Here is a 125,313-nt window from a genome sequence, read left to right on the forward strand (position 1 = left end):
TAGGAAACTCTGATTTCTGTGTATAATTGTATATAGTCAGTCAGTGACTTTTTTACTGGTGGGAAATCGCTGTCGTGACTCTTGATATTCTTTAATTGGTAAATGTAAAGAAGCTAATAGAAAAATGCGGGTAATAAACTGAAATTGTATGATATGTTACGTGCCAGATTGTTTTTCCGACGTGCCACTTTGGGCAAGCGTGCCATAGGTTCGCCATTCCTGTCCTAGAATGTTAGGCTGACAACTATAATCACTCGGCCACACGCCTGTCTGTAAGTCAGTTCACATTTTTGTGTAAATTTTGTCATCATTCTTTAGAATACTGTAAAACTAAAAAAGAAAAAGACTGCATACTTGGGTCGACTGAAGTCCGCCTCTATAAAGACCTACCAGATGATGGAGACGATTAGCCTACCGCTTCGGGATTGTAGGAATTTTCTTAGATCCGAACATATCAGTTTTCGTCGTCATCTCCATTAGAAGCTGTCCGTAAATGACGTCAACACTAGACGGAAGGGAGGAATTACGACAAGCCGGACAAGGGAGGAGAGGATTAATCTTCAATGGATGATCGGTTTAATTCATTAAATTTTATACAGTTCATGCATTTTATTATATTTATTTCAAAATTTCTTTTATGTTGTTTCTAGTTATGGTATCTATCATTCGTAAAGTGATAAAGATTTTAAGGGGAGTCGAATTTTGTTGGACTACCGAAGAGGAGAGCGGGGGTTACGGAGATTTGGCCAGACTGGGACGAGAGAAGAAGAGGGAGTAAAAATTTAAGAAAAATGCGGACGTAATTTATGGACAGCCTTTACTAGAGGGGATGAACTCACAAAAAGCCCAACAAATGATCCTCATAGTGTCCACACGGCGGAGAGAGTTAAAAGAAAACTATAGAGAAAAAAATTAAATATTCTTGCCGATAATATCGCGTTTTGCTTTAAACAGGCTTTACTGTTTTTTACTGTAATGTTCCGAATATATGTTAATTACTTTTCACATTTAATATTTATTCAGAAAGTATATTCGATTTTATAATATTTTAATAAATTAAATTAGTTAAATTTTACTGTTTGATGGCAGTAATAAAAACACCTTCTAAATGCATACAAGAAGAGGAATTCAAAAAATTAAAAAATTTATTTTTAAGTAAATGTATACTTAACTTTTGATATCCTAATGATGTATAAAAACGTGCAGATCTGTAAGACAATTTATATATTTATTTTTATAGAATATTTTTTTTTCATTTTCAATCAATTGATTAATAATTAGAATTTTGATTTTTCCATTTATTTTTTGGCTATTTTTATGAAACGCATTTGGTTAAAAGCACAGTTTAGCTTGGCAACGTGTCTCTATTTTATTTCAAGGAGTTCTTTCTAGTTGTGGATTCTGTAGTTTGTTACATAAAATTTTTTCAAGATGGGTCGTATGCACGCTCCTGGGTAAGTATTTTATTCATAAAATAATTAGAATTTATGATTAAAGTAATTCGTTGGATTAAATTTTTAAACAGAAAGTACATATGTTAAGTTAAACACAATGGAGAAATCTTATTGCTAAGCCTAACGTGACACGTGGGTTATATTATAAAATGATACCAATGAAATGAGACCAATTTTATTGATTGAAACAATAAGAAAAGATTTGTTTTTTATTTAATGCCGTCTATTTTATTCAGAACTTTCATAGGATCGCAAATAACGAAGTATTTACTGTTCAGTTAAACTAGCTATGGTTAATCTAGCAATCTTGAAATTTTGATACTTGTATATGTGCACATATAATAAATGAACTAAAAGTAGCTTTTATCCAAAGAGGAACATAATACAGTATATGATAGTGATATGCTTTTGTAGATGAAACTTTTTCAAGTAATTGCCATTACAGGCACTTAATTTTCCACACAATGATCACTGATTGGTAAACTTAATAATCAAAAGCTTATATCTTTTTGTCGGTTGGCAAACAAAACCTCATAATTCTCTCGGGACAAATTTTTCAGGAGAAACATTAAACTTGCTCCAAACGTACATTATTATATTATTTAAATAAGTAAATAGTCAAGTTTTGCACTAAATTAAATGGTAAATTTAATTTCAAACTGAAGATACGAATTTTTTTTGGTTAGGGTAAAGCAAAAGGTATCCAGCTAAAAAAAGGTCTTAAACTAAATATTAACGAATAGACATAGACATATTTAGATGTTATTTGACACGCTGAATCGATTGGTATTAAAAAAAATTACTTATGATCAATCGTTTAAAAGTTACGAACGATTTTTTATTTCCGGCTACTTGCTTCGTTTAAGAACAACTTTATTAAGAAATACGCAGGAACTCATCGATATTAACAAAACGAATTACTTTAATTCACCATAATACATTCCATCTACGAGAGAAAGCGACATTAAAAATGCTAAAATGGTGTCGTTAACCCGCGAACGCACGTACACACGACAGCCATGTAGGGACAACTGACGCAGGGAAATTTTCCCTGACCGGTGGGGAACATGTCGAGCGTGACGTCACTTCCACAATTCCCTACACACACGTGTGCGGTAACAAAAATACTTGACACGAAAATATAATTTTTATATATTAAAACAAAAGTAAAAATTTACTAACATGTTTAGTTTTCCACGTGTTTGTAACAACATTAACGTCTTTAGCTCTTTATCCCCAGATATCCGGCTGCTCTGTACTCTACCATCAGAAGTTAACGAAAAGGTCTCCAGCTATAATTGCGTTTTATACTCATTCTTTCCTCACTGTTTCTCGTCCAGGGGTTTAAACAGTGTGCATATAGTCACACACTCGTCATTAAAGCCTTCCTACGCCTTTTTTATCTCACTTATACAGCGACGAACGCTTTTACCCTAGATGCTGGCTGCTCTGTACTACGACCATCACAAGTAAAGCAAAAGGTCTCCAGCTATAATTGCGTTTTATACGCATTCTTTCCTCACTGTTTCTCGTCCAGGGGTTTAAACAGTGTGCATATAGTACACACTCGTCATTAAAGCCTTCCTACGCCTTTTTTATCTCACTTATACAGCGATGAACGCTTTTACCCTAGATGCTGGCTGCTCTGTACTACTAACATTAAAAAGAAGTGACAATTGTAAAGTACAAAAACAGTATTACGTTATGTATGGGTGATTTTGTTCTAATGATTTTATAGAATTCGTAAAATTTATTATGTGCAATGTAGTAAACTTAGGTTAATATATTACGAAAATTTTTGCGTTTGAGGCATGCCAACGTTCTGCTGCTTTTTTTTATTAATGTGACTGAGTTGTAGTGAGCGATAGTTGCTATCAGGAAACGTGTAAATACTTTCTTTCACTGAGTAGAGCATAATGTTGACAATAAAAATGAGATACATATTTTATAATTGCATCTCTTCGAAAATTCACATCTTGTGAAAATATGAATGTTATTTTTCGTGCCCGTTATAATTGATCTGTGTTTTGAAAACTATTTGTTATAGAAAATGCTGGACCAGTGTCCTGCATTTTCTATAACAAATAGTCTATAACAAAGCAGAAATAAGCAAGGTTAGTTCAAAACTAAAATTCTACACAATTCGATTACTATAATCTTTTATACTTATTCATACCGTTTGATTTGAGAACAGTTTTTATTCTTCTACATTGTTAATTCTACTGTCATTTTTTATATTTTGATTTAATTCGTATCACAATTAGACAGTATGTTTTCTAATTGTCCAGAAACGGCTGCCGGTGGTCAGTGTTGTTGTCCATTCAGCTACTGATAGAGCCGAGTTAATGATAACTTATTTATTGCATACTTCATAATTTTGAATCACCTAGAGTTAGAAATAACTTGGTTAAATAAGTTAAAATCTACCTTTTATAGTTTATTGTAATGTATTAATAAGTTTAAGTGCAGGCTGCACATAATATACAAAAAAAAAAACCACAAAAACTTTCAAATGAAAACTTATTTGCCATAAACATTTTCAGTCTTTCTGGTTCGTAATCAGATGTCATTAGTTTAACAGATAATTACAACTTCTAGTTCTGACAGAATACTACAAAGTTCTTAAACTCTGATATTTTATTATTAAAAATATAAGTCAGAACCAAAATTTTACACATCAATATTTTCTTTCATTAAATAATCATGTTACATTTTATTTCTGTAAAAGTGTACATATTGATATATCTAATAAATTTCAGTAATTTCATTTTATTTCATTTGTTGTAATTTCAGCAAATGATTATCTATTAAACATTTTTTGAAGATGTAGAGTTTTTCATTGAATATGTTAATATTTACAAGAAAGTTGCGAGATCTCACTAGAGCGCGTCGAAATTCTCAATGTAGAATTTTGTTACAAAAATATCACACAAGTTAATAATTTTAACTTTTATTTAAAGAATATTTATTTCTTCTTAAACAACTTTATTTTATCTACAATACAAAACTTGATAATATTTGAATAAATGCAATATGATCAGGACTCCACTAAATATAGTAAATGTTCTGCAATATAACAAAGTTTATTTAAAATACTTCAACATTTATAATTTGGTTTTATATCATAAATATCTGTCGCTCTGAAAAATGTCCAAACAGCAGAACTTATTTGCTGCTTTAAACATTAGAAGAGACTTTAATCTCACAGTTACTGTTCTGAATTGTAAAAAACCATCATCACCCAGAAGTGAATCCAATTGAATATCCACATAAACACTATCAAAATTTTATTAAATTACTTAATACGTTAATTAATGTTACGCAAACAATCTACATTTAAATAGAAGTTATCTATACATATCATATACATACTGCGAATGTGTTGCACAATTAATCTGACTAAAAATGACCAAAAAAAATCTAGTGTACTATTTTGGGTTAGCTTCTCCTATACAGTATAAGTAAGAATGGAATAACGGTGACTCACTGCTATTAAGCTAATTCACTTGTGTGTTTCCTGACGGTAAAGTTAGTTGTTCGAAAATATTTTAGAGAAACTTGTTAATAAAGTGAACTCCAGTAAAGCAGCTTATTATTTTATTATATTTACTAAACTATATAACCTATCAGAATAAATCCATCTGTTCTAATGCTAAAGAGGGAAAAGTTCTGTTTGTGGGTTTAAAAGCAATATGATGGTTTTTCAGCTGTTTATTTATTTATTGACTCGCTGTTGTATTAATTTACTGTATTTACTAAATAAATTTTATTAAAACAATTTTTATAAATCTTCGAATAACTGTTATTAGTTATTTAAGGAACTATTCAAACTTAATACTATTCCGGTATAAAGATATATTAATTGGCTTCAAAAAATAATTAATACAGAAGATTTGTCATCTAAACTAATGTACTGTACTTATTATACAATAGATCTAGAAATATAAACATTCAACGGAATTGGATAACTTAATTATCGAAGATTTTTAATGCTTACGGATTTTCGATAGAACTAGTATTTGAGTATCTCAAAAATAATGACCAACGAATCAGTCAATTACTATATAAAGCCATGGAATATTCAATAAGCCAGGATAATGAAGATATAAGAAAAAGAAGAAATAACTCACACTATAATATAATCCTTAACTACCCTTATATCAACAACTATATGCTTTCAAATCTCCCATTTAATGTTAAAAAGTTATTCATTCAGTTAAGACTTAATCAAAAAGGTCTAGTTACTATAAATAAATACATAGAATATAATCAATGTACCTGCTCCAAGTGTGGAAAAAAATTATCAAAACTACACTTAATCTATGGATGTAACGAGAAGGAAGAACAAGATTTAAATATTATCAAGGATCAAAGTCATAACCAAAAGACGGAAATTGATATGTATAGAAAACTAGATAAAGTCAATAGTAATGACATTTATGGGCTGTATAATATTGTCAATAGGTTATTAAGGCAATGTGTTAATAGTTAATTAAGCCTTATGGCTAATTAATAAATTGAAAAGGTATACAATGTTAAAGGATACCTAAAATTGTAGATTACGTTATCCTAAAAAATGTATTTTTAACCCCCCTTGTAACAGGCTAATGCCTACTACGCTAATAAACTTGATTGATTGATTGATATTAGTTATTTAATTAATAAGACTATACATTCGATTTATTATAAAAATCGAATGAATCGTTTTATTAAATAATTAATGTATATGTTGTTTTTATGTATAAGCTTTTAATTTAAAACTGATCGTTTACATTTCTTCATAACCACAATTGGATAAATATTTCTTCATTAAAAATATGGAGTTTTATTCAGCAAAAGATAAAAGAATTCTCAGTGGATAATACGACTACTTTCGAATAGCGACTGTAATTAGATAATTAGACTTGTAAAATCATTAGTTTATATATTAGCAATTATTCTGAATTATGCCACTACAAACAATGAGCTCGAATTCGAGTCGTCCTCAGACGGGATACGTCCCGCTATGCTAACCCCCTCCGGAAAAACTGAACAGTTCAAGCGAAAGACAAAATTGCTTTGTCTTCGCCAACTGTTAGGCCTACACATTAGCGATCGTAGTGTAGCATTATTTTCGGGAGTTCCCTAAAATATATCAAAAATTGCTGAATTCCTTTTCTGCTACCTTTCCAATTAAACGAAAAGTTGTCCCAATTACATAATGTATTAGTTTGCTTTTCATAATTTGAGATTTGGCCCAAAAACGCGGCTGTCAAAATTATACTTTTTATTCTAGAAATTAGCTCTCTTTTTAAAGAGTAACTTTTTAGAAAAGTATTGAGGCTGCAATACCAGCAACTAAATAGTTAATAGTTAACTGTTTTTAAGACTTATTTGAACGTGTTTAGCGACAATCCATCTTTCATTCCAAGTTTATATCACGACTGAAACAGTCGGGCAAAATGTAATGGGAAGTTTGAAGATAAAGAATGCATTTCTAAAAAATATAAAACAAAACTTTGTAGATCTCCAGCACAAAATTTTTACTAAGTAAACGTTTTTGTTAAATTTAAACATTAAGAATCTGAGTAGATATCTAAAAAGGTTGTTATTCACTCTTTAAATACATTTCACAGGAAACTGTTGAAGTGTCTTTTAATAAATATTAATCAAATTTAGTTAATAATTACGCTAAAAGTATACAAACACCATATTAAATTTGTAATATTCACTAAAACTATTAATCAGGGTTAATAGCAATCAAATGTCATACTATTTTATATTAATTTAACATAAAAAAGCAAATTTTTAGTAGTGAAAGGGTCGTGAAGGAAGATAACGATATTAAATTTAGAATAAATTCTAGAATTTTTGACAATGTGAGAAGACTTAAATGTAAATATTCAAAATATTATAACAGAATTTAAACGTTTATGTGGTAATGTCTGGTCTACAGAAGAGATTTATATGCCTTTTATTTTGGACATTGATAAACAGGAGCTAAAATGCTTTTAATGCATTTAGTGATATTTTAAGTAATTATGTAAGTAGAGATGACGAAGAATTTTGTCGAATGGAAGACAATAATTTGATTAAAGTTATTTGAGATGAAAAAAATACTTGTCTGATTAAAGAAAAAGAAGTTGCTAACGCAAACACCGCCTGTGAACAGGGCCAGATTTTAGGCGATTGGAGCGATTGGTGCCAATCGGGCCCCACGCTGGAAGGGGCCCCGCATCACGTCAAAATTTATATATTTAAAAATAGTACATATTACAAAAATAAATATCTAGGCATATTATTATTAAAAATAAAACAACATATTTCAATATGTAAATTAACAGTTAATTAATTTTGTTTTTTAAAGTTTGAGGGGCCCCGCAAAAAAAATTCAATCGGGCATCGTACCTATTGGATCCGGCGCTGCCTGTGAATCAGGATATTCAAATGATTATGAAAAAGCCGATAAGAATATAATTAAGTTTACAGCTAGTGATTCCTGGGATGCTAAATTTAAAAAAGAGTACAGATCAGTATCTCGTAAAACTACAAAACTTGTAAATAAAATAAAGTAAACGAAAAGGATATTTTAATAAAAGCAGCGCAAATTTCAAACCACAGTAAACAATTTATTGCCATCTTATTCGCGTAACCTTATATTCAATACAGATCAGTGTGGTTTTTTCGTACGAAATGATTTCACCAAGAATACTTTCGTATAAAGGAGATAAAATACTATTTGATTTGTGCATTCTCCAAGTAATAAAATTACACATTCCTACGCTGTTTAATATTTAATTAATGCTAACGGACAAGTTGTAGGTAATGTATTTATTTGCTTAAAGAGGATCACGGAGCCTTCGGACCTAGAATTCAAAGATCGCTGCTGTTTAATGCCCCAAACGTTACTGTTACAGCTACTATAGTAATTATTACAAACTATGTAAAAGATATATTAGCTTCAAATATAACAAAAACTCATTATTAATAATTGACTCGTGTATTCCGTATTCTACTCTGTAAATGTAATATCGTTAGCTTCCTTCACTACCCTTTCACTACTAAAAATTTGTTTTCTGTGTTAAACTAATATAAAATAGTATGCCATTTGATTGCTATTAACCCTGATTAATACTTTTAGTGAATATTACAAATTTAATATAAAGTTTGTATACTTTTAATGTAATTATTAACTAAATTCTATTAATATTAAAAAAAAGGCGTAGGAAGGCTTTAATGACGAGTGTGTACTATATGCACACTGTTTAAACCCCTGGACGAGAAACAGTAAGGAAAGAATGCGTATAAAATGCAATTATAGCTGGAGACCTTTTGCTTTACTTGTGATGGTCGTAGTACAGAGCAGCCAGCATCTAGGGTAAAAGCGTTCGTCGCTGTATAAGTGAGATAAAAAAGGCGTAGGAAGGCTTTAATGACGAGTGTGTGTACTATATGCACACTGTTTAAACCCCTGGACGAGAAACAGTAAGGAAAGAATGCGTATAAAATGCAATTATAGCTGGAGACCTTTTGCTTTACTTGTGATGGTCGTAGTACAGAGCAGCCAGCATCTAGGGTAAAAGCGTTCGTTGCTGTATAAGTGAGATAAAAAAGGCGTAGGAAGGCTTTAGTGATGAGTGTGGTACTATATGCACACTGTTTAAACCCCTGGACGAGAAACAGTAAGGAAAGAATGCGTATAAAATGCAATTATAGCTGGAGACCTTTTGCTTTACTTGTGATGGTCGTAGTACAGAGCAGCCAGCATCTAGGGTAAAAGCGTTCGTCGCTGTATAAGTGAGATAAAAAAGGCGTAGGAAGGCTTTAATGACGAGTGTGTACTATATGCACACTGTTTAAACCCCTGGACGAGAAACAGTGAGGAAAGAATGAGTATAAAACGCAATTATAGCTGGAGACCTTTTCGTTAACTTCTGATGGTAGAGCACAGAGCAGCCGGATATCTGGGGATAAAGAGCTAAAGACGTTAATGTTGTTACAAACACGTGGAAAACTAAACTTGTTAGTAAATTTTTACTTTTGTTTTAATATATAAAAATTATATTTTCGTGTCAAGTATTTTTGTTACCGCACACGTGTGTGTAGGGAATTGTGGAAGTGACGTCACGCTCGACATGTTCCTTACCAGTCGGGAAAATTTCCCTGCGTCAGTTGTCCCTACATGGTTGTCGTGTGTACGTGCGTTCGCGGGTTAACGACACCATTTTAGCATTTTTAATGTCGCTTTCTCTCGTAGATGGAATGTATTATGGTGAATTAAAGTAATTCGTTTTGTTAATATTGATGAGTTCCTGCGTATTTCTTAATAAAGTTGTTCTTAAACGAAGCAAGTAGCCGGAAATAAAAAATTGTTCGTAACTTTTAAACGGTTGATCGTAAGTAATTTTTTTTAATACCAATCGATTCAGCGTGTCAAATAACATCTAAATATGTCTGTCTATTCGTTAATATTTAGTTTAAGACCTTTTTTTAGCTGGATACCTTTTGCTTTACCCTAACCTTTTTTTTTTTTTTAATTTTGCATGCAATAAATTGGACTTAAGTTTTTGATGAAAACATGTTTATTACATTCTTTAATAATATGCTGAATGAAGAAAAACATGAAATCAATACAACACAATCCCTTCACATGTACGTGGTATGATCCAAAAGTTCGGGGAATGCAGTAATCTATGACAACAAAAGCATGTATTTGAAGTTATAGCGTATGAAATGGATTTTACCAAACCACCTCTACGTGTTCAGGTTAATTTCACCCATGTCATGTGATTAAACCGCGAGCGCTGCTGTTTTTTTCCGGAGATAGTTACCTTTGTTCTGCGACGTAATAAAAGTGGAGTTTCAAGAACAACCTCCAACATTTCGACTTTACCGTGACCTTTCACCATAGAATCACCATACACCTTTCTTAGCAATTTTAAAATCTTCGTAGGTGTTTTACCTAAACGCTGACAAAATTTAATGTTGGGGTTGTTCTTGAAACTCCACTTTTTTTATGTCGCAGAACAAAGGTAACTATCTCCAGAAAAAAACAGCAGTGCTCGCGGTTTAATCACATGACATGGGTGAAATTAACCTGAACACGTAGAGGTGGTTTGGTAAAATCCATTTCATACGCTGTAACTTCAAATACATGCTTTTGTTGTCATAGATTACTGCATTCCCCAAACTTTTGGATCGTACCATGTATATGTAAAGAAGCACTTTCACATATTTTTTTTTTCTGATTTAGTCTGTTCTAATGTGGGGACAGGACTTTGTTACATATATCATAAAAAGCATGGAAATCTCTCAGAATTACCACATTTAAACTTTGGAGATACACAAATTTATTTATTTAAATTTCAACTTGGAATCTATACAACTTGTCTGCAGTTGAGATATTTGCCATAGTTTTTTGTTTTTGATTGGCAGAGGAGTCCAGTCATCAGAGTAGACAAGCTTATAGTGAATTTGTCCTGTTTGATCATACCTCAGCCAATGAATATCTGTTACTGTGGGGTTGCCTGCCTTGAAGTACTGAAGTCAGGGAGGAAGTCTTCATAGTTTTTAAAAAAATCTGTAGTCTAAATATTCAGTAATCTAAATCTAAAAAATCTGTAGTCTAAAAAATCATCATGTTTGAAGTTTAATAAACATTTCTTGTTATTATTTCGAGAATCGTTTAGAGATTTCTCTGTTTTCAATGCCCTTTCCACAGATGCATGGATAGATTCACATTCAATTTGGATGTGTCCCCTTTCAAGGAATTTTGGGAAAATGGTATCTTGGTTTGCTATAGTAGTAGCCAAAAGAGCACTAGGAAGCAATGAATTTCAGTTTTGATGATAACAGCTTTCACTGTAAATAGTAATTTCTTGGTTATTGGGGAATTTTGATTTTAAAAAATTCATGGTGATACTAGTACAGTAGAGCGTCGATAAGTGGAACGTCGGTAAGTGGAATGGCCGGAAAGTGGAACGATTTTCAGTCGGACTGTGTCGTGCTGAATCGAATGTTTTTGATACTAAATTTACTTCTAAAGTATAATTTTCATGTTTTTTATATTCTTTAATATATTTATTTTGTTTGTACAAAATGCAGAAATAATTTTTAACAATACGATAGCCTCGATGATTATTATAAAAATTTTCATTAGGCTTAAAATCGACGAAAATTCAACACAAAGCGACACGCAACGGAGAAAAATTTAACAGGAAGCGATACGCAACGGAGAAAAATTTGAACATCGGACAGGTTAATGTATTTTTTCGTACAAAGTCGGAAACTGGAACAAATCATTAACTGGAAGGACCCCAGTCCCCAATTGGTTCCACTTATCGACGCTCTACAGTAAATTCATTTGTATTCAGATTCATCTCATGTGAAGCACCAAGCATCTTTAGTCTGCAAGTCAAATTTGGAGTTATGACTGTCAAGCTTTGTTTTGCAGTATAGTGATGAAGCCTTGAGATTGGGACTTAACAATACCACTTGCAGATTTATCGTAAAAACTCAACCCATTGTTCTTGTTCATTTCTTTTGATTCATTCTTTCTCTTAATACGCAATGCAGAGGCCTTCCTGTGCATTACTTTCCTTATATAAACAAAAGCAATCACAATGATCCTTCTTTAGTAAGAACAGTGCAGTGTTTGCTTTTCTAATATTGACAGAAGTACTTTTACAGACGTCTTATTCAGTTTTGTATTCCTACAAAATTTTACAAATTCCCTATACAGAGCAGATTTACTCTACCAAAAATTTCTATTTGAACTTGATCTACAGTAATGAGCCTCTATTTTTGGAAGTTGATTGAGAAAATAATTAACATTCTAAGATCATCTAGCTTGCACTACTTGGAGAAACTACAGTATATGGTGGATTCTCGTATCTAGGCCAGATGGACCACTTGCCTATTCTGCTGTTTCCAACTTGTTATTGGTGTCATTGTTACTTACTGAAGGGATTGTTATGGGAAGGTTTAGTTTATCTTCATTAAAGACACTGTGAGAAGCTGTGAGCAAGGGCTAGGCCAGGGGTTGGAAAGTGTGGCTCATGAGCCGCATGCAACTCTTTGCATAGACGTTTGCGGCTCTTCGTAAACTCCAATCTCACCTCATCTCAAGCAGCCTTATAACTTATGAGTTTATGAGATACCATTCTTACCGTACTCTCTACCATTCTTTAGCCCGTCCGCTCATGACCACTCGTGTTGATCAATATGAATCGCATGCGAGTGGTAGCATTTAAAGCATATCTATATATATATATAACCTATTGAACGCGTGTCCGTCCATCCGTGTAATGTTATGCCAAAAACGGCCACTAGAGGCACCCCTGTTGTGCGTCGTATTTCGCACATTTAAATTAACAATATCAATTATTTACATTAACAGTATAAATTGTTATTATTCATTTGGCCAATAACAATATAAATGATTCAGTATATTTGTAATAGGGATTTATTATTGTCACGGAATGCCTGTAACACGCACTAGGGGCCGTCCTTCAACACCGTTGGTTGGCGATCGGCCAAACAGTTAAGCCTCGATGCGACTCTCTGGTACTTTTGGCATCTTGTTTTCATGACAATTTGGTTCTTCTCACTTGACAAACTGCCGACCCCTGGGCTAGGCTCAAAATCATTCCTCTCCATACCATCTTATCTATGCAATATTGAGACAAAGAATCTTGAAATTTTGAAATAAGCAAATTTAAGTGATTTTTTTAATTTTGTTGAAACTTTCTGAAAATAAAAAAATAATTCTGACATGTAAGCAAAAGGACATTGACATTATCTCATATTATTATAGTAGGTACAGTATATCACTTTAGGAAAAAACGTTAGTCTTTGCTTAATGCTCAGACTTCTTAATTTCAGAAACCCCATGGCTGCATGATGTAATAACTAAAGAATTACACAACCAAAAATGATGAAATTTTAAGAATAATTTATTGGTATATATGAGATGAGCTGTATAGGTTTTGGTGGAAATTGGTCAAGTGCTTAAATAAAATATAGTTTTTAATCCAATAGATGGAATTTTTTTTTTTATGCATATGCATGTTATTTAAGGTTAAAATGTCTGCGTAAATAGTTTATTTTTGTTGCCTTTTCAGTGCTTCCATTTGTTTGTCCACATTCTCCAAAAATTCTTGTTAGTGAATTTCTTTTGTGTCATTTTCATTTTTTTTTTCTCTGGACTTTGGTTTTAAAGTGAGAAAGTTCATATCAAGGAATCAACTTGGACTAAACATAAATTGTTTAATACTAATTATGTTTGTTTAATTATTGTGTTTTTGTCTTGTTTTTAAAACAAAGATTCCTAGAATGAAAAAAAATCTAAGACACAAGCTATTGAAGCAAAAGTAATCGGAAAAAGGTAAAGTCAAGTACTAGTGAGGCTGATTTTGCACTAGAATTTGAAAAACTGGCACTGGAGACAGCACACTAAGGCCATAGTAAAATTGGTAAGCAAAACCATAGGGAATGATAGCATCCATGTACTTGTTCCTGCAGCTATCAATGTGAATAGGAAAACAATTCACTTTTCTAAGAATTCTAATTCCTTCTTTTAAAGAACTAGTTGGAGAGTTGCTTCAGAACTTTCAGATTATATTAAGAAATATTCAATACCAAATTTTTTATGAATATTCTATGATCAAGTCAAGACTAATGTTGAAAATTCACAACAGATGATGTGAAGCAAAGGGGAACAACCATGAACAGTTTGGAGGTATGTTTGTTTATTGTGCAAATATCCAGCAATTATCTCCTATGAAATATATACCTCTCTTTGCAAACTCTAAAGACAAATTTTCTTCTCAAAGACAAACTACTTTTAGTACATTATAAAAAAACATTTTAATAAACTATATATATGAGGCAAGATACAAGCCAACAGCTGTTCAGAAACTTAGTAGATAGTGCTAAAATTGGAAAGCCGAAGCAGCAAGAATGGGAGGCATTAAATAATTTCAAGAAGGAAAGAAATTTTATCTCCATCAGATTGAATAGATTAAAAGTTTAAAGATTTCATAAGATGATTTCCTACAAATAAAATATTTACTTTGTTTAACAAATTGTTCATTGCACAAAGTAATAGACTGATTGCAAAACCTTCTGTAAAACATAATAGCATTTTTGCAAAAAAAGCATCAGATGAACAATCTCAGGGTTTAATATCTATTTGTTGTTGCATAATGCTGAGAAAAAGTCTATGGGGTTGATGCTGTCCTAGTAAACAGATCTTTGAATAGTTGTTATTCTATGCAGAAGAGAAAACAGATTGTCTTCATTACCACTGGCAGTAATGATAAAATTCAATAACTATATAGGACCAACCATAAGAAACGAAGCATTTCCTATTCTTCCTATACAATCAAAATTGAAGGATAATGATGTGGTTACACAAGAAGACAATTTTTAATCTCTGTTGCATACTCACTGACCATACAAAAAGCTCAAGAACTAACACTGGAAAAAGCAGTAATTGATATATGAAAAAAAAGAAAAAGTTGCCAGACTATCATACATAGCTCTAAGTAGAGTGTGAAAACTAGAAGATATGATGATAGATTCATCTTTCAATATTAATAGAATAAATAAAATTGAAACTATGAAACTAGCACTATAAAGAGATATTTTTTGAATAATGTAATGTATAACCAGCAAATAATTTTTTAAATTCATATAGCCTGCTTAAATTCAAAAGTTTATTATACTTTAACACATGCTCAGTCTTAAATGCCTTGCATTCATCTAGTACTAGTTTTGATGAAGTATTATTAGAATTTATTTATGCATATAAAGACATTATAGAGAATTTCTTATTCTCAAATAGTTGAAATAATAGTTAATTTTAATAAAATAATTGTAAATATAATTTGAATGTTTTAATTAATATATTTTTTTTCTAAATGATTTTGTCACTTGCATTAAATTTTTTCATTGCAGAAAGGGTATTTCTCAGTCAGCTTTACCTTATAGAAGAAGTGTTCCAACAGTGAGTGTACTACTACATATAAAAAATTAATATTAATCATTTTATTGAATTATTTTGCTGCTCATATCCTATAACCTGAATCTTTTATGAACATTAAAAAATATATTACAGATTAAATATTATAGAAACTATTCTTATATATTTTTAAGTTGATTGATTATATATTGATTTTGTCAAATTTTCAATTTAATGAATTGAAATGTAGAAAAACACATCCTTATGAAAGTAACTGAAATTTATAATAATGAGAAATAATGATAATGAAAAGCTAGGAAATATTTTGAATGCAAAATGTATTAGTTTATAAATTATTTCACGATAGCCTTGCCTTTGACATTTGAATGATTTTTTAATCATGTTTTAGATCTATCTAGTATGAATTGTTCAACTTAATTTTTGCATATTTTGTAATTTTTTGAAAGGACAAACTTGATGTCTATAACAGCAATGTAGTTGTAATGTTTTGAATTAGTCAGTAGAAAGCAAAAATTATAAATATTGATTTGGTATTTGTTACATTTGCAATGAATCTCAACATCCTCAATTTTTGTAATTTTTATTTCTACCTAAAACTATAGTTATTCAATCTTTGAATGTAAATCTAATGTATTATTCTCTTGTTTTAATAAATAATGTTGTCTTATGTTAAATGTAACAAATACTGTCTACAATATTCAGATAAAATATAGTAGAGCATCAATTATCCGAATTAATTGTGGACTGGGGTTGTTTGAAAAAATCAATTTTTCGGAAAAAATAAATTATTAATATAGTACATTAATATATCCCATGTTGAAATTTTTCTCCGTTGCAAGTCGCTTTGCGTTGAATTTTTTTCGATGTTAAGCCTAACAAAAATTTTTATACTAATAATCGTGGCTATTGTATCATTAAAAATTATTTCTTTATTTTGTATAAACAAAATAAATATATTGAAAAATATAAAAAAAATTATACTTCAGAAATTAATCTAGTATCAAAAACGTTTGATTCAGCATGACACAGTCTGACTGGAATGCTTTCGGTTAACCAATTTTTCGGTTGATCGGTGTTTGGATAATCGATGCTCTACTGTATTTGAAATTTAATTCTGTAACTGATTACAAATGAACAGTTATCAGTATGCCTACTCTATCATGTTTTTTATGGAAGTATTTTATTAAGATAAAAATAGTATTTTACAAAGAACCCATTAATAAAAATAGGGAAATACTTTTTAGAGATGAAGGAAATGTTTTAAATATTCAGACACCTTTTATCTTCTTTTTAAAGGTTATAAAATTGAAATAATGTTATTGAGATGTTTGAAAAAATTGTTTTCATCTGGACAAAATGGGTTTAGTTGTTTTTTACAGAATGACACAAATGATCACTGAATTAACAGAGAATAGTTTGTTGGAAAATTTTACCAGTTATTTATCTTGTACACAGATAAAACTGAGAAGAATTTTACAATTGTATAGTTATGAAAGATTTGTTTTAATTAAGATAGGCTCAAGGAATTTACTGATATAAAAGGCTTTTCTTTGCATTGTACAGACATCCTTTTCCAACTTATTAAGGTGACATTTCAAAAAATGGAATGGCTGATAAAACTGTAGTTGCAGAAACAAGTTCTATGAGAAAGAAAAGGTATAATCTAAACATTTTACAACATAAGTAGAAATTTAAATTGATGAATACAATTAAAAATGAAAGATATACGATGGAAACATTATAATTTAGCTAAGCAATAAAGTTGTTTAAAGTGTTGAGAAATTGCTGATTTGAAACATGATCTTCAGAGGTTAATGATAAATCATTAAGAAAATGGTCATTCACTAACTCATGTCTACTGCAATGTTTTATTAATACTGTCTCCCCAATGCAGTAATGAATCAGATTGTAAAATGGGAACTACTGGTATTGTGATAAACACACTAAACAGCACAGAAAACAATAATAAACAAGATTGTGGCAGCTTAATGTAACATACTCTATCCAAAATGTCATTTAATTGATGAAAATGGCCAATGCTTAATAAAATAAATCATCAAACACCATAAAATCTGGGCAACCTGTGGTGAAAAATATTTCAATTTGTACTCATTTTACAAGAAAATAAAAATTAATGCTCAAAACAAAAATATGTTTTATTCATTAGGTTATTAAGTGTTTACTCTTTAATTTCAAATGAATAAACCAAACTATTTTTCCTCAAAAAATTTTTTCATTAAGCAGTATTGGAAAAAGTATTTGAACAATGTTCTAAATTTACAAATTTGAGCATTCTAATTTGAATGGAGGAAACCATTAGCTTTAAGAGGTATGTTTACATCAGTTTCTAAGTAAACGGTGATATTTTCCTGTTTTTGTTTAAACAAGGATCCACAATCAAAGAATTTTCTAATGATGTGAGAAAACAAATTATAAAGCTGCTGCAAGATGGGAAAAACCAAAGAGAAGTTGAAATGTGTGTTGGTCTGTCATTAGGAACTGTAAATTACACTTTGAAAAAGTTCAGGACATGGGAGACATAAAATCAAATATGCTCAAGATAGCCTGTTGAAAAAAATGCTTAAAAAATCAAAAATATCTTAAACAATTAAATATGGAATGGAAGAAAAATAAAACAAATGTTTACGACAGAACAGTAAGAAATAGACAAGGATGTGGGATTTTCGTTTGCAAAACTGTTTTAGACAAAGGAACAAAAAACAGTCATTTGAAATGGCAGACCTCGAGTCACTCACTTTTCAGGTCATTTTCTCACTTTTTTTGGTCATTTCCACGTGCTTAATTAAGATGTGGGACTAAACAAAAATAATTTTAAAGCCAAACGATTTGCCAAATTATCAGACTATTGGACTAGAATTTTCTGGAAAAAAATACTTGGTCTTGAGCGGGACTCAAAACTGCAACTTCCGCTTAGTGTTATTAGGTTATAGGAAAGAAAAATTCCTTTCACATATGTAAAAAGTCTTTCATGCACTTAAAAATATCCCTCTCATTACAAATTCAGAAGCCAATATTGAATAAAGTTATGTACTCATGCCATATTGTCATTATTAGCCAAATATAGTTCTTCAAAGTTACACTTCTATTTACGGGGATTAAAAATAAGTATTTTAAGCATCCCTACATTTTTGGCTGTTTTCTAAGAAAATCCCTAAAATCCGTTTGTAGGGGGAGAACACTATGCTGAGGGATTAATCTCTCAAGCTGATAACACTGTTGCTGCTTCTAAATTTAAAATATATTGTACAGAGTAATTATTAAAATTAACCGGAGATAGTGGCATAACCTCCTACCTCTAAACAAATTATGTTTCTGACCATTTAATTATTCTTGTTATAGCCCAATATTTTGGCAGATCATTTGGTTTTAATTAACAATTGGGTTATGGAGTTATTGTTTACAAGAACATCTTTTATTTTATTCATCTTTAAATAAATTTCACAAACATGAGTTAAATAGATTAAAGTTATTTTAATGATTTCATAGCATATTGTTAACGTTTAATCACACCTATATACAGTAGACCCCCCCTATAACACGGCAAAAAATTACGATCATGTTCGTATAACACGCTAAAAGAGACTCGTGTAACACGGTAAAACGTCATCGCTGACTCGTGTTGAGACAGGATTGGTCGAATCTGGATCAATAGTGGACATTGTACAAACCGTTGAGTTGAAACGAGCACTGGACCTACTAAAAAACATTTATTATTCAACAGCCATAAAAATTATATTTTTATTAATGATGTCTCCAAAGTTAAGTTATTTTTCTGTGAAAAATTTGCTGATCAGGAAACACGTGCTCGCCGTTCGATAAGCTGCTCTGCGACGAAAATAAGCTTAAGCAATGGCATTGTTGAATGGTGCGCACTCAGTAAGTAATCCTACAATTTTTTGTTTATAGCATAGTTTATATGGATTATTCCCAAGAAATTATATGTGATTTGGAAGTGTTGAATCAAATTAGTCTAGAATTGATTAATTTTATGGAAGAAAACCTTTCAAACAGCCGTAGCCTGTAAACTGCACACGTGCCGGGCTATGATTGGTTCATGTATTTAAGTGACTCGTACAACACGGAACGTATCTACCGTGTTATAGGGAGGTCTACTGTATTCCTAAATGTATGTTTAAATTGAGTAAAGTATAATTATTCCATGTAGTAAGTATTATTTTCATTAAATGTGTGATTACTTTATTTGTGAAATATCCATTTTTTTAATCTCGTCTCTTATATGATTATAAGTGTGCATTAATTGAGACTAAAAAAAGTAAACAAAAATGTAAGTTCATATTTACACATCAAATCTTTTATTTTATTGTGTAAATTTTAAGTGTTGTAAAAAGTAAAACACGTGATTGTTTGCAGGCAAAATTGTCACACACTTCCCAAAAGGTTAACAACATTGTAACAATGTTGCTTTTTATTCATCTGCAGGAAAAAGTTTCTTCTTATTTACGTAATCATTAATAAAACATTATTTTACTTATAATATTTGAAATCTGTTTTTTCAGATTTATTAATTTATTTTGAAATCAATATTTACATGTCTCAAAGCATTAAAAAATAAACAGTTTCTGATCATGGTAATGTCCCACTGTAGCCAAATTAGTGAAATCACCATTGACCCTCTCTTGTGGAAATGTTGATGTGGAACAGGAATTCTCAATTTCACGCTGGGCACTTCCTCCTGATAGAGCGTCAATTGCCAGAAAGAGTGCTTAGAAGAAAGTGAAATACATGCGACAAGTCAAATTTTGTTAAAAGCAGCAAACAAAAAAATATGGAGAAGGCCGTTAACAGCAAGAACATGAAAGAAGTATGGGCAGCACAGTGTTCAAAAGCAAGAGGAACCAAAAAAGAAGGAAGCTGAAAACATCCATAATAATCAGAATGAACATCATTTTTCATTACTAATTATTTACAGATGCCAAAGACTTTTTAAGTATTTGTAGTTTACTGAAGGAAATACAGTAGCTCCTTGTTATATCGCGCTTGTCAGGAGACAAAGAAAAGGCTCGATATAACCAAGTACTAAAAAATTCTGGGCTTATACCAAACAGATTATACATGCTCTGCAATTTCTATTCTCTATTCTTTCATCAGCAGTGTTTTTGATATAAAATAAGCTTAGTTTTTCAATACTGAACTTTATTCTTGGTTATATCGTATTAATTGATGTTTATGTAAACATCATATCACCAACTCCCATTTAGCATTGTTTCTTTAACAATGTGTTATCCATTGTTTCTTTAACAATGATATTTAAAGACAAATACTGTTGATATAAAAACAAAATATGAGTTACGATTTTATTATACAGTACTATATTTTACAATAAATTGCTTAAAAGTTCATGTAATTTGTTTTTCAATAAAAATTATAAATGCTGTAATTAAAATTTTAAAAAATAAATATGGAGCATATAATAGAACCATCAAAACTTATAAAATTACAGAGAGTAAAAATTCTCTAAAAAGCAAAATAAAGTTACTACTGTATGAAAACTTTCTATTCAGAATTAAAGAAATCTTTTTCTTACACAGTAAGGCAAATTTGAAATTTCACACCTTTATGTGAATTGATAGTATTGCATCAATTCACATAAAGGTGTGAAATTTTGAATTCACAGAAACTTGTAAATGACAAGAAGATACTTAAAACTAATAAATAAACAATTTTTAATATGAAAAGAAAACAAATGACAATTAATACGTCTGCCTGTTTTGCATATTTAATCTTCACAAATTTATTGTTTTACCTTCAGTGGTAGTTCTGGTTACAACAAAACACTGAAAACTTGTCATGTTGCAAGTCATCACTCACTATGACATAATTTGTGCTAGAACCATTCTGTGTTATAACACAAGTGTATAGTGTAACCTCATCAGATACCCAGTGAACAGCCATTATTTCATCTGCTGTCGAATTGCAAAGTTCTCCAAATAGTATATCTGCATCACTGCTTCTGTGTTCAGATTATTTTTTAGGAACTTCATTGCTCTTAGCTGAGTCTTTGCAATAAAGCAGTGATGCCTCATCATTGTCAGCTATTCAGTAAGAACTTCAACTGCATGTTTTGTAGTAGACTTTATGGCTTCTTTCTTGTTCTCTGATCCCACTGATTGTATATAATTTCATCATGAGATGAAACATTTCCCACCAACTGGTCCAACAAAGGCAGACACCTTATCACATTTTGTGCATTTGTTCAGGCAACAACTTGGTTCCCACATGCAAACAGAGTTTCTCACAATCTCAAGTGTAGGTAAGCTGAAACTAGCATTTTTAAATCTATCTAAAAGTAACTGGAAGTTCTTGTGATACTTGCAACAGCAAACATTATGGTCTTTGTCTGATGATAATTTTCACATGTGCAGGTCTTAACTTTGTAAATAATGATTTTCCTACTTTAACCCCAGGATGCTCTTACTTGAAAAGTCTATGTGCCTCCATCACAGTCATATTCATCGGTTTTTTGTTTTTTTTTTTTTTTTGTATTGTTTTCTTAGCACCACCCTTATGAACTGTTACATAATTGTTCATTCCTGGACATTGTCATGATATAATGTCACTCTCGTAACATGCTACAACCAAATGTTTGGTTTCATTATCACTGTCCTCTTGTGTCTTTGGCTGTTTTTTAGTTTCAGTTCCATACTGAACTGCTAGTTTTTTTCACAATTGATCTCTGCTTTCTTGGTGATACTGGTAAAGCTCCCTTTACTCTCTGGATTGCTTTCCCATATGACTGCGGAGTAATGAAAGACTTTGAAGGGCTCTCATTTAAGGACAAGTCCAGATTACGATTAAGTTCTTTCTTGCTTTTTCTCATAGCTCTCATCCTCTCTCTTGATTTTGCTGCCTCTGAGCATTTCTTACTAGCTGTCCAGGATTGTCTGAGCTTTCTGGTCTTCTGCATTTTTTCTTTTTATTTCAACTATCTTTTCTGCACTCATCTTGTCTGTATACTTTCTCAGCCTCTCTGCAGCTGTCATTGCTACTTTTTTGCCAGGTGGTTCTGGTAAATCTGCCATCTAAATAAAAGAGAAAATTAATGAAACATAATATAACTGATATAACAACCTCTCCTGTTACATCCGTTACAATGCACTTGTTACATCAGTTACATGCATAATTTTTCTTAAGCATTATTTCAATCATCTTTGCATGAGATCATGTTTAAATGTGATGAAAATCATTAGAAGAATGTGTAATTACAAAGGTTTCAGTAATTTAATGACCAAGATATAGAGAATTCTTTAATATAAATGTTGCTGTACAGTAGATAATATTACAAATTTAGTGTCTGTAATCCAAAAAACTTTTGGTAGACTAATCTCACAGCAATATAATTGGCAAATTGATATTATTTAGAACTACATCATATGCATTTCGGGTTGGTCTAATTTGTTCCAACCCCTCTTCAGTGCTAGAACAAATAAACAAAAATTTTTTTAAAACACGACATCAATGTATGACAATAACTAGTTTGAAAAAGGGGGGACTTACAATATACGTTGGTGTAAATTACAACATTATATTTAGATGGGTGGGAGGGCAAACCTTCCTCACCTTGATTGGTATCCTAAAATTACAATTTTTGTATATATCATAATGTATGGCTAATTTTAAATAAACATTGCAAACAACACTCATACTCACAAAGTAAAAAATATTTTCTCCACATGTATAATAAACACTCTAAAAACAACAAATGGTTAAAGCTGACAAACAAATGTATAGGTAAAATGTATTCACGATGCATAAAACATTTTAACAAACTTCACAAAATTGTTAAAAAATAACGACACTATTAGTTCACTTATACCAGGTTGAATTTTATTACAATAATAATCACATGATGATTACCTATTACTTATTAACTTATTTTAGTGCCATCTATTAAATTGTACCAGCGGTAATCAATTTCCATACCTTTCGAGTTATTAATTAAATTATTATTTTTTGATTTCTTATTTCTATATGTTCTTTGAATTTTCTTTTATACATATCAAAAACTATTAAAAAACAAAAACCTTAAATTTCCAGCAATAAAAACATTTAATAATAACGTTTTCGACTATTTTAAACAGCCATCATCAGTTAAAACGAACTTAAAAAACAAAAGAATGCAGAAAAAAGAACCCAAGCAATACAAATATTTAAAATTCAAAATAATTCCAAAGCAAAAATGCCGTCGTATATTAGAAACTAACAAACAGCGCATGCGCTAAATATCATAGTAAAAATAAAAATTGGGACAAAGCATCTATATTAGAGCCACGACCAACAAACAAATGCTGAAACATCTAGAAAAGCTTGAAATCTACAAAGCCCACGTTAACACGGGTTGCATTAACCATAGAGACACAGACGGTTTATCCACGGCATGGAAGTCGTTTTATCGAAATGCATAACGTTCTTTCTTGTAATAGAAATATTTTTGCGGCAGTATTTTTTGTTATTTTATTTTTATTTTTTATTCTTACTACGATATTTAGCACATGTGCTGTTTGTTAGTTTCTAATATACAATGGCATTTTTGCTTTGGAATTATTTTGAATTTTAAATATTTGTATTGCTTGGGTTCTTTTTTCTGCATTCTTTTGTTTTTTAAGTTTATTTTAACTGATGATGGCTGTTTAAAATAGTTGAAAACGTTATTATTAAATGTTTTTATTGCTGGAAATTTAAGGTTTTTGTTTTTTAATAGTTTATTTTCCAGTAGCTAGTTTACTTATTGCACTTTATGGCTACGCCGGCCAAGATATATAGAAGAATTGTTATCAAGCTATACGAAGCAAAGGGAAAATTTGAATTCCTTTCGCAATGCCGCTTAAATGATGTTCTCCCGAATTCCATTTATCAGATACGTCTCCCCGTAGGATGTGAGTCTTTATTACCAAAACTGAAATATCTTTGCCTTAACAAAGCCATCAGGTCTTCTAGAAGACGTTATTATGCCTTATTGCATGAACTTATTCAGTTGGAGGATCACCTTTACGAGCAAGACCCGTTGCTTCTGAAGGATGTCAACAGCAGAGTGGTCAACTTAACATACTCCTTCGAAAGAAACTTAAAACGTAACTATGTCAAAAAGCTTAAATGGTTATTACGTGGGCAGAACATCAAACCTCGCTTGATAAACAACACATTTATAACACCTTGGGATAACATTACTCCTCTGAAGTGTCTTTTTGAAGCTCTAAAATATGGCCCACTCTTTGCTCCTACTACTGTACCAAGGCCTGAGAATATTATTCCAAATATTGAATTAATTATTAAGGATATGAATGCTACCGGGCAAGATTACATCAGATGGAAAACAAGGTTTAGCTTTGCAAATGAAAGAAAATCTAGCTTAGAAGCAAGACGATTCCACAACTGCATTGAAATGTCAAGGCAATGGCTACAAATGAATGATGTAGTACTTATTAAAGTGGATAAGTCTAAAGGTGTTGTCCTTACTAACCGTGACTCATATAACCGTAAATTACACGAATACATCAGAACCACCGAATGTCAACATGCTCCCGACAAATACATGGAATCGCTGCAACAGAGAGTCAAGAAATTCTCTTTAACCCCGTTGACTCGTATTTTATGTATGCATAACTCAGTTTTACAGGCTCCAAAAACGCCTAGAATTTTCGCCTTTGGTAAAGCGCACAAGCCTGGTTGCCAAATACGCCCGGTAATAGAGAAATGCGGATCCCCTACATTTGCCATTGAGAACAGCTTGTCAAGTTTATCCAACCAAAGATTCAAGAATACTCCCTATGCTATACAAAACGCAGTACAACTAGTGGAAAAGCTCAACAACATTACACTCAAGGATAAGGAATATATGACAGTAATGGATTTTAAGTCCTTGTTTCCATCTATAAGGCTGCCGCCCTGTTTTTGTGAACTGAGAGACTTTCTTTTTGCTAATATAGATAATGCAGCGAAATACCATACCAGCATTTTGGAGCTTGCAAATTTAATATGTTACACATCGTTTTTCGAATTTGAAGATGAAACATATTTGCAAGAAAGAGGGGTGCCTATGGGGAGCCCTATGTCCTCTATTTTATGTGAGCTTGTATTACGTCGGTTGGAAAACAAGGTCATACCCATCTTTCAACATCAAATCGTTTTATATACAAGATATGTGGATGATGTTTTCATCCTTTGGAAAAATGATACTAGCGCTCCGCATTTCCTTCAAGAAATCAACAAAAACCCATATGGTTTGACTTTAGGGCTTGACCAAGAAAGTGCTTCTAATGTAAATTTCCTTGATCTTTCAATCACATGCATGGAGGGTCAAATATGGACGGACATTTATAGAAAACCCAGCTATCAGCCCATTATTATACCAAAAAATTCTTTCGATCCAATGAATTTTAAATATGCAGCTTTTCATGCCTGGATCAAGCGTGCTCACACACATTGCACCAGTGTTATTGACACCTATAAGGAATTAAGTTACATTCGCACTGCAGCATTACAACACGGATATCGGAGTAAGGAGATTGATAGGCTTATCGACAAATTTCGGAAGACAAAAAATCGGCAGCTTCCTCCTATGAATCAGGGAAGAAAAGTGATTCTCAATTATTTTCGTTTCTTGCACACGATGATTAAGAAAGTAGCCAGAAATAACAACATAAGCTTGTTGTATCGACGTAATCCTACAATATATCGATTATTGAGAAACGACGAGAAAAAAGAGAACCAAAGTTTTAAGACGGGTATATTCTATACCTTTAAAGGATCGTCGGTTTAATACAGATCTTGTATACGTTGGTGCAACTATGAGACATTTAAAGCAGAGGCTTAAGGAGCATAGATACTTCATCAATAAGAGCTTGGATACTACTGTGCTAGCAGCTTTCGCTAAGCATCAGGAGGTCGACGTTCATTGGGACAAAGCGTCTATTATTAGGGCCACGACCAACAAACAAATGCTGAAACATTTAGAAAAGCTTGAAATCTACAAAGCCCATGTTAACACGGGTTGCATTAACCATAGAGACGCAGACGATTTATCCACGGCATGGAAGTCGTTTTACCGAAATGCATAATGTTCTTTCTTGTAATAGAAATATTTTTGTGGCAGTATTTTTTGTTATTTTATTTTTATTTTTATTTTTTATTCTTACTACGATATTTAGCGCATGCGCTGTTTGTTAGTTTCTAATATACAATGGCATTTTTGCTTTGGAATTATTTTGAATTTTAAATATTTGTATTGCTTGGGTTCTTTTTTCTGCATTCTTTTGTTTTTTAAGTTTGTTTTAACTGATGATGGCTGTTTAAAACAGTCGAAAACGTTATTATTAAATGTTTTTATTGCTGGAAATTTAAGGTTTTTGTTTTTTAATAGTTTATTTTCCAGTAGCTAGTTTACTTATTTATACATATCTTTTTCAACATGCAAAATGTTTATATTATTTTGGTTAATGTTACAATTATTATTATTAGTGTGGTTAAACCACGGGGAATTACTGTACTTGAGTCGGATGGCAGCTTCATGTTCCTTAACTCTTACTTCTAACACACGCCTGGTTTCACCAATATACACACATGGATTTTGACAATTACATTCAAGTTTATATACAACACCAGCTTTTTTTAAACAATCTAACTTATTATTACTACTATTATTAATATGTTTACAAATATTCTGTGAAAATTTATTGGTCAAAGATTGAAAGATCATATTGCTGTGAGATTAGTCTACCAAAAGTTTTTTGGATTAGAGACTAAATTCGTAATATTAAGATATGGAGAAGTTTGTAATAAAATGTAACAGACGTAACAGATCAATAGCTGATTCATTTCATTTCCATTATATCCACAAGGATTCTAAATTATTATATTTTCTACATGGATTTATAAACTAAAGATACTTACTTTTTACTATTATCAACAAGTCATCCAGGCTCTCGAAGTAACAGAAGAAAATAGTTTTCTTTATATGCTCAAATGTTCAGTCACCATGTGCTGCAAAACAACTTCTGGAAAAATCCAAGATGGCACCTGATCATGTGACTAACTGTTGCCAAAAATATGATTTTTTTACATTTAGAGATATGATAATATCATAGGAGCAAAAAAAAGTATTATTTAGTGAAAAAAAAATTTTTATCCTAGAATGTCCACTTTTCCATGGAATTGCCCAAAAATTCTTTTTGGGGGAAATGGTTTTGTTTATTCATTTGAGATTAACATGATAAACACTTAACCTAATGAATAAAACATATATTTTTGTTTTTAGCAATTACATTTTTATTTTCTTATATCGTGTTCAAATACTTTTTGCCAGGGGTTGTATTTGACTTGCTATTTTAAATATGTAGTATTTAAAATAGCAATTTTTAATATTATGTATAAGTTGATTTCATTAATTTTCAGTCTAAGAACAAGATAACAAAAAACTTATATTTTATATGAAACATACTATATAATTAATTATAATTGTGTTTAGAATTGTCTGTATCTATTATCATTGCATTTTTGAACATAAATTTACATTTGAACATACTGTAACAACATTCATAATGTAGTTGTTAACATAGTATTTTAAAAATATATATTTTGAAATGTTAGTGATTTGATTATTATTTTTTTAATTTTAATTAGTGGCTGAAATTAACTTCTGATGATGTTAAAGAACAAATTTACAAACTTGCAAAGAAAGGTTTGACTCCTTCTCAGATCGGTAAGTTTTGAAATGTTATAAAATTTATTTGTAAATTTTAAATTCAATTATTAAATTTGTGTTTTTAATTTTAGTAATTATCTTTTCATATTTTTATCTAGTGGCTAGTTTCATCAACTTTTGTTTAAGTAACATTTATGCACCATTTTCTAATGACTTGATAAAAAATTAAGGTTTAATTAGAAAGTTTTGTTTCACAAACACACTTTAATTCATCTTTTCTTAACAAATTTGCTACTTGATATCTTTCAATTTGAACAGATCGGAAGATATCAATCAACAGTTGGAGAGACACTCACTCACCATTTGTTTTTGAAAATAACTGTTTGCAGTTATCAATTTGAACTGCATTAATGTTTGCAGGTTTTTGAAAATAAAACTTTTTGAGGCAGTTCAAATTGATAACTGTTTGAACAAAAAAAAGTTCAGCACTCATACGTACCAACATAACTCAAAAGAATGCAACAATAAACTTAATACTGTATTCTAAATGCTAATACATTTAGCAGCTTCTATTCTCAGGCCTGTAGCATATGAGAATGCCTCAAAATGACATCATTTTGCTCTGCATGAAATGAGTGTTAGGTGTTACATATAATATCTTAAATTAGATTTAATGCCTCTGACTATGCCTATATTATAAATAAATGGCAGTTAAAGAATGTGGCTCAGAAGATTTTGATCTTAAGATTTCCAGCAAAAATGAAAATCACCCCATATGATGATAACTTCAAAATAATTAAATGTTTGCCTCAAACATTATTTTCAGAGTTTAGTAAAATTAACCTCTATTCAAAAGAAACTAATTTTTAAATTACAGTTAAATTTCAGTTTTAAATTATGATCTAAAACTGAAACATTGAATTTATGTCATTGTTTTTAAAAATTATTATAACTGCACTCACTCATTTATTCTCCACTCCTTTAAGTGAAAATAAACCAATACAAAACTTTGTATAAATGTTAAAAGTTGTTTTGATCAATTAATAACAATAATTTTGACTTTTTTACTTTTAGTAAAACTAAATATCTAAAAAGTTGTTATTACAGTAAAATATTTTAAGGTAAAATGCTTCATTTTCTCCATATTTAGCAGATAAAAGGAGTGACCAGTGTCTCATGGAAAAATGTTTAGAACTAGCTGAAATTCAGTGTTGTATTATTGACATGAGGAATAACAAAAACTTATAGGTGCAGTTATTCTTGTAGACAATGTAAGAATAATTTTTAAATAAATATTGAATAATTTTATGACTTGGAAATAGTTAATTCATTAACTGCTGCTGACTAGCAAGTGATACATTACACACACATTTTGGTGTCTTTGAAACATGAAGCACTTATGCTAGACTGAAGAAGCTTTAGATTTGAGTTGTAACTTATTTTATAAGTGATCATTTTGACTCTGATGTCTATTTAGATTTTCTATTTGGTTTCAGTTCACTTTTTCTATATTTTTTTTATTTGTTTTGTAGCAAGTATGTTTACATTATCACTATTTTCCAATAGATCTTTATGCCGACTTTATATTATTGTGCTTAAAAGAAGCATAGTTAGAAGAGTTACAAGCAGTTGTGGAGTCAAGAATGTAACCAAAACATGTTGACATTAAATGAGGGAAAAATTTAATATAATTCAGATCAAATGAATCTGACATTAATTCATTTAAGAATTAACTAATATTAGATAATTATAGATTGTGTTGAAAATAAAATTGTTTATTTTGAAATACAATTAAATTGCTTTTCAAAAGCAAAATAACAAGAATTTTAGAGTTAAAATATCAAAATCAAGTAAAATTCTTTTGTAGAAAAAAAAATACTGCCGTTTCAGTAGGAAGAACAAAAACAAATTTGTTTAATATTAGAAAAAATGCATGACATGAGCATAAAGTTCCTATATATATTAACTGTTTTGCATGAATAATAATAAAAATACAATGTTACAATCTGTAAAAATTGTAAAAAGAATAATAGAAATGTTCAAGAAATAATAGAAATGAATTTAATTGCAGTAAAATTACAAAAAATAGTTAAAATGATTAATATATAGTCTGTTTTAATACTGAGTACCTCACTTGGGTTATAAATGTATTGAAACCTCTTGATAAGATTGCTACTCTTCTATATATACTGTTATATAGAAAAAAAACATGCTTAAATTTTCATTTGAAACTTAAAATTTAAATTAATATTAAAAATATTAACCAATGTTAAAGTTTTTTTAATGAAGTTAATCTATAAGCAATGCTTTTCAACTTTTTAAGAATGAATTGTAATAAAATATTTTCATCTCAGGATATGTTTGAGATTTAATATCATCTGTCAAATGTTAACATTCCCTTTAATTGCTATTAATTTAAATACATCAAAATTCTGTTTATTTGTTTAAGATATTTTTCATTTCTAAAATTAAATTATCTAAAACAAAAAGAATCATTTCTAATATAAATTTTTTAAAATATCTTTTCATAATCTTTTTTAATTTATAATACTTTAAAAAATATTATTTATAATATAAACATCTTTAATTGAAGGATTTAATTCAATCTAAGAATTAAAATAAAACATATTTGTTGAATTTATTTTTAGGTGTAATTCTAAGAGACTCTCATGGAATAGCTCAAGTAAGATGGGTAACTGGTAATAAGATTTTGAGAATCCTAAAAGCAAAAGGATTAGCACCTAGCCTTCCAGAAGATCTCTACCATTTGATCAAGAAAGCAGTAGCTATTCGCAAACATTTGGAAAGAAACAGAAAGGTTTGTTTAATAATGTTTCTTATATCAAGCATAGATAAACCTTTTTATTGTATATAGCCATAGGATGATGCTGTTTTGATTGAGATAGGGCACAAAACACTAAAAACAGAATTTTATGCAAGTTCTACATTTATGAAGGAAATATGAATACTACAGATAACTAATTCTCATATTTATTAATTATGACTAGAGATGTAATTGATATCAGTTTGATACTGATATATTGGCATATTGGAATGTTCCCAATACATCAGGGTTTTTTAATGCATCTTTCACATTGTTTTGTTATAGCAGATATTCAAACAAGCCAATGGACATATTGTACCATAACCATTCATCCGAATATAAACATCATCAATCATCAACCTGGTTTTTCTTAATGCCTTAATGCCAAACACAGTTGTCAATTTCTGGTTTTAATATGAAAATTTGCACCTTTAATCATCCAGCAACAAATGTTTTAATAAATTAAAAACGTTTTTGATCGTTTTTAACGGTCTTCTTCAGTTACAACTCAAATTAATAAAAGAACGATAAAATGGAATACATGCAATTAAATACGAAAAAATAATAAATGCGCATGCGCAACTGGATAAGAATAAGAATCCAGAGAATCTTATTCCTGATATTGAATTCATCATCAAAGGCATGAATAGTACCGAACAGGACTACATCCGGTGGAAAACACGTTTCCGTGTAGCTCATGAAAGAAGGGTTAATTTTAATACTAGGCAATTCTTGGCAACCATAAGCAAAGTGTGCCAATGGCTGCAAAGTAATAATGTGGTACTCATGAAAGCAGATAAATCGAAGGGAATAGTACTTACCAAACGGGATACGTATAACAAGAAAATACTAGAATACATCGAGAACACTGATTGCCAGCTAGCACCCTGCAACTACTTGGAGTCATCACAACGGAGAGTCAAAAGATTTACAGCAACCCCATTAGCACGCTTGTTGCATATGCAGAAAGCTACAGTCTTTGCTCCAAAGGCACCAAGAATATTTGCTTTTGGGAAAACTCATAAACCGGATTGCCAAATACGACCGGTTATAGAAAAATGTAATTCTCCGACGTTTCGCATCGAAAAGCAATTAGTAAGATTTATTCGTTCTAAAGAACAAAGTTACCCTTTCACTATCACCAACTCGCTACAATTGATAGAGAAGCTCAAAGACATTGCTCTCGAGGATGATGAGTACATGACTGTTATGGATTACGAATCGTTATATCCCTCTATAAAATTATCCCCATGTTTCTGTGCGTTAAGGGATTTCCTTTTTAAAAACATCGAGAATTCATACAAATACCATCAACACATCCTGGAGCTGTCTGATTTAATATGTTATACATCCTTCTTTCAATTTGAAGGGAGAGTTTTCCTACAGGGTAGAGGGGTGCCAATGGGCAGTCCAATGTTGGCTATACTATGCGATTTAGTGTTACGACAACTTGAAAATACTATTCTTTCCGGATTCCAAAGAGATATTATTCTATACACCAGATACATAGACGATATATTCATTCTATGGAATAATAAGCACAACACTCAGCGATTCCTAAATGATATCAATGATAACCCGTATGGTTTAACCTTACAACTGGACCAGGAGAGCTATAATAATGTTCATTTCCTCGATATTAATATCACCTGCAAAGAAGGGGAAATCAAGACGAACATTTACCGGAAACCGGGTCTAAATACTATCATCATCCCGAATCAATCGGTAGATCCCAGGCATATATTAAGTATGCGGTGTTCCGATCTTGGATCAAGCGTGCCTACACTCATTGCACAAACATATGTGATACCTACAAAGAATTGGATTACATACTCGAGACAGCAACACAACAAGGTTACCGGAGAAATATAGTAGAAAAACTTATCACAACGTTCCAGAATCGAGGTAATCACTCTCCCACGAATAACGGTAAACAAAAGATGATAATCAATTATTATCCCTTCTTGAACAAAATAATAAACGAAGTTGCTAAATCCAATAATACACGTATCATTTACCGACGTAATCCGACAGTTTACAAAATGTTAAGGAATGACAAAAAGAGAGAAGATCGGAACACGTTAACGGGGGTTTACTCCATACCAATAAAGGACCAACGATTTGATTCAGATAGTGTTTATGTGGGAGCTACTTTACGGCACTTAGAACAAAGGATCAAAGAACACCAGTACTCGATTAATAAGAATCTAGACACCACGGTTCTAGCGTCATACGCCAGGCAACGAGATATTGAGGTATTGTGGGACCATGCTTCCATCATCAAGCCGACAAACAATAAATATACAATCAAACATCTAGAAAAGCTAGAAATATATAAAGCCAAGAAAAAACGGAATGTATCAATCATCTTTATTGACCGCATGGAAGTCGTTTTATAAAGATAAACAATAACAACGTACAAGGGATGCGGCCACGTATTTTTATTATATAATTTTATTCATTTATTCTGTAATATATGTATATTAGGCATCGTGCGCGATATATTTATAGTTGCGCATGCGCATTTATTATTTTTTCGTATTTAATTGCATGTATTCCATTTTATCGTTCTTTTATTAATTTGAGTTGTAACTGAAGAAGACCGTTAAAAACGATCGAAAACGTTTTTAATTTATTAAAACATTTGTTGCTGGATGATTAAAGGTGCAAATTTTCATATTAATTCTAATTTCCAGTAGTTTAAAGTTGGTTTCTGGTTTTAAAACCCACATCTTGGTTTTTCAAGCATCTCTTAGTTTCCAGATTTTTTGATTTGTCCAAAGCAGTTTGAAGAAAGGCAGAAGATTGATTGTGGCAAAATTTCTTAAGTGCATTGAATATGCAATGACTGAAGAGTTATTTTAAATGTGTGTGTGCAGTAGAGAAAAGAAGTCAGTTGAGTATGACATTAAGTTTTTAATTAGAATTAATAAGAAACTAAATAGATCCTCTTGTTTATGAGGAAAGATCTTATGGTCTGTAGCTTGCAAGCATATAGGAATCTTGTTTCTTAATCTGAAGCAGTTTGGAGCAACAGGCATTTTCACAGAATGATTTCAAAAAAACTCAAGAATTATAAGTATGGTACAAACCACATGAAAGCTGGAATTCAATAAAATAGTGAAATTGAGGAAAAGAAATCTGTTTTTCAAATAATCTTTATAATGAAAAAGAAAAAGATGATTTTTTAAATCTTAGAATTAGTTTGTCTATAGTTAATCATATTATTTTAAAAATCTGAGAAGTTAACAAAACAGCTTATATTCATGACTGTTTATTTTATATAAAAATTTTCTAAGTGTATTTATTAATTCTATCAATACTGTCGATCAGAAAAAAATTATTTATGCTTCTCCAGATGATATCAGAGCTGAAGGCAAATTATTGATAGAAATTAATGACCCTGTCCCATCAGATAACAAACCCATGTTGTGTATCGTTTCTTTGTAAGCATAACAACATATTTTGTTTAAATGTTGGCCACCAATATTTTGCACAAATGCAAGTAACAAAAATAAAGGTTGCTGATTTTATTGTATGGATCAAACAAGGAATTTATATTGAGCAAGTAAATTACAACAAAAAAATGTTTAATGCTGTATTACTATTTATTGATACATAAGTTGTTATACAAAAGTGTTCACTAAAGTATATACTAAACATATACAGTCAAATTTCCATTTTACAAACTTCAATGTAGCCAATTTTTCCATATAACAAAATTTTGCATTGTTCACTGCTTTTTCAGCAAAAAGTGTAAGTAAAATTGCTTCTAAATAATGAAGTTAAATTTCTATTATAATAAATTTTAAAAAATTTGTTATATAGAATTATCAATCATTAAAAAGTGAATTACTCCATCATCTGGGTCGAGTTCAAATTTAATTTCAGGTATCAATCTGTAAATCTTTTATAAAACTCTGTAGTCCAGGTGTGAGAAATACTGGTCGTTAGCTTTTAAAACTATCATGTAATCTGGCCTGTGGGCTACTGGTTATAAAGAAGGGAGAAATAGATTAGGTTCAAATGTCATCATTGACAGATAAATGATTTACCATTAACAAATGCTGAAAACAGAGAGGTGATAATTTTGAGAACTGCTGGGCTAATTTTTGAGGTTGTGATATTTTATTTAATAAGTTGTCCAGCTAAAATTTAAAGAATTGTTAATATAGTGTTTCAGCATTACTAAAACAATTAAAGTGTTACAGGAAGTTGATAAAGGCTCAAAAAAAAAACATTATACCAAAGTTTGGAATTTCTGGTAGTAGTATATCAATCATAATAAATTGTGAATCAATTTTGAAATTAGCCAATGAAAATCTGCTAGAACTTGCATTTACATTAATGTAGATGAAGTAATGCTCTTAAGTGTGAAGCATATTACAAAGAGAGAACATTTCTTAATTGTTCTATGCAACAAAAAAAATTACAATTTTTTTTAATGAAAATGTAGTTAAACTAAGTTGTATTTTAACACACAAATGTTAAAATTAAAATTATGGTTATATTGTGTTATTACTATATGTTATGTTTATGTTAAATTATGTAAAATAACAAAAAAAATTGTGTTTAAATAATATCTTATTTATCAAAAAGTATAGTTTCTGTAATTTTCACATATGGAGACAACCTTATATTTGAGGCTGTATCTCCACAATAAAATGCAAAATAGATAAAAATGTTCTCTGGCAATTATGCCAATAATATAAATTGTTTTTGGGATTGCCACTGGTACTTGTAATGATGGGAAATAAAGACAATTTAGTAGCTTTGATATATTTATCTATATATTTTAATGTAATTAAAAACTAAAGCTACATTTTAACAATTTTAAAAAATATAAAACACCCACATTTGTTGTAATGTAGCTATCTTGTGTGAAGTTCCTACAATACACTTTCATCTGGACTGTTGTTTCCTGTTCTAATCTTGGTAATCCAGATTTTTTTTAGCTTTTCATTGCATGGAAATTTATGAAAGCTTAATCTTTTATTTATTTTTATTATATTTTATTTTTTGTTGTTGTATTACAACCAGTTACAAATCAATTGTAAGGCATCTTCTGTACTAGAAAACAGATAGTGGAATAGTAAACAAGAAATTGTCAATACCAAACCACAATAAAGGCACCATCTAGTGACAGTTATTAGAAAACTCAATTAACACCACCTGCTCTTTGATGATTTAAAATTGCATAAACCAACAAAAATAGATTTTTCTGGAAGCAAAGATCAGAGATCGAAGTAGTGCATCTGTATGATAAGCAGGAGTTGCAAATATTCTAAACTATTTGAGTAATATTAATTTTAATGTTTATAACTTTTATTGCAGAGTATTTGTAGATTAATTCTGAGATGCAACTGTGAAAGGTATTAGTGTTGCTTTTTGTTGAAGTCATTTGAGGTGAGACTGTTAAGATAATTGAAAAATAAATAAATTAGCAGGCTTAAGAAGGATACCAAGTATAGATAAAAAGAGATCATCTATCTTTAAAATATTGGTGGTGAAAATGATCTAAATGAAATCATTGCTGAATAAATTATGATTTTTCTTAATTCAGAATAACCATTAACTAACTTTTTAAACAAATTATACATTTGATTTATAACAACTTTTGATCTGATGCTGAAACAAGTTGTCTTGAAAAAAGTTTTATCACAAGAAAAAAAAACAAACTTTTTAATTTATTAGTGATTGTACTTGTTTAATTACTTTTCCAGTTATATAAGAAACAGAAAGTATAGCAATCAGTCAAAAACTTACACCACATTCCCAAGATTTTTACATTTTTGTACATGGGACCTTGAAGCATCAAGAAATGCAAAACAAACTGGGGGGAGTTTTTTTGTGAGGACAATTTTGTTCACCCATTTTGAAGCTTAATGACTCATGCCATTTGTCAAAAATTTCTGAAATTCTGCAGGGAGATTTGTATATTAGGGGATTGATACTATTAAATTTTGGTAGGTAAAGATTGGGGTAGGTAGATAGAAGGTGTTACTTACACATCATATCTTAAGTGGGGATGGACTTAATGAAGATTTTACTTGTTATTAGCATTTACAGCTTTTTGCAAAAACTTGTCTCTACTCTCAAAATTAAGCTTTTTATCATTTTATAATAATTAATAAAATCTCATAACATGATGCCACACAATTAAAATTGCTTTTGCCGGAACATTATGCAACTTGTTGCTAGAATTTTTTTACTATGGAGTTCATACAAGATGAAACTAGATCTAACATTTTACTTTCACATGTGCAAAATATGAATAAAACAAAATTAAGACCATATTTTATTGGTTTTGATTTAGAAATCTTATTTTTTGAAATTTTCTATTTAATAATATATAAAATGTAATCTGCTTCTGATTAATGAATTATAGTAAACTATTTATCCTTTTTCTTTGCTATTCAGATCGTTCTTAATTGGTTCTGCAGAAATGTTTACATGCTTTTGTTGTTTTTTGTGACCTAATGAAACTGTTTACCAACATGTAAAAGATGAGAGTGAAAGTGGTAAATGTAATAAGCTAAAGTTTTCCTGAAGAGTGTTTAGACAAGGTTTGTCCAACCTTTTTTCCTAATGGGCCAAATTAGAATTTACATATATTCAGCAGGTCACAAAGGTACTTTATATAAATATATGATTTAAAAAGTTCAAAATGTGAATATCAAATTTTAATAACAAATATTTATAATTACAAAAAAATACTGTATTATTGACAGTAAAAAAATTACACTCACACAAAATGAAAATAAATTCAATATGATTTTTGACATAAACCACACTCGTACCCAGCAAAATTCAATAAATAAAAAACTTAAACCAACACCTTAATGTTCGCTGAGAGATTTATTAATATAACAAACGTTTTCGATCTAATCGATAGATCATCTTCAGGTTAAAACTTATAAGAGGCACGTGAGCTCTAGTATATTTTAATGGTGAATTATTTCTGGTTAGGATAGATAATATTATATATGGGTACAAGTAAAACGTTTTTTTATCTTACATTTGTTGTATCTTTTACAAATATTACTTTTTTATTAATGTTACTGGTTATATTTTGAAATTTTGAAATTGGTGTTCCATTTAAGGAATATTCTTTTTAACCTGAAGATGATCTATCGATTAGATTGAAAACATTCGTTATATTAAATCTCTCAGCGAACATTAAGGTGTTGGTTTAAGTTTTTTATGATTTTTGACATTGCCTTCCTTTTATAATATTGTCAATTTCTGCTTTTATGGTACTAGACTTAACTCTAAGAATGTTAGTTAAATGGGAATCACTCAACTTATTTCTTTCAGCAATTTTAATGTTTTTCATGCACAACAAGAATTGTTCACAACAGTATGTTATTCATGTGGGGTAGTACAGGTTTCTAGTACTAATTACAACATTACGACACCAAAGTGTATCCAGTTTGTGACATACTTTACCAAAATAAATGAAAATCTACCTAAAAAATTTAGGGTGCAGTGGGGCTGCATAAAAATATTAAGTGGGCTGTGGATTGGACATCCCTGGTTTAGACCATGTTTAAAGATTGACAATTCGCGCCTTCACAACAAAGTTTAAACTATCGTATAGTGAACCAGTGGCTAGATATTATTTTTGCTCTAAACCTGGTCTAGTTGACCTTTTCTCTGCATTTCTTTATTGGGTTTGCAGCTATTTATTAAAATATGGGAATTCTTGATATGCTTAGAAGTTTTGTAGTTAGTTATTTTTTAATGTTTACAATATTCATAATTTCAAATAAGTTTTCCAAATACAGTAGAGCATTGATTATCCGACCCCCGATTAACCAACTTATCGGTTAACCAATTGTGTTCTAGTTGGCAAATTCAAATGTCCGCTAGTGATGTGGCGCTACAATATTTGGTTATGTCTTGGCTACTTTAATATTATTTTTGTTAAATTTTTGCATGTTTTAGCTGGCAACACTGGCTCGACCATGAAAGGGAGGCTAGTATTTAAACTAGGCCTAATACACTATACTAATAATGTATTTTTTCATACTTTTTGGTTATCCGACCAATCCCAGTCTCCAATTAAGTCAGATAATCGATGCTCTGCTGTACTGCATTTTAATTTAATTGTATGAATTACCTTTTCAACAGTTGATGATAGAATTTTTACTTGTCATACATTTTAGATGGTTGCGGTTGTTTCTTTTTTTAATTATTTAGATAAATTATTTGTTTATAAAATGTTAGTGTTTAAAATTAATCTCATTTTAAACAGGACAAAGATTCAAAATTTCGTCTGATTTTGGTAGAAAGCAGGATCCATCGTCTCGCTCGCTATTATAAAACTAAGAGAGTTTTGCCACCTACTTGGAAATAGTATGTATAAATTTATTTTATGATTTTAAAATAAGTATGATTTTATATAACTTACAGCAGTTTTTCAAATTATGTAATTTTGTAAGATTCTATTTTTCAAATATATGCTTTACATAAAATGATTTAATCCTATTTTTAAACTATTTTAAGATAAGAGTTAAGTAAAATATCTTAGTTGATTATTTATCTGTTATTCTATCACAAAAACAAGTAAGATATATTTGTGTGTTTAGAAAATATTAAGTTTGGTTTTTTTTTTAAATGGGATATTATTAATGGCTTTGTAACATGATGTTATAAAGCCATTGTTCACATACCTGTACTTCAACATCTTAATGGGTAGGGAATTGTGATACACTTTGTATAAAGCAGTACTTTTAAGCATTTGTATTGGAAAATCTCCATTTTTGTGTTGAATGTATATTTTTTTTATCCCCACAATTGATTTACTAGTTACTATACAAAATAGTTATTGAGAGATAAGTTTTTATAACTGCCAATTTCTTTAAATAATAATTTTTAAGTTTTCTGTGTCAGCTATAGAAAAATCTAGATTTCAAAATTTTATTAATGTTGAATAGCATGAGATGTTATCAAAGCATTAGTAATGTTCAAGTGTCAGATTTATATGCTCAAAAAACTATGTAATATGCATCAAATTATAAAGAAACCTTCATCACTTAATAAAACTTCAACTGAATATACATAAGTAGAATGTTTACAATTTTTACATGAAGATGGTGATGTATTGTCAAAAGTACTTGTTTTCTTGTTAATTTATTAAATATTGTAATGTCAAAAAACAGTGTTTTTTTTCTCAGATTATCTCCAATTTTCTGATAAATTTCTTTTAATACAAAGGTTATTCTAAAAGTAAGAAACGTTTGTTTCTCTTGATATTGTTATGTAAGATAATGAAACAAAACTTATTTTACAACACATATGATAACAGCTATTTTTCTACGTAGTCGCCATACAAATTTAAACATTTGTCTTAGAGTATCACTAGCTTCTCTATGCCTTCTGCACACTTAGTTACCACCAAGTTCTTGAACTAGTCATTAACGGCCTCTTTCAGTTCGTTGTCACTTCCACAGTGATTCCCAGCCAAAAAATCCTTTAATTTTAGGGAAAGGTGGTAATCACTTGGAGTCAAGTCCGGGCTGTAAGGAGAATGTTCAAAAACTTCCCACTTAAATTGCTGAAGCAAGTTCTTTATCAATGCAGCAGCATGTGGATGTGCATTATCCTGAAGAAGCACAATGCCTCTGGACAATCCCAGCTGTTTGTTTTGAATGGCGCTGCGTAGTCAGTGAAAATTTACGGATTGATAAACCACAGTTATCTGTCTATAAATTTTGATAGGGTGGACTTTTTTTGCATTCAAAAAGTATATTACACTATGAACCTCAGTTGGCAGAATCTTTAATTTTGTCACACATTTCAAAGTCACACTGTAAACAATAGACAATCGTTGTGACTTACTGTTAGCATCAGACTGGTGCGAAAAAATGAGAACGTCCATGGGGGTGGGGGAAGAACTGTGCGGCTTGTCAGATCAAAACGTTCTTTTCTTTTAGAATGACCTTAGTAGTTTTTGTAGCACATTTCCAAGTATTTTTTCCGTAGAGTTAGATTTGCTATGGGGTAGTCCCAGAAGCACCTGACCTAACAAAGAACACAAAAAATTTAGAAAAGCATATCTTTATTTCTCAACATAGTCTCCTTTTAGCTTGATACACTTTTCCCATTGATGTTCAACAGCTTTGTTACCCTGTTTACAGTGAGAACCATTGATCTTCTCAAAATAGCCATCAACTGCAGACTCCACCTCTTCATTGTTGGCAAATCTTTTACCATGGAGCCATTTTTTCAAGCTTGGAAAGAAAAGATGATTTGAGGGGGGCTAAATCTGGAGAATGGGGTGCGTTAAGAAGCAATTTGAACCTTAAATCATTGATTTTGGCCACTGTGATAACAGATGTGTGAACTGGTGTGTTGTCTTGATGAAACAACACTTTCTTTCTCACCAAATGTGGCCGTTTTTTTTGATTTCATCACTCAAGTGCTGCAATAAGTTTATGTAATATTCACCGTTGATTGTTTTTCCTTTTTGAAGACAATCAATGAAAATTATCCCATGAGCGTCTTAAAAAACTGAAGCCATGACCTTGCCAGCAGATAGAACTGTCTTTGCCTTCTTCAGAGCTGATTCTCCCCTTTCAGTCTATTGTTTCAACTGTTCTTTTGTCTCAGGTGTGAAGTGATGGACCCATGTTTCATCCATGGTTATGAATTGATGCAAAAACTCTGTTTTATTGCTGCGAAACATTGCCAAACACTTGATTGAAACATCCTCACGATGCTGTTTTTGTTTCATTGTGAGCAAACGTGGTACCCATCTTCTGCACAGCTTTCTCATGTCCAAATTTTCAGTCAAAATGTGATGTACAGTACAGCACTTTTTGAAATGCCTACCATGTCTGCTAGCTCTCGGACTTTGATTGGACGGTCATCCAATAACATTTTGTGGATTTTCTTCACGATTTCTGTTGTGGTCACCTCATTTGGTCGACCACTGTGATGTTTGTCTTGGCAGCTTGTACGGCCTCATTTAAACTCTGTCACTCAATATTTTATTGTAAATGAGGGAGCAGATTCCCCCAGAATAGAATCTAGCTCAGCTTTGATATTGGTTGGACTGAGACCTTTGAAATGAAAGTATTGTATCACATAACGATGACCAATTTTTTCCATGTTTACAAATTCACTGAGATCATTCACTATTGATGGCTGTCAAACAAATACTAAACAATGTGGCATCTTCAAACTTCAAACTTAAGCATTATAAGGTTGGTACTTTCAATCACAGTAATTTTTTCAAACAACTACTGCCATCTATATGTCGGGTCAGGTACTTCTGGGATGACCCTCGTAGCAACATTTTGATTGCAGTATTACTAAAGGAATGCTCTGAATGCTTCATTATTCCACAGAATTGCTTCTTCAAGCATTTCCTTGTATAGGTCTTCATTGAAAGGATCATGTTCCTTGTTTTTATTAAATCCAATTTAAAATGCTTGCATTTTTAGTTTTTTCTTATATCTGTCTTTTATGGTAGTCTGTTGACATGCTGCTGTACTAGAAATCTTTCAGAGCAACCTACTGACTTCTGACATGTCTGGCAAAAGATAGTTCTACCATCTTTTACAGATGATAAAATTATCTCTTTTCCCACTGTGAAATAGTAATAATAATACTAGTATTTACAGTTATACACTTAAGCAGGCTTAATATTGTTGGAAAAAGGAAAAGTAAAACAAAACTTTATTAATAACAAGCAGTCTTGGATAGAAAAAACAAAAAAAATAACTAAAAACATTGATATGAAGCAAGAACAACCAACAATAGAAGTTCACTTGCAGGTTTTTCTTGAAACTTGATGAGCAAATTTCCTTGTTTATTCATTTTATTTTATTCTTTAATAAATTTAGTCCACATAATGTAAGGATTTTGAGAATTGTTTTGCCTGAAATGACAAGTTTCCATAGTAATGCAAAACAAGTTTGTTAACCAATTTCAAACATTTGAATTTTGTGCAATCACTGCAATTGGAAGACAGAGTGATATTTTTCATGTTTTCTACAGAAGAAACTAGTCAAAACCTTGTTTTATGAATATTCTAATTTTATATAACATAATTTTTGCACAGCATGAGACACTAAAGGAAGCTTAACTATCATGCTATATGACAGTCAGTTAGTTATATTAACCACTCAGCAGTGAGGGACGTATATATACGTCGAGGGCGATCGTGTGGCAGTGGTGAGGGACGTATATATACGTTAAATTATTTTGGGGGTATCACCAGAATCTAGCCAAAAACTACCGCAAAAAAAAATTCACATAAAAAATGAATTATGTAACAATAAAAAAAGACTTTTCTTTACTAGACATAACTGTTTACAAATACTTTTTCTAAAACGGAAATGAGAAAAATTGCGTGAAAAAATACTTTAAAAATTTTTCGGGTATATTCTCCACTACTAAGGGATAGAACCATACCTGACTCTCCCACTGCTGAAAGGTTAACTTATCAAATAATTGTTTAACTATAGTGCCATATCAAGTTTTTCCAACAACTGTATGTAGTTTTACAAATCTATATCAGTTGTGGTTTGTGGCATTGTGACAGTGTTTACTGGTTTACATCACTGATATTAAACCACATTCTTTGAAATCATGTTTTTATATTAATTTAAATATTATTTTCTTAATTGTTATCATAAACTATATTTCATTAATTCTTTACACAGTTTTACATGTAATGTATTCGTTGTTGCTTTGCATATATTTTATTAAAAACAAACAAGTCTTTTTCTTCCTGTTTTACTGTTAAGATGTGTAATTAGACTTATTTTACTTGTGACAGTAGTTTATAAAGAAATTCAAAATCCAATGATTTGTTTTAGTAATAAATGTATATTTATAAAAGCATATCATAAAGTAAGATAAACTGGTGCATAAGATATAAACATTTTTAGATTGATATTTTATACATTATAATTTTAGTACTCTGGAACGGATTATGTTCGAGTACCAAGGTACAGTGGTACCTTGGTACTCGAACATAATCCGTTCCAGAAAGAGGTTAGAGTACCAATATGTTCGGACTCCAAATCATTTTTTCCCATTACAAATAATGTAAAATGGATTAATGCGTTCCAATCCCCACTTGATTCGCTAGTAACATAACAGATTAGAGAACAGAACAGATTATAAATGATATTTAGTTTTTAGGCAAGCAGTAAATAACACATATATAACTCTCAATAAATAGTAAAAACATTAAAGAAGTCATTTTAACATACAAAAACTTACCTTTTTGATTGCGATATGATGGCATAAGTGGATGGCGATGTGAGGAGGAAGAGCGGGAGTTACTGCCAAGAAGGGGAATCCTCTTCCATAAAAACATCTGGTAATGGAACTTCGGGGGTTGCTTCCCTTTTCTGTCGCTTTTTGGCAGATAAATCTTTAATTAAAAACGTATCCATTGTCTGTTGCTTCTGCCTTTTTTGCAGAATTTTACAGAAATGAGACATGACATTTTCATTGAAAAGGTTACAGCCCCATTGGCTACCGTGGTATCAGGATGAGATTTTTCAACAAAAGCTTGCATATCCCCCCACTTAGCACAAATTTCTTTAATCACTGAAATTGGGATATCCTTCTTCCCTTCCTCCTCTCCAAAGACATATCCTCAGCCAAAATCCTTTGTTGCTCATTTTGAAGGTACTCCAACTCTTCTGTAGTAAGCTCAGTACTGTGGTCTTCCACAAGCTCTTCAATATCTTCATTGTCGACCTTCAAGCCTATGCTTTGTCAAATAGAAGCAATATCATCCACAATTTCTTCGTTAAAGCCCTCAAAATCTCGCTCTGGTACACAGTCAGGCCAGAGTTTCCTCCATGCTGAATTCATGGTGCGGAATTCACTTGGTTCTATGCATTGTCAATAAGATGAACACAATTAAGAATATGGAAATGATTTTTCCAAAATTCTTTCAAAGTTAACTGAGTGTCATTACTGACTTCAAAACACTTTCGAAACAAGGATTTAGTGTACAATTTCTTGAAATTAGAAATGACCTGTTGATCCATTGGTTGTAGCAAAGAGGTTGTGTTAGGTGGCAGATATTTAACCCAAATAAAGTCAAATTCATCGACTAAATCCTCCTCCAAGCCTGGAGGGTGAGCAGGAGCATTATCTAATAGGAGAATGCATTTTATTGGCAAGTTCTTTTCTTGCAAATATTCTTTCACAGTTGGTGAAAAACTTCATGCACCCACTCAACAAAAAATTGCCAAGTCACCCAGACCTTTGAATTAGCACGCCACATAACAGGTAATTTACTCTTCATAATATTGTTCCTTTTGAACACCCTTGGGTTGTCGGAGTGATAAACCAACAATGGCTTAACCTTAAAATCTCCACTTGCATTACCACACAGCAAAAGAATAAGCCTATCTTTCATTGGCTTGTGCCCTGGTAGTAGAAACAAAAAAATTAAATACCTTCTAAAACCGATAACCGGTGCGAACTATTTTTCGAAATGGCGAACGTTTTCACTGCCCCTCCTGGGCTCTTCCTCAGGCCAATTCTGGATATGATAATCGAACAGCATAAATAAATGGAACGTGTTCCGTAATTTAAACGATCGAGTACGTTGGGCAACCGCGTGCCGTTCCAAATATTTAAATTTCCTTTTATTCCGTTTGGGAAAACGATGTGTGCCTCCTATGATAAATACGCGTGACGTCAACTGATTCACGACTTTTCTTCCAATAAAAACTGCCAAGCAGTGGAGAGATTCCTTTCTTCTTTGAAATTAATACATGTTGTTGTGCGATCGGCTTTATAAATTTCAATCTCCTCCAGAGTTCTCAGATGTTCTTGATGTTGGGTGGTGCGGATCACCTTTGACGCAAAGGTGATCCGCACCACCCAACATCAAGAACATCTGAGAACTCTGGAGGAGATTGAAATTTATAAAGCCGATCGCACAACAACATGTATTAATTTCAAAGAAGAAAGGAATCTCTCCACTGCTTGGCAGTTTTTATTGGAAGAAAAGTCGTGAATCAGTTGACGTCACGCGTATTTATCATAGGAGGCGCACATCGTTTTCCCAAACGGAATAAAAGGAAATTTAAATATTTGGAACGGCACGCGGTTGCCCAACGTACTCGATCGTTTAAATTACGGAACACGTTCCATTTATTTATGCTGTTCGATTATCATATCCAGAATTGGCCTGAGGAAGAGCCCAGGAGGGGCAGTGAAAACGTTCGCCATTTCGAAAAATAGTTCGCACCGGTTATCAGTTTTAGAAGGTATTTAATTTTTTTGTTTATACAACCCGGTGTGGGAGAAGTGTTAGCCCTGGTAGTGCTTTTTCTTCCAAAATAGCCCAGTTTCGTCTGCATTGAACACCTGTTGAGATGCATAACCTTCTTCCATCATAAGTTTACTAAACTCGGCGACAAATTTCTTAGCCCCTTTCTTGTCTGAACTAGCTCCCTCTCCATACCTTACTGCGTTATGTATTCCACTTTGGTTCTTAAAGTTTCAAACCACCCTCTACTAGCCTTGTACTTGTACCAGGGGTTTTCTTCACTAAATCGTCATAGATTTCTAGTGCCTTTTCACAAATAAATGTCTCACTAACGCTATCACCTCGTAACTGTTTCTCATTTATAAAAATAAGTAGCAACTTCTCTGCTTCTTCAAGTATCTGAGGCCTTTGCTTTGTCAACGTAGTCACTTCTTTTGCAACATTAGCTCATTTTATTGTTTCTTTATTCTTTAAAATAGTCGATATTGTCGACTTATCCATAGAATATTGGACAGCAAGATCCAAAACACGCGCTCCATTTTCATGTTTAGCAATGATTTCTTTTTTCAGTTCGATTGTTTTTCTCACTGCTTTCCTTTTCACTTGACCACTTTCATTTTTATTCTACTTGGGACCCATGTTTAAGAGCTAATAAATCAAAAGAAAAGGATGCTAATCCAAAAAATATAGCACAGTGTAAGTTAATGTGCATGCGAAACAATGACTGTCTCGTAACTGACGCCCCCGCCGTGGCATCGGCTTTGGCTTGGCGGGCTTTCCCGTTCGAGTACCAAAATTTTGTTCGGGAACAGGGGCCTTTTTTTTTCGAAATTTTTGGTTGGGTATTGATTTGTTTGGGCTTCAAAACGTTCCAGTACCAAGGTATGATTGTACTTGAAATCTCAACCAATACAAAATTCTTCAATATAATCACCAAAATTATTCAGACAATTGTTTCTATATGTAATAAATTTATTTATTCTATCATCATAAAATCATGTAGTTGACTGCATATCTCACATCCGTTTTGATGTCAAACTTGAGCAAATAATTTTGTCAGAATTCATATTTATTTATAGTTATAGTTTTAACAGTTAACATATATTTTTGTGTGTAAATGTGTACGCAAGTTTTTTATATATGATTAACTTTGGAAAATGGGTTCTGTTTATTAGCAATAATTTTTAATATTACTAGAAAGTACAAAAGGTTTTTTAATAATATATTAACAACTCTTTTTCTTCTTTTTGCAGTGAATCATCAACTGCATCTGCACTTGTAGCTTGAATTGTGATCTTCATGGTCATGTATTGTTCAAAAGACAAAATAAAAAAGAATTGAAATTAACTGATTTTTACTTTTTGAATATTAATTATGTAGTTACATTTTTTTGTGTAATGTAAACGACATTACAAAGTAATTAGAACTGACTGATTGCATGAAAAATTTGATTTATATAATTAGATATAATTTTTTTTATAGAGATTGTGATGATTATAATAGCTTAATTGTATTCTGTGCTTTAAAATTTGCCAATTGGTCTCTACTATTAATCTCTCAGTATTTATTTAGAAATTTATAAAAATTCAAACAAATACAAAGTTCAAACAAATGGTTATCAAGCTAAATATTGGTTTCTAGTCTGAGGAATTATCACTTTTTGGGGAATGTTTTCACTTTGATGCTAATAGACGTTTTTGGATGTTGTGCTTTATTAAATATGCATTTCAAACAGTTCTGTCCCTCTTCAGTTTAAAGTAGATGCTTTGGGTTACAGATTCTTTTATAAATTCACTGAAGACTATACATTTTTTGTTTATTCTTATTATTATTATTATTATATTGTAAAAATCTTTTAACCTGAAAAGCATCTACTTTGAGTTGAAGTGGAACAGAACTGTCCAAAATGCAAATTTAATAAAGTAGAAGCACCAAAAAGTTTTGTGTCCAAATCACATCTTTTGGGAACTGTTTTCATAAGTTCACAGACTAGAAGTAAATTTTTATCAAATAGAAACATTGAATTTATTTTAAAATTATTTCAATATGATTTTATCAAATTCAAAATTTTTGGAATGAAAAAATATACAGAAAATGAAACTTTTTATGAAAAATATATGTTTAGAATTATGTAAATCTTTTCATCATAAAAAAATTAATTTTTTACTGTAATTCTATTGACTTAAGTCAAAAGTTGAGGGTTCAATATTTTTGAGAAAACATGAGTACAATTAAAAGTAATTTCCACTGGCATTTAGTCATTGTTTCATTTAGTGACTAGTTTGTAAAATTTAGTGACTTATTGTAAAATTTCTTCCACAACAATATCCATAAACTAATGTTTTGTAATGCTTTTGGTTCTCAAACATTTCTTGATGATGTACAGTACATCAAATTATCCAATGTGAATGTGCTCTCTTCAGAAGGCCAAAGGCATGGCAGTTATAGGGCAACATATTGAGGTAATAAAGTGAATGCACCAGGTTTCAGAAGCTTGGAAATCAATTTCCTTGAATGGTGTCATCTACTTTCTTCATGTTAGCTGTTAGCACTGATCAGATTCCTGAACAAGCTTGGTTGATGATGGTGTTGTCTTTGTGATCTTTTTTGAACATTGAACTCCATCTTGTGACAAGTAAGCTCTGCTGACAGACATCTCTCTATGGAGTTTACCTGCTCTACAATTCTCCACAACACAAAATTGGACCACAGCTTGTTGATCATTTCTGGAAAGACTTGGCATTGTAGCAGCCCTTCCTGGTGCACTGCAAATTCACATACCAGACAAACACATTGCTTAGAAATATGAAAGGTACAAATGGACTGTTCTAAACATAGAGGTTGTTACAATGTGTATGTAATGATTTCACTTCTGACACCAACTCTCACAACTTTTGGCTCATGCCAATATTAAGTATTTTAACAAAAATAACATTTGAACTTGGTGCCATATTCAAAAAGATGAGAAAAATTGGTTCAAGGAATCAAATTAAACTTTTTTTTTTATTCAGAAAGGTTTTATTTTTATAAGAAGGTTATCAGCCATGAATATTATCAAGTGCAATAGAACGAATAGATTGGAAAGAGAATATATAAAGATTTATACTTAAGTAGATTAATTAACAAAATGATTAATAAATATATGCATTTCTAAAATATTTTACTTATAACTACTATGTAATTTCTGAATGAAAAATAATTTCAATAAATTAACGTGGAAGATTCTATATTTTTATTATTAGACTTCAAATTTTTCTTTTCATTAAGGTTTTGTTAATAATACATGAGGAATTGATGTAATTTTTTAAAATGATGATAAAATGGTCATAAAGAAAGTAAACTTGATACAACATGCTATTATTAAGCAGATATTTGAATTTTTCATAATCGATTATATTAGTTTTTTAAACATTATCTAAAAAGAGATCGCCATCCGTAAGCAAATTATATTCAACTATAAAATTTGTTTTTCTAATTTGATTAGAGCAGGGATGGGCAACTGGCGGCCCACGTCACATAAAATATGAATAAATATATCAATTTCTCAGCTTAAAGAAGTATGCAGCAACAATTCAAACGTTATTTTCTTCTACAACTTATGTACGGGAATAGTTTTTCCGCGATGAATTTAGTAAAATTAAAACGGGTAACAGACACGTCGAAACTAATTTAAAACTAGCAGTGACGAATATTTAACCAAATATTTCCGATATATTACGTTTACATCAGTTCCAGAAGCTAAATTAAGTATACCTATGCTAATTTATAATTATATATGAATAAATTGTCATTTACCGACATTTTTTTCTTTTCTCTTGGGTATGTGGCCCGCGTCAGTTCAAAAGTTTTAAAATGCGGCCCTTAGAAAAAGGTTGGCCATCCCTGAATTAGGGATTTAAACATTTAATGCTTGTTAGCTAATTTATCTAGTTAAGTTACAATTTTACAAATTATTGAATATTTTCTTTTAAGGTTATATAAATTTTAAGACAATTTTATTGATTTTATTTTTATATCAATTTAAAAGTGAAATTGTTAAATTATTAAAAACGGAATTGTTCTTTTACATGCACTCTGGGTAAAGGTACTCTGGAATTCATTTCTTTTCTAACCTGCCTTGGCCTAGGTCTAGGGTCACCTAGAAGACTTTCGACCATCTCTTCCAGTTCTTGTTTATCGCTTAAGCTGCCATTTTTAGAATCTAGGTGTATACCTACTTTTTCAGTTCGTACCTTGGAAATAATTCTCATCGATTCCTCGCTTTTCTTTTGACTCTTTTTCCTCGTCAATTTTAGTTGTTTTATTTCTTTATTCATGTCTTGCATAGTTTTCGATTTTGTTTCTAATTCACTAATTATTTCCTTGCTCGTCGTTTCCAGTTTATCTATCCTGCTGTCCATTACATTTATTGAATTTTGAATTTGATCGATTTTACAATTGATTCCTTTCACTTCTGTCATTAACTCCGACAGCATACATTTCATACTTTCCAAAGTGTCCGATATTTTGAGTGTTCCTTCTTTCAAATTCTTTGGATTCGCTTTATATGAAACTTGACGTCGATTCATCCTCATTAGATGCAGCTATTGATCGCTTATTGATCATCCACGGGTTGGTTGGTTGGTTCTTGTAAGGTTAATATTAAAGAAAAATAAGGTCAGGTATTTTATATTAATCCTAAATCAGTTTTAAAATTAAAAACTAAATTATAAAATTTGCTCAGATTTAATTATTAAGGCACCAAAAGTTCAATTTTCTTAAATAACGCATTGGATTGTTTTAATATAACAATATCGATTGCATATTATTCTAAACATTTATATAGTTTTGTTTCCTCATGTAATTTTACAGGAAATAAAAATTTCTTTGTATGAAATTACACAAGTAAAAGAGAATATTAAATAGTCAAATGTAGAAAATGCAGCTATTAAATAGATTAAACAAATTCTAAGCTAAAAGTAATGCTAGCAAAATATTGATTGCATCATAAATGAAGAATTCTTGACGGGAAAAGACGCTGCCAAGTTCATCTGTCTAGCTACTACAGCTGCAATGATGCACTCTATAAATAAATTTATTTAATCGATTGAGTCTAAATAAAGTCGGTTACCTTATTATAATATAACTTGGAAATTTTAAAAGTTAAATTTTTGTCGCATATAATTTTGGTAAAATGAATATAAATTTTGTGCAGACGCATTTAACTTCAAACACAATAAATTCTTTCCTCGATGATCCAAAAATAGTAATTAATGAAGCAATTAAATTTAAAAAATTTCGTTTTATCTAAAGAATAGGAAGCCACGAGTGAACAGTTTCTTCTTAGTCAACAGTTAACTGTAATGATGGTAATTGCGTCTGCGTGGGTAAAATTGATCGTATAAGACTCGATAATCGAATATTTAGATTTGATTTCTGAAAAAAATCAAACTGAAAGTAATTTTATTATTCGTATTACGATTTTAAATGTGTTTTTATAGTTAATATATTAGGATATTTCATTAAACTTGCAAATTGATGTCTATTCAATATAATAACGGTCTAAAAGTTGATTCATTTTGCAAAACGAGATCAAAATAGCTAATTTTCTGATATTCAAATATCACACATTCGATAAATATAAAATTGAGAATTTTTGTGATGTAGATAAGTTAATGAAGAATGGGTGAAAATCCTGGATGAGGCCAAGGTCCTTCAAGGACTATGAGGGGCAGACAGAAGAAGATAAGTTAATATTTAATAGTATTTAATTTATGCGCTTCGAGACAACTTTTCATTGGTGAAAATGTTATAAATCACTCGTAATTTTATTATGGACGTGTTTTTGACTCTGTTCCATGTCTGTTGATTTATAGTAAATTATCGATTTCTCTGCTGAGACGGTGAAATATTTTAAGGTCATTCTATTCAAGATTAATATCTTGCAAATACCAGTGTTGTTATTCGGCATCTGTATATATAGAGAACTTGCATGGACGTCATCTCGTGACCAAATCGTCATCGCTCCGCCTCCTGCGCTATATTTGTGCCGTGCTGTTCGTGGAAGTGTATATAGTTTAGCTTGTGTTTAAACGTCAAAACATGCATTTTAATTTCCCGGCTCTGTTATAAGTAACAGGAAAACTATTAAAACCTTTTTACATTTTTGGACTCTTGACCTTGAAATGTCGAGAAATGCAAAAAAATTCGAAGTTTTTTCTGTAGCCTATGTATGTATGTGGAGTGGATATGATTTTGTTCACCCAATTTGAAGAAGCTTAATAATTCCCCTGACTTTTGTCAAAATTTTCTGAAATTTGCAGGGAGATTTGTATATTTGGGGGACCAATACTATTAAATTTCAGTAATAAAAGGTCGAGGGGATCGTGGAACGTATCTCGAGTAGGTTGGAATTAATGAAGATTTTACTCGTCTTTAACATTTATATGTTTTTTTAAAATTCATCTCTACCTTCAAAATTAAGCCTTTTACCATTTTATAATAACTAAAAATATAAAAAGTTTTGAATGACAAAATCACGTAAATAAATTTGTGTGTAACACCATTATTTATCTTTAATAATATAAAATGTTTTAAATTTAAGATCTCATAACAGCTGGGCAAGTTACACAACTCGTTGCAGGATTTCTTTACTAGGTTATTTAACAACTCTTAGAGCCTACTAGTCAAGGCGCCGATTGTTACAGAAGTAAAATTTTAATCTATAGTGGAGTTGATCCGTACGAAGATGACTCGAATTCGTTCTTAGAGGATCGTAGTTCGTAGCCGAAGAAGATAGAATGTGGCGACACTTTATCTTAACCCAATTTTTAACTCAACCAAACAAAAGCACTTAAAGCTCAATTTCGTAGCAAGTGGCCGGGTTGATCCAAAGATTTTGGTAAAAGAGTTCTTCAGAACATACCTTTCCTAGCAAGAGAAATTTAAGTACATTAAAACAAACTATAACACTTGATCATTGTATCGTTGTACTGACAAAAATGCACATTTTATTGACCATTGCATAGCATTACTTCTAAGTACTGTGTGATAATTTTTTTTTAATTTTCGAATTTTCATTCCGTTTTAAAATTTACTTACTCTGTATCTCAATATTAGGTAAGCCACTCAAAGTTTACACTCAAGCTTTCCCCCATTTAAAGTTTGGTTAGTATCAGTTGAGGTTAAAACAGAACGAAAACATTTATTTCTTAATGCTTGATGAACATGTGATGAATATTTCATTCAAAAATACCAAACTTTAAGATACTTGACATGATATTCTGGTTTTCTACATTTTCCATTCCAAGTCTTTTCCACAGATCATCTTTTTTATAAGCTATTTTTGTTACTTGAGACTATAGAATAGTTTTAACACATTTAGAGGAAGGTCGGGTAGTATCGGACAAGCGTTGTGTCTAACATTTGCTGCAAGTGGCAGGACCTCTGAATTCACTCAACATGCTGGTGTCCAGCATGTTGAGTGAATACAGTTCAGATTTCGCCATATTTAGTCAATCGGCAGTGTTGTTGACACGTGGCAAAAAATTTTGGTTTTTTTTAATGTTTTGAGTAAACGAAGATAACTTCTGGTTGTCATAGCTTGCCTGAAAATGAGAATAAGTTGTTTTTTGTTTATTGTTGAAAACAACATTCACTGTTCTTTAACTTGTAGGCCGGAAATCTTCTTAAGCTTACTAATACGTATGTGGTAACCGATGTTTTGTTCCATGATGTTTCGGATTGTATGGGACAAAAATGTTGCGGTTTGTATGGGACAGAGGTGTTACGGGTTGTATCGGAAACAGTTTAAGGTTGATAAGAATTATATTCTCACGGAATGTTTTCGTTTTACGGGACGATATGGGTAAAGTACGGCAGACGAAAGGAAAGAAAGAAGAAAAGGAATCTATGCAGGTAAGACAAAACTGCTGGGGAAAAATCGTCTAAATAAAGAGACAAGAAAGAAAACAGTAAATAGGACTAATTCAGTTCAAGAAAAGAGAGAAGACCAAGAGGCTCACTGCATCATCTGTGGTGAAACCTTTGAAGAAGACTGGATTAAATGCAGGATTTATGAAGGTTGGGCTTACGAAAATTGCCCCGATCTTGAAAGAAACAATCTGTTTTATGAATGTGATGTTTGTATTACCAAAAAAAAAAAAAGTAAACACAACGCATTTGTCATTAAACTAGTTGTTAAATTTTCAGACTGATAATTTTTTAATTTTTCTCATTTATACCACTTTCTTATCATGTATTCACTTAGTTTTACGATCTGTAATTTGTACTTCTATAAATTTCTCAGAAATAACTCTGCCTAATAATATAAAGTTGTTTGTGAAACCGAAAGTAATTCTCTTGCAGATTTTTTTCATGTCCGATACACCCTCCACAATTGAACTAGGTAAAAATATAATGACTATAAAAGTGTAAAAAAAATGAGTTTTAACAGGTGTTTTTATAAGACAATGAAGTTTTGTATGGAATATAATCTGGACCAATTGTGCTATAAAAATATTTTATAATATAGAAGCTTAGGTGTCCGATACTACCGGACCTTCCCCTAATATATTTTGTTTGATTTGAATATATATTTCTCCTCACCTAACTAGGCCGTTTCCTATAGAAAGTCCTTTCAGGAGACACTTCTTGTTCGCAATGGGATGGAGATATGTGGTAGAATAGTGGTTTATTTAGCAGTTGGGACATATCCATCTGGTGCTGCTAATTATGAAAAGAGTAATCAGATGCCAGTCGCAAGGTTTATCTTAAAAAACATCAGAATATTATATCATATTGGCAATGTTAATTGCATTTGTCTAATATAAATCAGAATGAAAATTTATGTTTAAGTACAATTTAAGTTAACATTTTTAAAAGATATTTCTTTCATTAATGAATTAAATATATTTTTTCAAATAGTAATTAGGTCACGTCATTACTAACTGTGAGAATAATCATCAGAAAATACGGGAACTTATTTGCTGTCAAATTGAAAAAAAGGTCATTGTTATTTCAAATACTTGGAAATTTCTTAAATGATCATGGATAGGACGGGAACTGATGTTAAAATCAATGCAACAATTAATTTTTTTGAAACTTTAATATAATGTTATGGACAGGAAAGATATGATTACGTTTGGATAAAATTTTTTCCAGGCCAAAATTTTTATAATGAATCAATTTTTAGTTAATCTTAATTATCATTATGAACATTTATATAAATGGTAATTTATATATAATTTAAAAACAATTGTAAAATATTTTACACTTTAAAATAATCCATACAATATAAAGTATATTCTTCCGCTGCATTAATCTGCTGTTTCCAAAAACACCCATTAAAATTTTCCGTTTTCTATTTCTTTACAATCAAATAGCTTTATTCCAATGGCCGTAACATGCCGGACATTTTACGCATTTCACCGGCGTATTTTTAAGCTGGAAAAAATTCGAAACTAGAGGTTGCCTTATAGTACAGGTATAAAATGCGAATCTTCACCATAGAATTGCAAACAAGGCGAAAAGCGCTCAACATATAAGGGTGCGACTATACAGACGCGAGTGAGCGAGAATGTGACGAAAAGAGGTGGTGACGTTTCTCGCTCTGGTTAAGTGAAGTACGACTACACCGAAGTGAGCAAATGGAAGAAAGTGGCGTAAAGATGATGACGTCATGTGTTCGCTTTGAACTCGTCAAAGAGAAGCGGGAATTATTGCACTGTATGAAAGTAAAAATCAAAATGGTTTGACCCTTACTACTAGCAAAGAGAAAACTTTTGCTATTAGGATTACTTCGCAATTAACACAAAAAGAAACGAATATACGGTGTTCCACCTCTCTGGAAACAGAGAAAGGATAAAGTTCACATTGAGCGAATGAGAAAAGCGAAAAGCGATTTTTATTTATTTAGCGAAATTGTTCCACACAATCAAAAACGAAAAGCAGCCAATCATTTTGGCAACGATATCGCCCTATTAGAGGAAAGCGAGACAATGATACAGCATGCCACGGCCGCATTGGGTCGGGAGGCACACAAAATTGGCCTCAGGATAAACGCCGTGGAGACGAAAATTATGCATGTATGTAACACTGTCCAAACGCGGGGAGTAATTGTCGGAGCACACTGATTGGAGGAGGTGGAGAGATTTATCTACTTGGGTAGTGTTATTTCCCAAAATGGTGATGCAGAAATGGACGTGAAGTGCCGCATCAGAAAAGCGGACAGTCTTCTGGTCCTCACCATCCATCTCACTGAGAATTAAATTTCGTCTGTTCACCTTCATCGTGATTCTGATAGCTGTTTATGCTAATGAGTCCTGGAAGACATCGGGAAACATCAATAGAAGGCTCGATGTCTTCCAACAGAGATGCCTACGACGAATCCTAAAAATCTGATATTTAGATCATATCACCAAGAAAAGGTTCTCCAAAGGAGTGGGATGTGCAAACTTCATAACATTGTTGTCCGCAGAAGAGTCCGACTGGCCGGCCACATTTTTCGTATGGAGAATAATAGGATCCCTAAGACAGCCATGAAATGGGTTCCCCTGGTGCCAAACGACCACGAGGACGCCGCAGGAATACTTGCCGTAGAACTTTTCAAGATTTGAAGATGCTCAATATGACTTGGAAGAAAGCTGAAGTCCTCACCTATAATCGAAATTGAAGGAAGATAATTACCGCCCGGTATGCTACCTAGCATTGTGAAGGAACTACTACTATTACTACTACTACTAATCATTTGCAAGCAAGACAATATCTCATCTCGAAAAACAAAATGGCTGCTTCCGATATTCTGCTGTTAATTAATTACCTTTTATTTATTTATTGAGGAAAAAAATACGTTAAAAAGAAAACGATGCTGGGTGAGAGTAATATTAAAAAATCTGTGAATTACAACGTATAATTTATTGCGTGAGAAAGTTTATGTAGCCATTTTGAAAACAACAATCGTGTTTCCTAGCGGGAATACTATTATTGTTCTTGGCGAAATTTTTTCGCTAGCGAAAAAGCTCGATAGTTCCGAATTTTGAAGCAATTCGCGAAATGGTAAAATTCGCCAGAAACGACATGTCTGATGTGTTATTAATTGCATTTTTCGCTTTCGCCAGCGAATCGCGCCCAGTATGAACTAAGCTTAAAGGACATAAAAATTGTTTTCTTCAGAGATTAGACTGTATATAGTTTGAAAAATATTTTAATATATACAGTAGATAAAAGATATGAAAGTCATCTTCTTGACTCTCCTCACAAACCTAGAACACTCGGGAATACACCCAAACGTAAATTGTAGAACAGGTGACCACACTTCTGGGTAATAGCGCTCGCTGAGAAAATTAACCGAAAAACAAATTACTGTATACAAATGAAAATTCAGGGTATTGCGTGTATTTCCATAGAGATCTGATTCAATTTTGAAACAGCGCATACTTTTATATAATTTTATTATGAAAAAAGAAAATATAAAGTATTTCCCAATAAACTTAAGTATTAAAATATAGTATTACCCAATTTTCTCTATACTGTATTTACAACACAATATAGAGAAAATTGTGTTTGTTGGGCAATGGAGAATTGGAGTAGGCAATAATTCTTGTTTATATTCTGAACAACTAAATCGTCAGCATAATTCAGTGATTTTCAACCGGGTATCGCGAAATAATGCTGAGCAGGCCATAACGCTTCTTACACGTGTTACTAAAAATATGGAAAACGCTATAATTACACTGATAAAATAGAAATGCCGAAAGAAAAAATTTTCACGCTGGAGGTGCCATTAATATCAGGTTGTAAATGTAAAATTTAGACATTTTGAAAAAGAAAAAAAAAAACTTTATTGGCAATTAGCTCAACAACGATACAGTTCAGACTGATAGGTAATCACCGTCAATATCAATTACATTTCGCCACCTTAACAAAAAACTTTCAATTCCGTAAGCTTAGAATGACTGCGGTTTTCTTTGAAGAAAGTCTCGAGTGTCGGTGGGAGTATTGCCATTGAATTGTATTGGCAATATGATTCTGCAGGGCACGAAATAGGTGGTAGTTGGCGTCAAGTGTGGGCTATAAGGTGGTTGAAGCAGAACTTCCCAGTCCAGACTGGGAAAGTTCTGTCACGTCGAGCAAAGATGATCTGTTTCCCCAAAGTCATCTTTGCTCTGTGCTAGCGCATTGTCGTGGTGGTGGTAGACTTTCAATAGTTTGTCGAAGTTCTTGGATCTTGGTATTCAAACTATCCAGTTGTTTACAGGAGAGCTCTTTCGTGACAGTGGTGTTGGTTGGAGACAGTTCTATCATGACAACGCCAAACAAACAGAGATCATCATCTTTTTTTGCACTAACGGTCCTCTAACATTTGTTTACCCATGAACACTAACAAACGCTTTTCAGATCAGATCGTAAGCCTTGGTTGCTCTCTGACTACTTTTAAAGCAATAGAGCAACAGCAACAGAATGTGTTTTCAAAGTTTCATGTTGTCAGACATTGCTGATGCATCTATTTCCAATGAAATATGTGACGAAACGTCCTCTGGTTACTTTACTTATATACCCACATAGAACGTTATGGAACATTTTTTCCCAGTCGTTCCTTGAAAACATCGAAATGTCCAAATTTCATCTTTACAACCTGATAAAAAAGGTTGAAAAACACTGGCATAATTGAAATTTAGATAAAATTTCACGAAAGTTTACTTTTCTATAAAACAACTAATTTAATCCCAATGGCACGTTAACTACTACGTTTGGCCTTTTGTGGTCTCTGAGCGGTAAAGACACTAAAACCACAAAAAATATCTACTATATTGAACTACAAGTTACATAACTTTTATAGCGGTCTTTGTTATAAGATATTAGCGAGTTTGTGCATTGATATTTTCCATTATAAAATGCTTCGTTACACTTTAATGTTGTGACTGTTCAAATCTTACATTATAAAATAAGGTTTTAACGGTAGCTAATAAGATGTAGGAAAACGTTTACATCATTTTATCAAACATAACTAACAAGAATGGATTTCGATTTTCTAACACTGAGACTTTGACATACTCTCAAATTGTTCTAATGATGAAAATGAATTATGCCTGCATAATTCATCATTTGACATATCCTCATGGAAGGTGCTTTCTATATTATTTCAAAATATACTAAGGTAAGAAAAACAAATTACATTAAGGCCGCCACAAACTAAGCAAATTCGTTCGATCATCGCCAATTTCCCGTCATCGACTCTACGTCATATCCTCCGATGGAAAAACGGGTTTTATCGTTCGACGCCACTCAAATTCAAGTAGCCTACCGGTAGTTTGATTTTTCGGGCAGTGGTCGACGATGCTCATGCGCATTTCAAAGTTTGCCAGAAAGGAGCATGCGCCGTAGGGTACAAAATAAAACGCGCGTTTGTGCTTCACGTTTCGGCCATGTCTTTGCTACGCTGTGATTACAAAACAGCTGTTTGATAATTTTCATAGAAGCAAGCATATAAATTAGTTCATTGAAATTTATAAATCTATCGGGTCTCGATTTCGTTTATGAAATTTCTGGTAGCAAGTCGTTGTAGGTCGTCATTTTACAAAAACTATCGAGCAATAGTTTGAAGAGGGTAGACGAAATGTATCTGCTTCTGCGGAACTACGTTACGAGTGATATCACAAGCGGAGAATTTGCCAGATCGTCGAAGCAAAGCAGTCACGAGACCATAAAATTCACGACCTATGACGTCACGTCTAGAGCGACGCCATTTCATAGTGATTTTACAACAAATGTTAGAATGTAGTCATATAATAAAATGGGAGAAAATGAATATATTTAAGACAATTTTATTTCTATTAATTCTCTTAACACTAGAGGCCGTCCATAGATTACGTAAAGGCGATTTCGGCCATTCTAGACCCCACCCAACCCTGTGTAAGAAACCGTAATATTTTCTTTGATCCCTCCTCCCCTTCCCTATCTTACGTAATATTTAGGCAGGTTTTATAGAAAGATTTTAACAAAAATTTTTTTTATGAAACCCTAACTTAGGTCCAAAATATATTATTAATAATTAATTGATATGTACTACTATTTATAAAAGATTTTATATAAACTTTTAAAATTTAGTAAATTTTAAATTAAATAATAGTAAATTTAAATTTAAAACTTTAATGAATTCGAATGAACAATTTATTTTAAGAACTTTTTTTAATTATTAACAATCTTTTTATTATTATTATCATCATTAATCAACGTCATAATATTCATTTTTATATTAATTTTAATTTTCACAAAACGAAGCAAAAAAACTTTGACAAATCGACTAGCTAGTGCACGTGTAAACAGAAACATCATAGAAAATAAAACAAGAGAGAATGGAGAAACCACATTCCGTTGCCATATTGATTACATCTTGGCTAAAGCAAAAAATAAATAAAATAAACTACATGCTGATAAATGTGCTAGGTGCACCTGGGGACTAAATGAAAGCTTGTAAAACTCTATATAATGACGTAATACAATCAATGTTACTTTACCGCCTCTAGCTGGGGTCACGTAACTACTAAAAATTCAGTAGCAAGTAAATTATTCTCTCTTCAAAGACAGTTTTCCATCAGAATTTCAAAGTGATGCAGAACTGTTTCTACTAATGCCTCTCTGACTCTAGCAAAACTCCTTCCTTTGCCACTATGTATTGTAGAAAAGGTTCTAAACTACTACATCAGAACTACAAACATCAAGGCTCAACAACAGTCTCTACTCCTATCTACGGCTGTTCATATGCTATCACAATGCAATTACTCTATCTCTGATCATTACCCTGTAAACAAGGTTATCCCCAGGGTACATCTGATGTCATCTGCTTCCTCCATGGATAACCATGAAGACATTAATATCTACACAGATTGGTCCAAAAGCCCCCTTCATGTCGGATCATGTATCTGTATCTTCCTCCAAACTGACATATTTTGCCCAAAATATGTTAGAAGGTACAGATATCCCCCACATACCTCTATCTATCAAGCTGAAGATGCTGTCTACTAAGCTGTTCAGTGGGACACTTCACCATCAAACAAAACTCTATCAACATTTACAGTGATTCTTACTTTGTCCTAAAAGCTCTATTAAATCCCAATTGCAATAGCAATAAAATCGCATATATCCTGCACCATATTAAAAACCTTGTAAATAAGATAACTTTTATATTCGTTCCTGGCCATAGTGGCATCCTAGGAAATGAAAAAGCCGACTTTGAGGCTGTCAGCTGCAAAGGACACCGACTTGACTACACACACGTCCCTCTCTCATGCAGCAGCCTTAAAAATTATATTTATGACAACACTATGCAAAAGTGGAATCAACAATAGTTGAGCAGTAAAACTGGTAGAACAACAAGACTTTATTTTCCTAGTGTTGATGGCAGGTTCTCATCACCACTCAGAGATTTAACGTTTGCTACTGCTCAACTACATACTGAACATATTGTTAGAAGATTTTTGCTCTACAGAAAACCTAGACACCGTCGACTTATATGATGTAGCATTGTCCAATTTACGATCAAGATAGACTTATTCTCAAATTAGAAATCTTTACGCTTGGTTTCAGGTGGTCATGTCCACTTGATAATTGTAAAAAGCACACACGTGTGCTTTTTACAATCAAACATGGCTTCTGAACAAGCTTATGTTCAAAAAGTATGGGAGATAAGACTAATTTCTAGTTTTACATTTTAGTTTTCACTAAAAGCCGAATACTAATTTTGTTTACTTTGTATCATGTATTCTTAGTGTTATACACCCATAGGAGTGGTGCACTTATTCTAATATAAAAAGAGAGAAACCACTATACGGCCTTTCTCCCATGACAAAAAATGTGTAGAGCGTGATTCTGCTAGCGTTATTATTCCATCACGTCACACGAGATGGCGTTTGTACGAGAATTCTTAATAGAAACCGCCAAATTCAAACTCCACGAGATCAAAAAATATTACGTAAGACGAGGTCTATTACCCGCCCTACCCACCCCAAAATACCTTACGTAATTTATGGACTGCCCTTTAATAATTTTATAGTAAGAATCAAGGACGACGCCCACCAATGGGCCAGGAGGCAAGATGATTTAAATTGATAAAGGATATGAATTGTATGTAGGCAAAATAAAAACGATTCATAAAGTTTTAATCATTTACTATGTACCGGAAAAGAAATATCTTAAAATTTTTTTTAAACTTACAAGCAGCCTAAGATTATTTAAATGCTAATTTCTAGGGGAGGGCAGCTGCCCCTCCCGCCGAAGCCCTTGGTAAGAATTACATAATTTTAACTTTCGGGTTGCCCACCATTAGCAAAGTAGATAAAATCGGTTTAGTCGCGGATCCGCGGACTAACGGGCTGACCACGTGGAAGTTCTCGGGGTTTCTTCACATTTATATCAAAATAGAAAATAGTCTTCCCCATAGAAAATCCGGGAGGCGCTCTTTTTGGCAGACTACCCTTACGTCACATTCTTCCATCAATCTAATCCAACTTTCGGGTTTATTGAAACCCGAAACTATCGTTACCAATTTCGATCTTTCCTTATTTTTGATCATTAACCTTAACACTAGAGCATTATTATTTACGAAAATTAGTGGTTCGGTCAGATACGTGTTCTCAAAGGTTCGCCATTCCCACTGTAGTGTTCCTAAGGATCCGATCAAGATTAGGACAGAGCTTTTAGACCAGAAACCTCATCCATTTCTCTCTAAATTCACCATACTAAGGCATTGATTTTTTGATGCTCAAAAATTTACATTTTTGGTAGCTTGGTAATTTTTGTTTCATTCTAAACAATTTACATATACAATGACCCGAGCTTCAGACTAGTATCTGATTTATATTTGTTGCAATTGCTGATTGATCAACATTAATAGTGTTATGAGATACATAGCTGTTTCGGATAAATTCACTCGCGTCAAGTCATACTTAATTTGTCTGCTAGGAAAATGTTAGCAAAAATGAGGGCGTATTAGTGATTTTAAGTATAGCTGTTTACTAACGAAGAAAAACCTGAAAACTTCGCGCTTTGTCTACGGGCTGGCCACATGAACTTTCAAGACCAACTAGCAGTTGGTTTCGTCCACTCGACAACTGGATATCTTATACACCGCATATCCTTTATTTTGGGAAAACCGGATTCAGCTTTTATTTCAATAAAGCCACGTAATTAATCCTCCTATTTTAAACGTCGGAAAGGCAAATATTAGTTGTTACCATTAGAGCGAGAACGGAATTTATGGTTTACGATAGGTCAAAGGCATTTCTAAAAATGATGATTAAGAATAAATTCTGCATAAAATATTTGTATTAGGTTAAATCAGATATTTGAACTTTATAAAAATGGCACCAAGTAAACCAAATCTAATTTCGTTTGCTCATTTCATTACGGAATCAAAACGAAAATCGCAACTTTTGTAGCAATGTGTTATAAAAGTTGCTAATTTCACTGTAAAGCCTAGCATTCCAACTTCAGAATAATAAAATTAAAAAATTTAACTACAAAAATTCATTTGACTTGTTCAAAACTGAACAGCAGACATTTTTAGATATTAATTCACAAATTCGGATTTTTATTAAACGTCAATTACTTTGGTTAGTAGTTATTTGAAAAACGAATTCAACAGTGCTTATGTTGTTGTACATCATAAGAACTGCTGCATATTAGTCATTAATTAAACAACTCAATGAAATCAAGCTGAGCAAAGTAATTTCATTTATTTTCTGGTCATTCAAATAACTACAGATTCTAACTTGGTCCTCCTAACCTGGAATGTTCCTCATGGAATTAGCAGTTAACTGACTAAATTCTTTTATTCACAATATTACATGTCCAGGAAATACATTACGACTACATCCAGGAATAAATGAATTGCTGATTAAATACAGAAGAACTGTATTCTCAAAGAATAAAATTTTTGATTTCATCATACAATACTAATACAAAAGCACCACCCGTGCCTCTAAGAACATTAGAAAAGGCACCCTTGAAGAAAGCTGAACCTCCTTCACTCTTGAATATTTTTCTCCAGCAGTCAATTGTGTTTTTGTACATTCTATCTGACTTGGCTCTTCCACTTTGCATCATCATACGTCTACGTACTGTATCAAATGGATAGGAAATAATTCCGGCAACAGTTGTTACAGTCTGAGCAATCATCCAAGAAATAACAATAGGGGTCTTCTTTGGATCTGGTAACATTCCCTTAGCGGTATCGAAGAAGCCAAAATAAGCAGCTCTATAAATAATAATACCCTGAACGGAAACGTTGAATCCTCTATACAGACCAGAAATGCCATCGTGCTTGAAGATTTTTACTAGACAGTTACCCAAACCCGAGAATTCACGCTCTGCACCTGCTTTTCCGATGTCTGCGGCAAGTCGAGTTCTGGCAAAGTCAAGGGGATATACAAAACAGAGGGATGTAGCACCGGCTGCGCCACCAGATGCCAAATTTCCTAAGAAATAACGCCAGAACTGGGTTCTCTTGTCTACACCACCCAGAAAAACTTGCTTATATTTATCTTTGAAAGCAAAATTGAGAGCTTGAGTTGGAAAATATCTGATGACATTGGCTAAGTTTCCTCTCCAGAAACTCAGAAAACCTTGTTCTCTAGGAATTCTGATGAAGCAATCGACCATACCTAAGGAGAAAAATGTTCATATTAAAATTAGGAAGTTAATTGACAATATAAGTCAAGTGTGAAAGTTAAAATAAGTTAATTTAATTTAAATTTTAACAAAAATATCTGGTCTACTTGCATAAAATCCATAATCTAGTTATAAACTAGAGCTGTGAAGAACAGACAGACAATTTAGTTGATTTTAACTGCAGTTTTTGATCGGATGAAAATATGACAAATTTAAAACAACTCAAAAATTCAGACTGAAGTGTTTCAAATATTTGAACAGTACAAAAGGCATTTTTCTAGCATTTAAAAAACCAAATGATAAGATCATGATTAAGAACTGTTAGAAATTTAAGGCAATCTTAAAACTGATCTTTGTCTTTACACAATAGCTTAAAATTTATTTTCACAATCATACAGAGCTGTATAATTGTACTGAGGATTATACTTTTGGAACCTACTTCAAAAAGATCAATATTTTATTGAATTCAGAATTAACTTTTTACAAATAACATTTTCTTCTAAAAACCATGAAGACTTTAAAATTAAGTTATTAAAATTTCATGAGATTCTGTATATGAAACCTTAAAATCTTAAGATTAAATTTATAATGAATGAAAACAGCAGAACTGATTTTTTAGATTAGAATTCCAGTTCTGCCAAAAATTCTAAAAAATAATTACATTTTTTAAAATTAGTGAAGATAATGCTTTGCTAAGCAGTCCTTTTCATCTTTCGCACAAGAACATACATCAGTTTAGGCCAGTGGTTGGAAAATGTGGCTCGCAAGCCACATATGGCTCTTTGCATAGACGCTTGTGGCTCTTTGGACAAACTCCAATCTCACCTCATCTCAAGCAGCCTTATAACTTATGAGTTTGAGATAGAGCCGCCGAACAAACTTCAACTCTTATGGCATACTCTACCATTCTTTAGCCCATCCGCACATGACCACTGGTGTTGATCAATATGAATCGCATGAGAGTGGTAGCATTTAAAGCATATCTATATATATAACCTATGGAATGCATGTCCGTCCGTCCATGTAACGTTATGCCGAAAAGGACCACTAGAGGCACCTGTCGTGTGTTGTATTTCGCACATTTAAATTAACAATATAAATTATTTACATTAACAGTATAAATTGTTATTATTCTTTTGGCCAATAGCAAAAATAATCAGTATATTTGTAATAGGAATTTATTATTGTCACATATGCCTGTAATGCGCACTAGGGGGAGTCTTTCAACAGTTGGTCGGCGATCGACCAAGCAGTTAAGCCTCAATGCAGCTCTCTGGTACTTTTGGTATGTGTTTCCATGACAATTTGGCACTTCTCACTTGACAAACTGCCGACCCCTGGTTCAGGCTAATAGGTATTAAGTTTGAAGACTAATATAGACTTTAGTTAGCTACATAATGTCCTATACTAGTGTACTCTCAAACTAATGGTTTTGGATATTAATCTGCCAAAACACCGTATTCTTTAAGTTTATATCCAAATGAGTTATTTGTTTTCCATATTCTAGAAATTTGTAATAAAAGCTTTTAGAACTACACTTATTTATGTATCCAAATATTTAATGTTAAGTTTGAAAGTTGCTCTTTTGTATATTGAAAAAGTATGAGAAATTAGTTATTGAAAATTAAAGTAATTTTGTCCTATATTCAACTGGAACTAGTTATCTTTAATTATAGGATGTATTTGGTCATTTAATGGCTATATTTGATATTAATCTAAAAATAAACCTAAAACTGGAAATACTGCACACACTTATGCTTGTTAATTACAGGTAAACCAAATTAATTCACATCAAGTAATAGTTGTTTAAACATTTCAAATGGCTTTAAAATGGCATAATTTGATTTCAAAATCTTCAAATTTATAAGTACAAAATTCAGCCATCTTTATTTCAGCTACAGTACATATTTTAGAAATGTAAAAATATTGTACAAAATTAAGTTGTTAGTTATCTGTTTGCTTTATGCCATAGGATGGGAAACAGAGCATCCAACTGAAATTCATTGAACATAATTGATTTATTATTTTTAAACTGGAGAAAACTAAACTTTCTTGCAAAAAGTCTGGGTTAACTACTCAACTACTAAAATCTCTCCCCTAATGGTTTTAAATCTTTCCTCAGAAGTTTGCCACTAAAAGGACTAACAATTTCAATAATTTTAAACATTGAGAATGAATAAATTACACACTTACTAGCTGGTAGGCCCAGTGTTGCTCAGGCAAAAAAAAAAAACATTAAGATTAGCTAATTTCTTATTTCTAACCCTTATATAAACCAAATTCTACAATATAGAACTGCAGATGCTATCTAGGTAGCCAATCTTACCTGTTTTCACCAGGTGAAAGAATTAGATTCCCCCTCTTCTGAGGCTAATTAGAGAATTTTTAGATGGATCTAAAAAGGTTAGATTCCCTACAAAAACTATCAAATTCTTCATAAGGATTACTCTGAAGAACTGCTAAACACTCCCTGCATGAGAAGTTTCAAAAAAATCCCTTTTTAGTATATATTCAAGATGTACCCTAACTGTGTACCAAATTTTAACTTTCAACTCTTAACCATTTGAGCTCTGCACTAATTAACCCATTTCTATTATAAGAGATTGTTACATAATGTCCAATTTCATCTGTTAGTGTTAAATCTTGATGCTAATTAAAACAATTTTCACTCCCTAGAAATTTTTTTGCCCTATTACTATTTAAGACCTGTCCTGGAACAATGTTAAAGCTTTAATATGAATTGGATGTATACTTTGATAATTTGAATTTAAAAAGTATACCCCAATCAGAATGAGTTATAAGCCAAAAGGATAAAATGAATTGAAAAATTTTCTAATCAGTAATTTCTGGTATTTAATGAAAATGACAAAATTAGAATGAAGTATTCTACTAATATTGCATTTTTAAATTTTATACAAAGTAATGTCACTAGGAAACTGCCAACCACCAACACAACAAATGAATCCCACTAAAATACAAAATACACTATAAAGTTGATTTATGGTTAGAGAGCCTAACTTACATTGATTGCTACAAGTCCATAGCTGCCAATTTAAGTAAAATAGTATTAAAAATTATGAATGTGGTTCCTCTTCAGAGCATTCTTTAATATTTTTATAAAAATGAGTACAGATTTGTTAAACTTTATTTTGGAATTCAACAATGTTAGAAGTTTTAATTTTAGAAGACACTTATTACAGATAAAGTATTGGAAAAGCAAATAGCATACATAAGTTTTTCCAATAAAACCACAGTTAAAATTTTATGCTGCATGTAGAATTCTTATTCAGGTTTAAAACTCAAAGTGACTTTATAAATTATCTTGCAGTTTGTCTTTAAAAAAAATTGATTTGAATGTTTGAGCAGATTTTCATTTGAGGTTAAATGCAGTTAATAAAGTTTTTCAGTATTAAGATTCAACCTTATTAAACTTTTGACCTATTAAAATCTGAAGTATCTAATTTTAACAGAAGCTTTAGACCTACACTGATTATAAAACTTCAGATTCCTTTGTAGCTACAAATGATTCATAATATGAAGTTAATTTCAGTTTGATTATAAAAGTTGGTGTGTAGAGGCATGAAATACAGTTTTAGGGAAAAAACTTTTGCACAAATTTTGTATGGGGGAAAGCTTTAAAATCACATCTTATTTTAAAAAAAATAATCGCTGGAATGTTTCGGTACTATAATTTTAAGGCAGAAAGAAACGAAAAATTAAACCAGTTATACATTTGACTACCTTTCCCACCATTTTAATAGTACCACCAAACAATTCTTTTCTTCATATAAATTTCATTTCAAATTAATATCTTAAACTGCATATTCTAGCAAGATTCAAAATGTTGTAACAAGTTATCTCCAAACTGCAATGATTTTTGAGGAGGCAAATGATTCAATTCACCTTGAAATTTGGTCTTTACATGTGAGCTGCTAATCTTATCATAAAAACTGAAAGTGACCTACATACAACTTAAATATTTCACTAATCTTTCAATGGAGAAATCCTCCTCCCAATTTCATTAATTCTAGTAAGATTACGCAACCTGTTAGAACCACGAAGGGGGAAAAAAAAATAAATTATTGCTTAAAACCCTGCATATATTTTCATTTTTAAACATTTATCTTATAAATAATCGAAAGATCCAATTCCTATTATATATTAACAGTATTAAGCAATTTTTTAAAAACATTTATCCTTTTAAGACATACTCCATTCAAAATGGCGGAGCCGGTAGATTAGTTACTTCTTACCTTTGTACTGTTTGTCTACAGAGATCTGTTTGGATGCATGCTGCACTTGCAAGAGTAACTTCACACGCTCTATTGGAGCTACTGCTGTTTTAGAAATAGCTGCGGCTACACCACCAGCTAGGAAATCTTTCAGAAACGAAACGGGATCGAAGCCAGACATCTTTCTATCGTTTCCTTCAACGCCAGAAATACAAAGGGAAGGTCACTGCGTCACTCGTCCGCATTAAATACTCAGGACAAATCGAATGCGAGATTAATATATAAACCTTTAACGAATATACGATTTCGTGTATATTTTAAATAATTATTATTTACTTAAAATAATAAAAACAATTTTATATAATGTCTTAAGAAGAAAAATATAAGAGTTTTTTATTAAATATTTTCTTCCAATCGATGCTCAATACGATCGTTGCCTATATTAGCTGACGTAGAAGCAGATAACGAGTATTACAAAATATTAATTTTAAAAAATATTATCAGAAATTAAACAGTTAATAATGTTTCCGTAAATGTATATTTTATTTATACATATCGAAACTGTTTACAATTTATAAGAATCTCGTGTTATTCAAAATAACATTATGTAAATAACTTCATCGGGAAAAATATTTTTAAAATATTGACTTAAATAATTAATTGAATAATTTTGAAAATTGATTTAAAAATATTATTTAACACGGAATAGTATTTCAATATAAGTTACGTGGCTTTATCCTCTTTTTTGTTGGAATAATTTGCATTTTACGTCAACGTGACGTCATTCTTTCTGTTTTATGATGGCTTGACATAAAAGAATGACGTTGTGATGACGTTGCGATATATGCTTTTCTAATAAACAAATTGTGATTTCGTAAACTGTAAACAGGTTAATATGACGTCACTACGTTCTATTAATGAAAAGTAACGACTGTTATTTCTTTTATCATTTTTACCAAATGATTTTATTGTGTTTTTTTAATTGTAATCCCTGGAATATTTTCACAAATCCATTAAATAAATTTTATTTTATTTAAAATGAAGAACAAGATATAAATAAACACTTTATAACAGTAAATGATAAAATTAGATAAAGAACAATGCCCTGTAAGCATTGCTATACATTAGAGATACCCGTAACATATCCTTGACCAACCCCCTTAATTAAGGAATAATACACAATACAGCAGTAGCGTAGCGAGGGGGGTTCAAGGGGGTGTATCATGCACCGGGCGCAATCTCAGAGGGGCGCCCAAATGGTCTCCAAGACAAACTATATGTGTTTCTAGAGGAGAAAGAGGGGCGCCAATAAAGTGTCGGGTGCCAGTTATGCCCCGGGCGCCAGTTACGTTCGTTATGCCACTGCAGTACGGGGCATGAATGTCCACAGATAATTTTCCAGGGGGTCAAAGCTTGGAGACAAATAATTACATCAATACATTCTTATTCGTTATTTTCGGTGAGTTTTGTCACAAGTAGATTATAGATTACAATAGTGTATTAAAGTATCCCATCGTCCAGGGTATAGGCTAAAGATACATATCTCAATCACTTTTACGATGATAATTTGTAGAAATTTTACTCGATTCCGGGAGGAGAAAGTGCCCCGTTTGCCCCTTTGTGAACGCCCATGGTACAGGATACCGAACATTTCATTGATTTATTAATTACATATATAAGTATAACATACAAAGCGGTGGCATAAACAGTACGATTCGCTATGCAACACTTCATAAATAAAACTTAATTCTGTTTTCCAGGGTTCAGACCCTAGCATTACGTGACGCATTTGTAATATACGTAACGCATCGTAACGATTACTTACATACCCATCCACCCATATCTTTGTTACATAATTTATAACATTCCCATATAGTCAATGTATTCTGTTATTTTTTCAAAAAATCGCCTAGAAATGCCAAAAAATATCTGAAAGTAGCGAGAAAATCGTTTTAGACATTGGTATTTTCAGAGCAAACTTCAAATATTTTTATTATTATTAACGTAAAGTTTTCCAAATTATAATAAATTGAAAGAAAACATTATAATTTTCTGAATGTAGCGAAATCAGGTTATAAATTGAGCTTATTACCGATGCTGACAGAGGCCTACAGAATAAGCATTTTGTGGTATGGTTGGCCTTTGAAATAATGCGGTATTGTTGACTCGCGAATTAAGTTAATCAGCAATTTACCAGTATTGAGATAATTGCTGATATAAAATATATAACAATCTGTATTAAATTATGCGATATTATTAACAGTTTTGTGATTTGGAATTTAATAATTCATTAAAATATGAAAAATATTACATATTTTTATAATCAGAATATTATAAAATGTGCGATATACATCTTCTTTGGAGGATGTATCTTTATTCCGTTACATACATAACAGGATAAAGAAAATCCTTCAAATTCATAAACTTAGTAAACCAAATTTTACGTATTAAATCTACTAAATTTATTTCGATAAAGAAAAAATCTTCAAAATTTATTTCCTCTCTACAATTATTATTATATCATTCAAACTGAATTAAAAATTGTGTCGATGAACTTACCTGATTCAATCTTCTTCAATCCTAGATCTATTAATTTAAAATTTAAATGGAGTTTGATAGGCCATTTAGAATCTATGAAGATCGGAGTAATGTGAGGATTCAGATCAATTAACTGAATCGAGAATAATTAAGAAAGGACTTTCAAGCAAAAATCTCGATACATTTTCTGATAAATTCCTTAATTTAGAATCAGTTAAAAGAAAACAATTTATTTTCCATGCTTCTTCGTCAAAACAACTCTATGCCATTTCAAGTGAAGTTCTCTTCTCAAATTTAATACTGCCTTTGTCTGAAAAATACATCGGTTATTAACATATATAGTCTTAAAGTTTTTCGTTTCTAGTTACTCCTTCCGCGCATATGCATTAAGGGGAACCATCTGGGAGAAAGAAGGGTGTAGTTCATATTGGACACAATCGTTCGCAAATCAGGGCCCTCCTGGTGAGAACGAGCTCGCATCCTTGTTTTCACATTCTTTGAATTAACTTGATCTTATATTTGTGAACTGATGTCAATAAATGTATTCATACATAAATACAATATTTAACAATCGAGAAATTTTAATGTTTTTTTATTAAAATTTCACTAATACTTTAAACTTTTACTTTCCTGGCTCTGTTATATATATCAGAGGAAAAGTATGGCAATCGGTCAAAAAATGACCCCCCCAAGAATCTTTACAAATTTGGACTCGGGACCTTGAAACGTCGATAAAAATAAAACGTCGATGCAAAAAAATTCGGGTTTTTTTTATATCTATATATATGTGGATGTTAGTATGGGGGGGCACGATTTTGTTTACCTTCTTTGAAGCTTAATAACTCTTGTGCTTTTTGTCGAAAATTTCTGAAATTTTGCAAGGAGGTTTGTGTATTAGAGGGAGTGATGCTATTAAATTTTGGTGGTTAAAGGTGGAGGAGTGAAGAGATAGAGAGAGGTCATGTGTCGTATCTCGAAATCGGACTTAATTTTTACTCGTTATTAGCATTTACAATTTAAAATAAAATAAAACTCATCTTTACCCCCCCAAAATTAAGCTTTTTGCTATTTTAAAATAATTAAAAATATAAAAAGGTTTTTAAATAAAATAGCATAACAGATGGCGCCACACAAGCAGTTTTAAATGTTGATGGGAAAGTTAAGCAACTTGTTGCTGGAATTTTTTAATAGATTTAATGGACGGCGGGTTGGCCGAAGTAGTCAGCCTACCGGTCTGTAGGACTCGGGATCGAATTCGGGCGAGCAACTCTCCGGGAATTTTTTATTGGAAGTCCTGGATATGTGATATATTGGACCTTATCTCTTACCACCAGATCGCTCATTGTGGCTTGGCCGAGTCTACGACGGGTATGATTAAAAGGGCTCTCTTAGTGCCCGTAGGACGAGAAAAAATCAAAACTGAAAAAAATAGGATTAATATAAAATAATTTTTTAAAATGTAACCTGAAATCAAGAAATAATTATTAAAAATTTCTAAATTTTTTAAAGATTCTTCATATTATAAAATATATTACATTGCGTAATGTAAGTATTAAAATATTATTAGTATTAAGTAGATTAGTTCATTTATTTATTTAAATTTTAATATAATAAAATGGCATTAAAAATAATTAAAAAGGATTAAGCAAGTAAAAAGTATACATGAAATTTTAAAATTAAATTGTTATAAACAGTTTAGCAAACGAAGAATATTTGTATTATTTTAAGGTTTTATTTGCTGACAACTTAATATTTTAACAAATAAAAATTTGTTTGGAAATTTACAATTTTTACATAAATAAATTATGGTATAATTGGTTAAATTACTGCAAATAATTAAATTTTATGTATTAGTAGGACTACTTTATATACGTTGAAAAATACGTACGAATTTCTTTATCCGGTTATTTTCACTTGTGTATACGGAATTCAAACGAGTACTTCTTAGAACGATGATTTGTCTTGTGTTAATATACTCATACATAAACATACACTTATATAAAAATTTTGAAATGGATAATTGTAAGTCGTGATTAACAGAACAAATGCAATATTCCATTAAAGGACTAGCTTTAATTTAAAAAATCATACAAAAATAAAAATCATTTTTGTTGTAATGTAAAGAAAGTAGAACATGTAATCCTACATTCGCCGCTGTACCATTGTGATTGTAACCGAAAAGTCAAAACAGCAAAAAATAGAAATAAAAAACTAAAGTTTGCTGACTGCTTTACTTTTTCATTATTATTCATATAAATTGCATCGCTTTCTATTTTATATATGAAACAGAATTATTTCATTCATTAATCATTGAAAACTAGTCCTAAAAATTTAAATAGAGTTATGAAATTAATTATCTATGAATTTGTTTTCAAAAATAGATTTATTATATACTGTATTTAATTAAGTTAGTAGAAATTGAATGGACATGGAAGGTCAATTAAATAAATGCAGTTTTTTTTAAGAAAAAAATTAAGTTTAATATCGATTTTTTGTATAAAGTTGCTGTATATATAATTATTAACTAAAGATTAATGACTTTTTATAATTTTTATGTACATATATAGGATAAAAATTGTGGATTTAGATTAAATTTATTTCGGAAAAGAGCAGAAAGAGCCAAAAAATAATAACAATAAACCGTTGGCCATCCGATTTATAACTTAAAATGAATTTATTTTACCTATGTATATGATACTATCGATATAATTTGCAATTTTTGCATTCCTTGAATATTTACTGTAGAATAATGATGAACCAATGGTAGAATAATAATTCCAAGGTTGAAGATGTTTAGGTAGAAAATTTAAAGGATGGAAATCATGTCGTTTGTACACGAAAACAGAAAAAATAATGGTAATTAGATTAAGAAACACTCGACATTACTTTAAAAATGACATTGATTTAAAAGAAATTTGATGTAGATTTGGCCTATATTCATAACTTCAGTTAATTTTTTTCTATAAACTAAGAAAAGGATGTCGCAATTCCATGTGAAATGACTGATCATATTGCATTCGTAACTTTATTTCTGAATAAGAATATCACATAAAGTGTTTCTTTTTGTTTGTTTAAGCATTCTGGTATATTTAAAACGTTTGGAGGATATGATGAGTTTGTGTTGAATGGTATATATTTAAATAAAGGAGTAAAATAGGAGTAAAATAATAAAAAGTGGGCTTAAACGAGTTTGAAATACTTAGAATGTGAATAAAATACTTGGTGATAGTCCATCGTATTATGTAAAAAATCATGAGATTCATATTACCGTCGACCAAATTCTATTTTACCGTTAATTTCTAATGAAGTAGAACTTTTAAGAAAGTAGTTTTTTTAGTAAAATAAGTGAAAAAATTGTTAGAAATTTTAAAAGAATAAAATAAAACTGGGCGATAAAAAAGGTGGATAATCGTAATTAAATGAATCTAATAATGACAAAAATTAATTCTGAAAATATTTAGCAAACTCATTTACTTTTTTTAAATTTATATAAAAAGTGTTGTAAAATAAATATCACATTTTATTTATGTTTAGCTAATGCAAACTTAATCAATTAAATTATTTGGAATGTTTTATTAGAAAACTTAATTTTTGTTGTGATGTAAAAATTTAGAGAGGACCGCGAACGTGTAAATCTACATTCACCGCATTGTGGATTTAACCACTAACGCTGTGGCTGAAGAGTGAACTCTTACATATTGTATATACAGAGAACCTGATAAATATCTGATGAATTCTAAAAATATTTTCACCCACGTGTTTTATCATAAATAAATTTTATTGTCACAAAAAGATGCCCAATGGAAAGCTATTTTTTGTGGTTTTAGGCCTTTTCCCGCTCAGAGAGTATGTAAAGGCTACCCAATGGAAAGGTTAAGATAATGTCTGTTATTTCTTGAAAATAATATCCACAAGGTGGCCACTCCGAATTTCCAAACGTTGTTCCATTCTGGTTAGATGGGAACTCTCACCGATTGAGGATATTCTGGGGAATATCATGATTTGCACAGTGAAACTTCCCACTACTTCCCAACTCAATACCACAGTTTTTAGAGAGCATGTCGTGAGTTGAAATGACGCCGAAACCCTCTCTGTCGTGCCCTCTGCGACAGAGTTAGTTTTTATGAATGCTTCTACCGTAACAACACGCTTCTGTACATACCAGAGTTCCATAAACAGCGACCACTAAACCCCAGAAAGTGTGTAGCTAGAATATAGTAACACCAATAGTGCTGACTTGCGGTAAAATTTGTAATAAAATAAAAACCGTCAGGTGTTTATGCTTCATCCTGTACATTTTTGTCACTTTCAAATCTTTTTCCTATACTCATTTGATTTTTTCTTAATTTATTTACGAGTATAAAGGTAAGGAAGACTCAGCCCCTGGGTCTTCCTGGTTACGCTGTTGTTAATTGGTATATGTTTGTCTTAAATACCTAAAATTTGAATCGAGCATTTATTTTAAAAGTAAACACAGTATAAATATAAATATTAATTGATAACGGAAATTTAAAATAATAATTTTCTGCCATAATAAATTAAATTATGATATTAGAAGCGATAAGAATACATATTTAGATTTTGTTTTATATATGAAATTTTTCCACAATAAATGAAATTGAATTAAAAATTAATTTTTGTAATTATTCTTAAAACCGACTTTTTTAATTAAGTAAAAAGAGAATAAAACATCTATAAAAAAATTCAAAGTGCTTGAAATGATCAAAAATGCATTGTTTTACTAATATTTTAAATAAAAATATACTCAAATTCAAGGAATTCTGTAGGGTTTACAAGTCAATAACGAGCGATTATTTATCGTGAGATCATCACAATGACGGGCTATAATTTTTAATCTTATTTTTAATTTATTTTATTTAAAATATATGCTCTTCACCTCAAATTAGTAGTGGCTTACCCCTGTACATCAAACTTTTCCTTTAACGATAGAGTTGTACCGATCATCCATTAACTGCTTTCAGGGGAAACTTTTGAATTGAAGTAACGTGACTTCCGGTGCAAACCGAAAATTCATGTATAGTTAATCGGGCCTTCTGCCCCTAAGGTTTCCATATCTGATCTCGGATTTCATCTGTCTAATTCCTTTCTCGAAATTAAGGAAAGACACCGGACGGACGACAGTAAATATTTATAGGTCTACAATTTTTTTTCAAATTGCAGCCGAATTAAATTAAACTTTATAATAATACATAATCATTGTAAACTTCTCGGGCTATTTCATTTTACGAAATACTCATTTAGAGATCGTTCATGAATTACGTGTACAGTTTTTGAGCCACTTTTGATCCCTCCTTCTCTGTTATGTACAATAGTGTACTTTTTGAAATTCCTCCTTTCCTTAAACTTTACACAAAATTAATAGACAGCTTCTTAACTGAAAAAATATGAGACTTCTTTATGTAAAATCTTTATGGAACTTTTTATGTTTTCAACTACAAAATAATATATCATATAACTAAAATTTATAAATACGTTAATATTTTATAAGTTTAAAAGTTTACAAGAACATTTTTGAAAAATTTATAGAAAAGTTGTAGCTAGTCCCAAAATATAGCAAAGATCATGGGAATGAAAAGAATATTTTCAATGAATTACATGTGCAAAGATTAAAAAGAAAAAAATCTAGATTCTGTCATGACTTTTATGCAAGTTAGCTAGCGATTTAGCAGTAAAATAGATGATCAAATTTGCAAATTGGCTGACATTTTTGTAGAGTGAAGATTTTACTTTCCTCTAGAATATGACTAACCATAATCAATGATTTCGTAAATATTAATATAACAAATAATGATAGAACAGTAAAATAAAACTGCTTGTGAAGCCATTTTATTAGCTACATTAATTGTTTCTATTACCTATTTTCATTTAATTCCAATATATAACAGGCATATACTAAGAATTATATGCATTCGAATTACTATATACTATTGTTCAGACCTCAGAATGGAATAATCTTTCACAATTTTCGGTCAGACAAAATATGAAATTAATCGCTAATTTTTAACACTAGTATGTATAAACTAGATATCTGAGACACGCTACCTCCTGAGGGACTCAGACTCGAATCTGGGTCGGGTTAAAAGTTTTCAGAGTTAAACAGATATATAGTCTCGTGACATCATTTACTACATTTCATTTTCATCTACATTACAAACCTGGCTAAATCAATGATGAGAATGGAAGATCTCTAGTGTCCGCGGCATCGGCATCGATCCGTAAAGGGGCAAAAACAAGAGTAAGAAAAATTTCTCACTGTCGAGTTTTGAATGGCTATAAAAAACAAGGAATATCTGTTGTGTACAATATACTCATTTCTACTCCTCATATTTGCAGTATGGTACAAAATAAAAATACATACAGTACATATCTTGGGAGAGATCATTTGCCGGTTCAAAAATATTGGAGGGATACGTTCCTTATGGATCGATATCCTCAGCCTTCAGAATGAAAAGAGTGTAAAAAGTACTTATATAATGGAATAAAAAATTTGAAACTCTTACGTAAAGAACCAAATGATATTACTAATATCATTTTAGATAATGATTGTCTTATTCGAAAAAGTTATTAGGAACAATATAACTTAGGATAAATATTACTGATATATTCTTATTAAACATTATCAAGAAATTAATATAATTCAATTACTCTCATACGTTTCTATTTTCTTTAGTATATTTTCTCAAGATACTGTTTAGACCTTGAGATTTATAAACAACGATGCCAGAAAATTAAACAGTTCGGAAAAGCTCTTAAGACATATTTCACAAACAAAACGGAAAATATTATACGAAAGAATTTAAATCTAGTTATCCTATGATATGAATGTGTTTATTCAGTAACAATATAGTGGAAATGACGTCAAAACTATCGTTTCTAAAAATTGCCGAACTCTTTTTAGTGACGCTAAAATAAGTTGACTAGCGTAGTGACCTCATTAGGTTCATCCACTCAAAAATTCTATTGTAATGACTTTTAACTGTTTAATTTTAAAAATTGAAATCATGTCTAGAAAAAATAGACCAGAAATAAGTAAAGTTAAGAGATTTTGAATAAATTATATGTCTACATATATAAAAGTATATATGTAGACAGTCTTTAGCTATTAAGTAAATATTTCAATCTAGTAAAGTGCTATTGTGAATGCCTAATAAAATCATACAAATTTCCTAAATGTTTTAAAAGCTGCAACAAATTGCTCAGTTACAAAAATATTTTATAGTTGCTTATTGCAAAAATAAGAAACTATACCTATTAGTCACAGATTTGCGCCTGACCTACGGGGTGCCGTGGAGTTTCTCGGTTTTCATCATGTATACCTAATACTTGATGAAACAAATTTCGGATCAATTTCGTTGGAGGTCTCTGGGAAGACTCTTGGTAGATCTGTGATGCGTTGCCATATTCCATCAAATTATCAACCATAAGTTTTCTATGCAATTATTTTCGATATAGGCCAACTGTAAATTCAATATAAAGCGATAACGAAACCTTTTATTATACAATACACTTAATTTTTACTTTTCTGGTGTTATATATAACAGAGGTTTGGCGATCGGTTAAAAAATGACCCCGAAACTTTTATATTTTTGGACTCGGGAGACCTTGAAACATCAGAAATGCAAAAAAAAAAAAAAAAAGAAAAAAATTCGGGATGTATGAATGTTAATGTTTGTGGGTTGGGGAGCAATTTTGTTTACCCATTTTAAAGCGATGTAATGAATATTCGGTTATTACCTGGTATTCGGCCTATTCGGCCTATTTTTCACTATTCGGCCGAATACCGAATATTTAATCACTATTCGGCCGAATACCGAATACCGAATACCTAAAAACAGGAGTAAGAAATAACAAAAACACAGTAAATTAATTATTTTGGTAACTTTTATTAATGGTGAACATTAAACTATAATTATTAAAGTTAATAAGAAATAGCATCTAACTCTAGTACTAAATTATTTCGTTATTAAATAATATTATAGCCTTTATCTAGCCCGATATCTTATGGCATTGATGACGTGTAGGTTAGAACGTATCGGGCATTAATGTTATTGTTTAGTTAATTATGTTATATTCGTATTCGCGTATATTTTAATATTTTTTACGATATTTTAAAATGATTTACGAAACGTTTTGTTGAAACTTATGGTATTTAATGAAACAATTATTTATCTATTTCTAGAAGATGAGTAACTAATATATAATTTATTTTATATATAAAGCAAAGAATGAGCATTTCTCATTATATGCAAAAGATAACATTTGAAATCATGTTAATTTTAAAAATATTGACAAAAACAATAGCAACAAAATATCACAAAACTTTACAAATAGAAACCCCCAATAATATATTTGAACTGTTCCACAACTGGGCAGAAACTGAACTAAGCCATATGTCCCCACTAAAGTATATCCTTAGGGTACTATTCAGTCTACAAATACGTAGTAAAAACAAAATTTTAGTGTTTAATTAAAGAGTTAAAAAGATCGATTGCAAATAAAATAACTTATAAGTTATAACTTACATCTAAATACCAACAACTGCCGAATCATATCGGGCTATTTACGGCTATTACATAAATTATAAACCAATTTGGCACTAGAGGTAGACGTTAGGCTCCATCTCATATTAACTTTAATAATTATAATTTAATTAATTAATTTAAATAATTTAGACCTACTGGAAGAAAAAATCGTAGTGACAGCGGGCCAATAGAGAGCAGGGTGCGCGATCCTTGCCATAATGCGGTTTGCGCGCCAATTTTCGTATCTACGTTAATCAAGCCGAATGGTTTGGCCGAATATTCGGTATTCAGTTGAGGACGAATATACTATTCGTTACATCACTAGTAATAACTCCTGTGCCTTTTGTCTAAAATTTCTGAAATTTTACATGGAGGTTTGGGTATTAAGGGAATAGATGCTATTAAATTTTGGTGGTTGAACGTTAAGAGGGTGGAGAGATACAGTGAGTCGTGTGTCATATCTCGAGTACGGTGGAACTTAAATTAATAATAACGATTTTCTTCCATTTATATATATATTTAAAATATTTTAAAATAATTAATAATATATATAACTAGCTGACCCGGCCACGCGTTGTTGTGGCTCAAAATGTATCTATTATAAATGTATAACACTTCTCTCGTGGGGGAATTTCAAAAAATCCCTTCTCAGTGTACATTCTCTTGACGTACCCTATTAAAACGCAATCAAAAACGCATCTAAAATAGTATAATAAAAGCCGAGTTCTTCACAGTAAGCCTTAATCCCGTCACTTTTCCCGCTGGGGAATATCGAAAAATCCCTTTTTAGTGTATATTCTTTTGACGTAACCTATTAAAACGCAATTAAAAATGCAAAAAACCGCATGTAAAATAGTATAATAGAAGCCGAGTTCTTCACGGTAAGCCTTAATCCCGTCACTTTTCCCGCTGGGGAATATCGAAAAATCCCTTTTTAGTGTATATTCTTTTGACGTAACCTATTAAAACGCAATTAAAAATGCAAAAAACCGCATGTAAAATAGTATAATAGAAGCCGAGTTCTTCACGGTAAGCCTTAATCCCGTCCATCTCCCCCCACTGGGGGGAATTTCGACATGTATATTATATAAAAACACGTGCGTATTCGAATGCAACGTTGTGTCAAAATTTCAAAGGAATCGGTAGGAACAAACGAACGAATAGATATAAATATAAATAGAATCGAATAGAATACGAATAGAATATAAATAGATAGAACTATCTATCTATTTATATAGATAGATAGAAAATGATCTGCTTCAGTCTCCATTCTCACAGAAAAGCATAATGCCTGACAGAAAAGCAAACTTAGGTCGTCGGAAGGTAGCGCCATCTGTTGGACATAAAAGCCTTAATCCATATATAAATATATTTTTGAAAGGGGGAAATGGTGTAGGAGTATGAAAAATAGATAGTAGCCGATTCTCAGACCTACTGAATATGCATATGAAATTTGGTAGAAATCGGTAAAGCCGTTTCGGAGGAGTACGGTAACAAAAATTGTGACACGACAATTTTATATATAAGACTAGCTGACCCGGCCACGCGTTGTTGTGGCTCAAAATGTATCTATTATAAATGTATAACACTTCCCCCGTGGAGGGAATTTCAAAAATTCCCTTCTTAGTGTACATTCTCTTGACGTACCCTATTAAAACGCAATCAAAAACGCATGTAAAATAGTATAAATAGAAGCCGAGTTCTTCACAGTAAGCCTTAATCCCGTCACTTTTCCCGCTGGGGAATATCGAAAAATCCCTTTTTAGTGTATATTCTGTTGACGTAACCTATTAAAACGCAATTGAAAACGCAAAAAACCGCATGTAAAATAGTATAATAGAAGCCGAGTTCTTCACGGTAAGCCTTAATCCCGTCCATCTCCCCCTACTGGGGGGAATTTCGACATGTATATTATATAAAAACACGTGCGTATTCGAATGCAACGTTGCGTCAAAATTTCAAAGGAATCGGTAGGAACAAACGAACGTTATATTTTATTTATATAGATAGATAGAAAATGATCTGCTTCAGTCCATTCTCACGAAAAGCATAATGCCTCACAGAAAAGCAAACTTAGGTCGTCGGAAGTTAGCGCCATCTGTTGGACATAAAAGCCTTAATCCATATATAAATATATTTTTGAAAGGGGGGAAATGGTGTAGGGGTATGAAAAATAGATAGTAGCCGATTCTCAGACCTACTGAATATGCATATAAAATTTGGTAAAAATCGGTAAAGCCGTTTCGGAGGAGTAAGGTAACTAACATTGTGACACGAGAATTTTATATATAAGATTAATAATATATAAAAAGTTTTTAAATGTCATAATAGATGGCGCCACATGCGATTTTAAATGTTTTGGTAGTTTTTTTAATAAAAATTTTAAATTGTTTTTTAAGTTTTAAATATATAGTGTATTGTACTGCATTGTATTAAAATATTTAAAAATAATGAATTTTGGCAAATAAATATTATTTCAATTAAAACGGTCATAAAAACAATACAAGAAAATTAAAAATATTTTAAAATTTTAAACGTTAAACACTACTATTTTATTACGATATTTCTATTTATTTAAAATAAACACAGAAATGTGCATAAAATTTTTATTTCATTTTAAACTTTGTTTAACTTTTATTAATTTAAATACATATATCAAATTCTTAATTTTCAAAATCTGAAACAGAAATTTTTAAGTTTGTTTCACTGCTGATTTAAAATTATATTCTCATAAAGAATCGTAAGGAGATTGAAAAAATTTATAAAAATAAAAGATAGAATTAATATTATCTTTAAGAAGTTATAAAAAAGTTACATTTTTTAAAACAAAATTAAACTCAAATTTTCTTTTTTTTATTTATATATTATTGTTATTATTTTCTTCATATTTTTTAAGTTCGCTAAATAAGTCTTCCCAAAAATATTCTTTATTTTCTCAAAAGTTTTCGCATGACTTCTGCTTGGCCTTCCAGAGAAGCCTTCTAGAGTCAGCTTCACTCATGTTTTGACTTTGTAATTTAAACTGTTCCGCTATTTTTCATAGGAACCGAGATTGGATTTGGCTTTAAATGAAGAGAGGGTCGGAGTTCATAATGATTATTCTATCGAATAGGCTACTATCAATTTCCTACACTTTCGTATCTTTTTATTTAGCTAACACGTATCAGAAACAAAATGTAGTGGAGTGTTTATGTCTACACCAGGGATGTAGTCGTAAAGTAAAAAGTGCCAGGGCGCTAACCGTCACCCCTACTTTAAATCGCCACTATCTATGGAAGCTCCGCCGTCTATGAAGTTTTCTATGGACAAAGCGCAATTTTGTGGCATAATATCCGTAAAACGTAGAGTTACCATACGTCCGTATTTAGTACGTACAGCCCGTACTTTAAAGGCTCTGTCCGTGTCTGTACCGTACTTAGAAAAAATAAACAAAATGTCCGTACTTTGTAACTGATCCAGCAGTTAATAGTTAAATCATAACCACTTAGATTTAAATCTGACAAAAGGTGCTAAATTTTTGATAATTATTATTGTATTTATTGGCTAGGTAAAAGCATTGTATAAGCAAATGTAACGGCTCTGTTGCTTAGAGAACACGTGCACATTCATTATAATGGGTTTTTTTTTTATTCGCTAGTACTTATCTAACTTGTAAGCGGTAAAATAGTTTTCTTATATTTAAAATTGCAAGCTTTGCTCCAAAAAAAATGTGTATATTATATTTAAGTGTATATTATACTTTATATTATATACCTACATTTACCACATCGAAAAATATGAATAAATTCTTTTTATTTTGCCTGGCTGTCTGAGCACTTTAAATGCTAATCTGTACGCCTTCAACTGTTATGGTAACTCTATAAAACGCTTAAATGCACCAAAAATGAGATATATTGGTAACCAGAACAAAATACTGAGCAAGAAGTAATTTTTAAGTTTTTTGGCAAAGATACGTAGTCTAGAGTCCAACCTAATGTTCACAAAGTACAAGGGCTTCACCCTGGTACGCTTTGGCACGACTACAGCGCTAGTGCACTGTACATCCTTTTTTTTTCTGCGCAAATTTCGCTTTTTATAGAACTTATGAGCTTATTCTGGATACATCATATAAGCTCATCTAATATATTTTCATTAAAGAAGAAAAGATTGAAATGTAAAATACAATCAATTCAATATAATTATTTAGAGTAACTTGAAACTATGTTAAATCGCAGAGAATAGTTTATAATATTCATTAAATTATTTAATCGTTTTCTCTTTTATTAGTTGTCAAAACGATTGGAAGTTACTTTTATAGAGATAAAATATATAGTTTATTTTATTAAAATGACTTACTAAAGTTAATGAGAATAACAATATTCGATGATTTTTTCTACGAACAATATCTATTATTAATGCAAATAAATTGTTTGTAATAAAATATTACGTAAGTGAGAGGAAGTATATCATCATAATTTTGAATTGATTAACAATCAAATTTAAATAAAATATATTGGAAATCATTAATCGTTGAAACACTTGCTGAAAATATCAAGCATTCGAAATAACAAAAATACTTCAGATATTTCAACAATCCACAATTCGATGGAATGGTGGAATAAGCCAACTCAACACGTGGGCGATCCTCCAAGGAGGAGTGTTTCCTGAAGGACTTTTTATGTGAAATCGGCTCCTAGTTAAGTGTTACATGTGGAGAAAACCAGGAAAACATCACGTGGTCAGCCCGTTGATCAAGTACGAATTCGCGACCAAATACTAGTATTCAATAGTTTCTATCCAGTCGGCCATTGGTAGGCAGAAGTATAGAATAAATATAGATAATATAAAATTTCATAATTCTTTAATACTAAATAAAAACTATTTAAGGTTTAAAAATTTTTAAATAAAATATATCATTGATAAATTATCTTATTAATATATATCATAAAATATTCAGTAATCAGTAGTAACAACCCACCAGAAATTTTTTTTGGGGCGATCCGTTCAGGACATGCTAGAACCATCTCTTACCATCCAATCGCCCTCATTGTGGCTTAGCCAAACCCATAACGGAAATAATTGAAAAAGACCTTTTTTGTGCTCTCGGGATGAAAAGAGTCAAAAACGAAAGAAAAGTAGTAAAAACCGAAATAAAATAACATTAATAATAAATAAATCGAATAATTACTAACCGAAACACTTATAAAACAATTCAAAAAGTTTAAAGTTTATCTTAAAATTTAAGCGGTAGAAAGTAAAGAATGTATAAAATTAAACAAAGTGTTTTGAAAATGCAACAGGAAGTAGTTTAATGGAAAAGGCAGTTCACGAACCCAATTGGAACTGATTCAGATACTTTTCAATTCGTTTCGTTACCCGGTTTTGTTCCAACTAGCATTCTCTTTTCATTTTTTAATTTATATAATAATGCTTAATTTATTTTTCTATTTTTTAAGCGTTGATTGTATTCCAACTACATTTTGTTTAGTAAATTTTAAAGCAGCAGAGTTTCTACAATATTTAGAGGAAATGATTTTTTTCAGCTGATACAAAATAAATATAGCCTATGTTGTTATTATGATAATATGTATTTTCTTATTATTAAAGAATTGAAACGAATAAGATTGCATATAATAAATATAAGAAAAAAAGACGAATAATTTATTATTTTTTTCATTTTTAACTCTTTCCGCCCTACGAGTACTAACTTATAAGAATGCCTCTATATAATAACCTTGGCGGATTCGATCAAGCTTACACGTATGGTTCAAGGCCCGACATATCTAGAAGAAACCACTTTTCAAAACGTCCCGGGGTTTTTCGACCGTCCGAATTCGAACCCAGACCCTCAGAGGGTAAATTGACGCCTAACCGCCTGTACCGTCCAACCGTCTATTTTTTACATCAGAAATCAGAAATAATTTTTCACCAATAACCCAATAAACTAAAAAAAAATTATTTTGAACACGAAACAGTCAGAAATAATTAAATAGATTATTTCTGACTGTTTAGAAATTATAATATAAGAAAAACGTAATAATTATATCGTTCAACGTAGTGTAGTTTAGCCTTATTAAATTATATACTATATGCATTTTTGACAGTTTCAAGCACTTCACTCTATCTTAATTTTGAATAAGTCTATTTCATTTTCTATTAGCTGTTCAATTATTGTTATAAATAAAACAATACGTCATAGAATATGATTACGCTAGTGTGATTTAAGTTTTAATTTTCTAGATACTATTATATCTGATATTTACAAATATTCACATTTAGTAATGTTCTTAAAGGACATTTATGAATGAAGAAATAAATGTGAAACTTGTTGCCATCTTGCAAAGTAAGTGTAAAACTTGTTGCTTAATGTCATCCCATAATCCTTTTCAAAATTAACGTTGTAAAAATAAACGTCTTCACAGATCTGGATCGTTGCCTAAATCTGTATTACAACGGAATGCTTCCGTCCCTGACATTTCCAAGCCTATTTTGGGTAGTGAGAGTGTACGCTAATTTCGGATAGACTAACCCACTTCCAATTTATAATTCTCGATTTTTTTAAAAATAAAATTAATTATTCTAACCTGTTTGTTACCTTTAAATTAACTTAATTTCATTCCAATCACGATCGATATTGCGATGCACGTCGTGAATTAAATTTCAGTTATTTTTAAGACGATTTATATTCAGTATTTAGAACAGTCTCTATAAGAATTAAGTAATGTTTTTGAAAATATTTTCAAGGATATGGTTTTTTTTTATTAAATAATAAATTGTCAATTCAACTTTGGCATTAATTTTTTTTCAATATTAAGTTCAAATCAATAATGAGAATTTGAATTATGCTATTAAGATTATCGAAAATGTAAATTAATTTTTATTAAAAAATATTACGGATTACAAATGCTTTATTGAGTGTTTAAATTAATCTCCAGTGTTCAAACATGTAAAGACTAAAAACTGAAAGCAATTTGTTGAAATTTTGTTAGTTAATATTATATCTCAAGTTGGATTATCGTAACAGTAACTAATTAAATAATATACCTTAGTATTGAAGATGGCTCAGTTAATTCACTAGTTTCTTTTGTGTGTTTGTGTGTGTGTACATAACAATTCGTAATCTTTTAAAATTTCGTTAGAAATAATTATTAATCACAAAGCAGAAAATTTAAATTATTTATTTTGGTCCAGTCATATATATTGACATGACTAGATTTTTAAATAACATCCATCTAATAATTGATGATTCTATCAAATGGACAGCAAACTCTGTGGATTCCCACTCCACACCCCTAAAGCTCTAATCATCCCGATTATTTCGTCACATTAATCTGTTTTAGTATATATATATATTTATATCTAAATTGTTCTGCGCTAAACTAGGCTGAGAGTTCATCAGAAGATAAAGGCTTTAATTTCGTCGTATAATACTAATACAAAAGCACCACCCGTGCCTCTAAGAACATTAGAAAAGGCACCCTTAAAGAAAGCTGTTCCACCTTCACTCTTATATATCTTTTTCCAGCAGTCGATTGTGTTTTTGTACATTCTATCCTCCTTGGCTCTTCCACTTTGCATCATCATACGTCTACGTACTGTATCAAATGGATAGGAAATAATTCCGGCAACAGTTGTTACACTCTGAGCAATCATCCAAGAAATAACAATAGGGGTCTTCTTTGGATCCGGAAGCATACCTTTAGCGGTATCGAAGAAGCCAAAATAAGCTGCTCGATAAATAATAATACCCTGAACGGAAACATTGAATCCTCTGTACAGACCAACAAGGCCATCGTGCTTGAAGATTTTTACTAGACAGTTACCCAAACCAGAGAATTCACGCTCTGCACCTGCTTTTCCGATGTCTGCGGCAAGTCGGGTTCTTGCAAAGTCAAGGGGATATACGAAACAGAGAGATGTAGCACCGGCTGCTCCGCCGGAGAGTAAATTTCCTAAGAAATAACGCCAGAACTGGGTTCTCTTGTCTACACCTCCCAAAAATATCTGTTTGTACTTATCTTTGAAAGCAAAATTGAGAGCCTGAGTTGGAAAATATCTGATAACATTGGCTAAATTTCCTCTCCAATAACTCAGAAAACCTTGCTCTTTGGGAATTCGGACAAAACAATCGATCAGACCTGAAAAGAAGAACGCTCTGTTATATTTACCAAGCTGTAAATAAACTTAAATATTGCCGAACTTATTTTTAAGAGCTTGGTAAAATAAAAGCTGTTTATAAGAGATCGGTAAAAACAGTTGAACCTCTCCATAATTTCAGATTTTTCAGCAGAATTCATTGTCGTTGATTCTTGTTTTTCAAAGAAAATCTTAAGTTCACAAGTTCTATAAATTGTTTCAATGGTTTATTTAATGTATATACTGAACTATTTGTTGATGAAACATCAAATTAGACAATTCGTAGAAATATCTTATTTATATTAACCTAAGTCGTGTTTGGCACGTAATAATAAGTTTTAAAAATACATGATAAATATTAATTAATTTTTTGTAGCATATGAATAACTTTTAAATCTACATTTAGTAATTTTATTATTCAAAAGAGAGCTCTCATCTATCTCTGATATAAATTTATCAGTACATAAATGATGCATTGAGGAAAAAAACAGGTTTTATTTATACAAGTTTTAATAAGTTCTTTTTCACTTACAAAATAAATGAGCAAATCTTAAAATTACTTAATTAATTTAAAAATCAACGCTATATACACTTATATATTTTGAAATATCTAAGATATGATATCATTTTTTTTCCTTAAATATTTTTAAAAAATCAAAACATTGCTTACCTTTATACTGTTTATCCGGTGAAATTTGCCGAGAAGCATGTTGAACCTGAAGTAATAATTTTACTCTTTCAATAGGAGCTACTGCAGTTTTAGATATAGCTGCAGCAATACCTCCAGCGATGAAATCTTTTAAGAAGGAAACTACATCGATCGGCATCTTTATTTAATTCGGTGTGTGCGGTACCTTCCACAAAGTTCAACTGTGCTTCTGAATATCACTTAGAGACTAAATACGGCATCGCCCACAGTTCCGTGCGCTATTCTAAATATACATTAATCACTAGCAGAAAAGAGAACAAATTTTACGATTAATTTTCTCACTTTTTATATATCATTTAATGATATTCGAAGAACTTCCCCGATCATATTTCCTATTTTTAAACTTTTATATTATGATGCTTACAATACAATTATACAACATTTTTTTTTTTTTTCCAAATTGGTAATAATGATTTCGGTTATATTTATAGGTTATGTTTATTTGAAATTATTTAGAAAATTGTTTGATATATTTTTCTGTTGATATATTTATCTAAAATGTATCTATTATTTATACAATTTATGTTAAATAGAATTTATTTAACATAAACTATGTAAATAATCGATTAATGTAACTGTTTTGATCATCGGTATTAAATGTTATTGATTTTGTTGCTTCTCTTTTAAATTAATTGTTTTGAAATTATTTTACAAAATAGTGTCGACGAATGATATCCTCCATATTACTAATGAGAAGTAACTTCAGGTATCAAACAGTATCCTATATTACTTAAGTTAATGTTCTGTTTTTAATATGTTAACGTCAACAATGAATCGCGTATTTACAGATACTTAATTCCTTCCTGATTATTCTAGCATGCATATATATAACTCATTGTGCAAGGATCGATTTAATAATGTAACTTGTCTAATAGTAGCCTAATCTTTTTCAACTTTGAAGATTGCATCTTAAAATGCACCCTTCAACAATAGACACTTTCTTCATCCATATGTTGAATGCTTTCTGGAAACCATCTTCCAAACCGCAAAGTGTAGTCGTTATGGTTAGATCATCCCGGAGTTGAAATTCTTCCTTTTTTGAACGTTAGAAACAGAAAGCACTTACATAAGAATCAAATCAAAAGAATAAGAAGATGGCAAATGTTTGGAACCAATTTTTCTGATAAAGATGATTACAGAGCAATAGACTACATTTATTGTCTTTCGAAAAATGGATTCCAGGACGCCATCATCATACCTTACACGACGATGACAGTCAGGGCTGTCGAGAAAGGAAAATTAGATTTTCCTTAGAAAACTTAGGACTCCGCAGTAGTTGTTGTCCCTTATAAAATTAATGTTCTTTTCACTAACAGAAAATAAAATCTTTAAGACTGGTTTTTATTAATAAAGAAACTTTCTACATATTTCGTTTGTTTTAAAAAGTGGCTAAAGAGATTCACTTTACTTCTGGGCCCGTACAAGCTCTCGACGATCTAGATTCTAAACTCTAGAATCTAGATGACAGTACGTGTTGTTCAAGGGATATTGTTTTGAAAAGGACAAATCTTCGTAAGAAATTGAACAATATTTTGGTAGCATTAACATATTTTAGACAATATAAGTACGGTAACATTCTCGTAAATATAAAGTGCAAAACTTGTTACTGTATTCATATATTTATTATAGTTCTGTAACAAAATAAGTGCGATTAGTCTAATATTTTTTTATTTGAACAATAGAAGTTCATTAAAATAGAAAATATGTCTGGTAAAAGTAATTAAAAACATTATTAAACTGGTCGATCATTCGAGTTTCTGTTGAAATATTCTTATTTCCGAAAATGACATTTTGTATATTTAACAGGAAAACACTTAAGTTATTGTAATATCTGTTTAAAGTTTTTATTAACAATTGAATTGTCTTTTGTTGTTAGATGAATCCACTCATTGCCATAAAAAATTAGCGTACTAAAAGTTGTCATATCGCAGCGAAACTTGGCATGCAGATAAGTCTCAAGCAGATATGGAAATGATTACAGTTAGAGCATGGTGGTTCATTGCATAATGCCAGCAGAGAGCGTTAAACTGAGTCTCCCTTGGCCTATAAAAAATGTACAAAAGCATTTTGCCTGTAGTTTACCTGTAACAGAAAATTGCTGTCTTGCCTTTACGTCACAATCGAAGACCGTATGAATAACTAACCGAGCTTAAGAAGTGAAGGATCATCGGGTTGAGAGAAGCCGTATGGTCATTTTGCCGAAGAGCCCGCCGCTTAGTTGGTTTTGACAACACTGTGAGGAGGTGTTGGGACCAATGGACGAGAGAGAGAGAGAGCACACACGGCTCCCAGGCTCAGAACGCCATCGGCAGACTACTGGCCGAGAAGACCGCCTGGTCCTGCTTGGTCGCTACCGTCATCTAAACGTTTAAATTTTCGGATTAAAATTCGATCGTAATCGTCGTAATATAGATTGGATCAATGATGTCATTCTCCATTCTTAATTAATAATATTGTATCCATTTATCCTTAATGGAAAAATTGCGAGTGTTTGTGCAGCCTTAACATAGGTCTTGCACCTGACTAATCATCAAATCTATAAATATAATCTTTCACAGAAACTGAGCAGTCTGTACTGAGCAATTTATTGTTTAATACAATAAATTACTTAGTACAAACTGCTCAGTTTCTGTGGACAGACAAGTCAGTACAATACAATTGATTATCAGTATTATGTAACAATTAATGTTGCGTAATGTCTTAACGAAAATAAATTACATAATAATTTTATATGCACATGACTTAAAGATTATCAGTAATGATCCTATTATGTTATCAGAAAATCTAAATATAATAGTGAGTAGGTTGAAGAAACTTAATGTAATTGAAAATATTTTTAAAACAAATGAAAAGTGAGGTGTTTCATTAAGATCTCCAGTGCGGATGTCCATTTCTGATTGATAATGAAAGTATTGAATATGTGTAATCTATAAATAATTTGGGTGTGATATTGATAATAAATTATCTTTGAATCAACATAGTAATAAATTGCTGAAAAGTCTTGCTGTTAGGCATGACAGGTTATGACGTTATTGCTAATTAGTCTAAAACCGTATTGAGATCGCTATATTTTGCAAATATCAAATCAATAATTGATTATGGTATACCAATTTATATCTCTACAGCTATTACTGATGTAAACCGTATCGAATCAGAATTATATAAGATATACTTGTTTCTAAACAAACATAACTATACTGTAATCTAATAACTTAGGCCTACTTAAAACTTTTTTTTAAGTAGGCCTTAGGTCGAAACTGTTTTTAGCAAGTCCATTATGAGTTCGGCCAGGTCCACAATGGAATGGTCGGGTGGTGAGAGACAAGGACCGACATATCCGGTCGGACCACCCCCGTAAAATTCTTGGGGATTTTTCGACCCGTCAGGATTCGATCACGGGTCCCTGGCGGTTTTTACCTACTTTACCGACTTGAAACTAGGTTACGAATTCCATCTAGTGAAAATATAATGATCTATCATATATAAATAATAAAAGAATTCCTTTAGTAAATATTCATAACCAATCATTGATAGATCATATGTTATTTTTTGCTGATTATCATTATTTAAACAATTTTTTAAATTGCATATTCTAGGAAATTGGTGTTACTGACAAATGTAATCATTGGGAATGCTATAAAGGCTGTTTAAAAATGTATGTGTTTGATTGGGACGTTAAATGCATATAATTTTTTTTGTGTAAATATGAACTGGAGCAGTTAAACTGTTTATAATTTTATTCTCTTTATGTATTTTATTTCATTATATATTTATCTATTTTAGTTACTCGTTGTTATTTGTTATTGCAGTTTGTTTTTATCTTGGGATTGGGATGGGTTGACTTTGTTTGTCTATAAGGCATTACTTGTAATTAGAAAGAATACAAAATTTTATGTTAAATATGCTATTGAATTTATTTTTTTTTTTTTTTTTTTGGAAAAATAATAAGTAAGTTATTACCATCAAAATAAAAACACTGTTTTAATTTACTTCTACTGTTTCCCTCTTTTTAAGCAGAACAACATATACAGTATATCGAGAGTGAACGCAGTGACTTTTCGCCAAGTAAAAAGTCACTGACCGACTACTGTATATATACATGAATCAGAGTTGCCTATTTTCGGAGGTCAATTTCTCCGCCCCCTAAACGCCTATAGTAATTCCGAATATTTCGCTCAAAACATAAATTTTTTCTTAAGTAGAATGCAGTGGATTTCAGATTTTTCTCTAGAGGTTTCCAAAATATAAGCAATCGAAAAGTGCAAAAAAATCGTTAAAAAGTTGTATTTTCTTCTTTTATACACCCGGAAATGCAGACGCTCGTGGAGAAAAAACTACTGGTTCTAGAAAGCTCAAATTTTAAACGTAAGCTCCTCGTTATCAATGAGGTGCTGGCGAAATTTTCGAGTCGAAAAAAGCTCACGGGAGTTCCCCACAGAGCTTATTTTACTCTTACGGCTTAATTTTATACTTATATGGAAAAAAGTTGCATTCAAGCAAATGGTTTTCATAAGTTTTTTATTTGGCGCAATTTTTTTACATCTCAGATGTTTTTGTTTGGATTTATTCGAACAAAAGCATCTGAGATGTAAAATTTGGAAAATTCAACTAATATTTGAGACTATTCATAATTTTATGCTTGTTTTTTTCTATTTACGTTTCAAAATTACTTTACGTCATACGATAAGACAGATAAAAACGGTATAAAATATGCCACTAATTGGGTAATACGTTTAGGCGTAATAAGCGCTTTAGAGAATAAATTATATTTTACATTATTTTTTAAGCTTTAAATATTTAGAAATAATGATGTCGATGCAAATTATTGAAGGAGGGGATTACTTCGATCCTTCGGATAAGTAAGTAATACTAATGTATTATTTTATTTATAAAATTTGATTATTTAATCATTTACGTAACGGTTAGAACGGTGAAAATTATTGATACTAGTTTCATACTGAAAACTTGCTTTTAATTTTAAGATATATGTATATATAAGGGAGTTAAACCTATTACTTATTTGGTGAATATTACTAGACAATTACTTATCCAATAATTTTTCAGTTCGAATGTTTTGGATCTCTAGATCAGCGATTTGAAACTGCTTATAACTCTCATCAGAAATATGTTTAAAAAGAGCATAATAGTTCTGAACTCATAAATCTATCGACGATGAGATTCTTGATTGAATTTCTATTTGAAATAATTTTTTTAAATTTAAATTATGTATCACAAGAAATTTTCAGTAATAAAAAATAAACATATTTTAATTTATATACCGTAGTATTGCTCCAGACTTCGCGTGTGCCCGCCGGTGGCTGAGCGAATAAAACCACAGAACATTAGTAATTGGTCGTGGATTGATGCCTCACCAACGGGCTAGCCAACATGTAATATTCCGATTTTTTCGTCAGGTGTTTAACTCCTAAATTGGAGTCGGTTTCTTGTAGAAAGTACTCCTGGTTTCCCATATAAAGTCCTTTATTCATCAATCCAATACAAGCTTTGAGAAAAATTTAAATTTTTGCCGAACAAGAAACCTTATTCTAGTATTTTAAAATAGAATTTTTATTCTATTTCTTTTCTCTGTTTTATTACAAAGATAATACAGTTTTTATTAATAAAAAAGATACAATTTTAAAGTTTTGCTGTGTGCTTAACTTTTTAGTATTTCCCAATTAATTAACGTTGTGTAATTAAGCATTATGGCTAGTTTCGTATTTATTTAAATAATGCGATGTTATCAGTATGTTAAATAAACATTAAACTTTTCGATATTAAGTTCGCAAATTTGTTAAAACATAATATCGTCTTGGCAATGTATGTTATAGGTATCATTGACAAATAATTTAAAATATTCTGCTAATAAACCTTAGTGTAAAGAATACTTCATAATAGAAAGTCATGAAGTACTTTTACAAATAATTATTTGTACGATTACGAAAACGAAATCGGAAGTCATGAAATACTTTTACAAATAATTCAACAGCGGACGCAATTATTGCTATTTGGCATTATCGAACAATCTATCGAGCCTCAAAATTCCATCTTGTTTCAATTGTGAGTCAACAACGGTAGATCCTTATTTCAATTATCACAAATATATTAGTATTTGTGTGGTTCCTGTATCAACTTCGAGAGAGCCTTCTCGACAGCCAGAGATATTATCTTTGGAAAAATAAGCCGATTAAAGCCGAGAAATGTAAACTATTTAATATTTTTGAAAAAAAAATTTTTTTAATGGAAGTATAGTTTGTTTATTAAATAAATCCGATTGTTTACTATGTCTTTATTTGATGTCCACTTTACATTAATAGGTTAACAATCGATTTAAATCGGATGACCGATAGTATCGATACTATCGTTATTTTCTCATTTAACCTGAGAATGACCTATCGAATAGGACGAAAACGTTAGTTACGTTTAAATAAATTGTCTCAGCAACTTAAGGTGTAGTTGGGTGGTCATTGATCAAATTTACACAATAAACGAATAGCCTATCAGATTACGGAACAATGAAAACAGCTTATGACATCAAGACGAAAAGGAATCAGACTCAAATTATTCAAACATAACTTTAATTAATAAGGGAAATACATTTCGAGTACACAGATCCCTCATCCGCCCATTGAAAATTTTAGTCAACGGTCTAATTTAATGAACTCACATAAATTAACGTGGAATTTTCAGTGTCTTTAATTCTCTCGCTACATCTGAAATAATTTCAAGCATTAAGATGTTAGTAGTAGTGGTTTGAGTAGCACTGATCACAAAATTAATTTTCTAATTACAAATTTGAATTAAATTAATTTTATTTTAACTTTAAAGCAAAGTTTCTGTATTAATTATTAAATGTTTTTACAAATTTGAATTAAATTAATTTTTTAATTATAAATATGACACATACTGATCACAAGTTTGAATTAAATTAATTTTATTTTAACAATATTTGGAAGCTTTTATCACAAAATTAATTTTTAAGATTTCTTTTAATATAAAATTAAGTTGCAGTGATAATTTAATTAAAATTTGTCAATTAAATTAAATTAACATTACAAATAATTTTTAAAATCTGATGAAATAATTTTTTGAAATTATGTTTTAAATTAATTATTTTCTCGATTGATATTTATTATAAAAATTAATTGAGTAAATTAAAATGCTTCAATTTTTGGAGGCTGGTAACTAAATTTCTTTTTAACTATATCAATTGGATATATGCTTACAATTCATCATGTTGAAACTTCTAATGAAAAATTACTTTTTATTTATACTTAAATTTAAAAATATCGCGGTTGAGAATATTTGCTATACAAATATTTGAGTAAATTTAAAATATGACAATTTTAAATAATATTTTATTATTATAAAATTAAGTCGCACTGATCATTTTTAAAATAAAAATTTGTCGAATGGTATTATTTCAGTTCAAAAATTTGTCGAGTAAATTAAATTAAGATTACAAATAATTTTTCAGAATATAAATGTTTTTTTAATAAAATTATTTTCAGATCAAACATTTGTCGAGTAAATTAAGATTACAAATAATTTGTCGAGTAATAGTTTTATCATCAATACTGAAATTAATTTTCTTGATTGATATTCGGGTACACAAAATAAAATAACACTGAAATTATTTAAGTGTTTCCACTTTTTCCTTTTACTAAAAGGAAAAAGTGGAAACACTTAAATAATTTCAGTGTTATTTTATTTTGTGTACCCGAATATCAATCAAGAAAATTAATTTCAGTATTGATGATAAAACTATTACTCGACAAATTATTTGTAATCTTAATTTACTCGACAAATGTTTGATCTGAAAATAATTTTATTAAAAAAACATTTATATTCTGAAAAATTATTTGTAATCTTAATTTAATTAAATTATCACTGCAACTTAATTTTATATTAAAAGAAATCTTAAAAATTAATTTTGTGATCAAAGCTTCCAAATATTGTTAAAATAAAATTAATTTAATTTAAACTTGTGATCAGTATGTGTCATATTTATAATTAAAAAATTAATTTAATTCAAATTTGTAAAAACATTTAATAATTAATACAGAAACTTTGCTTTAAAGTTAAAATAAAATTAATTTAATTCAAATTTGTAATTAGAAAATTAATTTTGTGATCAGTGCTACTCAAACCACTACTACTGATTTTTAATCAGTTGATTAAACATTACTAAACACGAAAACGAAATCGAAAACGAAATCGAAAGTCATGAAGTACAGTACTTTTACAAATTATTATTTGTATTTGATGAATGTCTACTTACTTAAAAACTCAACAAAAAAAAAATCGAGTGCATTATTTAGACTTATTTCTTTATTTTCTTATTCGTTTTCAAGCCCGGATGATTCGGCATCCATTGAAGTTGAATTTATTGTATTTACAAGTTTATTTGTTATTACTTTTGAAAAATTTCTATAGTTCTCCTTAAGTCGATAAGCTGGGCTCTTTGATGTAAGATCTAAAATTGTTGAAATGCCACATAGAGTTCGTGTTTCGTAACCATTTAATCTCTTGATTACTCCTTTTAACGATTACAATAACTTTTTACTGCATTCTATAGCAAAGAAATTTTCTAGTTTCTTCAGCTTTGAGAAATATTGTTGTCCTAGAAGAATTGGAACGATTAATATTGTAACGCAGGAATGGGCAACCTTTTTCTAAGAGCCGCATTTCAAAACTTTTGAACTGACGCAGGCCGCATACAAGAAAAAAAGAGAGGGGGAAAATGCCGGTAAATCACAATTATTTATTCATGTATAATTATAAATTAGCATAGGTATACTTGATTTAGTTTTTGGAACTGATATAAACGTAATATATCGAAAATATTTGGTTAAATATTAGTCACTACTAGTTTTAAGTTAGATTCGATATAAGTCTGTCAGACGGTTTCTTGTTTTAAGTTTTACTAAATTCATTGCGAGAAAAACTATTCACATAAAAAATAATGTTTGAATTTTTGCATACTTCTTTAAGCTGCGAAATTGATATATTTATTCATATTTTATGCGACGCGGGCCGCAAAAAATATTAATGCGGGCCTCGGGTTGCCCATCTCTGTTGTAACGTACAGTACATACAGTACGTATTGCCCCAGACGCTGTTAGATGCTTGTTCAAAACGTTCCAAACAATTAAAATTGCAATTTCTTCGGCTGTCAGTGGCAAACGAGATTTTAATAATGAAATAAGGGCGAGTCCTACATCACCTTTTAATTCCAATAATCTTCTTATTATATTTAAATAAATGTTCCAACGAGTTGCTACTTCCTGAGTTACTTTCTTATGCATTTTTCCTCGTTCGGTTTGGATATTTGAAGTTTATCAGAAGTTTTCATTACGGTTTTAAAGTGTGTTACAATTTCTTTACATTTTTCTTTATTCTTATTACTTCTTCATCTCCTACTAGAGCATCATAACAACGAGGTTTAAGCTGTGAACAAAACAAAATAGATTTCCGGTTTTTTAATATACTGCATGCACCTAACACGTTGTCTGCATTGTCCATAGTTATACATAGGATTTTATCTTCTAGATACCTTTAAAAAAAAACCTTTTTCCAACATATTTGCTATATTCTCAGATGTATGACCAGTAGACACTATCAGCGTTTCAAGTACACACGAAGTAAATACATCATTAAAAACAAAATGGCATGTTACAGTTAAATATGACTGATTATTTATAGTTATTAATAGAGAGGTTGAGGTCGAAGTTTTAAACGCGAAAACGTGTACGTCGGACGTTCGGCGCCGGTTTCCTGTAAGCCTAGAAGTTTGACAATGGCGTTTCGAATGTCGAGCACGATTCCACTGACTTTCCAAACGCTATTGTCAAACTTCTAGGCTTACAGGAAAGCGGCGCCGAACGTCCGACGTACACGTTCTCGCGTTAAAACTTCGGCCTCAACCTCGCTATTTATAGTCCACATATCGGTTGTTACTGATACATGTTTCACTTTATCGACCATAACTTTCAATTTTTCTTACACTCTTTGTATAATTTGGGTACAAGTATGTGGCCTTTGTATTTTTATGAGAATACTTTATATTTTGATTCTAATTCTTTTATAAATTGCACAACTCCCTTATCTTGAACAATAGAATACGGTCGTAAATCACGTGCAATGAATATTGCCAATACAGTACAGTGGTGCCTCGTATAACGTACTGTACGCCTCGAATAACGGTCTCTGCGAACAACGGATTTCTGTTTGGCCGTTACGTGACTCGAGCAACGGACTGGCTGCGAACAACGGACTTTCCGGCATAATTGGTGACTGCTCCATGGGTGCGTTCTTTATAGTGGTCGCTCTCGTCTCCGCTACTACGGGAGTGCGCTGCTGTTTGTAGGCATTTAGGAACGACGGTGAAAGAAAGAAAGATGGCGGCGCCCGCACTATCGATAGTATCGTGATGGAGGAATCTATAATTCTAAAATATGAGCTTTTAAAAGACAAAAGAAGGGTCCCAATTGTAAAATTTAACCATAAAATGGATTATTTATTGAAAGAGCATTCAAAAATAGCCTCGAAAAAAATTCGTAAAGACACTTACATCACCGCGTGCGCTAACTCGCGCTTTCGCAATTTCTAAATTCTCATTCATAAAACCACATAATGGACCCGGAAACGAAACTATTTGAGCCATGGAGGACGCCATGTTGCTTTCCACCGTAAACTACTGCTACAAGCGGCCGTTTTTGCCGTTCGACGGGGCGCACTCCCACCGGAATTTAGGAACGTGTTCCGCAGGAATTTTTAAACTGATGTCGCTCGCGTAGAGTTACGCGGAGGAATAAAAGAACGCACTCCATGTTCATTTTTTTAATGATACAGTACGGTTATTTTATGCTGCGGAACGAATTAGATGTTTTTAACATGTATTTCTATGGGAAAATGCGTTTCGTATAACGGACGTTTCACTTAAGGGACGTGCACCTGGAACGGATTAAGTACGTTATATGAGGCATCACTGTATTTTATTTATATTAGTTGCCCTTTTTGCTATTGATATCGAAAATTGAATCTCAATCTCTGGTGAAATACTGAGTTACTTTTTCTTGTCGTTTTAGTAGCCACTTTGATGATGAGTTTTCGAAATCTCGAGCTTTAGATATTGAAACCGAGTCGTCGTTATTGCTATTAAATTTTTCTAAATTTAACAGGATCTAACGTTTTATATGATTCCTTAAATTTGATGTACTACTTCCTGATGTTTAGTGCTTTTTTTTTTTTTGTTACATAAAATACATTTCGCTAGTTGTTTGCCTTTCGTATCAATTTGGAAATATTTCCAAATATTAATTTTTTTTTTTCTGATGGACATTCTACAATTTAAAAATAACAGAAATATTGTTTTCTTTGACAATACTGAGAATTACACGGCTAACGGTTAAACTTAGAAAAAATAGATAAAACTTTACTCAAAGATAACAATATTAAAAAATTTTTAAACTAATTTTAAAACAATGATAAAAAATAAATATTTTCATGTGAAAACTAAAATATAAAATTTGGTTATCGGTAGTAATAATGTTTTTAAAACATCGATAGTACCGATAGCGCTAACGATAGTATCCGAGCACAATTACAAATGTTAACTGTGGCTTCCATCGTTGTCAACAAAGTTTTCCATTCCAAAACGATTATCATAGAACGCAAGAAGCAGGGTCGGATTAACCCACTTCGGGGCCCTAGACATTTTCTTCTCCCTCTCCCACAAGAAATAGAGCACAGAGAAAGTATAAAACAATAAATAAAACAAAACTAAATAATGTGAAAAACTAAAACAAATCTTACATTTTTATTTAAAAAAATATTTAATATACTACAATAAATTTTAGTTTTTCTAGAAAAGTTTGAACAGTTTGTTTATAAATTTAAAAAATTGAAATTTATTTTATTAAATGTCTAACAAAAGTTGTTATACAATAACAATATTACCTTAAAATATTAATTGTTTAATTTAATCTTTTTGGTTAATATTTAAATAATAGAATATTTTACCCATGAAAAGTAAATTGAATAATGAAAAAAATAATTTAAATAAAAGCCAAGATAGTTTTAAAAAAAGTAAGTGTATAAATATGAATAAACCTTATTTATAAATTCAGAAAAGTAAACTATCTTATTTACAAATCTTTTCAAAAGAGACATTTTGACCAGGCCCTTCAAAAAACCGGGCCCTAGACATTTGTCTCATTTGTCTATGCGATGATCCGGCCTTGGCAAGAAGTACTACTGGAACATAATGTCTAATGCTGTCCTTCAGCAGTGACATCTTTCACAATATACCTCAACTTCTGGTTATTTTTAAATAACCATCGTGTATCGTGAAAAAGTCACAACCTGTAGACTGAAGATGTCACAGCTGAAGAACAGCATTAGACGTCATATTTCATCAATTCTAATGGATTTCTTGCATTCTTCGATGAAAAAATACCGTTTTGGGAGTGAAAAACTTTGGTGACAACAATAGAGGCCACATTTAACATTTATAAAGCTGTTTAAGTGACTTATATTGCTACAGCGCCCCTGTCGGCAATTTTTGTACTAAATTTTTTCCATTAAACTGCTGCCCATTGTTTGAAACACATGCTCTTTAAATTTCGTTCCATTTAAAGTCTTAAAACGCGCAGTAAAACTCTCTAACTTGTAAGTAGAGAAACTTAATTTTAACAATCCTGTATATTATACAGATTGATTTTATAATTGATATGAGCACGATGATTTTCATAAGGATTGCTTTGGGTCTACTATTAAATTGCATTAAGCGATATAATGAAATCATACAGTAAACAGAAATATTTTATTACCTTATCTAAATTTTAATGTTTGTTTTTAGTAATATATTAATTAATTAAATTTTTGTTGCTTGCTTAAGGTTATTAGATAACCTACATTATAAAAAGCGTTTATGTATTAAAGTAAATAAATATATTTATATACTTATTTATTTACTTACTTTAACATATAAATGTTTTTTATAATGATTCCAATAACAGTAAACACATAAAAATTTAATTGATTAATATACTCTATTACTAAAAACAAACGTTAAAATTTAGATAAGGTAATAAAATATTTTTGTGTATTGTATGATTTTATTATGAATTACATTAATGATTTCATCCATTAATGCAATTTAATAGAAGATCCAAAGCAATCTTAAAAAAATCATTGTGCTCATATGAATTATAAAAATCGATTCCTTTATATTCCTTTTGATTTCCTTCCATATATTTCTTGTAATGTTTCAATAAAATGACACTAAATTTTCATTTTTATATATTAGAATATGTTATAATTATTTCTTATTAAAATTTGACAATTGATCTTCTTTAAGAGCCCCAGTACGAATGGAGTGTGTGTTTTTCTTGATTTTATCGTCAAATCTCAGGTTATTTATCCAAAATTGTTAATTAAAAATTATCATATCAAAAACGATATTAAAAGTAGAAAACAACCTGTTAATCGTGTTTTACTTAAAATTTACACATCGATTAACTACTTAATAGTTATTTTTATGTTATAAATCTAATTTTTAATTTTAACTACATAAAATTTAAATATAGAACAAAGTACTTTTTAATTAAAATATATAGTTCATTTTATACAATTTTATCGTTTAGTTTATTTTATAATCATCTATAGTTTTTAATATATAAATCATTTTATAATTCTAACTATTAAAACTATTTAATGACTAAGAATATATCTAAATAATTTATTTATTTTCATCAAAAATATTTTTTTAATGAAAATTCAACAGATAAAATAAAAAAAAAACTTATTAATTTTATATTTTTGTAATGTAATTTATAACCCAATTAGAAATAAATTATACATTCTTTTTGTTTTCACTATATTATACCCTTTTCTTAAGAACGGGCAAGCCTTAGCTAGTAATTTCAATAAATATTACTTATAAATAAAACATTTTGATATTTAATTTTATTTTTAAGTCACCATTCAAGACATCAAAGTTAAATTTGTAATTTTGCTATGATGTAGTTGTGTAGTTATTTCACTTTGGTTCAGGTTTTTGATATGAGAAGAGGTCCGTGGGCATAATAAGTTTGGGAACCATCAGTGGCGTAGTGTGGGTGTCAGCTGCCCGGGGCGGAGGAAAATTTCGCCGGCCCCTTAAAATTTAGCCCCCTTAAATAATATACGGGGAATCCCTACAAGTCAGTACAGACGGTGTTGTCAGTCGCTACAATGAGCAAGATGTCATTATTATACAATCATTTAAAAAAAGGGGATTCCCCAGTTTCGTCACAGAATAAGTAATGAAAAATTCCGTGTTCATTTCAATCGGTCCGAATCGTAGGTGCGACAAAAATATGAAATGAAATGGGTTATTATTATTGAAGATATGGGGATACTATAGATTACTATCTATGGAATTTCGGGACTTTGAGTATATATCTGAACTGAGGGGATCGAGACGAGTTCAACGATACCCTACTTTTGGACCGGAGACGAAAAATAAAAAAGTTATCATACTTTTTCGGCGATCGCGCGATGATAGGGAGTCGCGTCGCTCTCCGCTAAGTCGGCCTCGCTAGCGAGTCCCGTCGCTTCCCGTTGAAATTGCCTTTAGTAGACGTTTCCCCCTTTTTTTAACTTTGTTCAAGAACTACCGTGAGTAGTTCTTGAACAAAGTAAAAAAAGTGGAAACGAAAGTAAAAAACGGTTGGGAAACGAGACCCAAATTTTGGAGCTGCGCGACCTCGGTTTGTCGATGCCACACGCCGCGCAGTTGGGCACAACGTGGCGGCGTGTGGTGGCACCCATACGTGAGGTCAGTCGGGCCGCCGTGTTCTCTGCCATAAGTAACATTAACCGAAATGGCGATAGCGCGATGATCGGAAGTCGCGTCGCTCTCTCCGCTCTCGTATCGCGTGTTTAACCCTACTGGAGATGACCGTAGTCCGACGTCATGGTTTGCAGACTTTACCGCAAGATGGCAGTACTAGCAACTACGGTGCCGTCTTCATGAGAGCATTAAAAAAGTATGGTACGTGAAAAAGTATGATAACTTTTTTATTTTTCGTCTCCGGTCCAAAAGTAGGGTACCGTTGAACTCGTCTCGGTCCCGTCAGTTCAGATATATACTCAAAGTCCCGAAATTCCATAGATAGTAATCTATAGTACACCCGAAGATATTATTATTATTATTATTTATTGTGAAAAAATGCCGCCCCCTAAAAGTGCCGCCCGGGGCGGGCCGCCCCTGCCGCTCCACTACGCTACGCCACTGGGAACCATTGGACTAGAGATTAATAGAAATTCCTGCCATTCATGTTATAATCTTAATTTTCAGTGTTATAATAGACGGGAAATAAATTCAAATGCTAATATTTTCATTTAATAACGTAACTATACAAAATTATTGCTTAAGTAATAAGCAATATTCATTTGTCTGCAAACTAGCATAACTTATATGTTTAAAATACAGTAGAGCGTCGTTAATCGGAACGTCGGTAATCGAAATGGCCGGAAATCGGAACGATTTTCAGTCGGACTGTGTCGTGCTGAATCGAACGTTTTTGATACTAGATTTACTTCTAAAGTATAATTTTCATGTTTTTTATATTCTTCGATATATTTATTTTGTTTGTACAAAATGCAGAAATAATTTTTAACGATACGATAGCCTCGATTATTATTATAAAAATTTTCGTTAGGCTTAAAATCTACGAAAGTTCAACACGAAGCGACACGCAACGGAGAAAAATTTGAACATCGGACAGGTTAATATATTTTTTCGTACAAAGTCGGAAATCGGAACAAATGACTAATTGGAACAACCCCAGTCCCCAATTAACTCCAATTTTCGACGCTCTACTAGTCTACTGTATATTAATCTAATCTAATCTTATGGGAATTTGCATATTTAGAAAGAAAGGATATTCCTGATAATTTTTGTATTTATTTAAAAAATTTCAGGGGAAGCTTTTGGCAAAGAAGGACAGGTTTAGAACGAAAATTAATTATTGTATCATCGATACTTTTCTGTTTGGCTTTTGCACTGATGATAACAACCATCGTATTAGATAAAAGATTGGAAAACTGTAAGTTACCATTATGTCGTTTAAGAATTTATACACAATTAAATTTAATTAATTTTTCAGATAAATCCAAATCATTTGATATTACTCTTGGTCCTACTCCAGATTCTACTTTAACGTCGACAATTTCACCGACTGAAAATCACACTTCAACAGCAATAAGTTATATTTCAACAGGTAAGTGCTTATCAATCTTTTGTCTATAATGGACTTGTTAAAAAAGGCCTTCTTAGTGTCCACAGAGAAGAAAGAGCTTTAAAAATCCATTTTATTCAGATCAATTAAATTTGGAACTCAACACAAAATAATTGTAAAAAGTATAAAACATTAAAACAAACTTATAAATATTAGAATAAATAAAACTATACAAATAAACAAGAATAAATATTAAACGTTATTTACGAAATCGATTTTCTTTTTTTTATAAATTATATTGTTACTAACCTGTCTAACAAATGTCTGCTGAATCCGCATCTGAATAACGATTTTTAATTATATTACTGTTATTTTATTTTTTGTTCTTTTTGTTTTTATTATTATAAAAAGCCTCTGAAAAAGGATTCTGCCATGAGGTTCCTAACATCTGTGATATTTTATTATCTTGAGATGTCAAGATAATAAAATATCACAGAAGACGCGTAGAAAATGCCAAGGAAACGACAGCAAGATGAATACCACCAGTTAACGGTTGGGAAACGAGACCCAAATTTTGGAGCTGCGCGACCTCGGTTTGTCGATGCCACACGCCGCGCAGTTGGGCACAACGTGAGTACCATCTAGCGTGTCACACAATGGACGCAGGAACATCTGTAAACACGCCAAAGAGAGAGTGGTCGCAGCTGCTCACGACAGAGCGCAGAGACCGCAGATTCGCCGAACGGCCCGTCGGGACCCGTTAGCTACGGCATTTGACATTCAAAGCTGCCTGTCGATGTCACCGGGTACATCTGTGTTTACCCAAATCATTTGCAATAGGTTGCATGAGGTCGGACTGCACGCACGGCAACCAGCAACGGTGGTGTCATTAACCGCTCGAGAGAGGGCTGCACGCCTGGTGTGGTGTAGTCGTCATCGCAACTAGACCATTGAATGGCATCAGGTATTGTTTATGGATGAATCCTGCTTCTGTCTGTGGAGAAATGACGGGTGAGTGTGGCGGTATCCCGGGGAACGCTACGTGCTAGCTCTTTACTCCAAGCTTCACACTGGGTCCACACCGGACATCATGGTTTGGGGAGGCACTACGTTTGATCAGCGGACAGCCCTAGTCCACATTTCCGACAGCGGACCAGTACGTCAGACGAATTGTGAGTCCTGTGGTTCGGCTACTGGTGAAGGCAGCATCCGACACGATGTTCCAGCAAGATGATACATCACACATCACATGGAAAACTCTTCACCAGCCTGAATGGAATTCAAATCCGGCAGCCTCGCCGGATCTCTCTCATCGAACACATGTAGGACCTCGTCCAACATGGGGACCACCAGGGACCACTGCCACACACTGTAGACGATATGAGCACTGCAGTGGATGCAGCTTCGCAAGGGAAACCTCAGAGAATCATTAATTCAGGCCGTACGAACCAACTATATATGACTACTGTACTAGACTCCGAACCGGACCGTCATGTTTGGAGATAATTGACCGTGATCTGCTATGATACTTGAAGTCAGAAAGCTGCGCACTTGCAGAAAATACCTAATACAGATACGAGTGTTCGTCACATAAATACACAATTTTCATGACTGTAATTTGCAGAACTGCTAAATAAAAAGTGAAATAGTCAAAAAATATTAAACTAATCTTCGATAGTAAATACCAGTAGTTGAATTACTCGTATTTTTCATATCGGCTAAACATTTCGCCAAATTAAGGTATTCCAAATATAAGAAATACTGTATATACGAGTATTCTATAGTTCTTCTACTTACGAATACGATTTGTTCCTAGAGTTTTGTTGTAAATGGAGGAGTGCCTCAACTGGATAATATACAACTGTTCATTGGGCTGTCTGACATCCACACTGAAAGGGAGTGAGGGGGGATTAAGATAAGTCGCACAAAAACCAACTAAGGGGAGGGGAGAGGTTGAGCTTCAGTGGACGTCCGTATATTTCATTACAATTTATACAGTTTATGCACTTTATTACATTTATTTCAAAGTTTCTTGTACGTTTCATTTCTATTTATGATATCTATCATTCGTAAAATGATAAATGTTTAAGGAAGGTTGAGTTTTGTTGAACGTCCAAAGAAGGGATGAGGTTATGGAGACTTGAAAAAACTGGGACAAGAAGGGAGGAGTAAACGTTTCGAGAGGAATGCGGACGTAATTTATGGAGAGCCCATATGAATATTTTCAAATACCCATCAATAAACGTAATTTATTTTGTTTTTTAATTAAAATGAACGAGTTTGGTGTATATTTGTCTTACAGAAACTCCATGATGAGGCCTGATTATCTAATGTGGGTTAGGCATTTCAGCTTCATCTTGCACACTCTGCTATCATACGTATCATCATACGTATCATCATCTATGTTAGCCAAAGATATTCGCTTTATTGGTCTTCGTGGCACTACTGGTGCTGAGGAAAATCAACTTTGTAGGAATCAATGTTTCATGCAAATAGCTGTATCCGTTCTGTGTAGAAACAGTTAAGTTTAAAGTGTCAACTTCAAAGAACACTACTATTGCTTGGTTTCCTCATAACTCCAATATTTCCTCCATTTTTTATTACAGCATTAGTGGACAACGAAATACATTTCCCATGAACTGTAAAACTCTCTTATGTCCCGAGTCGAACCTAGTTCAATAAATAAATAAATTATAATAATCAATGTAGGGTGATAACGGACTTCTGAAGAAAGTGTAATGTTTCTCCAGAAATATTTCTTCAGGAGTTACGAGATTTTGATCGTCAACCGACGATATAGTATCAGAGCAACTAGGCCTATATCTAACTTACCGGTGAAACGTTATATCGGATCCTTTTTTAAACCTTGCCGTACAATTAACTGCACAGCAATTCAATGGCATTCCTGTTATGCTCCTGTGACAATTCCCGCACTCTCGAGTTTAAATAAATAGCAATTACGCCAGAGATAGCTACCATAAGTCGGCACACTTCCACAGCATATTCTTAGACTGTCATGGCGGCGTCTAGTTTCTTTGGCGGTGGTAATTTCTGCGTTAACTTTTATTCAATTTGGGTCTAGTAGTTATATGTCGTTGGTATGAAAAGACGTTCGACTCACGACAAACGTAATTTATCATTTGAAATTTAGAAATGACTGGTCCTGGTTCTGACGTTTGGTTCAGCTCGGTGTAACTTCTAATTTGAAAATAACTGATTACAATTTGGACCGTAGGCCACCATAATTGATCGGATGTCTGTAAATTAAGTAACGCAGTTGTGGGAGAGTGTGTATGCAGGTAAACGTTACGATGCGTTCGTTACAAGAGATAAGTAATCTAGTACTAGGATTTCTAAATCGATTGGTGTTATATGTTAAATATGTAAGGATTAAGCTACCGGTAGTTTTCTGCCAAATGGAACACAATTTCTAAGATTTGAATGTAACTGTATAATTAGTCAAAAAGCGAACACGGAAGAAAAAGTGTTGCCTAACCTATCGTACTGTACATTTGTCACTGCTATGTACAGTATATTATACATGTAATTAATAAATAATGTAATGTTTGGTATCCCGTGCAATCCGTTATTCCTTACTATAACTAAAGGAATTAATTGAAGATATGCGTTAAGCCTGAAGCAAACTGGTCGAAGGCGACGTCGAACGAGATTCGTTCGATCGCCGCAAAATCGATCATCGATTGCTTGTCATCGACTTAATGTCACTCTACGTCATAAGTTACCCTTCGAGGACTCTGAGATTAAAGAAGTTGGATTTTTTGGACGATGATAAGCAGACGACGCTCATGAGCATTTTAAAATTTGAGAGAAAGGAGCATGCGCTGTAGACGAAAAGAAGTCTTACATCTGTTTGTACTGTGATCTTTATACCAGTTACGAGATCTACATCAACTAAATATTTTTTACATTATATTCGTTGCTATTTATTACTAATTTTCAATTTTGTAATTTAATTTCTTATAAGCGTTCGTATATTTTTGAAAAAATATCTATTCATATTTTATTATCTAAAATATTTGCTGCTTTCATCGCTGCATAATTGCATTGTACCATGTTATAAAAAGGGAAGTTTTAATTAATATCAAGTAATTACGATACATTTATTACTTAAGATTTTTATTTATCATGAAATCACATAAATGCTCTCATTACATCATCTTTACTTTCTTTTACATACTCGACATTTTTTGAGAGCCGCCCGAAATTCTTTGGATGTCCACAAGCAATACAAGGGACATGTATTACCTTTTAAGGATCTCTTCAGTACTGTAGTTTAATTGTGAATGTTTAAACTATCTTTAAACCATCGAAGCGATATCTGATAATACAGCTTCGTATTAAGTTGTGTAACAAACGGTGGAAATTTTTCGAAAAACATTTTAGAAAATTAAAAAATAAAAATAGATATTAAGTTGCATTTTAACTAGTGCTAGCAACAAGACAAATTAACTGGTTTTCGATAAACCACGGTTTTATATACAAAAAAAAAAAAAAAAAAAAAAAAAAGCGAAATCCGATTTTGAACAAAGAAATCGCTATGATGGTATTGTAATCATTACGAGTAATCATTATAACGGTATTGTTATGTATACTAGCCATTTTTGACTAGTATCCTTGACTTCTTTTAAATAATGCTACGCATTACTCATATTTAAATTTTAAAATTAAAATCAACATAATAACTAACGCGAATTAATTTTAAAATGACAGTTTTCGAATGCTATATCTTAAATACTTGAACTCTAACGTTTATCAATATTGAAAAACATTGACCTCTTTTAAACGAGAATAATGCGTAATACAGTCATATTTGTAATTCTTAGCTAATATTTACTCTACTACTTTATTAATCTTAATAAAATGCAATAAGAAAATATTAATTGTACTGAATTCAAAATGGATTTGAAAATGGTTTGGCACAGTCATTTAAAAAACGGTTTTCCCAAAACAAATGTTGAAAACTGGTTCGTGAATTTTCGGTTTTTGCCACTACTATACTCTGTTTCAACTAAGTTGATAATGACGTAGATTACATAAACGACTTGGTCTCACAAAAACCATTGTAATAAGGGAAGTACCGAAAAATTCCAATATACTTGCATACAATATAGTTTAATCATAAAATTTCATCTACAGGAGTCCTTACATTACGTAATTAATAATAGTAAGCAATACGATAATAAATTTTCTTATATTAAAACTTGATTAATTTGTTATCATTACTAGGTGCATATACAGACACTTGGCAATTCTATCATCAACTTTTATTCGGGAATTTCTTATTTGCCGAGACGCATTTCGGGCCAAGCCCCTCTTCCGTCGGCTACATAATAAAAACAGAAATGTAAGTTTCTTATATCACACAATGTTGTGACAATTAAAACATATCATTACTTCCCGGGATATCTTGTAGTATGATAATCCAAAATACATTATAGTTTAATTCACTGTTAAATACATATTATTAAAATATCTTTAAATTTAAAAATATCTTATAAAAATTTTTTGAAATTAAAATTGTGCTACATTTAAAAATTTTATAAATAGAAGATATTTTATCCATACACCAAACATCTCGAAAGAAAAACTTTTCCCAAATTACCTATTCGCTGTTAAATACATTCTGTGATATAAGGAACTTATATTTTTGTTTTTATTATGTAGCCTACTGAAGAAAAACTTGAACCCGAAACGCGTCTCTGCATATAAGAATTTCCACAATAAAAGTTGATAATAGAATTGCCAAGTGTTTGTATATGAACATAGTAGTAATAACAAAGTAATAAAAGAAAAGAAGACACAGTTTCAGAATATACAACAAATATATTAAAACTGTTAACGTATAAAAACATAAAAAAAAGTACACAGTAAAGATAAAACTGCTGTTATAAGTCAGTGTTGACCTCATTATCAGCTTACAAGGAGACCCTACGGCTTTGGGGAAACGGATTTTGATGATCTTCAGTGTGAAGGTAGTACACTGTGTGAATATACTACCTGTAAAATACTAAAGTGCAATACTCAAATGTAATTGAGAAAAATGAACTTAAAGTTTTCTTTAGCACTTCATATATAAGTTACGCATACTTTCACTCGAGCGTGCTGTGGCGTAAGTGGTAACACTCCTGACTCGTACGCTTGCATACTCGGATTCAATTCTCTTGTTGTGTATGCTTTTTTTATTCATAAATACTTATAATGTATTTATTTATTTACTCATTCATTTATTTTTTATTATTTCTTTATTCTAATTTAATTTCTACTGTTCAAAGTCTAAATATTTTTACTTTGAAAACCCACCTTTTTAAAGTTGATAAAGAACTACTTACGCCAGGTTTGAACATGGTCTACAGTCTTTTTCACTCACTTTTTAAATAAAAATAAATGAATGAGTAAAGAAATACACTATAAGAGTTTATGAATAAAAAAAACAAGTATACACAACAAGAGAATGAACCCAAGTACACAAGCGTACGAGTCAGGAGCGTTACCACTTACGCCACAGCACGCTCGAGTGAAAGTATGCGTAACTTATAAATGAAGTGCTAAAGAAAACTTTAAGTTCATTTTTCTCGATTACATTTGAGTATTGCACTTTAGTATTTCACAGGTAGTACAGTCACACGGTGTACTACTTCCACACCAAATATCATCAAAATCCATTTCCCTAAAAACGTAGAGTCTCCTTGTGAGATAAAATAGAGTATAATTTTAATATCCGACATATATAATTTATCCAATGTATCAATTTCGTCTATAGATGAACCTGAATCAAACAAAACAATTTCTCCAACATATCTTTAGACAAGTTAAGTTTTATTTCAGAAAGGATCAAAGACTTTTCATCAAGTTCATCAAATTCAGCAACAGACGATCGATCCACAACTGAGAAAACGAATCCGTCGCTTACCTTACCAGATTCGACGACAGATGGTCAGACCTCTTCTGAAGCAACGAACTCTTCGCCCATCTCACCAAATCCAACAACAGATGATCACACCTCTTCTGAAGCAACGGAACTCTCGCCCACCTCACCAAATCCAACGACAGATGGTCAGACCGATTCTGAAGCAACGGACTCTTCGCCCATCTCACCAAATCCAACAACAGATGATCACACCTTTTCTGAAGCAACGGAGACTTCGCCTACTTCACCAGATAAGAGGACAGATGGTCTGCCCTCTTCTGAAGCAACTGTTTCATCGTCTATCTCACCAAATCCGACGACAGATGGTGAGACCTCTTCTGAAGATACGAACTCATCGCCAATCTCACCAAATTCAACGACACATTATCAAACCTCTTCTGAAGCATCGGACTCTTTGCCTATCTCACCAAATTCAACAACAGATGGTCAGCCGTCTTATGAAAAAACGGATTTTTCGCCTATTTCACCAAATCCAACAGATGATCAGTCTTCTTCTGAAGCAACAAAGTCATCGCCCATCTCACTAAATCCAACGACAGATGGTCAAACCTCTTCTGAAGCAACGGACACTTCGCCTATCTCACCAAATTAACGACAGATGGTCAGCTCTCTTCTGAAGCAACGGACACTTCACCTACTTCACCAGATAAGACGACAGATGGTCAGCACTCTTCTGAAGCAACTGATTCATCGTCTATCTCACCAAATCCAACGACAGATGGTCAGCTTTTTTCTGAAGGACCGGACACTTCACCTATCTCACCAGATAAGACGACAAATTATCAGACCTCTTCTGAAGCAACAAACTCATCGCCCATCTCACCAAATCCAACGACAGATGATCACACCTCTTCTGAAGCAACGGAGACTTCGCCCACCTCACCAAATCCAACGACAGATGGTCAGACCGATTCTGAAGCAACGGACTCTTCGCCCATCTCACCAAATCCAACAACAGATGATCACACCTCTTCTGAAGCAACGGAGACTTCGCCCACCTCACCAAATCCAACGACAGATGGTCAGACCGATTCTGAAGCAACGGACTCTTCGCCCATCTCACCAAATCCAACAACAGATGATCACACCTTTTCTGAAGCAACGGAGACTTCGCCTACTTCACCAGATAAGAGGACAGATGGTCTGCCCTCTTCTGAAGCAACTGATTCATCGTCTATCTCACCAAATCCGACGACAGATGGTCAGACCTCTTCTGAAGATACGAACTCATCGCCAATCTCACCAAATTCAACGACACATTATCAAACCTCTTCTGAAGCATCGGACTCTTTGCCTATCTCACCAAATTCAACAACAGATGGTCAGCCGTCTTATGAAAAAACGGATTTTTCGCCTATTTCACCAAATCCAACAGATGATCAGTCTTCTTCTGAAGCAACAAAGTCATCGCCCATCTCACTAAATCCAACGACAGATGATCAGCCTTCTTCTGAAGCAACGGACTCTTCGCCCAACTCACCAAATCCAACGACAGATGGTCAGACCGATTCTGAATCAACGGACTCTCTGCCCATCTCACCAAATCCAACGACAGATGGTCAAACCTCTTCTGAAGCAACGGACTCATCGTCTATCTCACCAAATTTAACGACAGATGGTCAGTTCTCTTCTGAAGTAACGGACACTTCGCCTACTTCACCAGATAAGACGACAGATAATCAGCCCTCTTCTGAAGCAACGGACACCTCACCTACTTCACCAGATAAGACGACAGATGGTCAGCACTCTTCTGAAGCAACTGATTCATCGTCTATCTCACCAAATTCAACGACAGATGGTCAGCCCTCTTCTGAAGCAACGGAACTTCACCTATCTCACCAAATCAACGACAGATGGTCAGACTTCTTCTGAAGCAACGGAACTCTCGCCCATCTCACCAAATCAACGACAGATGATCAGACCTTCTTCTGAAGCAACGGAGACTTCGCCCATCTCACCAAATCCAACGACAGATGGTCAGACCGTTTCTGAAGCAACGGACTCTTCGCCCATCTCACCAAATCCAACAACAGATGATCACACCTCTTCTGAAGCAACGGAGACTTCGCCCATCTCACCAAATCCAACGACAGATGGTCACACCTCTTCTGAAGCAACGGACTCTTCGCCCATCTCACCAAATCCAACAACAGATGGTCAGACCTTTTCTGAAGCAACGGAGACTTCGCCTACTTCACCAGATAAGAGGACAGATGGTCTGCCCTCTTCTGAAGCAACTGATTCATCGTCTATCTCACCAAATCCGACGACAGATGATCACACCTCTTCTGAAGATACGAACTCATCGCCAATCTCACCAAATTCAACGACACATTATCAAACCTCTTCTGAAGCATCGGACTCTTTGCCTATCTCACCAAATTCAACAACAGATGGTCAGCCGTCTTATGAAAAAACGGATTCTTCGCCTATCTCACCAAATCCAACAGATGGTCAGTCTTCTTCTGAAGCAACAAACTCATCGCCCATCTCACTAAATCCAACGACAGATGATCAGCCTTCTTCTGAAGCAACGGACTCTTCGCCCATCTCACCAAATCCAACGACAGATGGTCAGACCGTCTTCTGAATCAACGGACTCTCTGCCCATCTCACCAAATCCAACGACAGATGGTCAAACCTCTTCTGAAGCAACGGACTCATCGTCTATCTCACCAAATTTAACGACAGATGGTCAGTTCTCTTCTGAAGTAACGGACACTTCGCCTACTTCACCAGATAAGACGACAGATAGTCAGCCTTCTTCTGAAGCAACGGACACCTCACCTACTTCACCAGATAAGACGACAGATGGTCAGCACTCTTCTGAAGCAACGGACACCTCGCCTACTCTCACCAGATAAGATGACAGATGGTCAGCACTCTTCTGAAGCAACTGATTCATCGTCTATCTCACCAAATTCAACGACAGATGGTCAGCCCTCTTCTGAAGCAACTGATTCATCGTTTATCTCACCAAATCCAACGACAGATGGTCAGCTTTTTTCTGAAGGACCGGACACTTCACCTATCTCACCAGATAAGACGACAAATTATCAGACCTTCTTCTGAAGCAACGGACTCTTCGCCCATCTCACCAAATCCAACGACAGATGGTCACACCTCTTCTGAAGCAACGGACTCTTCGCTCATCTCACCAAATCCAACAACAGATGGTCACACCTCTTCTGAAGCAACGGACTCTTCGCCTATTTCACCAAATCCAACGACAGATGGTCAGTTCTCTTCTGAAGTAACGGACACTTCGCCTATTTCACCAGATAAGACGACAGATAATCAGCCCTCCTCTGAAGCAACGGACACCTCACCTACTTCACCAGATAAGACGACAGATGGTCAGCACTCTTCTGAAGCAACTGATTCATCGTCTATCTCACCAAATCCAACGACAGATGGTCAGCTTTTTTCTGAAGGACCGGACACTTCACCTATCTCACCAGATAAGACGACAAATTATCAGACCTCTTCTGAAGCAACAAACTCATCGCCCATCTCACCAAATCTAACGACAGATGATCAGCCTTCTTCTGAAGCAACGGACTCATCGTCTATCTCACCAAATCCAACGACAGATGAGTCAGACCTTTTCTGAAGCAACGGACACTTCACCTATCTCACCAGATAAGACGACAAATTATCAGACCTCTTCTGAAGCAACGGAACTCTCGCCCATCTCACCAAATCTAACGACAGATGGTCAGCCTTCTTCTGAAGCAACGGACTCATCGTCTATCTCACCAAATCCAACGACAGATGGTCAGACCTCTTCTGAAGCAACGAACTCATCGCCCATCTCACCAAATCCAACGACAGATGATCAACCTCTTCTGAAGCAACGGACTCTTCGCCCATCTCACCAAATCCAACGACAGATGGTCACACCTCTTCTGAAGCAACGGACTCTTCGCCCATCTCACCAAATCCAACAACAGATGGTCACACCTCTTCAGAAGCAACGGACTCATCGTCTATTTCACCAAATCCAACGACAGATGGTCAGTTCTCTTCTGAAGTAACGGACACTTCGCCTACTTCACCAGATAAGACGACAGATAATCAGCCCTCCTCTGAAGCAACGGACACCTCACCTACTTCACCAGATAAGACGACAGATGGTCAGCACTCTTCTGAAGCAACTGATTCATCGTCTATCTCACCAAATCCAACGACAGATGGTCAGCTTTTTTCTGAAGGACCGGACACTTCACCTATCTCACCAGATAAGACGACAAATTATCAGACCTCTTCTGAAGCAACGAACTCATCGCCCATCTCACCAAATCCAACGACAGATGATCAGCCTCTTCTGAAGCAACGGACTCTTCGCCCATCTCACCAAATCCAACAACAGATGATCACACCTCTTCTGAAGCAACGGAGACTTCGCCCACCTCACCAAATCCAACGACAGATGGTCAGACCTCTTCTGAAGCAACGGACTCTTCGCCCATCTCACCAAATCCAACGACAGATGATCACACCTTTTCTGAAGCAACGGAGACTTCGCCTACTTCACCAGATAAGAGGACAGATGGTCTGCCCTCTTCTGAAGCAACTGATTCATCGTCTATCTCACCAAATCCGACGACAGATGGTGAGACCTCTTCTGAAGATACGAACTCATCGCCAATCTCACCAAATTCAACGACACATTATCAAACCTCTTCTGAAGCATCGGACTCTTTGCCTATCTCACCAAATTCAACAACAGATGGTCAGCCGTCTTATGAAAAAACGGATTCTTCGCCTATCTCACCAAATCCAACAGATGGTCAGTCTTCTTCTGAAGCAACAAACTCATCGCCCATCTCACTAAATCCAACGACAGATGTCACCTCTTCTGAAGCAACGGACTTCGCCACTCACCAAATCCAACGACAGATGGTCAGACCTTCTGAAGCAACGGACTCTTCGCCCATCTCACCAAATCCAACAACAGATGGTCACACCTCTTCTGAAGCAACGGACTCATCGTCTATCTCACCAAATCCAACGACAGATGGTCAGTTCTCTTCTGAAGTAACGGACACTTCGCCTATTCACCAGATAAGACGACAGATAATCAGCCCTCCTCTGAAGCAACGGACACCTCACCTACTTCACCAGATAAGACGACAGATGGTCAGCACTCTTCTGAAGCAACTGATTCATCGTCTATCTCACCAAATTCAACGACAGATGGTCAGCCCTCTTCTGAAGCAACTGATTCATCGTCTATCTCACCAAATCCAACGACAGATGGTCAGCTTTTTTCTGAAGGACCGGACACTTCACCTATCTCACCAGATAAGACGACAAATTATCAGACCTCTTCTGAAGCAACAAACTCATCGCCCATCTCACCAAATCTCAACGACAGATGATCAGCCTTTTCTGAAGCAACGGACTCTTCGCCCATCTCACCAAATCCAACAACAGATGATCACACCTCTTCTGAAGCAACGGAGACTTCGCCCACCTCACCAAATCCAACGACAGATGATCACACCTCTTCTGAAGCAACGGACTCTTCGCCCATCTCACCAAATCCAACAACAGATGGTCAGACCTTTTCTGAAGCAACGGAGACTTCGCCTACTTCACCAGATAAGAGGACAGATGGTCTGCCCTCTTCTGAAGCAACTGATTCATCGTCTATCTCACCAAATCCGACGACAGATGGTCAGACCTCTTCTGAAGATACGGACTCATCGCCAATCTCACCAAATTCAACGACACATTATCAAACCTCTTCTGAAGCATCGGACTCTTTGCCTATCTCACCAAATTCAACAACAGATGGTCAGCCGTCTTATGAAAAAACGGATTCTTCGCCTATCTCACCAAATCCAACAGATGGTCAGTCTTCTTCTGAAGCAACAAACTCATCGCCCATCTCACTAAATCCAACGACAGATGATCAGACCTCTTCTGAAGCAACGGACTCTCGCCCATCTCACCAAATCCAACGACAGATGGTCAGACCGATTCTGAAGCAACGGACTCTCTGCCCATCTCACCAAATCCAACGACAGATGGTCACACCTCTTCTGAAGCAACGGACTCATCGTCTATCTCACCAAATTTAACGACAGATGGTCAGTTCTCTTCTGAAGTAACGGACACTTCGCCTACTTCACCAGATAAGACGACAGATGATCAGCCCTCTTCTGAAGCAACGGACACCTCACCTATCTTCACCAGATAAGATGACAGATGGTCAGCACTCTTCTGAAGCAACGGACACCTCACCTACTTCACCAGATAAGACGACAGATGGTCAGCACTCTTCTGAAGCAACTGATTCATCGTCTATCTCACCAAATTCAACGACAGATGGTCAGCCCTCTTCTGAAGCAACTGATTCATCGTTTATCTCACCAAATCCAACGACAGATGGTCAGCTTTTTTCTGAAGGACCGGACACTTCACCTATCTCACCAGATAAGACGACAAATTATCAGCCTTCTTCTGAAGCAACGGACTCATCGCCCATCTCACTAAATTCAACAACAGATGGTCATTCGTCTTCTGAAGAAACGGTTTTCTTTTTCTAACTCACCAGATTCGACGAGGGATGGTTGATCCTTTTTCGAAGCAACAAAAACGTTGTATACTTTATTAGATTTTACGATGGATGGTTACTTTACTTGTATTATTATGAATCTTTTGTCTGCCTTGTCACGTTGAACAATAATTTTCCGATTTACTTCGTCAAGTTCGATGATAGATAAGATGTTTGAGATTACTTCAAAGTTTTTAACTAGCTCATTGGATTTGGAAGTATTAAGCTAAATTAACTATGTGTACTATAAATATAATTATCAACTTCGGTAGATTTTCCAAAACGACCGTATAAATTTTTCTATTCAATGTTCTTATTTGTGTGTATTAGTTCGTATTGAAATGAAGAGTTTTACACGTGGAGTTTATGAGAGAACAACATAACTCGCATGCTATTGATAACAAAAAAAAGACGTTTATTTTTTCACTTTGGGACAGATGGCGTTCTGTCATATTTCTGATTTTTATTACAGTGTGATCTTATAATTTGTTTTAGATAATGCACTTTATTATGATAATGCTTTATTATAATAATAATTAACATAATGTTGAAAGGCCGAGACGGTTGAAGTGTGTTTACTCTGGGACCACGAAGTATGATGAAAACTAGAAGCGCATTCGTTTTATCAAAATAAATTACAGTCTATTCCAACTGAATGCCATTAGTATATTTTTTGGAATGAGCAAATTGAAATGACGCCAAATTAATGTAGTTACATAAATCATTTTAACGAAACGAATACGCCTTCAATTTTGAAGAAGTGATCAAATTCGAATCTATCCCGTGTTGTTTCTTTATGAATATTATCGCCTCATTGTAAAGATAAGTGAAACATGATTAGATATGAATAAAACTATTTTAATACAGAACTTTTTCTGAATTAAAAAACACACACACTTAGATGGCATATTATGGTTGTAGTTTATTTTTTAAACTACGACACTTCGTTTTGCCAACAGTGTTTAAATTAAGAAACGCCTGTTCTGGAAAATTGTTCCAACTGTTTATTTACAATTTACTTTACTTTTAGTACGTGGACGCTTATTGGTTAACTCCCAATTTTAACTCTTGATTCTTAGTTATTAATATGGCCGTTACAAGGATATAACGAAATAATTTCATAAAATTAGTTATTTCTTAAAAATTCGATCGTATTTAACAATAAACTTTTTAAATAAATTAGCACACAGTAAGCTATTTGTTTGTTATATTATTCTACAATAGTTACTGTAATAAATTATAGATTCTTTAAATTTTATATTGAACTAGGGAAATTCATCCCTTCTCGCTTTGCTCACTTGGTCCCAATCAATGAGCTAGAATAACATAGAATGGGTACCATGGTTACATTACATCGCTCTTGATTGCAACGACGGGTACTACCGACAACCATTTTAAGTTACTTTAAGTCAAAACATTGAAGTCTGTATAGTACCACGTGTTGGGCAGTGTTGTCACTTTAGAATCTATTTTTCTGATCTAAATTTAGATTGTTTTGTTTGAGCATAAATTTGAGATTTAGGTAGTTAGATAAATGATATAAAACTATATTGTTTCATCTCAAATTTAACTATTATGAAAAAGTTAAGATCAGAGTTTGAGTTGGTAAATATAGTACTTAACCCTCAATATAACAATATTTTTATAATCTAAGTACGAGCCAGGTCTTGAAGGGCTTTACTCTCAGCCATATGACTGTTTATTTAAAGTGTGCTCAGAGCAGTCTGATACCGTACCATACTCAGTACGTCGTTGGTTTGCAGAATATAAGTAGTGTTCTTGTGTTTTTATTATACAGGGTGACAATAATTAACCCGTACAAAGTTTGTAGCAATGCTGCACCTGAACTTTTTTACTGTCACCAATTTACATACTATTGTTTAATTCTCCATGATTTCCTGCCCGTGTAGATGTACTTTCGATGTAATAAGGGTTAGTTCTTTATTTTTTTAATGGTGTCGAACAAATGTTGTGCAATTTTGGAGCTATTCCGGCAAGGAAAGCATCAATGTGAAATTGTTCGTCTGCTCGGTGTTCCAAAAATGACAGTCTCAGATGCAGTTCGGCGATTCAAGGAGCTTGGCCACAATGGTGACCGTCCCGGACGTGGAAGAAAGCGCACTGTCAACACGTCTAGGAACCGCAAGATCATCACAAAGCGAGTTGACTGACATGCGAAGGTCTCCATGAGAAAAATTGCTCGTGAGATCAGAATCAATCGCGAATCGGTGCGGTTAATGGCGAAAAAGGAACTCGTACTCAAGCCCTACAAGTTCCAAAAGGTTCAGCTCCTCACCGATGAAAACAAGTGCGTGAGACTCCAAAGATCCCGTTAACTCAAGCGTCGGGCCGCAGGTCGACAATGGGAGTGCATTCTCTTCACAGACGAGAAGCTTTTCTCCGTACAACCATCAAAACGACAGGAACTGGTCCGCGGGGGCTCCTGGACGCTCAGCCGTCATCGAACATCACAAAATCCAATGTCAGTCATGGTTTGGGGCGGAATTTGTGCGAGCGGCAAGACACCCCTTGTTTTCGTCGATCAAGGGGCCAAAATCAATCAAGATGTGTACCACCATGACATTCTCGAGGCTGTGGTACTTCTGTGGGCTCAGCAGCATTTTGTCAGTGCGAAATGGACGTTTCAGCAGGACTCGGCGCCGACACACAGGGCGAAGAAGACTCAGGAGTGTGCAAGGCTCATTTTCCCGATTTCATCTCGTCTGCGGAATGGCCACCGTACTCGCCGAATCTGAACCCAATGGACTACAGTGTGTGGTCCATTTTGGAGGCCAGGGCCTGTTCTAAGCGCCATGAAAGTTTGGAGTCGCTGAAGCAATCCTTGCGCTGGGAGTGAGACAAACTGTCTCCAGAAGAGTGCGGCCCATCGCTGAGAATTTCAAAACGCGTTTGGGGCTCTGCATCAAAGCAAAAGGAGTCCACTTTGAAACTGGCTGAATATCTGATTAATACGTAAAGTATTGTCACTGTTATATGCTGTTGTTTTGCTAATTTTCATTTCTTTAATAAATTTACGATACAAAAAACTTGTACGGGTTAATTATTGTCACCCTGTAGTTATAGTTTGTCAAAATCTTGGTCTTAACTTATGAAAATATTTACAATGAAAAACTACATTTTGGCTTTTGTCTTGTTATGAATAAGGTTGCCAACTCTCCCGGAATTTCGAAATTTTCTCGGAAAAATACCCTTCGTTTTTAAAATTTTCCGACTCCAGGAACGCTGTTAAAATTTCTCGGATTTTTTCGCGCCGCCCGCACTGAAAAAAGTTCGGATCTGCTACTATCCCTCAACCCTCAACATACAGAATGACATAGCAGCTAGAATTTGACGATTTTACGAGTATTTACAAAAAAATGAACATTTTGACAATGGACGAAGAAATTGACTGGAATGAACTAAAAGATCTGATTCTTCTCTGAAAGTGCCTATAAATGAGAATAAATTGTACGACAATACTGTTTACTAAGAGAAATTCGTGAAGTTGTGACAAGCAAAACAAAAAGAGTAGACTTGCATTGGGTCAATTTTTTTGAAAAATGTGTGGGTGAATCTGGCAAAGAAATAAACTCTATCGATTCCTATCGCAAACGCCGCTACTGAACGTTGCACGTGATTGTGTTTTCAGCGTAGTAAACGAGCAGTAAACTTCACAATCACATTGTTGAAGTTACATAACTTTTATAGTTACAATAGTTACATGGTTACAAAGCACATACTACGCTGAAAACTTCACAATCACATTGTTAAAATCAAAATCCTTATAAGAGGTAATAAGGAGCTAATAATTGTGAGAAATGGGAGAAATGTCGCATTTTTCCTTCAGAAATAGACAAAGAAAATATGTAAGTGAAAGAGACTGATATGTAGAAACTGCACCATTAGGATGTATACAAATTGTGCACTATATCTATCCTTCTGGATAACAAAAGTATATTAACATGAACTAACTTTCTGTTCGTTATGTTGTAGACACCAACCTTAGACACTGAAGCCATGCGCTTGAAGAGAGATTGGAAAATTACCAATCCGAAATGCATTGTTAAATAGGCAGAATAAAGTAAACTGTTTTAATCTCGGTCTTTATTAATTGCAGATAATTAAGAAAGACGTGATAAATATCACTAGTTTCACTATTAGAAGAAGAAACTTTTATTTATATTTTTTTATTATTATCGAATGGTAAAAAGCTTAATTTTGAGGATAGAAATGAGTTTTATTTAATTAAAAAGTGTTATAAATGAAGATGTTATTCGTTATTAACATTAAGTCCGATGTCCTTCGAGATATGACACCTCTGTAACCTTCAAGTAATCTTTAGTAGCATTGATGCTACTAAAGATTACTTACTGTATACACAAGCTACCATGCCAAATTTCGTTTGTAAGAGACGCCAACACACATACACAAAATAGTTTATTTTTTCTTTTTTGACTATCAGGAGGTCACAAAATGTGGAAATTTACAAAAAAACTGTAAGGGTCAAATTCGATAACATTTTAATGCTTTCCATTATTATGTATATACCGTATTAATGGTTTTCTATAAGTTTCCGAAAGTACCAATAAAGAATATTTTTCGTTAAATGCCTGTCAAAAGATGCTAAATGCTTTTTGTATAGCTTTGTTTGCTTAAAGGTGGAGAGATTCATGCTATTTCATTACTTTCTTGCCTTTGTCAAAATCTACGCATCAATACGATCTACGTCAACCAATTACCCTTATCTTTTCGATTCATTTCTTGTTTTTTCTGTAATTAACATCGAATTGAATAAAAATCATCTTATAATTGCATTAATATTTTTGATGTATTGTAGATAATATTTTAATTTATCCCAGAGCGTTATTTTTTATTGTTTTTAAAATTGTTTAGTTTTTGGTTTAATTACGTAAAAATTTGATTTAGTTTAGTCTTTTTTGATCCCATATCTGGTTTATTTTGAAGAAACAGAGATAATAACACTGCATTCGAGCATGCTTGCCTACCCATATATTTAACATTGTATGTTTGCCACTCCTCCACGCTCAACCATCGCACCTTTCTCAAATATCTCATCAGCGTTATCTACAGACCAAGAGCTTTATTTTAATATTTGTACTTTCAGTCGTTCTCAAACGAAGTCGGACAGTATTTGAATTTTACGAAATTAAATATAGATTGTACACATACAACATATTAATATTTATTATTTCAGTATCGTATGTAGCTTTACCTCACCGAATTAGAAAATTATTTCATTTATTTATTTTTTTTATTACTTTTATTACTAAAATAATTGTCTGGACTTATCGACGGTTACATACTGAGATAATGCATGCTGATATGATATAATTTAATACATTTTAAATAAAATTCGGGACATTTAATAACTGCTGAAACATTTAATTTAAAGAAATAATATTTCGAATTTCAAAAATCTTATTATTGCATACAACGCAAGTTAAGCGTTCATTAATAAGGATAAAAATAATTTATTTCAAAATTAGTGTTTTAACTAACTACATAACGTTTAAAATATTAATTGTTTTTAAATGTATCATCAAATTCGTAAAGTTAAACATATTTATTCCGCGATAACTTCGACAAAAATGCGAAAAACCTAAATAATGCCATATGTTATTAGATGATACCGTTGAGGAGCTGCAGTTGTAATCATCTCTCGTGTTCGTTCTAGAGACAACGACTCCCGTTAGGGCGGCGTTCCGATCGTTCCATAGGCAAAGTTGACGAGAGGTGTTAGCATATGTGCATTTTAAATTGTTCACTTGCAGTCTAAATATTAGAAAAAATTAAAATAAAATAAAATAAATACATAAACGAAAAGAAAATGCATTCAAACTCCGTTTTCTCCGTTTTATAATTATTTTTATTTAATTTCACAAATGTCTATAAATACAAGTCTGAGATGTACTTCTCTGGCATACTTAGGGTTGCCACTTTTGGAAACTAGCTTCGCCGGCCGACGTGAGGACCGGGAGAGAGGAAGGTAAATAAGAAGACACACTTTTTTATGCTTCTCACAATCGGCATACCTTGTAAGTGGTTTAATCCATCATATTTAATACTAAACAATGTTAGGCAAATAACGCAACAAGCTGTACAAGTGTCATCATCATCGCGAGTTAACTAAGTTTTGAATTTATTCAGTTAAGCCAAGTTTTCCTAATTGTAAAATTGCATGAACGTTCTCTTTTCCGAGATGAAAAAGAATTACGCAAATGTCTAGATTGGCTCATCTTCAAAAATTAAGTTTTTAAACTCAAAATGGCTATATCCTAGTCGAACAAGTGTTTTTACTTACAATCGCGTGAATTGCGCTTCAACATTTAACTTACTATAGCACTATATGAATCATAAAAACTTTCATAATTATAATGAGAATGTCGTTTTATCATCATAAGTAAACATTAAAAATAATTTTATATAATATTTTTTCCAGTTAAAATATGATTTTGTTTATATTTTAAGCTGTTTTGAAGCACTTAAATATTTTTACTGACCGTTGTCATTAACTTAAAATTGCCAGTCAAGCCAGCTCAATGCCGGTCAGGTGGCAACTTCACGCCCACAATACGTTCGTTGTTTTAAATA

General features: G+C 32.3%; 5 protein-coding genes across 5 annotated transcripts; 3 read left to right on the forward strand and 2 right to left on the reverse strand.

Annotated features, from left to right (window-relative positions):
* Positions 1–1,320: 1,320 nt before the first annotated feature.
* On the forward strand, positions 1,321–47,523 carry RpS13 (ribosomal protein S13). Its single transcript, XM_067273640.1, has 6 exons — positions 1,321–1,454; positions 15,393–15,441; positions 28,075–28,153; positions 30,745–30,914; positions 39,178–39,278; positions 47,430–47,523. The coding sequence occupies exons 1-6, from the start codon at positions 1,432–1,434 to the stop codon at positions 47,461–47,463; spliced, it is 456 nt and encodes a 151-aa protein (XP_067129741.1). The 5' UTR covers positions 1,321–1,431; the 3' UTR covers positions 47,464–47,523.
* Positions 47,524–63,862: 16,339 nt separating this feature from the next.
* Positions 63,863–69,288, reverse strand: LOC136978004 (ADP/ATP translocase 3). Its single transcript, XM_067273635.1, has 2 exons — positions 69,075–69,288; positions 63,863–64,814 (listed from the first exon to the last, which is right to left on the reverse strand). Exons 1-2 carry the CDS (start codon positions 69,232–69,234, stop codon positions 64,072–64,074), a joined length of 903 nt encoding a protein of 300 aa, XP_067129736.1. The 5' UTR covers positions 69,235–69,288; the 3' UTR covers positions 63,863–64,071.
* Positions 69,289–87,275: 17,987 nt separating this feature from the next.
* LOC136978005 (ADP/ATP translocase 3-like) lies at positions 87,276–89,132 on the reverse strand. Its single transcript, XM_067273638.1, has 2 exons — positions 88,920–89,132; positions 87,276–88,251 (listed from the first exon to the last, which is right to left on the reverse strand). Exons 1-2 carry the CDS (start codon positions 89,074–89,076, stop codon positions 87,509–87,511), a joined length of 900 nt encoding a protein of 299 aa, XP_067129739.1. The 5' UTR covers positions 89,077–89,132; the 3' UTR covers positions 87,276–87,508.
* Positions 89,133–106,567: 17,435 nt separating this feature from the next.
* On the forward strand, positions 106,568–118,225 carry LOC136977947 (mucin-2-like). The gene is made up of 11 exons (XM_067273562.1): positions 106,568–106,628; positions 112,034–112,678; positions 112,735–113,934; positions 113,990–114,709; positions 114,828–114,967; positions 115,069–115,629; positions 115,730–115,913; positions 115,991–116,332; positions 116,458–117,130; positions 117,178–117,398; positions 117,537–118,225. The coding sequence occupies exons 1-11, from the start codon at positions 106,568–106,570 to the stop codon at positions 118,223–118,225; spliced, it is 5,436 nt and encodes a 1,811-aa protein (XP_067129663.1).
* A 120-nt stretch (positions 118,226–118,345) lies between these two features.
* LOC136977948 (uncharacterized) lies at positions 118,346–118,693 on the forward strand. The gene has a single exon (XM_067273563.1). It carries the CDS (start codon positions 118,346–118,348, stop codon positions 118,691–118,693), a length of 348 nt encoding a protein of 115 aa, XP_067129664.1.
* The last annotated feature ends 6,620 nt before the right edge of the window (positions 118,694–125,313 follow it).

This window comes from Centruroides vittatus, unplaced genomic scaffold, assembly GCF_030686945.1.
Source record: "Centruroides vittatus isolate TY-2023 unplaced genomic scaffold, ASM3068694v2 contig_484, whole genome shotgun sequence".
NCBI classification, from domain to species: Eukaryota; Metazoa; Arthropoda; class Arachnida; order Scorpiones; family Buthidae; genus Centruroides; species Centruroides vittatus.

What these genes read in the sequence shown, in the direction of transcription:
- LOC136978004 (XM_067273635.1), bottom strand. Translation starts at nt 69,234, where the DNA reads ATGTCTGGCTTCGATCCCGTTTCGTTTCTGAAAGATTTCCTAGCTGGT. An exon ending in TGTAGACAAACAGTACAAAG is followed by an intron (nt 64,815 to 69,074) that starts GTAAGAAGTAAC and finishes TTTTCTCCTTAG; the next exon opens with GTATGGTCGATTGCTTCATC.
- LOC136978005 (XM_067273638.1), bottom strand. Translation starts at nt 89,076, where the DNA reads ATGCCGATCGATGTAGTTTCCTTCTTAAAAGATTTCATCGCTGGAGGT. An exon ending in ACCGGATAAACAGTATAAAG is followed by an intron (nt 88,252 to 88,919) that starts GTAAGCAATGTT and finishes TCTTCTTTTCAG; the next exon opens with GTCTGATCGATTGTTTTGTC.
- LOC136977947 (XM_067273562.1), top strand. Translation starts at nt 106,568, where the DNA reads ATGAGCACTGCAGTGGATGCAGCTTCGCAAGGGAAACCTCAGAGAATC. An exon ending in ATGGTCAGCACTCTTCTGAA is followed by an intron (nt 114,968 to 115,068) that starts GCAACGGACACC and finishes ATTCAACGACAG; the next exon opens with ATGGTCAGCCCTCTTCTGAA. An exon ending in ACCAAATCCAACGACAGATG is followed by an intron (nt 117,399 to 117,536) that starts GTCAGCTTTTTT and finishes CCTTTTCTGAAG; the next exon opens with CAACGGACTCTTCGCCCATC.
- LOC136977948 (XM_067273563.1), top strand. Translation starts at nt 118,346, where the DNA reads ATGACAGATGGTCAGCACTCTTCTGAAGCAACGGACACCTCACCTACT.
- RpS13 (XM_067273640.1), top strand. Translation starts at nt 1,432, where the DNA reads ATGGGTCGTATGCACGCTCCTGG. An exon ending in GGTCGTATGCACGCTCCTGG is followed by an intron (nt 1,455 to 15,392) that starts GTAAGTATTTTA and finishes TTTTCATTGCAG; the next exon opens with AAAGGGTATTTCTCAGTCAG. An exon ending in ATTTGGAAAGAAACAGAAAG is followed by an intron (nt 30,915 to 39,177) that starts GTTTGTTTAATA and finishes CATTTTAAACAG; the next exon opens with GACAAAGATTCAAAATTTCG.